General features: G+C 29.6%; 3 protein-coding genes across 5 annotated transcripts in view; 2 read left to right on the forward strand and 1 right to left on the reverse strand.

Annotated features, from left to right (window-relative positions):
* Positions 1–150, reverse strand: part of LOC129959274 (uncharacterized) — a 324-nt gene extending 174 nt beyond the window's left edge. The window contains exon 1 of the mRNA XM_056072096.1: positions 1–150. This exon is cut by the window's left edge and continues 174 nt beyond it. Within this exon, the coding sequence (XP_055928071.1) occupies positions 1–150 (150 nt within the window).
* A 9233-nt stretch (positions 151–9383) lies between these two features.
* On the forward strand, positions 9384–75157 carry LOC129958069 (uncharacterized). 3 transcript variants are annotated; one of them, XM_056070240.1, is made up of 15 exons: positions 9384–9587; positions 61114–61237; positions 61784–61944; positions 62044–62133; positions 62259–62339; positions 62719–62805; positions 62890–63062; positions 64300–64432; positions 64592–65370; positions 67099–67370; positions 68238–68425; positions 69335–69537; positions 70095–70391; positions 71252–71309; positions 74177–75157. In XM_056070240.1, exons 1-15 carry the CDS (start codon positions 9543–9545, stop codon positions 74342–74344), a joined length of 2859 nt encoding a protein of 952 aa, XP_055926215.1. In that variant the 5' UTR covers positions 9384–9542; the 3' UTR covers positions 74345–75157. The 3 variants fall into 3 exon arrangements, with proteins under 3 accessions (XP_055926215.1, XP_055926213.1, XP_055926216.1); XM_056070238.1 differs by lacking the exon at positions 9384–9587 and adding an exon at positions 40644–40807; XM_056070241.1 differs by lacking the exon at positions 9384–9587 and adding an exon at positions 58203–58259.
* Positions 75158–84512: 9355 nt separating this feature from the next.
* On the forward strand, positions 84513–116229 carry LOC129958934 (outer dynein arm-docking complex subunit 2-like). Its single transcript, XM_056071678.1, has 11 exons — positions 84513–84630; positions 87559–87714; positions 92259–92468; positions 99238–99489; positions 100437–100547; positions 102666–102884; positions 103911–104092; positions 108045–108159; positions 110650–110838; positions 112386–112607; positions 115608–116229. Exons 1-11 carry the CDS (start codon positions 84568–84570, stop codon positions 115725–115727), a joined length of 1839 nt encoding a protein of 612 aa, XP_055927653.1. The 5' UTR covers positions 84513–84567; the 3' UTR covers positions 115728–116229.
* The last annotated feature ends 14748 nt before the right edge of the window (positions 116230–130977 follow it).

Below are 130977 nucleotides of genomic sequence, written 5' to 3' on the forward strand. Positions count from 1 at the left end.
ATAGTAGACACTAGTCTTTGTCGTTTTGATTGCTGCCATCACTTTTTTCATAAGTTTTGATAACAAGACTGCGGCGTTCAATTCTAGCCTGGGAATCGTCAAGCTTTTAATCGGTGCTACTCTGGATTTACTAGCAACTAATTTAATCATAGTATTTCCTTGTGCATCACTTGATTTGCAATACGCCACTGCTCCATACCAGCGTTCTGAAGCGTCTGCAAATCCATGAAGCTCTACACTCGTTGGCTGGTCAAAGACTACTCGTCTTATAATCAGAATTTCATTTAGGCTTTGAGAGCAATTAAAAAACGTTGCCATTCTCGATATTCTGAGTCAGGCAGAACATCATTCCAATTAATGTTTATACGCCATAGTTCTTGCATGATCATTTTGGCTTTAGCTATGACCGGACCCAGAAGGCCAAGTGGGTCAAATATTAGGACAATAGTTGACAATACTTCTCTTTTAGTATACAACTGTTTCGGCTTGACAGCTACTCGAAAAGCAAAACAATCTTCCTGAGAGTTCCATAAAACTCCCAATGTTTTTGTTCCCTCTTCTTTATCAAATTTATAACTATCTTCTGATGACCTTGATTCATTCCCAAAATTGGTATGCCACTTATGTAATTTCAGTGCTGCTGCCTGCATAACTTCAATAAGTTGACGCTGTAACTCCTTGGCACCCTCTAGCGTTGAAGAGCCACTAACTATGTCATCCATGTAAGTGTCATGCAGTAGAATTTCAAACGCCAAGAGAAATCTGGAATTTTCATCTATGGCCAATTGTTTAAGAGTTCTTATGGCAAGAAAGGGAGCGCAAGACGTCCCATAAGTTACAGTTTTCAACTTATACGTGGTAGGCTCAGCGTCAAAATTTGTTTTCCATAGAATTCTCAGAAGATCGCATTGATCTGATTCAATGAGTATTTGCCGATATATCTTTTCTATATCGGCGGGAAAGGCAAATTTGTGTCGCCGAAAACCAGTAATGGTCGTGAATACGTCCTCAATAACTTCTTTCATCAGAATGTCATTTAAGCTAATGCCGTTAGTTGTAGGAGACGATGCATTAAAAACTACACGAGGTTTAGTGGTCGGCTTTTCTGGACGAAGGATTCCATAGTGTGGTATATAATAAGAGGAAGATGGTTCAGTTGTCTCATCAACATTCTCCATGTGACCTAACTCCTCGTATTCTCTCATAAAATCTAAATATAACGGCAAGTAATCTGAATCCTTCGACAGACGATTCCACAACGAATTAAGTCTTTTTACCGCAATGTCCTTTGAATGTCCCAAGCAAGAGGTGTCCTCTTTCAAAGGCATTGTAAGCACATACCGACCCTCCTCATTCCTCCTATGGGTTTTCACAAAATGCTCCTCGCACAAAAAGGCCTCCTGACTCTTAGTGACCTCATTATTTACATTTTTAATTTCCTAAAATTTTCTCATAGTACGATTCAAATCAACATCTAAAATCTATCCACAATGAACTTTGTTCTCTTTCAGCTCATCTACACTACCACTGACAACATACCCGAAAACTGTATTCTGCAACAACAATGATGAATTCAAATCACGGAATTGTCCAGGTCTCAACAATTTATAAATACTTCAGCTCCTAAAAGTAAGTATATCTTTCCTGGGATATTAAAACTAGGATCAGCCAGGGATGGAAGCCCTAATACCTCCATACTTACATTAATTACCTTGTTGGGGGTAACATCAGTAATTTTGTTGACCACTAACATCGACCATTCTCGCTCAAAGCTCCTATCATTATTTGCAACAGTTGTTCTGACACAATTATTAACCATCATAGTAGCGTCATTCACACATGATGCAACAGTATTTATTCTTTCCAATCTTAACTGAAGTCGTTCTACGCAAGCTTTCGTACACAAACAAGACTAACTTCCTACATCCAATAAACATCGAACCTCCACAAACTCTGAATATTTATTTTTAACCAATGCACGAACAGAACTAAGAAGGACGTTTTTGCTTTGGCTCTTTTGAAAACTCGTCGCAACTATCTTAGACTGGGTATTGGCCGCTGTTTCTTTTACCGTTTGGCTCTGTACTACATCCTCGTTATGGATGGGTTCACGAATCGCAATACTTTCAGACGGTGAACTAGAATTATTATTTCCCTCGCGCTTAAAATGTAACATTCGATTATGAGATTTGCCGGAAAAACAATTTCTATCAGAGCGACAATCACGAATTTTATGGGGTAACAAGCAACGGAAACACAAATCATTCCGTTTCACTACATCAACTCTTTCCCATACAGAAAGTTTCTTAAACTGGGAACAGCTATAAAGAGGATGATTGGCACTATTCATACACATAACAAGCCTTAATTTTTTTTTATTTCTGACACGAACACTTTAGAAACGGTTTTATCAGAACGCCAATTTAGAAATTTTTGCGATTTATTTCACATAAAGCTTTTTGTTTCCCCTGCTGCGATCTTACTATTTATCTCACTTTTACATTTACTTTTCGATGATAAGAAAATGTCACACTCCCTGCCGAGCTCATGGGGTTTAAAATAATTTTCACCTTGTTTTACCGCAATGTGAGTCATTAATTCTCGATCGAGAGTTTCGAAAATTCTATCGGAAACTATAAGCTCGCATAGAGATTGGAAATCCTTCACTTTGTGCAACTGACAATAGTAGTCAAAAGATGCACTTAATCTGAATGCAAATTGAACAAAACTCTCCGATGGGAATTTTTGAGCTTTTTTAAAATTATTTAAACATTCCTGAGGGGTGCGCTCAAATTCTTTTAAAAGTAAAGTCTTAATTTTCTTATAATCATTTAAATCTTCTTGATTAATATAAACTAGCACATTACTAACTTTTTCACCCAAAATATTTAACAGAATTTCTGCTTTCAAATTTTCTGAAACATTTTTGTTTTGGAATTCTTTTTCCAAAGAGTTGAAAAATAAATTAAAGGATTCCGATTTACAAGGTACGGGAATGGTTAATGTTTTGATACACTTTATTAAGCTTTCTCATTCAATAGTTGATGAACTCGAATCTACGATTTCAGTACTTTGAATATTATTTAATGATTCTTTTTTATAGAGATGCATAATCCACGATTTTTTGAATAACAAATAATTTTGCTATTGTTATTTTTAAATATTTGTTCCAAATATCTGTTATTTCAATCATATTATTAATTAAAAATTATTACTTAATATTAAATATAAAATTTATTAATTGTAATTAATACTTAATTTACTAATTTAAATAACGTGTGATTGAATTAATTTATCTATTTCAGCTTACTTCTTAAATTTGATTTTTTTCAAAACTATTCATTCAATTTCTTTATTGGAGTAAACCATTTTCTGAAAAATTTGAATTTAATATATATGTCATTTCTTTATATTGTTTACTTTAGTTCTATATTCTACTAATAGATGGCGCTAGCAGTAAACGGAATATATGCAAAGTCAAGTCACAAGCAATTAAAAAGGATTTGTATGGAATAGTGCATCATCAAATGTGAATATCGGAAAGTTAAGGTTATTCTCATGAAGTGGAACGGCGACATAACACTTTCCTGTGAAGTCACCTTGCCGATAAATTTCAGTGATGTGCAATTTAATGATATGATAATTCCAATAATCCAATAATTCCGGTCCGTTCACTTTTCAATCCATTCAGATTTCTCCTTTCCTGTTTTGTTCGAGAGCTTCCATTGGACAGATCGTATCGATTGATACTTTCCAGTGAAGTCGCCGCTCTTGTAAATTTCAGTCATATCGTATCGATTGTTACTTTCTATCGTGATCCAAAATCTGTAATCGAAATATCACCAGTAAGATCGTATCAAGGATTTGAATCACACCCCTCTTTGAAAAATATTGATCACTGGTATTTGTGACTTTATGATATTGGTTACGTAATAACCGCTCGTAAAATATTCGTCATTCCTACTTTTTTAGCATTTGCTAACTCGATTTCTTTCTCTATTTGACACAATTTTAACTTTTCTAGTTCTAACTTCAATTCATTTTCTATTTTTTCTTTTTCATTTTTTTTACACTATCTTTGACTGAGTATCGGCTATTACTTGATCTACTAAGCCTTGGACTACTTTAGTTTGTGTTTTAAACACTTCTCTTTTCTCAATTATCTCCCTAGACTGAATTACTTTAACATTATCAGGAACGGAAAGCCCTAACTCTTCCGCGATAATCCGCAACTCCTCTTTCTTTAATTTAGTACTCAACGGCATGGTTGATATACGTGAAAATAATATTTACATTCAACCTCTCGCAAATTATACCTTTTTGTACCGCTAATTTAGCAATCACAGGAAAAACTTTCAAATTGAAATTATGACACCTTTAATAATAATTCCACTGTGAATTCCAAAACGAAACCGAAATCAACTTTGTCAGAAATGCTACTTTCAAATATAAATCACAATTTGCACAACAAAATACACTGACAGGAATTATTAAACCTAATCCGAAAGCAAGAGTTCCAAAATCGAAACCGAAACCAACTTTATCAGAAATGCTACTCAACTGCATAACAAATTGCACAACAAAATACAATGACAGGAATTACTAATCCTAATCCGAAAGCAAATAAATTTTCATAACAAATACCAACAAACCAAAACTATTTCTTACATAACAAAATCTCAATCAATCTCAATAAAAAAAATCTGAAATTAAAAATTAACTCCAATTTCACATAAACAAAAAATAATCCCCAATTAAATCACACAAATTATGAATATCTCACCTTAATCTCTTTATCCGAAATTCCATAGCTCATTACTTCTCCAAAAAAATATTGCCGGATATCATCGTAATAAATTCTATCACACATCTCAATCCTTTTGATTCCAGCGAAAAACCAAACTAGCTATTGAAAAAAATCCAAAGGTCGCAAATATTTCTCCTGGCTCGTCATACGGACCAAAATGTTAACTCCTCACACAACACATCGACGAACCATATTATTTACTCCTCACACCACATTCATTTCGTTAATTATCTCTACTATATTACTCCTCAAAAAAACCACGCCATGTTAGACACACACATTTATTACAACACAACACAGAACAGAAAAACATACATCAACACATTGCGTCAATTGATTACATTGAGTCATGTGATCAGGCGGGATGGAGAAAAGCGCGCGAACACATAACAATCCGCTACAATAGTATTATTTTTACTAACACTGCTATAATGTGTTTTTATTTGTGTATATTGTATATTCGAACCGTTAAATAACAGAAGATAAATTTTTTCGACAATAATATATACAGAATGAACTTCATGCTGGCCTCTATTGGATTACCTTGTTTAAAGATAAAATACACTAAGGGAGGAAGAGATTTTTACAAATTACGATCTTTAAAACCTTTACTGATTTTGTTGAAGTGTATTTTGAATTTATATATTCATTTTTAAATATTAAATTATTAATGTTATTATATATACTTGTTGTTTATATTAACGAAATAATACATCAACTGTAGTGGTAAGTTGTTTTAACTCCTAAAACTACATAGTTTTGAGAGCCTTAAACATCGCAATTTGCTGTGCTTTTCTTATACACATTAGAAATTTGTGAAAACTTTTCTATGAAACATAGCTAAGAAATTTTCTACATTTTAAAAAAGATTCTTGTTGTATTTATTTTAACTTTTAAAAGTGATAATTTGAAAGTGCTTTTATTTTGCTACTAAATATGAAATTGATGAAATTTTATGATTTTTTTAATATATTCTATATTTGTTTCTCTTATTACAACTTTCTCTGAAAAAATCAAATAAAATTTCAATAAAAATAATACGTAGACATTTCATACTGGAATATAGTTAACTGACAATCAAAAGGCGGGTTGCAACTCTTTTTCATCGCTTCCTTTATTTTCAGAAATTTCATTCTTATTCAATTTTTTTTAAAATAGTGAGATTCCGCAAGTATTATCGCATTTTCATGAAAGAACATTATAGTATATTTATGTCTTATTATATTTTCTAGTCTACAAAACCAATAATTTCATATCTTTTTTTATGTACCTCTCAAACAGTTTTTAGAAAAAAAACATAAGAAACTTTACGTTAAAGTAGCAATTTATTTATTTGCATTACAGTTAAAACTATTTTAAAGGAAAAATTAGTTTATTGAAAAAAAAACATGAATTAATTAAATTAAATAATTTTTATGCGAATGTTATAATTTTTTACGCTAAGGAGAAATGCACTTTACACTGAAAATGAAATTAATATTGTAATAAAAACTTATTACTGATGCTGTATAAAAATCATTGATTATGCCAACATTTAGATTTTCTGTTACACATTTTAAAAAAGTATTCACATTTGGGTGAATTTCTATGCATCATGCAAGATGTATTTAAATATCTATCAAGGGAAATTTATCAGTGGCAACTTACTTAAATTATCACTTTTATTTTTAAAAGGACTTAAAAATAATTGAGGATATTGAGCATGATAAGTTGTTCATATATATGTTTAAAAAAAACTGGACATTCTATGGGGGTAGCGGAATTCTTACGCTAACCAGGCACAGGCAATTTAATTATGTGATTATCAAATCGTATCTGTCAAAGAAAAATATTAAATATGTCAGAGTAATTATGGCTTTATATCCTTTTAATGCATATCATATATGTATAATTTGTTTGCAAAAACTTTCAATAAATAAATTTTTAAATGTGGAAGCTTATTGCTTCCAGCGATAGTCATTAACACTCATGGTATCAGGAGAGCTTCGAATTTCGATCTAACTCTTTGTGAAATGAGAAACTCACTACATGTGACCAGTAAGTCCCACAATAACAATTGGGGGGGGGGGTCTTTCTGGAACATGAGTAAAGGACTTTCCCAATCCATGACTCAGCTCTTTTAATTATGTGATTATCAAATCTTTACTGGACAGACCGTATCAATTGTTACTTTCTACCAGAGATGCATAATCCACGATTTTTTGAATAACAAATAATTTTGCTATTGTTATTTTTAAATATTTGTTCCAAATATCTGTTATTTCAATCATATTATTAATTTAAAATTATTATTTGATATTAAATATAAAATTTATTAATTGTAATTAATACTTAATTTACTAATTGAAGTAACGTGTGATTGAATTAATTTATCTATTTCAGCTTACTTCTTAAATTTGATTTTTTTCAAAACTATTTATTTAATTTCTGTATTGAAGTAAACCATTTTCTGAAAAATTTGAATTAAATATAAATGTCATTTCTTTAAATTGTTTACTTTAGTTCTATATTCTACCAATAGATAGCGCCAGCAGTAAATGGAATATATGCAAAGTCAAATCACAAGCAATTAAGAACGATTTGTATGGAACAGTGCATCAACACATACGAATACCAGTAAGACCGGTTACTCTCATGAAGTGGAGCGGCGACTTCACACTTTCCAGTGAAGTCACCGCTAGAGATGCATAATCCACGAGTTTTTGAATAACAAATAATATTGCTATTGTTATTTTTAAATATGCGTTCCAAATATCTGTTATTTCAATCATATTATTAATTAAAAATTATTACTTAATATTAAATATAAAATTTATTAATTGTAATTAATACTTAATTTACTAATTTAATTAACGTGTGAATGAATTAATTTATCTGTTTCAGCTTACTTCTTAAATTTTATTTTTTTCTCAAAACTATTTATTTAATTTATTTATTAGAGTGAACCCTTTTCTGGAAAAGATGAGTTAAAAATATATGTCATTTCTTTAAAATGTTTACTTTAGTCCTATATTCTACCAATAGATGGCGCCAGCAGTAAACAGAGTACATGTAATCAAAGTCAGCATGTCACGAGCAATAAAAAATGATCTGTATGGAATAGTGCATCATCAAATACGAATATCGGTGACTTCGCACTTTCCGGTGAAATCACCGCTGCGATAAATTTCAGTGATATGCAATTCAATGATACGATACGATAATTCCAATAACCGGTCCGTTCATTTTCAATCCAATCACAGATTTCTTTCGAGAGCTTCCATTGGACAGATCGTATCGTTACCGCTCCGGCAAATTTCAGTGATATCGTATCGATTGTTAGTTTCTATCGTGATCCAAAACTTGTAATCGAAATATCATCAGTAAGATCGTATGAAGGATTTGAATCACACCCCTCTTTGAAAAGTATTGATCACTTGTATTTGTGACTTTTTGATATTGGTTACGTAATAACCGCTCTGAAAATATTCGTCATCCCTAGTCACCACTCCGATAAATTTCAGCGATATGTAATTCAGTGATACGATGATTCCAATAACCGGTTCGTTCACTTTTCAATCCGTTCACCCGTGATTTCTCCTTTTCTGTTATGTTCGAGAGCTTCCATTGGACAGATCGTATCGATTGTTACTTTCCAGTGAAATCACCGCTCCGGTAAATTTCAGTGATATCGTATCGATTGTTACTCTCTATCGTGATCCAAAACCTGTAATCGAAATACCACCAGTAAGATCGTATCAAGGATTTGAATCACACCCCTCTTTGAAAAGTATTGATCACTTGTATTTGTGACTTTTTGATATTAGTTACGTAATAACCGCTCGTAAAATATTCGTCATCCCTACTTTCTACTATGATCCAAGACCTAATCGAAATATCACCATTAAAATCATATCAAGGATTTGAATCACACTTGTCTTTGAAAAGTATTGATTATTGGTATTTGTGACTTTTTTGTATTGTTTACATAATAAGAGTTCGTAAAATATTCGTCATTCCTATTAAAAATGGTTTCGGAAATGTCCAATTACAAAAGGTGATTTAACTACTGTCGTACTAGAGTTCCTGAGTTGATTATTTACAAATTTGTTCTGGGGAGGGAAAGCAGGGATGAAAAAGTAAATATTTAAACAAAAATGCTGTTATTGAGCATGATAAGTTTCTCACTGTGATTTTTAAAGTTTAATATACGTTTATGACATAGTCCAGGTTAAATTTATGTGTTTTTGTTCATTGGCTGAATAAAGATATTTATGTAACGTTCTTTTAAGATCGATATAAAAATGCACCTTTAGATTTCTTTGAAACATCTTGCACTGTTTTTTAAATACCTATACATTTCCTTCTTACAAATTTGTAAGGAGATATTAAATTAGAAGTTTGATTGTTTTGATATAAATTTTATTATGCTCTACTATGAACTTTTACCCAATCATTCTGCAAAGAATTTTGATGGGCTTTGAGTGATATTTCAATTGTCCAATGAAAACGTTTCTAGAAGAAAAGTTCTGCTGTGGGTGGTGCTAAATGACCGAGTCACGTGATGTGTTTTTCTACATACTGCCTACCTGAACAGGTGTCTAATCCTGAGCGGAAACGAGGATGTTGGAGGGGTGAAAAAACGTGAAATTTGTTTTAAAAGCTGAGTTTATTGCTTCCGACAGCATCGAGGCTACTGTGTTTCGCAATGCTTATGAGAAATCAACTGATGTAATTTATAGTTTACATTTTTCGGATGATGGCCCAAATGAATCGCCTTGCTCATGAATATAACCAACAGGTATGTTTGCACAGTTTATTTGAGATAATTTTCTCTCATCTGAATTTATTTTTTGTTCTGTTGTGTATTATATTGGTTGCTTGTACTTTCACACATAAAAGCAATCGCCGGTTGTTTGTATCCGCAAATTCGAAAGATATTTTCAATTTTAAAAGAAATTTTTGTGTGTCTCCTTAGGATTAAAAAGATGAGCATCGTAAATCATGGCACAGTTTTCATAATAATAAGGTCAATGAAAGCTTCGATATTCTTGATTTAGTGGCAGATATTTTGAATCATGATTTATTGCTAAGTATTTGTATGTACTTCTTTTGTACCAATTCTTCGTTATAATTTTTAAACGATCTGCTAAAAGCCTTTATGTTCTACCTCCGTGTTTTTTTTTTTTTTTTTTAATATCTTAATACCTTTAGAGCTAGATTTTTTTTCTTTTTTCAATCGTCTTCTATTGTTTACTTGTCTTTCATGTAATACTTTGATACGAAAAATAAATTTGTGCCATTTACCTTTACGGAAACCGATTTATTATTTTTGTCATTTCAGAGCAAATATTAATTGAAGATTGGAAATGATGATAATGGAAAGTTTTTATTATGATTTTAAATAGTATATTTTTAAACTATTATATTTGTAACTGGTGATATTAAATTATGCACAAATCCAAGATATTAAATGTATTTAGAATTTATTATATAATTTAAAGATTGTGCTTACATAATTTAAAATTTTATTTATTTCATAATTGCTCTGTCATGCATAAAAATATGCAATGGTTTTGTGTTGCATCTTCTGCCTAATTAAAACTTTTGATTAAAATTTTGTGAGAACAAGAAATAAAAAGATTCATTTTAAGTAATAGTATTCTAAATTTTGCTAACATTTTATAATCTTAGAGTATTTATAGTGTTAAAAAATATTTATCTTGCATATATTTGCTATAGCTATTATGTTGATTTGTATTTTCTTAAAGTTTCAATAGTTTATAAAGTATTTATTTAGATTATGAAATTGCATCAGAAATAATTAGATGAAGTTGGGGAAATTATCTGTGAAAGTTCTATTGTATTCACGATAAAATGCAGGGTTTTTTTTTGTTTGTTTTTTTGTTATATATATATATATTGTGGACACTTTTGAAAATCGTTATGTTTTCTAACTTTGAATGCTTATAGAAAATGTTACATTTCACAAAATGCAAACACTTGCAAATCATTTTAAAGAAAATTTAATGCTGATTTCAATACAAAAAGCAAAATTCAAATATTTGCAACACAAAAAAAAAGTTATTCTTACTTTAATCTGAATAACAAACCTAATGATGAAGTGGATTGTAATTTCTAACTTTCCTGCCCAATCACAGTTCTTGTTCTGGGAAGTAATCAAATATTAATAACTGCTAGCAGAAGATGACATCATGTTTAAAATAGGAAATTTTTTATGTAATCAGATTGCAAGTTAGAAATTTTGTTAAACTTTTTAATATATATTTGGAATATTTCTAATATTTAGTCAATAAGGAATGACATCAAATAAAAGAATAGATTGGACACCTAGACAGGGAACTAAGATTATTGTGTTGTAAAAATGTGGTTTTTCTATGCTGAAATTGCAAGACAGGTGGGTGGTTTTGTAACTACATCTGGTGTTCGGAAGTTTTGTTTACGATATCGGGAGTCAAATTCAATAAAAAAAATAAAGCAGGAAATAGCTGAAAAAGATGCATCATATCTCTTCATGACAAAAGAATAAAATGACTGTTTCCAAGATAGAAGAATGTCATTGGGGGCCACCAGAAGTCGTTTGAATGATGCTGGCATTTATGTCAGTTCAAGAACAACCAGGAGAAGATTATTAGATGTTGGACTAAGAGGTAGAATTCAACAATTCCTTATCTCAATTTACAGCAGCGTATAAAAAGATTACAGTGGGCAAAGGACACATTAATTAGACAGATGATCAGTGATCACAAGTTGTAAGGAGTGATGAAACAAAGATATTGTTATTCAGTAGCGATGACGAAAATATGTAAGACATAGAATAGGCAAAGAGCTACATCCTGACTACGTTCTGGCAACTATGAAGAACTCAGTTAGTGTTATCATTTGGTCATGTATGTCAGGAGACGGTATTGGTCTCTTTCATGTTATCGATGTGACATTAAATGCAAGAAAATACATTGACATTTTTCTAGAGAAAAAACTTGCACCTTCCATCTGTGATCTCTTTCCCAACGAGGCATCATTTATTTTTCAGCAGGATTCAGCCCCTTGCCTCACAGCAAAAATATTGAAAATGTGGTTTAGTTAAAAGAGCATTGAACTGCTATCATGACCAGGAAATAATCCTCATCTTAAAATTATTGAGAACTTATGGCACCGTTTGAAAACTCTTATACATATGAAGAGTTCATCAAATAAAAGAGGATTAATTGAGGCTAAATTGTTTCCTAGCATCATGCAGTAACGAAGGAAGAGTTTAAAACTCTCATCAGCTCAATGAAACATCAGTGTGAAGCTGTAATAAAAAATAAAGGCTACCCTACTTAGTACTGATAATTCACTGCAGTCATTAACATCGAATGTATCTCGGTAATTATTGCCTTTCAACTTTTTTTTGTATTGCAAACATTTGAATTTTGCTTTTTGTATTGAAATCAGCATTAAATTCTCTTTAAAAGGATATGTGCATTTTTGGAAATGTTACATTCTCTATATGCATACAAAGTTAGAATATATTAAAATTTTCCCAAAATTGTCCACAATTTTGGCCACCACTGTATATATATATTCATTTGAAACCTCATATGCCGCAAATAATTCATTAGTTTACATTTTCATTTCATATTGTAGTCTTCTGCATTCGAGACACTGATAATGCTTTGTTTTAAATCATTTGCATAAGGGAATTAAAGCAGACCTTAATTCTTATTTTGATTTCTTGGTGGCTTGAATTCAATATTGTTTTAATTATTTAAAATTAAAATGATCATTATATTGTATGAATGCTTTATATGCAATTTTAGTACACATGACAATATATATCCTACTGCATTAATTTGATATTAAGCAGTTTTAAAATTAATTTTAAAATGCAAAAAAATCTAATTAAAAATTTTAAAAATAAATTCTAATTAAAGTATTGTAAGGAATTATTAATTTTCTGAATTAATTTCTATGAATAATTTTCTAAGACAGTGGAAAAAATTTGGGATTTTCTATTCGAAAATTAGAGGAAAGTTGAAACTGTTTTTATAAAGATATTTCTTTAATTTTTCATTTATAATTATTTAAGGTTTAAATGTATCTGATGGTAAATAAAGGGATGTTTTGGCATTGTTTTGTATTCTATTTGAGTTTTGATTGAATTATACCATCTAATCTATATTATACCTATAATATTATGTATTAGATAACAAGAATTAAGTAGTTTTTTCATTCAAAGTATCTGGAGGTCCCCCCCCCCCTAAAATTACATTTTATTTCCAGATACTATTTTTTTAGCACAAAACTCAAATTTATTGAAGTTTTAAAGGTGCTACTGAATTTTCATTAAAGAAGTATCAATTTTAAGAAAATGTACATTCTTAAAATGCACATTTTCTTTAAATTTATCTGAAATATTGTTTAATATTTGATTTTTTTTTTTTTTTTTTTTTCAAATTTTAAAATTCAGCTCCTTGAAGGAATAATGTTCATTATTGAAATGCTTATCTCAGTGTTTAAAAATAGATGATAATTTTTTGAATGATGAAAACATCCTATTATTGTTTAAAGCAGTTGTTTTGATTACATGAAGCATAGTTTCAAATCGTAGTTCTTAAAAACTTATGGGGAAGTTTCTATGAAATTTTTGTACAATAATTAGTTTTAATATAGCTGCTGGCAGTTGTTTCTATATCTGCATTTCCTTTAATAATGAGATTTACAAATTTTATTTTAATTTTATGCAATCAGAGTAGATTGTTTGAATTAATTTTTCCGAGAATGTCTATGAGGAAAGTAAAAAAATAATTATAAAACATTTCTCCTTATCAGAGAAATGGGTGATGATATATTGCTTGAAATTGTAGCTTCTGTCCAATCCAATCAGAAAGCATATTTATTATATACCAACTATGCTAATTAAATGATTTAATGGTTTCCAGGTTATTAATTAGTTATGGATTTGAGAAATCTTCTAAAAATCGCCAATTCTCTAGAAGATGGAAAAATTCCTTAATTATATTTTAAACCCGCCTTTTGTAAAATTTTTCTTGAATAATAGGGAAACAAATTTAAATAAACTTTGAAGTAAAGAGTTTACAATTTAATTTATTATTGAAAAAGTTAAAAAATATAGTTTTTCTCTTTTCTCTTAATTCCTTCACAGTTAAGAACTTACTTGCTGAATCATTAGCAACTCTGTATTACATTAAATTATATCACTTTTTTTTCAAATATTTTTTTACTATTGTATGTTGTAAAGAATATTAAATGTATCCTGTCATTTGCAAAATTTTCCCATGAGACATTAAAATACTAAAGCAACATTGTTCCTACAGATTAATAATTTGTAGGGGAAAGTTAATGTTTCTTAATATAGACTGTTATATTATTCGCAGCATATCAATATTCCAATTTTATCTTCAATTATTGAATGTGCACTGTTTTTAATAAAATGTCAAAAAAGGAGTTAATTTCTTACTTGACTCTTTGTTTCCCTACATTGTTGCGAGAAATGATTACATCTAACTGAATTAAAAACTTTTTGAAAATTAAGAACGTTATGTAATGTGAAAAAATATTCTGCTGTTTAAGATTATTTTACATAATATAAATTTGCTTGAAAATAATTTTGAGAATTGTGATTTAAAAAAAATTTTTTTTTCATTAAAACATTCTTAAAAATATTCTCTATTCAGAGTGGTTGATGAATCCATTTCGTGCAAATTTATTTTTTAAAAAAAAATTCATTTAGCAATTGATTTAATTGAAAATCTAATATTTACTTTCTTAATGTGGTTTTTCAATTGTTTTAAAATTGGATTTTAATTCAATATTTTAATTATCAAAATCTTTTAAGCAGGATGCTTTACAGAGTAACATTTCTGAGAAAGGTATCTTAAATTTACATTTTAAAGCATCTCTGAAATTTAATATGTAATCTTCTTTGCATTGATAAATTTTATTTCATTGTAAATAAGAGTGCTAATTTTAAGAGATTTTAGTTTATATACTGATCTTGAATACATCTTCAATGTTTTTTTTTAAAAAAATTTGACTGTTCCATTTTAATCCAAAAAATATTTCCATTGCAGTGATTAAATATGCATTTTAAACTGAAACGAATTTTTAAAAATAGATAATGAATCTAAGAATTTACACATTAAAGGGAGGAATTTTAGTATATAGCATGTTCTAAAAATTCATATATGTGCATTGCTAATACAATTAATTGCATATTTTAAGTATGTTGCAACTCTAGGCAGTGCATGCTATGAGGTACCTTTTTAATAAGAAGTCAATTTAGTTTCGCATTTCAGCTAACCTTTAACATTCTAATAATTTATTTTAGGTTAATATTTACTTTGTTAATATGTATTTTTATGTATTATAACTCTAGACTGCCCAACATCCACTTATTTATCTATAATATTAGTGAATCAGATGTCCGATTTTTATGAATATTCTAAAAACTATGTTGTGAAATATAGAGAACATAACCAAGTATATTTGATAAAGTATTAATATTGCCAAATATTTTATCAATCATATAATTTATATCTTTTTAGCTAACTTATATATTTGGCAAGTAGGAAGATGAAATTTTTAAATTGACTTTCTTATAGCCACCATCTGCCTAATGGCCCTATGTAGCTGTCTAGTCTGCCTGGAAATCCAACATTGAATACAATAGTTATTTAATAACATAAGTCAAGCTTTTATGATTCAAATTAATGTACACAAAGGTAAAATCTTGTCAGAAAGTGAGAGTTTTAGAATTGTTGGTTATTATTCCCTAAGTACTGCAGATAAAACTGTTGATGAAGTTATAAAATCACTAAGCATATTTATTGATATTTTGGCTCGTATTCTTTGAAAGACTGCTTATAACTGGTCATGAGATATGAGCATTGATATAAATCTGTTTCACCATTATTTTGCATAATAAATCGTATTGTATGGAAGTGAGATTCACAAATATTCTTAATAGATGTTGAAAAGATAATTCATTGATGCTCTCCTCCTCCACACCTTGGCGACTAACTTCACTATCATGTGATGACATGAGACAAAAATGAACGTTTGGCAAATACAAGAAGTAATACCCTATTTCTGTTAAGATATGGAAATTCTTCTGGAAAATTCCATGTGCCGTTATGGTCTGTCGGAAGAATATATAAGTGGAGGCGTTGGTACGAGGACGATTCTCTTTTTGAAGTGGTGATGCGAGCTGGTAACGCCGAGTAACAGCATGACGCTATTCTGCTTTTGCTTTCATTTCATTATCGATTTGCTTCTGCCTGTGTGTTATTCATTTCTATTATAGTCTGTGTATTTTCTGTAGGCGGTTCAAGGTTACATTTTCTACTTCGATACTGGTTGTCTGCCTCGCAACGCTAAGGCAGACAACAGTGTCACTTTTTTTTCTCACAGCTGTTAAGGTATTCCGATAGCTTTCTGCTTTATACTTTGTTCAAGTTCGTTATAGTTTGTTCTTGATTGTGAGTTTACTCGCATTGTAGGTTTACTGGGATTTAATTACCTTTGGCAGGGAAACTTGGCGCGCATCTGGAGGAGCTATAGAGAATGCACATTTCTCGCATTGATAAGAGAATGATGGATGATTAAGGGTCCTTTTCCTTGAAATATTCACCTTTTTTTCTCACGGTAAAACTGATAAATTCTCACTAAGAATTTGTCCCTTCTAAACATTGACATTATGATGTCTAATAGATAATTATATTTTACAAAACAGATAAATGTCTAAATAGATAGATATCTAAAGAGGACATTTTTACTTAACGAAGTTTGAAAACTATATCTTAACTAGAATATGATATCTAATACATAGGGAATTGAATTTTTAGGCTATGACACGACAAGTTTTGGCTTCAAATTCAGGTTTTAGTGATACAACTATATAAATTAACAAATATATATATATATAATATATAATATAATTTGTTAAGGTAATTGGTCAGTAAATAGAATCATTTGCGCGTTCCAAACAATTATTATTCTATAGATTTTATTTCCGCCGCAGGTATATTTATTGCGTTAAAAGAAAATTAGTTTGTTGTTGCTTACTTTAAAACTTTAAAAGGAGTATTTTGAAAATATCAGAAATAAGGAAAGTTTGTCATATTTTAATCACCTAAATATTTTTTTAATGAAAACTAATTTCAATAAAGCAAAAGCAGTAAATATTTTGTAGTTTTTTTACTTTAAGAATGGAATAAACTTTCAGAGAAATACACTTTAAAGTATAAAAAAAACATACCTATTCTACACCATGCAGGGCGTTCTTGGCACCTTTATTAAAAAATGTGCAAGAAAGTTTTACAGAGACCACTCCAGCTGGGTTTTCTTAAAATTGTTTGCTTACACTAGAAGCTTAACGTCCTTACTGCAATGTACTGGCGTGGAAAAAGAAAAGCTTTGTCGAAACCATGGCAACGGAGAAGGAGAAAGAGTGAAGAGTAAGGAAAACGAGTGTCCTTGAAACGCCTACAGAAATTACACAGACTAGGTTCTTTGTGTACACATCGACTTGTTTTTGCTGCCTGTGTTCCATGTTTTCTTATCGTTTTCGTTTCTCTACATTGTGGATTTCTTTTAATGTACACTCACCTGACCCAAAATAAGAATGAGAAGCTTCCGATATGGTGATTGTTTCTCGCTTCTCTGATTGATAAAGTAATGGTGTGGGGCTTCCCACTTTCATATCGATGATGGGATGTATCTCCTACGCCAGGGATTTTAATGTGGCCTGAGATGGTCATTAGGACATAACCATAGTTCCTGTAAAAGTGCTGTCGCGACCATGATGGTCATTCGGTTGTCCTAAACGCTACAGCAGGGTTTAAGTAAATCTTTTGTGGTACATTCACCGGGCGATCTCTGTAACATAAGTGTAAGAAGTGGGATCTGCAGTATATGATGTTAATGAGATTTCAAACACAATTGGCTGACAAAGTCGGTCGGATTGTTTTGTTTGCCGATATAAAGGAATCGACGGAAGCTGGTCGCGAAAAAATGTAGAACAAGAGAAGAATATAATGGAACGAAGACAAAAAGAGAGACGGCCTGGGAAAGAAGAAATGCTATTACATAAATCCAGAACTTACAGATAACTGACAAGTTTCTACATTTGTATTAAATAATAAAAATTGTGAAACTTGACGGAATGCAATTTTTTGATATAGTAGTTATCCAAATTCTAGTTTTAAGAGAGAAACATTGTGTTGTGAAAAATAAATTTTTTTGTTATTTCGATATGGGGGGGGGGAATTATGATTTTTCAGGCCACAGTAATTTTCCATTGGGCTGAAATTTTTAAACAGTTAGATTTAGTAGTTGTTAAGAGAAGATCTGGTAAAACAATTATAAATATGCAATCTAGAATTTTTCGATTGCGGTTTATTCTTTTAAACACGAGGGTGGTTCAAAAAGTAAGATAATAAGTCTTCTGAGAGAAAAGGTTTATTTATTCGTGCATATTATTTTCCCACATAGCCACCATAGTTATTGAAACATTTGTGCCATCGATAAACCAGTCTTATGTAAACCGACATAAAAGAAATCGGAGTCCAGATTGTGGAGCGAAATGATAGCGGCATCCTGAACTTCGGCATCCGTTCTAAATTTTTTTTTCCTCGGTTGTCAGATGATGCACATACGTTTCACCCATTGATACTTTTCATGGGGGAGAAAAAACACTTTCACATGATACTGTATTGAATATTGAAATGACAACCTCATTCACGTGGCTTTGTTGCCATCTAAAGCTTTGCCACTGTGCCTAGCAAGAACATGTCTTCTGGCATGATTGCCCCTTTTCTTTTTTTAAACACGATATTCAGTATCCTGCCGATCGAAATGGTGAGTTCGTGTATTGTCGTCCTCACATGAATGCGGCAATGGGCTCGAGACATGGCGCGTGTTGTCATTTGTGTTGGCTGCTGTCGCCATTTCTTATCTCGCATATCTGTTTAGTCTATTCAAATTCTTTGTACCAAGACACTCCTGCTTTCCTGACGTTACACTTACCCCATAAGCTTTCACTAGCTGGCGATGAATTTCAGCTGGGGATACTTTCTTCCAGCGCTAACATCTGATTACACTTCGCATTTTAGTTACCGACCATGCATCCATCAAAACTGCCATTTTCTTAGAGATTTCGGTGCGCTACAGCATAGCTAGTTTTTTTATCTGTGGTGTTTGTTATCGCCTATTCTATTTAAACATGGAATTTAATTCGCAAGCGAAATATGTACACCCGTGAGAACTGCTATCTTACATATGTTCTTTAAATTTAGATGCTCAAAATTAGGCGTTTTAATTATTTTATGCTTATTAATTTTTAAGAAAGTACTGTGGTTATTAATGCTTATTAATTTTTATGAAAGAAAGCATTGTCACAAAATTGATAAATGAACTCGCGACTTTTAAAGATTTTTGATTTATTACAAAGTCGTATCTTTGCCTTTAAATGCCCAATTAGACTTCGCATCTCGATTTACGACTTCTATGAACTGCAAAGTCGAGTAAGATTTTAACTCATTAGTGTTCAAAAATTTAAGTTATTTGAATTTTTCTATAATGAATATTTTGCATGCTTATTTTTCTATAATAAGTTATAACATTTTTTTTGCTTCCTTAAAAGCTGGTAATTAATCTTGAGTGTCTAACATTTGTAAAGCCTTGTTCAGTTTTTCTTCCTATTCTAAAATTTGGAAAAGTGAGATAAATGGTATTGCTTGTTAAGCGACGACGTGCAGAGAGTTTTCGATTTCAAAAATAATAATTATTTTGATTAATCTTTCTACAAAATGCAAATATGATTGTAAAAGCATTTACTTTTAAATACTTCGGGAAAAAGACTTCAAGTAATGTCCAGTTTAAGATTAAATGAAATAGATTGCTATAATCATACATTATAAAGTTGAGGAAGCTATATGATGTTTTTGAGTTCAAATTAATGTTGCAAAATAAACAGGTATAAGTTTGTAATTGATCAAAATTTTACTCCAATTTTGTTATCGCTGTTAGCAATTCTGTGTTCGTGAGCATTAAATAAATTATAAGTCACAGAAAAATTAATCTAAACCGATTTGCTGAGTTTAAAATAATATGAAGAATGATTGACATATATTAAGTGTGATATGATCTCGAATATTTTTCTTTATAAAGATACTTATCATTTGAATGTAAAATTTTATCTCTACTATTTTTAGCATGTTACTTTGGGTGTAACCTAAATGCTGGGAGGTCTACAGAATTTTATTGAAACTCGATTCATCATCTTTAGATGACAGGCTGTATCTTATTTTCACACTAACTTATCCGAATCTGAAGTTCCCCTCCCCAAGTATATATAATTTATTAGTTCCTTTTTCTTTTATTTTGAAGTCAGTCTTTTTTTTTTTTTTTTTTTCTCCCTTCCCGATCTGCTCTAATTTATTTAATCGCATTCTTTTGTAACAAACGAGTCTAAGACCTACTTATAGATTTTAATTTTCGATTGTTAACATATGCGTATCATAACTACACGAGCTTCAAGCAAAAGCTTTCATTTTTTCTTTGTACTCTTTATTGTTTTAGAGATTAGAATTCAACTCATTTCTTGAATGTCTAAAATTGTTTGTATGAATATAACACTGTAATTATTTTTCCATAATTGATCCTCCATGTCTGAAAAATAATATTGTTTTGGCGCTACTTTTTAAGCTAGGTATAAATATACGTCTCTTTATTACCACCATCTGCTGTGAGGAAGTGCTACGGTTTATATAGCTTAAAAGATGAATAAATTTCATCTAAAAAGGATTCGTATATTTTGTGAAACTTGAGAGGAATCTAATTAAACTTTAACTTGAAAAATATGTCATAATGCTTGATGTAATCAGGATAAAAAACATCTAACTTCTGCATGATTCCCAGCTTTTTTTTTATTGCCTGATTAGCTATACAGGCTGCACTAATGAGCCTATCAGAATGAACAGAAGTTGTAACATGTTGATTAGGGACCAGCTGAGTACTCTATTCTATACATTGTAAATTAGTCGCTATTGGAAGTGTAGAAGTGCAAATACTGATAATAGTGCTACATTTTAATACTTTAAGCGTGCTGTCTTATTCTAGAGATCGGCAACTGCCAGTTCAGTCATTCGCCATTTTTTTTTTCCAACTGTACTTGCAATTTTTAATATTTTAAGCCTTTGTTGGTTTGTGAATTTAAGATATTGGTTGAGTTAAAAAGTTTTTAGAAAATATAGAAGACTCTATTAAACATTGTAACTATAGCTCTCTAATTTCAAAAATTGAAGCAATTTTATATTTTACTATTTAGATAAATCCAATCCTTTCACAATATGATTAGTTTTAAAATCAACTAACGGGTTAAAAAGAAACGCTGATTTCCAAAAAATCCATTCTATCTAAATAAATTTTTTTTTTTCGAATAAATGGTTTTTTTAAATTTCAATTAACATTTGGCATGATAATTGTTTTAAATCGCCATTTGATACGATTTAGTTTTTAAAAAATGTAACATAAGCACAGTTCAAAAATTTTGTAACTATTTTAAATATTATTAAATTTTATTACTAATATAATATATTGCAGTCGAATTTTGTTAATTTAAACCTAATGGGCCCTCAATAAAAATTCGATTTATCTAACAATTCAAATAAATAAATGCATAAAGATGAGTATAGCAGAAAGCAATTTTTGAACTGAAAAGGGAAATAAAGTTTTATTTTTAAAATGCAAGTGTTTTCAATACATAATTTATAAAGTGATAATAATTATAGCGAAAAATGTTAATGTTATAACAATTTCAATAAATATGCAATTTTAATAATCAATCTATATAGCATTTTGAATAAAAGAATCGCGCTATAAAATTTCAAAATAAACAGTACAATTCACATGCAATATGTTCAGTTTTTTTTTTTTTTTTTTTTTTTTTTTAGCTATGTGAGAAATTGTCTATTACTTTTTTGATTCAATAATTTGCTCAATAACAAATTCCTCAAGTGAATAAAGGGTCTTATTGCTCTATTTAGATGTGATGAATCCCTAAGCTATTTTAGATGTAGGGACCTTCATAAATGAGTTTAAATAAAGTAGTGCGCATGTTACCTGCAGTGTATGAAACGCCCGGCACTTTATAGAATGCTTGGCGTTTTTAGGTGAAATATGAGAATTATTATATATTTTCCCTAAGCATTATTTATAATATCTATGCATTTTGTAGAATGGCAAATGTATGAAAAAAAAAGGTCATGTTAAGGCTATTATTTAAAAGATATTCATTCGTCGAAAATAAAAATATCATTTTGAAAAATTAACGAGGAAAGGCAATTAAAAAATATTTATTCAAAATATGTAAAAAATTTAAAACTTTATAGTTCAAAATTTATGCCTTTCTTATTAAATAAAATATTCTACTTATTACACCAAAAAGAAAGAAAATTATTTTATTTTGAATTACTTTTAATTTTGTTTTTTACTAGCTGCCTTTGGCGATCATCCAGTTCACCAGGATTAACGGTCGTTAAAATTTTCAATTAAACATTTTATGTAACTTGGTCTTAATGACTTCCTCGGCCATTAAAACTTAAGAAAACCAGACCTATTAGGAAGCATAAAATTTTAAAGCTTCAAATTTTGATAGTCATGTAACTCATGCCTTATATTGTTTCTGTTCATTGTACTATACTTTCCCCTGATTTTCTGTAATCTCCCCTAAGATTTGAACTGTAATTTAAATCTGAAGTGATCAAACTTCTAGTAATAAACATGGTTTAAAAAAATATAAGTACAAGAAAAAAGAATCGTTCAGCATTGAAGTTTTATATATATAACAGAATATTTTTTTATAATTATGCAATGCCTCAAAGTATTATTCTATAAAAGTTTCTCTGATTTATCATAAAATTCAGTTTTAATTTCAAAACGATATCAATGATGCAAATAATAATATTTATTTTGTCTCAATCAGTAAATGTACTTCTGAAAAATTATGAAGTCTAAATTTTAAACAGTCCTTCAATCCCATGAATCATATTCAGTAAAATATTCTTGACACTCCATTTTTTAAATTAAAAAATATTTCAATTTTCTGTGATCAAATCTGATTGAGTTATATGGCTGGCTTTGAATATTATTATTTTAGGACAGTCAACAATTTCATTCTTTTAGCTTGAAGAAATTTAGGGTGCTGATAGATACATTTTTCTGGAGGCTGTCAATGGAGTGATTTAAAATCGCACATTTTTATAAAATAGTGATATTTAGATTTTCATAACTCAAAGCAGGATTCTCCGTAACATAATGGAACTTCTTTTTATAGTGTATCGAGAATGTTTTATTAAATAAGATTCATAGAACCGAGCGCCTGTAATAAAAATTTAAAACTATGATTTTTATCAGAATATTTCTTGGTTCAAACTACATAAAATATAATTGCATATTTCATTTAGACAAAATTTTTTTATTAGACCTATTGCTAGTGAGTGATTTAGTAATTAACTTTTGGGCTTCAATTAGAAAGAATACTCTGTATATATTAATCCCTATTTGCCTTAAATAACGGAGAATTATTGAATTAATATTATAGCTATTCTAAAAATCATTAGAGCCATTTTCTCGCATTCGTTTTTGTAGAAAGTGTTATGTTTCGTGTTTATTTTATTTTTTACAAACACATGTTAAAAATTATACTTGGGTTTAGTTTGCAGTGAGAGTTAAACTTAATCATTTAATTTGAACTTTTATCATCGTGATTGCAACACATTGATAAAAGTTATAACATTTTCATGCAAGCATAACAAGCCCATGCAGATTAAATTTTAATTTTGTATGTTAAAAATTAAAAGAATTATATAGCAATACAATGGGTATAATTGAAATGATAATGTTTTGAATTTTAAGATGATGTAAAAATTATTTTTGTTCTGTAATGCTTTCCAACGTTATCGCCGAAAAATACCAAAATTTCGCTTACTTTTTGATTAAAATTTTAAAAAAATCATGTGTACATTCCCGCGATCCGAAAAATATATATGCCAAATTTTATAGTTCTTGTTCGAGTGATCTAGCCTGTGGAGCGCTAGCATACACATTCATCATTATTATATATAAAGATAAAAAGTTAAACAGAATCATCGGAAATATATTTCGTACTTGCCGGTTTGTCATTTGCCATTCTATGGAATGCCCAGGAAATGTGTGAAATATTAATCCTTTCATACTTTGCTGGTCCATTTTCAACATTCTATAGAATGGCGGATTACAAGCTTTGTTGGTAACACATATTTGACAGTTGCTCACTCGAACAATTTGTTTAGGGGGAGGGCAAAAAATTGAGGGCCCTAAGCTATAATTTGTATGGTACTAAAAATCCGACTTTGAAGAGCCTTCAAAAGTTATTCATTTACCTTCAGTTGGGGTGTATTTAACTAGCAAGGGCAGTTCAGCATTAATTTTTTTTTTTTTTTTTTTTTTTGTAATCTTTAGTTTTGGCTTTAACTAAATTCAAATAAATTTGAATTATAGATAATTTTTAACGTTAAGTTGATATTAAAAGGAACTACAGAAAAATTTCGAATTGCAGACGAAGACCTGAATTGAAATAAATACGCTTGAATTAGTGAAGTTCCCTTGTATAAGCTTCTGATAATTGCGTGGATCATCCCAATATCAAAGTTCCGTTGCCGCTGCGAGCGTGCTAATGGAGTAGTCGGGAGTCCTTTTGAAGAAGTTTTTTTTATCACTTTCTCAACTAACAGGGAACTTAACTTTCATTTACAAATAATGGAACCATTCTGAGCGCGCAAGCAGCAGGAAATTTTTATGCCAGAGGAGAACTCATCTAAAGTGGCATTGCTTGCTCTTTTTAAATTTATAGTATGTTGCCGCATGCAGTTTAATGCGAGTTTGTATTAACATAAAGAAACCATGTTGCTGAATTGTAAATGGGATGCAATAATTCCATTCTAGCTTGTAATGTTCAACGAATTCCGGTTCTACGTGCGTTACAGGGTATCATGAAATCCTTTAATATCTGTTTTATTGCTTTTCATGCTTTGAAACGAAGTCCTTGTATCTAAAGGGTATATTTTATAAAAAGTGGCTTTAAAACTTATTAATTTGGGGAATTTATAATACTTGGTACAAACCATTGTTTAGTTGGAAAAATGAGACTACATAGTAATTATATATATATATATATATATATATTCCGAAACTATAAGTGTATTTCCATTTTTCTGAAATTAACTGGTTTGCCATATTGTTTGAGATGAAAACTGAGAAAAATAATCGGAGAAAAGAAATGCAGTTTGCAGCGCGGCTTGCATTCCTTTGTATTCGTTCTTTTTCTTATGAAACGTCCTTAGTTTTTCGTGTTTAAACGTTTTCAATTCACGCTTAATTGTTCCTTTCGGTTGTATTTTGTTTTACAGCATAAATACTTTTAAATTCCTGTAGCCTTTCTTGGGAAACGATTAGAGCTGCAGGTTTTCTAGTTCTGCAGTAAAGGTAAATGTCTAAGAATACATTAGAAATAGGGATTGCAATATCGGACCAAAAGTTCAATACCGGTATTTTTTAGATCTTAATACCGGGATACCGGTTTTAATACCGGTAGTAGAAATTTTAGAAAAAGAAAACATAGGTGTTTCTTTGTTTCATTTTCCAGTTTAATTAGAGTGTAAATATCACAAAAAGTAATTTGTAACTTATAAATTATAACAGTATATAAAGAATCACAAAAAAGTAAAGGACATCTTATTTATTTAAATCACAAAAAAAGTGTAAATATGACTATTCAGTCTGGGATACTATTACAACTTTTTGAAATGTGATCTTAAAAAACATAATGCATCAATTGTACTGTCATTAAGCCTGAAAAGTAATTTTGTGTAAAAATTACCAGCTGTCGAAAACGCTCTTTCGGCATCTACTCTAGTTGGTGGTACTGTTAGCAATGCGCAATATACTTTTTCCAAGTATTTACCTCTAAATCCCTCATCTTCAAATAAATCGATTTCTCGTCGGATGGTCTTGGGTATAGCTGATTTCTGTATTGTATTTTGGTTGGTTGAAATTTTTTTATTTATCGCTAATTCTAATTTTTGTTCAAGAGACAATTCCTTTTCACTATCGATAGTAGTGACATCATGATCTTCGATAATTGAACCGAATTCTTTTGAATGTGGATAGGGTTGTGGGTAAAAATTTTAAGAAAATTTACTCTAAACTTAATCAGATTTGAATTGGTTATTTTCTTTTCTTCTTTTTCATTTTCATTTTTAAAATCATTATAATTATGTAAATACCGTAAGACATTTTCTATTTTTTTATGCCTTTCTTTTGTGCGATTTTTCAATGTAATATATAATTTTTGAGATAGTGATGTGTGCTGTTCAGTGATTGCGACATGAAATTTATTGTTGCATTAGCTGTTAATAAATTAGAATCTCTCCAACATAATGCCTCAACAGCCAGTTTTATTGGAAGTAGACCTGATACAGTTCTGGATATTAAGTCGAATTCACTATCTGGAAAATTAATTTGCAGGTTTAAGTCGATTATTACTTTTTGGATTGGATTTGTTTAGTTCAACATGTTTTAGAATCTAATATCAACATATATTCTGTTTTATTTTCAGTTAGTATATATTTTTTTAATAGGGCATTTTTTGTAGGGGAACGTTTAAATAAATATCTTAACAATTTTTCGAACTTTATAAATTATAGGAAGCAAGTGTCCCTTGTCAAACAGTATTTTATCACTTCTCTTGATTGTACGATGCAACTTTGTATTCACAGTCAAATTAATTTCGCTCGTTAGGGAGACATAAAAGCAAAAACGTATTCTATTTTGCTATGTTGGCAATCCCTGAACATATAGTGGAGACAATTTAAAAAAATTCTAGTAAATACCGAAAAAACGGTATTTAAATTTGCGAATACTAGTATTACAAAATTGTACAAATGACTAAAAATACCGGTATACGGTATACCGGTATTGAATCCCTAATTAGAAAGTAAATAAAAATTCGGTCATCACTAGTTTTACGACTTAAATGAATTTCAACTTGCTAGCAAATATATGCCAATAATGAATATTGCATTATACTCTAGTTTTTAATGGACCTGTATATTACAATTACTGTCCGATTTCTTTAGTGTATCTTTTGGTTTGAATTTGGTAAGAATGGAGCCATTTTGCTTTTTTAACATTTTCTGTAAAAGTAATACTTTCTAATTTCTTTGCAACTTCTAATCAACCTAGAAGTCTCAGTGTTTTGAAAATCCTCCAGTATGTAACAGGTCTTTGTTATAAATATTCTATTAATTTCTTGTAGGGCTTTTTCATGCAATGTTCACGGCAAATGTATGTAAAAATTTTTAAATTTTTTTTAAACCTCATATTGAATTTTTTTACTGGGATAGTTCCCGAATTTCTGATTTACAAAATTGAGGCATTTTTACCGTTTTATTCGGGCTTGTAATTCGAAACTGCTAAAGATTTTTCAGGACTCTATTCTTCAGGATGTAGTTATTTGAGATACATGTAAATAGGCAAGGCATTAATTGGCCTTTACACTAAAAAAAGAAATCGTATTATAACTTTAGAGATTTTTTTAATTCGTTATTTAAAACAAGGATGTGACTATTAGTGGCAGATTTTTTTTTCTTTACTCTTTCGAATGAAATTTCATACCGTATTTAATAAAAAAAAATTAATATAAAATTAATGGTACAAAAGATAAATATATTTTGTTTAGAATAAATGCATTATATTTTAGTATTGGTTCCATGTTTCTCTAAATATTTCTAATGGTATCGAGGGTGCACAATTTAACTTTTGAATAAACTTCTGTTCCCTTACGCGTTTGACCTAATGAGAGAAATTATTTCCATTTACTCCAGTACTAAAGATTATACCGAACGCTCATCTGATGTTAACCCATTCTTTTTTATCACAGGCGTTCCCCTGGTAAAAGTCCACGCGCTCATCGACCGCCTATTCTGTCCGGTTTAATTGAGTTGCGTAGGATAATTTTGTATTTTCAGAGACGGTTAGGGCCAAAATTATCTTTTTATATCTAGTCTTGCATACTTAATGTATTTGACCGGATATTACGGAAATGTTAATTTATTGTCAGCATCTTCATAAACTGGTTTGTTACTGTGTCATATGCTTATTTTTCTTGTGTGTATTTACGCGTTTTAATGATGTGATGGGCAATAAGACTTGAGTTAACACTGGGTGAATGTCGTTGCCAAATGCTTAATTGGATGCTGTGTCATTTTCATTTTTGCCAGTGCTGAATCTTTTGTAAAGTATATTATATGATATTGAATTTCGAATGATTATGATCTCATTAAGTACGTCTGAGTTTAAAGATATGGGTAAGATTTTTTTTTATTCCAATTAATATTCATTATGAGTTCTATTACTGGAGTTATTATCTGCAAATGTTTACTTTTTATTGTTAATTTAGATGCAAAAATATCGAATTTCTCATCAAAAGTTTGTAGTGCCTGTAGTTTTTATGAATGTGAAGCCGGCGTCCTGGCATAGGGGTAGCGCGTCTTCCCCGTGATCTGGGCGTCCTGGGTTTCGAATCCCAGTTAGGGCATGGTTGTTCTTCCGTTGTTCTATCTGTGAGAAGTGTGAATGCGCCCTCCTGTAATAAGGGGTTGTGCAAGCGAATGAGTGATGCGTGACTAGCAAAGTCGTACTCTTCGCCCTAGTTGGCGCTACTAAAAACACAAGAGACGCTCCCCCACAGGCTTAAATCGCTGTCTTCGTAACAGCGGGCTTGTCTATGGCAAGTGCCATAAGAAACAACAACATCAACGTGAATGTGAATGTTAAAAGCTGATTACTGATAATGAAAATAGAGGGAAAAGTATTGCATGAATGTATTATTTGTTAACCTTGTCTCGTACAATGTCGGACCTGACTCGTAAAGAATTTTTGTTATTAAATTCGCCTTAAATTGGCAATTAAATGTAAAACAATTCATTTTGACATAACTTTAGTATCTCAGAATCCTTTACATTATTGTTATTTCAAACCTTAGCACATTTTATTTGGGATATTTTTTTATATCTAATTAGGAAATTAAATAAAAATTCTTAATTGTAGGGGTTAATATAGTTATATTCTGAGAATTCTGAAGTACTTAAGCATATTTATAGAAATGCTCGATAGATTTCAAAATATTTCTTTTCAAATTAAGCTTTATTAAATCATTTCTTGTAGAACGGAAATCTTTCCTGAATGTGACTATCTTTATTTTTCTCATTGAAAATACTTGCCTGGACGATTGAAAATGCTTGCCTTTTTAAATATATTACATCTTCTCTCTTCATTTTACTTTGTAGAGTTAAATATATTTTTTCTCTATAAAATATAACTAACTTGAAATATTGTTCTTTTTTTTTTTTTTTTTGGAATTAGCCCTTCTCCCCCCAGTATATTCTTTACTCTGCTATCCATAATTTCGTATCATCTTCATGTCAGTTATAACATATCAGTTGAAACAGTTTCTTTTCATTTACTCCTATTAATACATTTTTAAAAATTAACATATCGAATCTTGTGACTTCAAATTTCTTATTAATGTTTAAAAAATGCGTCTAGGTAATTGAGTATTTTATTTCTTTATTTTGTGTCTTCGTATGTTTCTTAAAATAAATCTGCAAATGTATTAAAACTTTCCAAAATAAGAAAGTTTAAAAGTTAAAGGCTTAAACTTTTAAAAGCTTTTTAAGGTAGATTACATGGCATTATAGCGTATATATTTGTCACGTGCTTTTTTTTTTTTTTGTAACTTTGAAAGAAGGACTAGTCAGTGGCCTGGAACAAAAGAATTACGAGTTTAAAAGCATTAAATTTTCTAATCATGTTTTTTTCCTCCTTGCGAAGAAATTTTTTTTAGTGAACATTTCTTGTCAATGGGAAAAATTATTTCATGCGCATGGTGATTAAAGGTCGTGCTGTATATAGCATACCAAACGATACGTGAATTGATTTGAGATTTGCCATTCGCTGTACTGGTGTTATTCTTGTAACGCTAAGATAGTGCTTAATTCATACATTTGTATCCGTTTGCTGTTGAATTTTTTATGGATGTGCGTGCAAGATTTTGTGCTTATATCTGTTCTGTTGCTATTATTTTGGACTTGCTTGATGATACAGTTTTTGTCATTAGTTTAAATTCATAGCAGTTGATTTTCCAGTATGAATGTTACATTTTATGATATAATATATTTAATAGATGAGTTTACTGTTTGAAAATTTTTATCATAAAGCTATAGGCTGTCTTCAGTACTTATTTCTCCAAAGCATGTTTGAAAGATTATCCTGAAATTACATCTTAAATTCTGGAAATGATTGCTAAGTTAATAATTCATTAATAAATTCATTAATAAAATCATAATTTTTGGTAATCATGCAAAATTCAATGAAGCCTTTCTGGCTATGATAACGTTTTTGTTCTTAAATGATGTCCTGTTAAATAAAATTAATTATGAAGAAATTTAATGAAAATAGAATTTCAATATTTTATAATGGTATTAGGAAGCCATGCATTTTATGATTATTTCTACGTAATAACATGTATTCTTAGCTTCGGTGTTGATAAATTTCTAAATGCATTTCTAATTATGAAATATCTTTCTATATTATAAGTCACCATTCTTTCTTCAGAATTTTCAATACTGTTAAGTAAAATAATTCAGAAAATTATCCTGATTTTAAAATGTTTCTTTAAAATTTATTAAACAAAAGAGTGAAATTTTTTTATTTATCACTAAGTAAATGATTCGGTTCCGCATTTTATTTTAGTTTGTTTATACATTTTTGATTGAAAAAAGTTTTTAGAAAATGCTTTTATAGATTAGCTTATTTGAGATTATATAATAGAATATTGAGCCAAAAAGAGTGTGTAATAATCAAAAATTGAGATTATTTGTGAGGAAATTGTCTTGAGTGTTTTTTAGAAGAGTAGACTTTGAAATTGGCTGTATTTACGAAATAAATTCTTTAAAAGAATGCCAAAGAGAATCTTAAACTCTTTAATAGCCATTAATTCTTTTATTTCGTATAAAATAAAGAGCAAGGATCTGGAAAATGACTGGAAATGAATGTAAAGACGACGCAGTTTCAATAACTTTTTTATTAAATATATTTTAAAATAAGCACTAACAAGCTTAGTGAAATAAAAAAAGAAACTGCCGTTTTAAAAGCGAAATGAATCCGAAATTGGTGATAAATTAAAAAAAAAAAAAAAAAAAAAGTTGGCATAGATTTTCTGTCCCCGATCTGACGAGTTGTGGTGACGACAAAATAATAGTGTGGATTTATTTCACTTTCTAACTTCAAATATATGAGGACTAAAGTAAAATATTATACCTTTAACGCCACTAATCTTGATACGCCACTGACTAAGAAATAAGCTAAATTATCAAATAGAGCTGATTTTAGTTAATAGAAAAGTTATATCAAGATTATTTATTTAGTTTATTAGAAATAGTTCTCAAACTTCCTTCTTATAGTTTACAATATAAATTGCGCTGTTAAATCTTCGTCTTAAAGATATTGTAAAGAACTGTGGTGTGCCATCGTTTGGTTTATACGGTAACTTTATCATTCAGGAGAGATATAAAATTTTAATTATGGTTAATGTAAAGACGTGTTAATGGACTAAATGAGAAGAATGTACAATTCTGTTGCGTAAAAATAAATTAAACGAGATTAAATTTGTTACTTTGGTTTTAAACAATGTTCTTTTAGATAATAGAATAAAAGAAATCCCACCTTTTTTTTCTTGCCCTCCTTTAAGTCAGATATTTAACTAGATAATTTATACAACACCTTGATGGAACGCCTCTGATATATATATATTTTTAATGGTATATATTTTTGATATATATTTTTCCAAACAACTATGATGATAGTAATTTTTGTAAATATTTGATTTTGAGAAGGATAATTTATTTTTGTTTCGCGTTCATTTCAGACTATCTTTTCGCGATTCGAAAAGAAGGACATCAGATACAAAACGATTATCAGCCTTTTAACTCTTTCTTGAAGACATGTCTAGGCGGTCTTACAAATGAGTACTTACCCTTTCGTTGAATTGTTTAGTGCGGGACTACTCTTTAATTCACATCACAAAGTTTCTGTTCTCCAATCTTTTATAATTCACCGTCAGTGACTGGAGGTCTTTTTAGTCTTTTTTTTTTTCTTTTTTTTCCATCCCCTCTCTGCCTTTCTTGTACGGGGAGAGAGATAATAGAAAAACTAAATTAAAAAGAAAATAAACCTTTAATGGTTTTACAGACAAAGGAATTCGCCAGCGAGATAATTCTAAGATATATGTGTTAAAATCAAGGAGAAAAAGTTTAGCGCCGTGTCGTTAATTCTTGAAATCAACGATGGCATTAGCTGCAGTTCGCGAGTTTTAAATTGTTTTGGTTAACTATTAAATCTGATCAAAAAGCAAATGAATCGCTGTTTTGTGTCTTATCTTAAATTGGATATTTTGCAATTCCTTCACGATTTATTTGTACAGATTTAGATTGGGAGATAATATGCTGCCCTTCTCTTGTGTGAGTCATTGCAAATCTGTGTGACTTGCATATTGTTGTGAATTTATCCCACAGAAAGTCTGAGAGAGCTGGTCAGAGAATGTTTGTATGTTATTAGTTCCTTGTATTTGCTATCAATAAAAGTTATATTTTTTCCAAATCGATATTGTTGATAATCTATAGATCGAATATTAGAAATCGTGGACAAAGGTGTATGAACATCGTTAGTATGTATATATTTTAATCTCTGTTTGTTTATCTCACAGAAGATCTGGAATGCTGGACATTATGTGTTTGTATAGTATTTGCTCGTTTGGTTTACTATCAGCAAAAGTGACCTCTCACATATATCAAATATGGTCTAGACATGAGCTGATAATTTTCAAGGACGAATGCCTTGAAGCTTGATAAACCATATTGTTATATATTTGTATTGTACATGGTCCGATGTTATTGGTTCATAGTCTGATTATTGATAAGCTATAGTTTACTGAAATTTGTCGGATTCATGTAGATGTTGTAGTTGGCGGAGTGAAGCAACCAAGTTTGACATTCAATGTATTTCATCATGACGGTAAGATTTCAGTGATTTTTTTTTGTTTGATATTTTTTTTAATCTAATTTAATATAAAGCAAAAGACTTTAAATTTGGGAGATAATACTAAACAGTTTCAGTTTTCAAAGTATAATTGCTACTTCTGTTATTGTGCTTTGGTCGTTTCATTACATTTACAGTTTTTAACAGTTTACAAGACCTCAAGTTCTTGTGAACTGTTAACTTTGCTGTTTGTCATTACATTAAACATTTGACAGATATCTCCTTTATGCAACATTTAGAGAGATCCATTATAGGTTTTTTTTTTTTTTTTTCTCTCCAATGCTATAATTCTGTTATTGGTACGTCCAAAGAAAAAAATTTTTTTTTTCTATAATCAGTTTTCAGCTTGATTAAAAATTTCATTCAATAAGTTCTCGTGAGTTTTTAAGATTATAATTGATTTCTTTGTCTTCTAATCAGAATGACTGATTCTGAAAATAAAATAAAATTCTTGATATAAATTAAAGCTTTGACATTTTTCATGCTTAATAGACTATTTTAAGTACATATTTGAGATTGATTTTTATATGCAGGTTTTGCATTTTCTCTTGCATGTTAATCATATGATATTTGAAATTTGTTTAGTTTAGCTTTTATAGAATTTATTTATAACACTTCATTTATTGTGACCTATTTGGTAACAGAAATATTCTTTGTTAAATTATTTTATAACCAAATGTTGAGTTTATTTCATACTAAAGCTAAAAATTTAATAAACTTAATATAAGCGATAAAAATCAGTATGTAAGTTTTGTAACTTCAGTAATCTCCGCTTCAAGACATCTGATTTTTTGTAAATAATTATGTAACAAAAATTGATGAATAGCGGGATATGTAATTAAGTTTTATAAGTTTTCTCTGTGTAAAAGGTATCAAATCTTTAATTTAACAGAAACTCCACAAAAATAATTTTGAAACTGAATGGAAACAGTTGGCGAAAGTTCGCTTTGTGATGTTAATGGCTTAATTCGAGTGGTTGAATTTACTATTCAGTTACGGATCAAAAGAATATAGATAGTTGAGGACTTTAAATGTAAATATCAATAAAATTCATTGAATGTTATATACGATTTATAGTAGATGGAAGCAACGAAATTGCACATTCTTTTAAATATATTTCTGTTCTTTTTATACAAACATATTCTGGTTTTAAATTAAAAGTATTAGTTGAAATTAGTTCAGTAGTTGTAAAAATTAGTTCATGCATAATGATTTAAATTTTTGTTCAGCATTAATAATATCTCGGGATGTTCGTTTTAATCGGATATGCTGTAATTAAATTTCACGATTATAAATCATGAAGCTGAAAAAAAAAAATCTTGGATTAAATTTAATCTGTTCTCATAAAACATTTTTTTTAAATCAAGTTTATCATGTGCTGAATCCATTTTATAACTTCTTACAGAATTAAAATCTTTTAAGCTAGCAAGATGGAGCATGATTAATAATTCTGTGAGCATTCACACATCTAATCGGAAAAAAAATTGGACCACACAGTTTCACATTTTCCAGCAATACCTGGATTTTCATCCTGAAAGCCATTAAATAATAGTCATATCTGTACATGTATTGATAAGATTTACTCAAAATTCTATCCTTAAATCAAAATTCTTTAACTTGTTATTTTTCTGCAGACTGGTGAGAACCATTCGTATAATTGGAATTCAAGACCACAGCTTAGTGTTTCATTCTGTGCTGAACAGCAGGTAAATTGCATTTTAAGTATGAGAAATGAAGTCGTTAGGTCTAGCACGACAGCTGTCGCTTCTCGAAAATCGTTCCATTAATGTGAACTCTCATTTGAAAGAAAGACTTTCAAACACACGATCTCAGGTCGTCGATTCTTGCGGTTAAATTTTTATAAAGACATACGAATCAATCTGTCCACATTTAGGATATGGCTCATTTAATGAATTTGGAAAAAATTTTCCGTTAAAAATAATAATGTATCTAGACGTTTTTGGTTCCCGGTAGATGTTGTATCTTTTCTTTGTATATTGAATCAAATTGATACGAATGACTTTTTAAATCTTTCTTTTAATATCATTGTAACAAAGCGTAACGTTCATTTAGTGTCGAATTTCATGTTGTTTTTCGCTTTGCTAGGAGGTTATGTCTTTTCCCCCCCCCCCCCCTACAAAATGCGTGACAAATTTCAATTTTGAATGGCCTCTGCATATTTGAAGTTTAACAAGTGAGCATGAATTGACTCCATTAGTGACTAGCAGAACAACCGAAATTAGTGTCTCTTTTTGTCTTATCGTTGATAAAGATTTTATAAATCAAAACTCGCTGATAAGCTCTGCATTTTGCACATGAATCTGTTTACAAATACATTCAAGAAAAGAAATGCCAATTATTATTTTATCATTTAGTTATACTTAAATTGATTAGTATGCATTTATAGAATGTGTATTTTCTTTTATCATGTACCTTTGCCTACTTTTGAAAGGAATATGTTCTTATTGTAAAACTGTACAAATAAAACCTGATATCTTGACTAAAATTTCAATTGTTGTTAGGCTTAAAGTAGTTTAGAAATGTTGCTTGCATAAAAATTTTGTACTCGCAGATATTGAGATGAATGGAATATTTAAACACTGCTAAAAAGTTAAGCTAGTTTTTTAGTGAAAGACTTGATTAATCATTATCCGTTAACGTCAAACTTAATCAAAAGTATAAATTTGTATAAAATGCTTTTAAGTAATGCTCAAAACACTAGAAAGATCAAAACAATTGTGAAATAAAACTAAGTTCCGAAAAAAATTGACGGGGAAGGTATTTATTTACTTCTTAGAAAAAATTATTGAAAAATCGGTAAAAAGTTTACATTTATTTTATATATGAATATATATTCAAAAATTTTGAAAATATCTCAAAAATGTCAAAAAGTGAAGATTGCTTTCAAATTTCGTACATTATCTTGAAAATGACCAAAACTAAAAACGTAAAATATCAAAATAATGACATTATGACTTTAAAATTTGGTTGATCAGTTGCATACGCTTGCTAAAAATGGTTAAAGAGTTTGGAAATACACGTTTTCTTCTTAAACAAAGCAAGAGAAAAACAATGGGATGCAATCGGTTTAGCCATGGAAGTGAAACGTAACGTCTTATAAATAGAACGTTGGGCGTTAACGGTTTAAAACATTCTGTAGTTGACACATAGGCTGCTATCCCATTTTCCAGACTTTCATATCTGGATGTAGAATTTTTATTAATAAATAGATTTTACGTGCACCAAGTGAATCATTAATGGTACTGGCGCTCAAAGCGGGAATCTCTTAATTTCGAAACAAAAACCGATCTATTACGTATCTGTTTTCTTCAGTCTTTTTTTACTCTTTCTGTATTCTGTGCTCACTAAATCTTTGTAACACTATTGATTGATTTTGTTACCTTTCTGATCACATGCTGAAAGATAGTCTTAGTAAAAAAGGAAAAAGAATAAAAAATAAATAATAATAATAATAATAACGAGCATCTACGAGAACTTTTTACTCAATGAACATTTCATTTGAAACGAATATCTATTTCCATCGTTCCTTTCCTCTGTTCTCTCTCCTCAAAGTAGTAATTTGTCATGGTCCTGTACGCATGAACCGCAGTATCCTCTGGTGCATCTCGAGGTCTAGTGATTGCTCCCATTGACAAATTCGGAACTTTAGAATATCCAGTGGAAATTCGACCTAGTTTTTACTACTTATGTTGGCTCCAATGCCTTACAGACGATAACTTCAACTTGTGTGTTTAAATGTCTATTGGAAGTACCAAAACATCTCGATTGTGTGACTGCTTTTTGTAGATAATCTCGATGTAATGTTTTATGATGCCAGTTATGAATGAAATTTTGTTCTCGGAATTCTGTAATATTCAGCGTGTTTGTAAATTCGATCCTGTTACTGTTCAAATAGCTTCTTTGTGGCTAGGTGGACTTGTGGCACAGTTTCAGATTCACGTGTGTGTTGATTCTTATAAAATGTAACCTAATGAAATAGGCCCATTCTGGAGTGAAATGCCAGCAATGGACTTGGTCATCAGATCACAGCTCAAAATTATGAAATTTGTCTCTTAATCTTTTCTATACCTTGAGATTGTTTTGTGAATACAAATGGAATCAGTTTATGTACATTGTAGAGTATAATGCTTTTAGTGACGATAGAAGTTTGAATTTTATTTATTTAAATAATTTATAGCCTTTGTCAATTATTAATAAAATCTTTCGACTGCATTCAAGACATCAATAAGGCATGATCTCTTTGTGTTAGACTATTATGGCTATCTACTTAGAGTAGGGATATGGTAATTTGAATTTTATTTTGGAAATTGACAATGACAAGAAATCTTTTAAGTTGATACATAACAGAAATACGTCTTCTATAGTGTTCTTACTTTAAGAATTAGTAAAATTGAGTTCTTTATATTACTGCTAAATGAATTTATTTATTCGGACATTATTTAACTTCTTTTAACTATCAAACTTTGTCTTAAAGACTTCCATGTTGGGGAGGGGGGGGGGCTAAAGTTTATAAGATTTTTAAATGTCATTGCAGAGTATGCGGAAACGAAAGACACATATACACAGACTGGTATAAATATGGTCTTGTTGTAATCGTGATGCCTATTAACTACGAATTGTAAGTGGTAATTATACAATGGATGCATAAAATATTGTCACCAGCTCTCAGAAGTCAATTGCATACTTATAAAAAACGCAACTGATAACCTTGTTTCCGAACTCCCTGCGTCTTTATAATGCTTCTTTTAGTCGCTGCCTTCATCAGAATTGTTTATTACCGTAGCTCCATCTTGAATATTTTTTCAATAAATTAATATTTTCGGTCGTTCGTCTTTTTATCCAGAAGAAAATCCCATGGAAAAAAATATATCATCTCAAAATCAGGGAAAAGAAAAAAAATAATAAATAATGACCTTGAACATCTCAATACACCACGCATTTTAATTAAAATGATGCTACTTTTTGATACACCGGAAATAATAGCTTATCTTTCCGTTCATCCATCGTCGTCCTTCTCTTGTTAACGTTGTTCTCCTTTCACAGCCTGAAGGAAACGGAAACTTATCATTTAGGGCGTTAATAAATTCGCGATTTTAATGATGAATTTTTTTTCAGCATTATTACTCTATTCAATCATTCAGAATTTTCTAATAATGAGAGTTTACAGAGAGTCAGTGTTTGATGAGCGAATTAGCTGTATTCCGGGAAAACATCCCTCACTAGAATGGGGTCACGCTCACGAGATACATGTCAAATGTTTCGCTCCATTTTAATTTTAGTATCCATAACACGTCTTCTAGGAAAAAATTATCTAACGTTTGATGAACAGTGCGCAGTTGAATAACATGCGCATTTATGCGTAGCATGTGAATATAACGCCACATGAATTGACGCTATACCTGCATAATAACAGTTGCACCATTAATATGAAAACTTAACATATGTAGCTGAAATACTTAAAATAATATGGCAAATCAATTTTCTACCATACTAAATTCTTAAATCACGAAATATTTTCTTCCAAATTTTAGTTGTGTTGTTATATTCATGTGTGAGTAATTTTCCATTTTCACCAGTTACCGTGGACAGATGTCTTTCTTCATTTTTTTTAAAATCACCTGCTTGAATTGACTTATAAATAAAAATACGAACCAGAAATTTTGTTTTTAAACACTATAAATTTTGAATAATTCAACCCGTGAATGAAATAATCTTTTAAAAATTATCTGCTAGATTTTTTTTTTAAATCTAAAGTAAAACTCGCCTCCCTTTTTTGATTATTCTTATTAAATGAGATTTTCTGTTTATTGTTTATTTATTGAATTAGTATGGGTGATATTGAATGAATGAGGGCAAGGATGTATTGACTCTTTCAAGAATCGTAAAGGAATAAAATTGTCTAAGATATCTGCTTCCGTGATAAGTTACCTAACAAAATTTAATATATTTCGAATTCTTTTTTTAAAAATAAAATTATATATATAAAAATTTGCATATTACGGAAGACATGCAAAACTTTTTATCGCGGTGATTAGCTTACTTCTTCAAATGGCATCCACTTTAAATATCATTGCCACAAGCAAAAACCAATGCGACTGAAGTGTGAAAAATTATGTAAGCATTTTCGCACTCGGCTGTTTTTTCTTCTGAAAAGTGACTTCTGTGAGGAAATTTTGGTTTTTGAATACTTTGAAACCAGCCTTAAGTAAAGTATTTCAACATCCACCCCACCCCCCTTTCCAGATAGTGTCATTGGCTTCGAACAATGAAATCTTTTTATTTCTCTGATATTCCGTTTTGTATTTGTGACTTATTTTTTCTCCGTCCTATTTGTTTTGAGATTGAGTGGTGGAGGGCTAGTATCTATACAACTAATTTCAGTTGTCCCTTCTCTTATTTAGCTGGTGGCTTTTTTACGTATAGTTGCCATGAGTGCAAATCTTCAGAGCTACTGAGGACAAATGCTTTAAGGGATTCTCGAATTATGAATTGGACACTTTGAATAGAACGTGCTATGTTTAAATGTTTCATTTTTACTTGTAGCTAATTAGAGAAGCTACCTCAAATTAAAACATTCCATTAAAATTTTCCAAATATTTGAAGTTAACCGGTTTTCCATTTAGTATTTCATTTATTCGCTGGCGCAGCAGGGCCAAATGTGTCTCTTGCACCATAAAATATAACCAATAAGCTATTTATTTTGCTTTGATATGCAAGTGGAGTTTAAAACAATTATTGCTGACGGAAATGAAGTCTGATGTGTAAAGTTTAAGAAATTCATTCCATCCATCCAGAACAGGATTCAATCAACTTTTTCCACTCTCTACCCATAAATTGGAGGGAGAAAAGATAAACTGATGTACCGATTGATTATATGTTAAAAAATAATCTGCCATTGTTATTTTGGAAAGCTCTTATTTAAATGCCTGAAAGAAATGGGCGTTAAAATTTCGGGTTCCACAGTTTAAGAATGTTGTTGTTTAAAGAAAAAAATCTGCTGAGTGCGATTTAATGCAAAATCTTCCGATTTGTAACTAAATGCTCTATTAATGAGTCATTATAATAGTAATATTTATTTCAAATTGGTGTTTTTATTTATTTTTTATTGTAGACAACTTATGTTCCTGACAATTTCTTGCCCATTTTTATTTTCCCTGAGACCGTTGTAAGTTATTTGTTTTGTATCCTTTTAAATATTAATTGCCATGATAATGGTGAGATAAATATCATTAAGTCAAAGCAAGATGAAAAATTTTGCCTGATATAGGTATCTGAAATGAACGTAAAGTTTGTGGGTTAAGACTCCCGAATTTTGACATATTCTTCCAGAAAAATGTTTCTTAATGAAGTAGAGAGAGGGGTGGGGGGGGTCGCTTCAAATTTTCGTACGGTTCGCGATTCCGGAAATTTGGCAGTATCCTTTTCTTTCTTCAAGTTGAGGGATGCCGGCTTTAAAAAGGGGGATCGCGGATGTCTTAACGTTCTGCTTTGTTGGGTGCTCGACGCAATGCGCATGCGCGGGTGATTGTCACGGCGGTTATCGCGCAATTATTATTGCGGTGGGAATGTCGACTTTTGTCTGATTGCGATTATATCGTCACGGGTGACTACCATCTCAAAACGCATTGTCCTCTCAACGCTCTGCGAACTGGAAGCAATGTTGCACTTTCTTTGCACATCTTCGTGTGATTCCTTTCATTGTTTTGTATGAGCCGCAGCATGGCTACTGCTTTTGCGTCTTACCGGAATTTTTTACCACATGATGGTCCCCCACCGAAAGTAAGTAAATAGATCTTTTTTCATGCCTGCGAATTGGCTCTAATAAGGCATTTTTCTGTTGTGATCTTTTTTCAAAGCTTTAGGGAAGAGTTGTCTGTTGTCTTAATTTGATGAAATCGAATGAAGCTCCGTCGGAAGTTATATTCGATTTCTGTACATGGTTTTTATTCCTTTTCTCTTGTTTTGTTTGAGGCGAACGTTCATTTTGTCTAAAGTGGTATTATCCTGTTCAAATTTCAGTTATCACCGAGTGGAGTTTTAAAATTTTGAATGTTAGAATTTCATAAATTTCGTTTTCTCTCTCTCTCTCTTTTTTTTAGGGGGGGGGGAGGGTCATGCATGCAAATGAGTAATAAATCCTTAGTTGTAATAATTAGCTTTACTTTTATATAAAATAGTCTCAATGAAAAGTGCAGTTAAAAAAGCATTATTCTTTCAATAATATTGTATTCTTAAAGCAATTTTGTGTGGGGGGGGGGTTGCACGTCGTCGTGTATTATCTTTTTTGTATGAACGATAATTCGTAACCTTTTTTCACCTTTTTCAGTATCTTCCTATTGTATATTTGTTTCACTTCCGAAAATAAGTAACTTGTATTGATTTTTGTATCTAGCGTTTCTATTTGTATACTTTTTTTTTTTTTTTCTAAAATATTGTTAGAAAAAAAAAGGTTGAAATTCAATAAAGTTAAGCTGGAAATTTCATCTTCATGCATTAGTGTCTTTTTTTATTTATTTAGTCATTTTCTGTGTAAGCAAATTGTGCGGCTGACTTTGTCTGCTTGTATTTCAGAATTATGGATTATCATTTCATGAAATGTTCAAGAACTCGAAATTTTCCAATCATCTCAATCGATTTGATATATGCTTTAATATAATAATCCGGTCTTATTAAATTAATAAACCTCTAGAAAATACTGAAATTTCGAATCTTGTGACTCATAGAGTATGCTAAGAAATCATACAAACTTTTTAGACATATAATAACATTTGACTGTTGCATTCTTTTATGCAGTAAGTATCAATTTCAAAGCACTCGTTTTGGTTTGAATAATTATATGTTTCTCCTTTTGAATGAATGTGTGTTTGAATGAATGTGTCCTAATGAATGTGTGTTTTGTGCGATTACAAAAAATCGCACTAAATAATCTGTTGATGAAAAAAGTATTTGCTGTTATTTAATTTTATTAATTACTTTGGAGATGCATTTTTTTGCGTTATTTTTTAAATCTAGCATATTAACAAAAGCTTCTTTCAAATTAGTGATTTGTAAAGTATGAAATTTAAAGTTTCGAATTCAAAAGACTATAAAGTCAGAGGTTTCAAAAATGTTTCCTTGAGATGAAATGTACTAGCAAAAAAAAAAAAAAAAAAGTGCGTTTGTGTAAGAAATAATGTTCTATGCAGCTCTTAATAACCTTTTCTTAATCCCTATTATAACGAATGATTTTGTTGTGTTGTTTATTTCTATAAATAACTTTTTACATACTTTATAATTATTTAATTTTTTTTTTCCATTTTGCGCTTTAACTGTTTGTTATGAGTTAAATCATGAAATAATTAGTTTTTGTGGTTATTAATTCATTATACATTTTAATCGACCTGATCCGTTATTTTTTGAAGAAAACTATGCATTTTATGATATAATTGAACTATACAGTTAATGGTAATTTATACGCCATATGGTCGCTTAACAAGCTATATTTCTTATCCAATTTTCCTAATTTTACATTAAGTTGAAAAATGTGAATATTTCCCGAACAGTGATTAATAGATATGACTTTCATTTCACATCTGAAATGAACATGAGATCACGTGTCCAAGTCTAATGTGAAGGGGAAAAAAGTCCCGAATTTCCGTTACTTGCTACGAAAATATTACTTTCTTCATTGCACGGCATATTGAAATTTGAGGTTTATGGTGGTGTTTGTTGAGCGTCCAGATCTTGGATTTTGATCAGTAAATAACTTATTATTTGATAGAAAAACTGTCCATTTTGCGTTTTAACGTTACATAACAGTTTGCAAGGGGTAGAAAAATGCACAATTTATTGTTAAATCAAAGAAACGGTCCATTGTCTTCTGCCAGTACTAGCAAAGGAAAGTGGGCTATTTAAGGGTGTATTTTATTATAGTTAAACATCACCTGTGATTTCTGTCACCTGTTTTTGGCTATAACTGCTCTCCATCCAATCTCTCTATTTCCAGAGTTCCATAAGTCTTTTGACAAACGGGAAACGCATGGGGTAAGTGTGCGTATCTTTTGGCAAAGCTTTACAATTCCACCACTTCCTATGCATATCGGTCCCCTTAGTCTATATGAAAAAAAGTGCCAGATGTTCTCTTGTGCGTGTTACATTTTTTATGTATAATTTCAGGAATAGGAACGGTTCCGTTTTCTGTTACCTTGCATAGATGTAGTTCGTTCCCCTTAGTTATTCCTTACAATTTTTTTCCCTTTTATACGACACATTTTATAGCAGACGATATATATATTATCAGTTAGTAGAAAGGTATTTTCCATAATAAAGGTCTGAAATTATGCTGAAAAGAAATTCGTCTAATTTCGATCATTCGCGATGAAATTGATTGATGTATTTATTGATGCGTATTTCTAGAAAGGTAACAAGTTCGTTTTGATGAGATTTTTTGGGAAGTTTATTATCTTTGATCGAGCGATAAAAATTTAATAAAAGTTGTGTAAAACCACAAAAATGAAGTTACAATGAGTTTAAAGGAATATTTTTCATTTCTACTTGCATAATATTGTATATCATTCAAGAAAGATCAAGATTCTGATGCCTGAAGATCAGATATAATAATCAAATGCGAAATCATATGGTAATAAATTTTTTACTTAATGAACACAATATTTGTCTTTGTTTGCGTAATTTGGAGTTTTACTCAATGGTGAAATAATGCAATGTAACATTAAAATAATCAATAAAAATTAAAACAAACATTAAATGTATAACATTGAAACATGAAATGTTGTATATTAATCGTAGCATTTTCCAGAAGAATTAGTAAAATTAATGATTGACTAATGGCGTCGATTCATGCGTACATGGCGTATGTAAAATATACCGAGCCAATTTAAATTTCAAATTCATGACTGAGCCTGCTTTAAAAAAAAAAAGGCACATCGCAGCACACAATCTAGTACAATTAGATGACATGCCATTTCTGTTTATCACGTAATGTCATGCGAATTGACTTCGTTGATTTTAATGGAGAAAACGCATCTAAAATCTCTCACACACACGCACGCACACACACACAGACAAAAATGTTTTGCTCTTATGCTATTAAATTCTGTTCGTGGCGAATAACTGGTATTAATATAGTCCCTCGTGATGTAATCAACACTTCCCACTCTTAGTTAGTTCTTAGCACACTCATTTTTGTTTCAAAACTTTAAATTGGAACTGAAGAAATGAGTGGGTCGGGCTTAGGGTTTATTGTTTTATGTTCATTTGATTTTTATTTTGTATTCCGGGCGACCATTTTTGCTTAAATTAATTCAAAAGTTATATAGTCTTTTAACTTGGCAGTGGGAGCAGTTTGCTATCTAATTCAGCGAATCTGGAAATCTCTATTTTTCTAATCTCCCTCAGTTATTTAATTCGCATTTCAAGCTGCAAAATATCTCGAAGCATTTTCAATTTTTTCTTTTTAATTGAATGTTAGTCAATGCTATATGTTCTTGGGGATAAATTGTTCTTTTAGCAGGCTTCGTTGTATATAGAAGATTTACTTTCGAATTTGATATATTTATTTCAACTGTGTTACATTTGGTAGATTTGTGGAATATTTCTTTTAATACAAAATTTTACTTAACAGTGCAATTAGATGGGCTGGAAAGTGAAGATTATTCTGAATTACTCATCCGCTAATATTGATCCCTTTATGGTTTATTGTATGCTTACCCTTGTAATAAGACATTTAAAAATTTTACTTAGTCTTCCCCAAGTGCGTATTTAAATATTTATTCAACAAAACTGGAGAAGAAATATAAAATTAGAATAAGTTTTATAATAAGCCAATCTAGACATAAATAATATTTTATTATTGCGGTTGTTATTTATGGAGTCATAAAGTAGGAGGTATTAAATATTGTAAATAAGCATCTACGCTTGGTTTCATACATACGAAATCGCACTGAAGATATTAAAATCATATCATTTTAGGGAATGGAATAAAAAATTAGGATCTGAAGATCTACTTAACGGAATGGGCTAAGTTGAAGACTTTTAGGTCATTACTTGAACAAAAGGTGAACCTACAGAAGTTTCATTAAGTCTATCGTTTTGTACTCGTAACGCTTCAATTAATCCTTTTTAAAAGAGAAAAGCCTCAAAGGCGGTTAATTGGATTATCCATCCAATTACGAAAATCCAATTTTCTATGCTTTCAAGAATTTATAATATTCGTGGGACACTTTTTGTATTATCTTCAGTTATGAACTAATACTAATATTTTTGTTCTGATTTAGTGTAAGGCATAAACTTTTCCGATATACGCCCATAAATTTGCCTGTTTTTCTCTTTTATAATATGCACATATTGTCGTGGTTTCTCCAATCTGAAAATCTTTCTTCGGTAGCTAGGGCCGCATTTCCTATTGGGCCAATTCAGGCCATAGCCGTAAGTGCAGCAGCCAGGAAGATAGCTGTACTAATAATAAAATATTTGAAAGATTTCCGATATTATTTGGAAAATGTTAAAAAAGCAGCACTTTATTTAAAATTAATATCCACAGTCAGTATATTAAATAAATTGGATGGACATTTACGTTGCCCATTTCTACAGCTTGTGTTGCCTTGAGCAGTCGTAAACAAAAAGTATTTTGTTTTTATTTTCCCACGCAGTCAGTGTTAATGGAAAATTCTAGATTTGATTTAACAATAGCGATTGATTACGCAAAGAAATGTGTATCTATAAATGAACTATCGCGTATTGATTTAAAAACTAAATCAATTTATTGAGAGTAAAAAGCAGTGCAGAATTATGTATTTTGGTTTTAAAGTATATAAATCTACCCCCGGTGGCAATCCTGTTTATGATGGTAGTCTTATTCCCAAAAATTCTGATTTATTCACATTATTTTGATAGAAAAAGTTCTCAAGATCTGATTTGGAAATTCACTCCCAAACCTTAAAGTTCACTTTCAGTGATCTGAAAGTGAACTTCTGATAACTTTTCCTCCGCTCCATTTGCTAATCTTCATCATGTTTTAGTTAACGATTTTGATTACGAGATAAGTCTTGGGTGGTGATCTTGTTCTGGAGATCGATTGCAAATTATCTCATAGAAACATTCCTGGTAAATAATGATTGGATCAAATTGGTTTCTGCGACAAGGAAACCTGCAGTTTTTCTTAACAATCAAAAGAAGTAAATATCTTTATCTTAAGCTACAGGTAGTTAAGTACACAAGACTGGAATAACAATGTTCTATGTGGGTAATTTTTAAATCAATTTTCCTTGACTCGTTCACCTTATTTTTAATTTTACTTGACGCATCTAATTGTCTAAATGTATTAAGATTTTGAATTTGCCTAGAATATACATATTGATGAAATTTCCGTTGATCTCTGTTCACTGTGTGATACATTATTCATTCAAATATTACGTAGAACCTGTGTGAATCAGAGTAGAAACAAAAAGAATATAATGCTTGATTATAATACTTGCTCTCATGAAAATGTGATTAATTTCCCATCTTCATTCTAGTTTTCTTTAACTTTGTAAAACAACGCTTTCAGCGCCATTAATCAGCTCTAAGAACTGTGCCGATTAAATTGTTGCATGTCAAAAATACACTGCAACTAATTTGTCCCAATATCTTGTTCGTCTTCACGCATTAGCCAATCGAGTTCTGTGTGAATCTGACTATTTTTTATAGCTACATATTTGTTCGACAAATTGATACAAAAGAAAGAAAACTGGAATATAATAAAGATGAAAGGCTTGTAATTTAAATGGCAAAATTTAGATCACACCGTGATCAATTGTGTCATCGATACGCATCTGAACGGGAAGAAAATCTTCATTTTGTATGTCTTCTTATCTCGCGGTCGCATGTGGCCTCATTCGTAACCTATTTCCTCGAGTAATTCAAAAGCTTTTCTACAACAAATCAATCTGTTCTGTTATTTAGAGGGAAGCGATCTAATTTGATGATACCCGGCAGTATTTTGTTGCGGATTCTTTTTTTCGATTACACCCAGCTGACAGGATTTTGCTTGGGGCAATAAAAAAAATTTATTAAAAGAGTATGGTGTTTAAATAGCTTAGTGTTAAATAAATCATTGGACCATATAAAGTGTTTTTTTCCCCCAATTAGTTGAACTTGGGAGAAGCATTTAAGCAGGATTTCCGAAATCGATTAAATAATTTTATTATTTCTGGATTTGATAAACATGTATTTTTTTATGATTTCATGCATTTTTATCTGCACTGAATCATCTGTTAATGAAGATTTTACATCTAGAAAAGGATTGCTCGTAGCGAAAAAGAATTACTACTCCCGAACAATTTAAGTTTTTGTTCTTATAGTTTTTTTTTTTTTTTATGATATGGTACACATCATCTTGCATAATGAGCGGAAAATTAATGAACTTCAATACAAATACTTTTTCTGTCTTTCTTTCTTCTTCTTTTTGTTTAGCACTGAAACATGAATTGTTAGTTTTCAAAATATCTTTTAAAAGAGGGGGAGAAGCTACATCGTCAGTTGAAGACCTTTTGAAATAGTCGCTTGTTTTCATGTTAAATTAAGGCATTCTATTTTTTTTATACATTTATAAATCATTATAATTGGTTATTAAGTAGCTTACAATCTTTTTTAAAAATTTACATGATTTTGGATATTTGTATTTTTAACAATTTTCAGCATTCATTTTTAATGCATATTTACGTGTTCTGTCATCTTGCACTAGGATTTTTATTATTATTATTGACAAATTGTTGGAAAACAACCTTTTTATCAGTTTTCTTTTTCCTAAACAGACTATTAATTTTTTTATTCATTTAATTTCGACTTTATTTTTATTCGACTTAGTTTAATATTTAAATTGCATAATTTTGGCAACATTAAAAGTAGGCATGTGACTAAAAATTTGTACTTCGTTTGTTGGGATTTTTTTTAAACTATTTGTGAAACACAAAAAAAAATATCCGTGTTATGAAAAAAAAATTCATACTCCTTATTTCCAGTTCGCCTTGTAATCAGTTAGATCCAAGACTCGTAATAAACTCTGTATCAAAAGAGAGAGAAAGAGAGTTTCAATCTTCTATGCTTTGATTGTGCAATGAACGCTCGGGATTTACCCATTAATGTGTGGTAGGAAAACCCACTTTTTTATACTCACCATATGGTTGTGTATCTATTTTTCACATAATTGTTGAATACCGAAATTTTATTTAACATAGGTGAATGCTTGATTAAAGATTTAATATACTGCGAATTATTTGCTTTTAAAAATTTCATATTATAATCTCAAATCTTTAGAAACCGTCGTTCGTGATTCAAATGTATGATCACACTTTTAGTATTCAGTATTAAAGAGTTTTTTCTTTAACGTCCGTCATGCTCCAGGTAATAAAAATAAATTTTTCTAAAATTTTATTGGAAATTAATAAAATAAATATTTTAAACTTTTCGCATTTGTATTCTGTTGTTTTACGCATCATACCGAGACATAGCCTGCTCTGGGCTCTCGAGAAATGAAACAATAATTTACTGATTCGCTCACAGTAAAAAGATTGGATGTTTAAGATTTATACCTAAATATATTTGCTTTGTGTGTGTGTGTGTGTGTGTGTGTGTGTGTGTGTGTGTGTGTGTGTGTGTGTGTGTGTGTGTGTGTGTGTGTGTGTGTGTGTGTGTGTGTGTGTGTGTGTGTGTGTGTGTGTGTGTGTGTGTGTGTGTGTGTGTGTGTGTGCATGCAGCGTAACTAAAATTAAATTTTCTACGCATTAAAGTCCAAACTAAACCAAGCCTTTTGCTAATAACTCAACATAGAAATACAGAACCCGGTCTATGCGTAGTGGACCCATCTTGATTATCAGACCATGGTTCAGAATTGTATTAGATAATTCTTACTATTTCAGTCTGTGGCCTGAAAATACTATAATAATCCAACAAATTGCGCCTTACCTTGTTTAAACCTATTTAGGACAAAATCTAAGTAAGGCCTCATTTCCGGCAGCATTTTATTTATTGGCGTAAAATAGCAGGCTGCTCCCACTTATGGCTTTTTTGCAGTTCTTGAAAGCTTTGAACTGCATTTGTCGTATTTCAGTAAGGTCTTTGAACTAAAAGGTGCATTAATATGAAGACGCTATGCTCTTCAGAGCAGAGGATGCCTCTGGGAGACACGCTTAGCTTCCCCTTTGGTATGATATTATGGAAAAGCGCGATGTCAAAGATGTACGATTCAAAGCCCATTTTTCTCTTACTGAGATCTGACGTTGTATGACTTAAGGGCATATTTAATAGACTTGTGAGTAACTGGTATTTGCTTCATTTGGCGAATACGGTATTTATTTTCCCTCTTGTTTATTTAGTACACTCTTACATCAATTAGTCGTGGAATTTATTTTAAACCTACTCTTGCGCGTGGATTTCAAAAACGATTATATACGTCAACAATTGTGAATGAATTAAGTTTGTGAAGGAAAGACGGAGGGTCGATAGAAAGCTTGTTTCTCGTAAACATCAATTTTTATCTTCTAATTTGGCGAGTATAAAGACTGAAACTCTTGTAATAGATTATATATTATACAATATATAAGAATGAAGTCTTTTAAAAACTATGGGGAAGTATAGATATTATTTAATTACCAAATGGTCTTAATACCGCTGTAGTTATTTAAATCAATTTAATTCTATTACCTTTTACTTTTCCTTTTTTAAAATTACTTTTGTTTCTGTTAATTCGTATTATTTGTGTAAATTCTTTTTTTGACTAGGAATTGATCTGGCGTTATTTGTTGGGAATGAGACTCGATCTTATATGTAATATGTGTATATTCTTTACAATTTGTAAATGTTGGCGTTTTGTAAAATATCTGATGTATTTTAAGCAAAGTATAAAAAGCTTATATTTTGTGTCCATTCTGTATCCAGTTGGTTAGGGACTTTACAGACCAAGTTTCACTATTTAAAGTCCTTGAGCCTGAAAAAAAGAATGTGCAGTGGAATTTAAAATATTGCATCTTTTCTTTTTATCAATCACAGTTTGATCTTTTCTATTGTTGGAATATCTTGTGTTTCATTTTGTATTAAATACATATTCAGATGTATCTTTTTGGTAAGACTTTTGGAACTTTGTCAAATTATTCATCATTCTATATGATGCTTGAAGAAAGTATGTTAGTTACTAAATTAAAGCTGGTAGCATTCTGTAGAATTCGTGACATTACCGCTACAACACGTTCTGTTCTCTATTCGAATATCTTCTGTGACAATGAAAATACGGAGCAAAGTCTAAAAAGACAGATTCGACGAAGTAACATACCTACTACGTTAACGAAAATAATCACTTCAGATTTTAATAGGAGAGGAGCTCTGTGGATATGTATAATATATATACATATACCTTGTAAATTTTACATTCCTCAATAATGCCATGATTACAAGTCCATTGTACATTAATTTTTGTTAAAGTATTGGTAATTTATAGGTAAACGAGATTTTTACTTTTTATTGTAGTTCACAATGTGAAATGAGACTTCCCTCACTAATCGTCCTCTACAAGTACAAGATGTTTCAAAAGGTCCTTTACTAACTTTTAGAGGTAAAGTAGACATAGAAAACTAATCATTTCACAATAGAACTTAGAAACTCAAATTCAAAGAGTTGCCGCTACAGGAGGTTCTTTGGCAGTGAATTAGATTTTTTTTTAAAATACCTCTAGTTAATTATTCAACGTTGGTTTAATGGAATACAAAATTCTAATAGCACAACAACATAGTTACAACAATAACATCATACATGGCATCATACTTTGGACGTCAGGTCTTAGGAGATTAACTATTTTAAATGTTTGTTGTTAAAACTGCGTAGTATTTTCTATTGTATATGGTACTATGTATCCTGCTGGCGTCCTGGCCTAGGGGTAGCGCGTCTTCCCCATGATCTAGGCGTCCCGGGTTCGAATCCCGGTTCGGGCATGGTTGTTCATCTGTGTTCTGTTATCTGTGAGGTGTGTGAATGTGCCCCCCTGTAAAAAGGGGTTGTGCAAGCGAATGTGCGAATTTCATCTTCATATGAGCTAGAAGTCAGACTTCTGCCTCGGGTACTCAGGGGTCATTACCCTCAGAAGCTACTGCACTCCCCTTTCCGTAGTAACGCGGACACGACATCATCATCATCACTATGTATCCTAACATACGGCATATAATGTTATTCATGCACCTATGGTATTCTAATAGAAATTTGTATTCCATTAAATCTGTATTCTACATTTTATCTAATGTATCATTTCTTTTAATGAAAATTAGCCTTTTTAATTAATTTATTAACGAAGATATCCCTGTTATTATTGCCTTTGCATTTGCGATCCCATACTCTGTTATATAAATGAGTTGTTTTCATATATCTGGCCTACTTTTAAAGTTTGTTAACGATCTTTTGGGACACTCTGTATACTAGTCAAATGTTCCATATTTGCGTTTTTGTATTGTATGAATCCATCAAGCGTGCCTTTACATATGAAACAAAAAAATTCCATTTATCTATTATTAATAGTTTTATTTCTATTTGCTTAAACTATTTTAATAATTTCATGAAATCTGCATATGAAGCATGTTAATTACATGGTTTTATTCGCAAAAATTAAAGAATTCGTTTTGTATAGAAATTTATGTAGCAATTAAAAAAGTAAGTTAAATTATCTTTGTATTTTGTTTTAGTTAGCCAATTATACGAATTGTCAAGTATATGTTTGTTGCTCATTTAATGATCTGTTCTTTAATATTGAAAGCAGTCTCGTGACTAAATTGTTGAAAGTTACATCTACATTTATGCATAATTATCGTCAATAAAATATTTTTCAATTAAAATAATTTGATTTATAGAAACTATAGGAATAGAAATTACATATGTTATTTATTTATTTTGTGTGTAAAATCTACACAAAAAATTAAGACAAGTCTTTTAATTTTCATTTCATAACATTCTGATTTTTTTAATCACTTGTTTTATAGATATAGTTTATTTTTCCTTTTCTATTTTATATATATAATGAATGTAGTATTTAGTATAAATAATTTAATCTCTTATCGTTCTACTTGAAAGAATTTAACAAAATTATTTCTGACACGTCACCGGTGGAAATTGTTTTCTGGAACGCTTCTTTTGATTGTGTGGGTGGGTGGAAGCTGTATTTAAAGTGGGTTATTTTTTTTATCTTCATTGTTTCGATTTTTATGCCTCGTTTAATTTCAAACTTTTGTTCTTTTTAATATATTTGTCCATTGTCAAATTTTTAAAGCTATGCGTTCCTTTTCCTTGGGTTTTGTTTCACAGAGGTTCTGCGCTATATTTATGAAAAAATTTAAGTGAGAGATGAATCGAATGTTTTATTTATTTGAGGCAGAGCGCTGGAGATGGATGAAGGGATGGCATGGACCACACATGGGGTTTCCTTTAAATTTACGGGTTTAACTGTAACTTTTCTCAATGTATTACATATTTTAAGCAAAATTTATTTTTTAATGCATGTTTTCTTGTAGTAATTCCTACCTTTTTGAATTCTAAGCAATAATTTTCCCAAACGATATATGGATGTGATGTCCTATATGTGATATCTTGATATTTGTTGACAGAATTAAATATTTCAACTCGAATGCGCTTTACTAATCCGTTACCGCCCTGCATCCCATTGATAAAGGTAATTACGTTTCTCTTCTGTGGTTAAGCTATACATATTCATTTTTTTTTTTATTTTGTCTAAGAAGTCAGTATGTATTTCTAAGTTCCTAAATAATTATCAAAAGGTATATATCACCCATTTATCAGATTTTATAACCGTAATATAACCTTTTTTATTTTCCGATTTCATGCAAGGAATTCGAAAATAAAAAAATTTTTTTTTTTGGTATATATTTTCCGATATTTAAAAAAAAAATATTTTAATGTATATCCATAAAAATTTTTTTTAATTACTCTTTTGACGAATTTTTCAGTGATTTTTTTAAAAATTAAATGAAAACAAAATTATCTTGGAATTTTTGCTTCACAATTATCTTAACTTTATTTAACTTAAAATAAAAGAAATTTGCTGTGAACAATGCCTGAAATTAATTGGGCAGTAATGGATTTAATCGACGCATTTGCCTCTGCCTAATGAAATAGCATAAATTTTTAAAGGCTTTAGTAAAAGGAAGCTTTTATGTTTAAATAATATTGAATATTTAATTTTTTTCCTTACTTTTTTTTTTTTAATCTGTTAATTTCTTTACCTTAAAACAATTTTCAGATATTCAGGCTTCTATTACAGTTTTTATTTGACGTTAAAACTGATTACCACGTTTAAGTTCTTGAAAGTGATTGCAAGTTCTAAATTGATGAAAAACAAATCAGAAAAAATATATATAATTTTACTAATTTTTTTTCAAAAGAAAGTGTTTCAATAGAAAGACGGAGTTTCAATTTTAATTTAATTTCGTTTCAATTTTTAATTTAAAATTTCGTATCAACTTGTATTTAAATCAGATAAGTGTTATGATGTTCATTTTGGCGTATTTAATCACGTATGCGAAATCGGATACCTGAAGTCGGTTACGCGTACGTTGCGAATCGTTTTGCTGTAAAATAAAATTAATTTAAATTTTTAAATGGGATATTCAATATTTTATATGAAAATGTTTGTAAAAAAAATTCCGCATTTCTGATTTTCTTGAAAAAAAATATCTGGATATTTCTTCAGTGTTTTTGCTAATTTCTCATTATGTGGAAATACCGTAATTGTGGCAGATCAAACAACTTCTCTAATAATTTGTAATTTTTATTCGAACGACTAATCAACAGTTTTTTTAGTATAATTTCTTCTCAAAATTTGAATTATGTAAAATTAATGAATTATACGTTCTGAATTATTATTCTTGAAAATTTTTTAATTCATTTATTAATTAACTAATTGACAAATTCATTCCATTTACTATCCAATTATATGTCACATTTTGTTTTGAGTAGTTAAAGTTAATTATAAAAATGAAACAATACGGGCACTATCGATTTTTAAAGCATGTCAGCCAGAATTTTGTTTTATAAACTTATTGCCTTTGAATTCCAACTCTCGATATAAGATTTTTAATACTTTGATTCATAAATCAGACTCATTGTTGTACGCTAATTGCTCATAACTCAAAATTTTATTGTTATGTTTTGAGTTCTGATAAATTAATAATTTATTTGCCCACAAATTAAAGAACGAACACATTAAATAGACCAAAATCAAAGAGCATAGACCTTTTTGTTACACCTGCCTGCTAATTAGTTTATGACAGTAGTTTCGTACCAATCCAGTGCCCGCAAACTAAATCCTAACAGCTGGCCAGCGCTAACGGTCTTGTCATTTTTTTTTTTTTTTTTTTTTTGATCTTTGTGTTTTCAGGGTGCTTCCGATTCGCCTCGTTGAATTGTCATTCCAAGGACAAAACAACCAACTAAATTCACTTCTTTTTGTTAAAAGCAGTGCACCAAGTGATTTCACCCACGCGTTGCAGTTGCCATGTTTTTGAGAATAAAATAAGTACTCTGATTTTATCGGTGAAGTAATCTGTCTAAATAAGGTGCCGGTCTTTCGAGAACTGTCAAAATATAACTCATCATTCTTCAACTAAACTCATCCGAACTGGATTTTCGAAAAAAGAAATTTTTCATGGAAAGATTTCTGCGATATGATTCAGTCTGGAGAGTAATCGGTTGACTTAAGAGAAGAAAAAGATTTGAGAACCTTTCAAAAAAAATCATTAAATAAGTCTGTCTTGATCTTTAAATTCGATCAACTTTTTTGAGCAATATAAAGGGTTTCGTAAAAAAGAAAAGTTATGCATATCCATTTATTTATTTTTGTTTCTCTTCTTTCCTTATTGTTTTGGTCCCCACTCCAGAGCTATATGCAAGGATTTGTTTTTCTACAAGATGTTTAACGATGAGGTATAGCCGGTCTTTCATTTCTTTATAAAATGGCATAACACATGCATTGGGCCTAAATTAAAGAATTTAAGAATTTTATTTATGTAGATAATTTTTATATACTTTTTATCATAGCAAGTTTGAGATGATTGCTTTGAAAGTTGATTCTGAAAATTTTCATTTCATTTAGTTTTAAATGGACGGGGGGTATTAATACATGCATTTACAGAAGTATTTGGATTTGTCAAATAGTTTTGAACCAATCAGTGATGTCATAGTTGTAGCTCTAATTAATGTTTAAATTAGTTTGTGTACATTATCACATTTACACCTTTTAAAAAATAAATTTGTTACTGGTGATGCTTTTACCCTTTGATTTTTGCAACATGGTCAAAAATTACACGTATTTTTCAAAAGCCATTTGAAGCCAAATCAACCTCTAATGATATTAAAATTTCATTTACATCTCTTGAATAGTAAAAAAAAAATCGCATTTTCAGGATTTCATGATAATCTTTTTATGGGAAGGGTTAAAAAATATAGGAAAATTAATTGCTGATAGTTTCAGTTGATGGATGACTTGTTTGCTTTGCAAGTTTTTGTCTTTGCAGTATCTAGAACAGAAGTAAAAATTGCAATTTAAAATGCGGTTTTCTTTTACACAAGCCATTCAGAAGGGAAAATAAGGCTTATAGGTCTGTCATGTAATGAACATTTTTACTCGCAATCGAATTTTCACAATTTTTTAATGGTTTGCGGTTTATTTCGCTTTTTTTCTTCCTTTACATTAAAAAGAGAGAGAATATAAAAATAGGTTTCATTATATTTTCAAAAAGTTATTAAAAATAATTAAACTTTTGTTTTTGACTTTTAATAGCATTAATACCGTGCTAATCATTTACCAAAATTTTTCCATTGTGTATATTCTGGCAGCTTTTAATCCACACCATATATTTGCGCAGTATACACAAAATGAGGTTTTGCACCTGCAACTACATCAAATCGTATCCATTGTATATAATCTGGAAATAATCTTGAATGGTATGTGCGATGTTATTAGGAAAGTGGATCTTGTAGTTTAAAATATTCTTAGATATAAAGATAGTGACTCTTAAATGCGCGGTCATTATTTATAGGGGAATATAACTTCTCTCTAAGGCTATGAAACGTGTGTTTGCGTGATTTATATTTACGTTTAAATCATTTATTATTCATCTGTTGACTGCAAAACGCTTCTAAATGTCTCATTATTGAAGTTAAAAGACTAGACGTCCTCTTTCTCCCATCATCGCCGTTTAATGTCGATTATCCCACTTAAGAATTTGCTTGCGGATCTATAACTTAACAATGGCGTTGATTTCATGACATTTTCAGTTTAAAATAAGTTTAAGTATTTATATGTTGACCATCTTGATTTAAAGGATTGATTTTTACTTATCTTAGTGGTGTAATCTAATATATTGTTCCACTAAGATAAAGGAATGAAAGGAATAGAAGTTGAGGAAATTAAAATGTACTTGACTACTTTTCTTATCCTTTTTTTTTTTAACCATCTAATAAATAATAGAAAATTGTAAGAGCTTTGAAATCGGTTTATAAATCTATGCTGCCTTTTACTTTAAAAATCTTTTTGTACTAATTCTAAAATTCAAATCTAATATATTATTCTACTGTTCCGTAATCTGCTTGATGCATATTTCAATTCAACTATCTGTTAAATTTTGTGTTGAAAAATTGTTACCCTAGATTGTTTATTTTTAGAATTAAAGATTTATAAATTATTAATCTATTAAAAAGTGCACACCAGTTGAAATCTTAAAATGCCTTTTTAAAAATATAGAATTCTTCGTTTTCTGATTTCTATATTAGTATTACCTGCTATGTTGCCTGTTAAGCATTTTGGCTCTATAAGAAACAGAAATTACGATATTCGTAAAAGAGCATTTAGGGAAAACGCCGCAGCTCATAACAATAGAACTATAGTATGGAAGTGAAAAACTTTTAAGAGGGTGGGCTTAAATTTGTATTCTTTTAAATTTTTGTTTCCACACGAAATGTTCCTTCTAATCAGGTAATTTTAAACTGAAAAAACTTTAATAAATATTTTTACAGAAAAATTTTAAAATCGTATTTTTCGTAGGTATTTATAAGTCGTACAAAAGCATTTAAATGTCGTATTTTTATAAAAAAAAAAAAAGAACTATTGTCAGCACTATCGGAACAATGATATTAAAGTTTTATTATGCGTACTTTAATTAATTTCAATTACTGTCAAGTTGTACTCGAATACATAAGCGGAATGTGCATTTAAAGAATTGATATAACCGATTGATTTCTGAAGAATAATTGCGTCTACTTATTTTAGTTATTAATATTATTTGTTGTCTTTATCTAGTATTTTTATTATTATTTTGCTCCAAAAAATGATTGGATCTATTTTGGAGCCAACCAAAAATGTAACGAATTTCTCACCTTCACATTATTGATTTACATCCTTTTTATAAATATTTTGTCTATGTAAAATATGATAATTTTTAACAAGTGTTTCGTCCTTGAATACAATTATACGCATCTCGGTTCTCATAGAACATGTAGGAAACAGCTGTAGCATTCCAGTTTCACTTTCTCTTTACCCATTTTTAAATGCATGCTCATTCAAACGTTACGGGGATGAAACTAATCCACAATTCCCCATGTTTCTACTCTCGGGTAGATTCCGAAGAACAAAGCGATTGAATCCAATCTGAGTTCTTACCCAGAATCAACGACCTCAACTCTTAAATAAATCTGTTCAATGAAAGAAAAGCATGTTGTTAAAGAACCATTTAAAAGAATTCTCTCTTGCATCAATCCCTTCAATCAAAAGCGCCAAGGACTTGATTAAGCCGTGTCTGTCACAAAGCAGACTTCTCGCAACTTACAAGTTAACCTCTTTCTGGTAAGTGAGGAGCTGATGGGGGATCTATGGGCGAGCAGATGACCTTGCCCCTCACACCGGATGCCCGTTCCACGCGTCACTGACGAACCGTTTTTTCCCACCTCATGCGTGAGAAGAAAACTCCAGGTGGAGCCCAAGACCTCACGTGACAAGTAATTTTTGCTTTTCCTGTTGTGATTTTCGTTTTGAAAGTCGCGTATAAACAAACCGCACTGTATCAAATTGAGTCGTGGGTCTGGAAACGCGACTCGATTGCCTGTGTAATTTGAAAGCGCGCATTGCCGGTCATTGTCGTAAATTGTATGTTTCTTGTTCTTGTCAACAATGTGGGCTTCGTATCTCCAATATGTAGTTTACCTTTTTTGGGTGGGGATCCTTTTTCCTTTCTCTTCTTGCGTGCATTTACCTCTTAATGATACCCACGAGACGTTCGCGGTGGAGAATAGTCAAAGTTTAATTATTTAAACCGTTCATTATTTCCTCCGAACTGCTGTTCTTAGTTAAATGGCTCGATGGCGCTTTTTGTGCATTTTGTACTATATAATCTTTTTTTTAAGGGGTGGGGTCTTGCGGACACATATATTTCGATTTGTATTTTTTTTTTCTCACCTAATTTTTAAAAATATCATGATTTTTTTAAAAAAAATGTTTTTATAACAAGTCTCAATTTCATGTCATTCGTTTTAAGTAGCAGTGAGTTAATTTCGTTTGAATTTTGGACTTTGTTTTGTAATAAAAAAGAGTAACTGTTTTTGTTACTGTTTGTTCAAAAATTAACTGCTTTATAGAAAAATACTTTCTGTTTTTATTATTGTAATTTTTTTCTTAACAGTCGGTGCAAATACACGTATAAAAACGTCTTATTAATTAGATCTTGTATTAAAATTCGGTCTTTATTTTGGTTTTTATTATTTTTCCAGTGATGTAATTTCTCTTATCCATCAATGTTCCAATAATGCTTTTGATGTTTCATATAATAAAATGCTGCTTTAAAAGTTTTTAAAATGATAATTGGATTTTTTGATACCCTTATACTCATCTTCATAATGATTCTATAATTTTATTATAATGAAAATTTATCTGAACTGTTTTTGTTTAACAATTTTTGCGTGTGATTTTTCTCTTCCAATATTGTAAAAAAGGACTTTGAAATTAGTTTCTGATCTTATACATAAATAAAATAATTTTATGTTTATCGCTATTGTCCTTTATTTAACATTCGTGCTAAAATATGACTTTGTATTGCAATCCTATTTATTTCCATTTAATTAAATCTGTAGTTGATTAGGTTATATCTTAACGATTTTTTTTTTTGTGTGTGTGTGTGTGTGTGTGTGTGTGTGTGTGTGTGTGTGTGTGTGTGTGTGTGTGTGTGTGTGTGTGTGTGTGTGTCTTTGTCTTTGAAATTTTAAAATTCATGCGAACCTTTGTTATGTTTAGGAAGAATTTGGAATCTATGAATTATCCAGTATTAGTAGTATATAACTGAAATATGACATTCTGGAACATAAAAATAGATGGCTTTAATTGTATTATGTTCTTTACAATCTTATACATAGGGTATTTAGAATGTATGTTTTTAGCTGTTCCAAAGCGAGGGAAAAACTGTCACTTTAAAATTTAGTAGTAAAAATTTCTTCCATTTGTTACATTCATCTAAAAATTTTCCGAAAGTAAAAATCTTAATTTTAGCCACTTCTTTGTTGATTTTGCATTTGCAGTATTCTCAAGAAAATAATAATCGATTATATGTATATTGAAATATTTTGGGCCAAGATTTCGCTAACTTTTCTGCGAAATTGATTCATCAGCAAGTGAAGACTAATATTTCGTATATATTTTCTTTCCATGAGCTTCTTAGAAACAAAAGGAAACTTTTATAATTTCTGTTTTTCGTATGATTTCAGTCTGCTAGGTTTTCTCCGTCAATTATAATGAATCAGAGAAGGTAAACAGGTGATCAATTTCTTTCAAAAATAAACTACTGTTCTAATTGTCTTGCATATCTGTACAGTGGTTTGAAATTACAGTTTCTCTCTCTCTCTCTCTCTTTATAATATCGAGAAAATTATCCGTAAATGAAATTGATCATGTAATTAAAAAAAATCTTACTGGTAGAAAAATTTTTTAAATATTAATATTATGCAAAAATCTATTCAAAAAATTTATGTACTTTCATTTTTTACATTGCGTTTATCTATCTGAAATAAAACAGTTTGCATGGTGACATAATTTTTAGATCTGAGTTTGCAGAGTTAACTCGCTCAGAAAGAAATCTTAGTGAAATTTGGTGAAAGCATTTAACAGTTTAACCTTCGGAATCTCCTCCCCTTAAAAAAAACGTAAAATGTAATTAGTACTGCATGTAAGTACAAAGAAGTAAAGTAATAAGTATAATTTAATCCATGGTTGCCTCGCTCAATTTGATTGCAACAAATTAAAACTTATCTACTTTTACTATTATTCAGAATGAATTGTTATTTTCGCACTTTACAGTGTCCTTGATTTCGTTAAAAATATGATAGAAGCATTAATGAGTTACTGAGTATTACTGAGTACAGTTCTAAAGTTGAAATATTCATCCACTTTAGTGTCTTTGTTGCAAACACAGTGAAACTCGTAAAGGGTTGCACTGATGAAAAGAGTATGGCTTCCACAGGCTTAGAATATTAGGTTATAAACCAAATACCTCATAACTGAGTTTATCATACTGAGTCACATTTTAAGCTAGTGTTAATTTGTAGTGGATTATAATTTAGAAAGGAGTGAACTCTGTTATTTTTCTGCTCCAATTATTTCATTCGTATTAAATTTTTACCTATCGACAAATTTCTGCTTGTTTGTGCATAATCGTTATTTTTTTATTACTTGTAAAAGAAAGTTATCAAATATTTTTTTCAGTAATTTTTAGGGATGTATTCTAAAATAATATTGACTATTTGATGAATTTAATTCTTAACACATCCGCAGATAGTAGAATGTCAAGACAAAATGGAAAGAATTTGTCATTATTTGAGACCAATTAACCATTTAGCGTGAAATTCAAAAAATTAAGACTATACTGAATGCATGAAATACGTCTTATAAGTTTGAATGTCACAACATTACGCCCGCGAACGTCTTTATGAATACTGAAACAAATGTCTTATTTATACAATTTATATTAGTTTTAATTATATGCAACATTTGTTAGTTAACATACTTTTGTTTGTTTTTATAGATACCTGGAAATCCTGATTCAGATTACTCTAGTGCAGCAGAAGCTTTGCAGCAGTGTTCGCTTTATTCTCCTGGGGACTCCTCTTCTTCTCAGCAACATGCTGCATCCTCTTCCTCTGAAAATGGTTTGTTTCTATTTTTTAAATATTTGTCAATATTTGATATTCATTTTGGTTTTATACCTTTTTTTCTGCTTTAAAAAAAGTGACAATTTCTGTTAGTATTTGTATTATAAGATGCAAATGACTAGTTGAATTTGGCTTTTATATTATACTGATTAGTATTCTGCATTTGGCTCAATACCATTTTTGTCCTATTTCAGTTAGACTTGAATAATTTAATAAATGATTAATTAAACTATATACCTATTTTTTAACGTGAAGGAAGGTTTTATAGAAAAAAAAAAAAAAAAACCTTAACTGAGCAGTTATTTATTAATTAATTATTATTAATTAGGTATGCTTAGTTCAAAATTAATATTTTCATTTTTTTTCTTGTATTCCTTATAAACATTAATATAGATTTTCACAACTTTTGTTGAAAAATGAAAAATCTTGTGAGGTAGAACTAATTTCGAGTTGGTTAGAATTTCTCACCTTAATTGTTTTAAGCAATTTGGTTTGAAGCATTTTTCTCGATTATAATTTTAAATTGTCATCTTTTTGATTTAGCAAATATAGCTTCGGATTATAAACCTGCTCTACCACCAAAACCGTTTCAAGGCCCTCCAGTTTATCGTGAACCTCCAACCCCACCTGTACATGATGAACCCCTTCAACATCCAGACATATGTATCAATTCTGCAACTCCATCATCTCATCAACGACCAAATGTTAGTATTTAACTTTAAATATATTTTATTTTCAGTAGTGAAAGATGTTTTAATAAAGTTAGAAGGGGAAAAAATCTGAAATTTCGTGTTTTTATTTAGGAAAGTATGGCCTATTCTCATCCGCCTAATTTAAGCGAAAGGCCTGATCGTCTTGGTTCTAGAACACATGCTTGGGTACAAGAACATAAGGTATGAAAGAAATTATATTTGATTACCTTTTTAAAAATCACTATGCCAGAATTTTTTTAAACATGTATTGTGACGAAGTTTAGTATTTTTAAATGGCTAAATTTTTTTTCCTTCCTGTTTTGCAGACATCCGGAAAACTTGTTGGAGAAAAACTATCTTCTCTTCAAAGAAAATTGCGGTCATTTCTTAGTCAGTCATCGAGCAAGGTATTTTACCATTATGTTGCAATTATGTGCTAATGTTTCTTTTAAATCTTGTGACTGGAATGTTGTGACCTTTTAAAACACCTAATAGTTTGCAATTTCTGTGGAAATATTTTAGTTCTGTGCATGAGAAATAGATATATAGTAAATAAATGCATTTCAATTATATTATCATTATCAAATAAATTAATATTTATTTTCAAATGGTTTAAATTTATCATAGCCTTTATTTTTTTTAATCTCCAAGTTTTGTTATGTAGAAAGACTAAATGCATTGTATTAATCTTCTAGTTAGTTATGTAGAAGACTAGGTGCATAGAAGACTAAATGCATCAGATTTATATGTTAAAATTTTGCATTTAAAAAAAGATAATTTTTGCAGGAATTGACTGAACTGGAAAAAACTAGTTCCATTGAAGAACCCAAAGTTGAAACACGAGATAACTGGAATTTTCAAAGTGCTCCAGAGGTGAAAAAATTTTAACTATTATCTTAAATATTTTGTTTCATATTTTAAATTACTCATTTCCTTAATTTGTGATATTCTTTATAGAACATTCGAAGACCTAGAGGTTTTAGTTCTACTGGCTATAATATGAATACCTCATCAGGAAATGATCAACTGAGTTACATATCTCCATCTTCTTTTGGGAGCAACAGTGTAGCCTTATCCATTCCACAATCAACAAACCATGCACATCATTATAAACCATTTCAGCCGGAGAGGTAGAAATTTTATTTGATATTTTAAGCTGTAAATGAAAATTTTGTGCGTTCCAGAAGCAAAATTGTTTCCGGTGGTTCAAAAAACACTTCTTATGCTGTTCACAAGGCTATTGTTTTCTTTCAATTGTTTGATGATTCTAAAGTTCTTGTTAAAATAATGGCATCCAGAATTACTAATTTCAATACCATTTCTGTGACTAATCTTTGGAATCGAAAATTATATTTTCACTGAATTCCTGATAACAAATACTTAAAAGTTCCCACACTCTGAAGTAACAACATACATTTTACTATGCTTCGCAGTTTATCTTGCAGTATGTCCGGGTTTCTTTGATAAAATTAATGAGATTGTAAAAATATGGTTCCCCATTCTTCTCTTTATCCACCAACAGTTACTGTAATTAGTTAGGTCTTCATTTGCAAACATGTATGTGAAGAATATTAATTATATATCAGTCTATCTCACTATAGATTGATATTCTCTTCTTCATCAGTGGCTTTCTTATATCATCTCATATATGATATTCATGGCATTTACACTGAATCTTTTATTTAGAGTTTGACTGTATTCATTCTTTATTGTTGACATAATATATCAATGTTTGCACATAGCTTTAAGATATGATCGATGTAAGGCATAATATATTGTTAAATATGTGGAACAATAAGTTTTGATATAATCATGCTATAATATAGGACTGAAATGCGAATTTAAATTACTGAATTTTTTTCTGATATCAAACATATATACTAAATAACGAAGTATAAATCAGATCGACAAAAAAAAATTTTATACGCATATATAAAACATTTATATTTTTATACGCATTTTTCTGGATGCAATTTTTATTTCGAGTTAAAGAAATCGTTTCGAGAGTTATTACCAGAGGAATAACACTATGCATTCATTTTATCAAAATAGGGATAGTTAACGAAACCTCTACAAATAATATCGGTTCTGCTCTGGTGGTGAATTTTAGAACTCTTTCTGAGTCAATTTCGAAGATTTTTTTACTGCGGTTGTCTGTGATGATTTTTGTTTTTTAATATTAACTCCTAAATATAATGTTCATTGTTGGGAGTTTCTGCTATTTAATGTTCCATTGTGTTGCACTTCTTTGAATTAGTATATGATTTTAAATGTGTTCATCTCTACAGCTGATATATCTATCCGGTTTGATGTAAATGTATGTGGGCATTATGTTGAATTTTGTAAATAAAATACTAATTTATTTAGACACCCATTTGCTGCTGCTACAAATGTTTCTGAGCAAGAAGATGCTACTGACCCTGACCAAATGCGTGACACTTGCAATAAACTGTTTGCGAGAGAACAACGGATAAGCTGGACAAATTATTTAAATCCAAGGGTATGCTCCTTCTTTGATTTCCTATAAAATATTTTCATATATTTCAGCTCAATATCTGCAAGAAATGTTTAATAAATTGCTTGGTATTTAGCATATTGCCTTGTTTTTAAAAAAATTACTTTTATAAAATCTTTACACATTCTTAATATATATTTTCAGAACTCATACTCTAATAACATAAAGTCCTCCTATGATTATGATAAGTTAGTGCCAAAAGAAGTGATCGGGCGACCATCTCAAGAGAAGAAACCTGAAATGTCAGCTAATTGTGAAGCTCTTTATGGAGGTGTTACACCTTTTCCCAGTTTTGCTAAAGCCCATGAAACGTCTTCAAAGCAAATGGATCACCAGTCTCGAACTGGTGATGGCTCTTATTATGCTAAGAGAGTACAAAACTTTAGTGAGGAAGTGAATGCAGTCCCTGCATCTTCTTGTGAGACTAAAGTGCCAAGTGATGAAACTGAACCAACTTCTGCCGATGCATTACCAACCAGTACTACTGATTGTGGAGATGTAACTGATGTATATAAATCTTCTTCAGAATCAGGTAGAGGTACGATGCATAGTAGTATGCATGGTTCAAAAAGCGTAGTTTCTCCTCATAGTAGTGGAGTTAGTGCTGCAAGCAACCTTGATACAAGTATTGACTCTGATCATAGTGCAAGTGGAGCAATCTGGGGTCAGAAAAATCGCAGTTGTCAAGATAAAAGATATTCAGAGGAATATCAGGTAAACAAAGTCAAACACATATATGAGACACCAAATACATCCAGTACTTGTAGACAGTCAGCTGAAAAGGAAGAACCAGATGATGCTTCAAGTGAGAGTTTGTCAGTCACTCCACCTCTGCCACCACTCTCGCCTGCGCCTTCTCCTCCTGTCAGTGTAGAAAATTCCCCAAAGCTTTCTTCAAAGGCTAAATATAAATTATCTTTGAGGTAAGTTGAGCTACAATGTAAGTGGATTCATAGTTTTTTATTTTTTAGCCGAAATCAGTTTTTAAGATATGAAATTAAATATTCAATTTGAAACCGTCGAGATTCATTCTTCTTAGTTCTGTTTTTAATTCTCTAAGAAAATTAAAATCTGCGGATGGATTACCAACTGTATGTTTAGGTTTGTACATTGATATAACCATGCAATCATTTTAATTCTTCAGAATCAGGTAGCCTTTTTTGTTTGTTTGTTTTTCTTTCTTAGAAAAGCAATTAATTCTGTAATTTTGAGTTGTGCATCTAAATGGGGCAAAAAACCCATAACTATTAGTATACTAAGGCGTTTCGAGAAGTAAAGACTGAATGACTTGTATCCAGTCAAGACACTTTTAATTGATAAAATATAAATCGCATATTATTTACTGCATATGCTTTATTTTTTCACGTTGTTGCCATTATTGTCTAAACATTTAATAAGTTCCAGTACAAATATTTGTATCTCACAGTCACAAAGGTTTACCGTTTGTTGTCAAAAGGAAGCTTCAGCTTTGTCATTGATCTCATCATTATCTTAGAAGGTAAAGGAATAAGCGAAGGTTTCCGGGCTAAACAATGAGTGATCCAAATATTCTTACTTGAAACTTTTGATTAGTGCTATGGTTTGAATCGCTGTATGAAACATGTTGTCATGAAGCAAGCAGACATCACTTACCAGCATTCTCCTAATTTTATTTTGAATTGCCCATCTAAGATATTACAAAGTTTGGCAATTGTTGCACCTAAAGTGTCTCAGAAAATAGAAACCGTATATCCCCCCCCTTGAAGTTTTACATTTCTTGGCTTGTTGAGACTATGTACGGCATTGTTGTATTACCTTTCTTGGATGCTGGTTTGTGACGATGTGTCATCCCTTGTCACAGTATCGTCGAGAAACTCGTCGCCTCTTCTGCATAGCGTTGGAGGAAATCGAGTACAAATCCACTTTGTTTCGCTTTGTGTTTCTTCGTCAATATTTTAGCAGTTCAGCACCGCAAATTTCCTGTATTTTAAATTCAGTGTAACAGCTGCATAGATTTGCCATTGACACTTCTGATGTGATGTTTTGCAATATTTTGAGTGTGAAACTGTTATTTGCGCAAAGTGCTTCTTCAGTCTTTGAAGAAGTGCGCCAGAAATTACAGCCTAACTGCTCTATGCTTCTAATGAGTATTGGCCGTATTTACAGAGAAATCGCAATATAATTTCGTTGCATTTTATCTATTCATAATCGCTAGCAGCTTCTATGCTGATATCCTCGGGACTTTTACTTTTTTCATTAAGAAAAGGCATTTACCTTTGACAGGCTTCTGCAGTCTTTATTAGGCCACACTGTTCGAGCCAAATTTATCACAGGATTGGCAATAAAACTCTACTTGTGTATTTATACTTTTATAAATGCTGTCGTATTGTAAAATAACCGGCCAATTCATTTTTCTGACTCAGTAAATCTAAAATTAAAAGAAGTCTGTGTGAATTTAAATTTATTTATAAACACGATGGTAGTAAATAATTAAAAAATATAACATTTATACTCCTTGATTGATTATTTAACCTTTCAAACGGGTTAAATTTAGACTGATAGTGGAATATTTCTAGTAAAAGTATATCGATTACTATTATCTATATTATGTAGCTCTAATTGCTTATAATCCTTTTGTAATAATTAACTGCTCATATATATTGAATTTTTAGTGCATCAGCATTGAATGGCTGTTATGGGAAATCAGGTGAACATCAACAAAAAATTTGTGATTTGCCATCTAAAAGTTCATCTGGGAAAAAATCAGGCGTCAGAAGGACAACTAGCATTAATCAGACGACTTGCAGACATAGAAGTGGTAAAAGTTCGCAGTATGCCAAAGCTTCAGCTTCAAGCCACCGATTAGGTATAGCGCATAGTAACTGTGCTTCTAGAAAATGCAATAGCTCACCTCCATCTAGGCACCATTCAAGAACTCAGTTAGGTATTTATATTTCATATTATTTGGAATTTTTGTGTTAATTTCAAGAATTGTAGTATAGTAGTATTTATTTTCATATCACCCCTTGATTAGGTATTTTCATTAGAAATTTAGAGATTGCTATTTAAATCGATGGGTTTGGATTTTTCTTTTCATCTTTATAGGTTGTTTCTTCCTTTGTATTAAAGTTTCGTTGCTGTTTTCATTCTTTTTTCTGTGATTTTCTATTTACATATGAAATAATTATTGTCTTTGTGGTTTTTTTTTTTTTTTTTTTTAATTTTAGGATTTTGTCTGTTTTAGTTGTCAATTTTACGACATATTTTTCGAAAAAAACATGATTGATTCTTTAAATATGGTAGTGGAAATTGCATTATTGTCTTTATTGTCTTATTTCATTTTGGAATGAATTTCCATTCAAACCCACATCAATATGTAACTCACGGTTTGTGGATTTCTTCGTTTATGTTTTTAAAAAATGGGTTCGATTTCATGATATGACAGCGTTATAACTGATATTTGATCATAATTTGTCATTATTTTGTTATTTCTTCTAAATATTGTATATTTTCATATAAACTGTTTATCATAACAGTGAATAAATTGTTAATTGTATTGGTTTAAGATTTCTATGCTCAACTTTTTCATCAAACCAGATTGGAATTTTAAATTTTTATTGTAGAAACTCTTTATTCCTAGAATATTAAAAGAAGACAGATAAGTAATTTTGGATATAAACTTTTTGTAGAAGTCTTAATGTTACATCCTAGAATCATTTTTATACTACTAGGTCTTCATTTCATATTCTATTTTTTAAAAATTATGAATAAGTTTACTCTAAATGACAAAATATTGTTATTTTATTTCTAGCCTACCCTTGTTATTTGGATAATGCTGATCCAGAACTTACATCAACTACTACTGGATTGGATATGGAAAGTTTGCTGGACGATGATGATTACAGTAGTGATCTTAGTGCAACAGCTAGCACAATGGAACCAAATGAAGTTGCTATGATCAGGAAGCAGCTTGAAGGCTTAGAAACAATGTATTCTGAAGTAAGATTTTTTTTATTTAATTAAAAATATCGATTTGTTTTTCAGTGATTTTTTATTAAAAAGTCAGTTGTAGAATATTTAAATTCTTTGTCTTTTAATTGTGTTCAGTAAATAAATTAAAATGTATTTTAATGAGGTAGTTAGAATTCATTCATTCAAGGAAACCACAAAAACAAATTATTTTTATTCTTAAGATTTTCCAAAAAAAATTTCACTTGAAAATTTTCTAAAAGTGTAATGATTATTGAAAAATTATTTATGTAGATGTATTGTGATTCATTTTAGTGAAATATTCCATTCTAGGGTTAATTATTCGATTTTGTAATATCTAATATTAATCTTTTCTATCTAAAGGATTGATTGAAATACCTAATAGACTGTTATTTTTTCTAGAATATTTTTTTTTACCTTGTATTTCAAAATGAAAAGTGCATACATTATTAAGACTTATTAAAAAAGCGTTAGCATTGTGCATTAATTTTTTCAAATTCATTCTTTCACTGTCATGGACAAATTTTGGTAAAATATTTTTTTTCCATGGTGATATATATAGTTAAGGTTTTATTTCAGTGTAATCTGCTCACATTTTAAGAATATGTGTATTATTACTCTTCGTATTCATAAATTAGTTTGAATTTGTTTTTAGAATGCATTATTAATAATCCTATAAGGCGAATTGGGCTTAATGTATTAACTAAAAATGCATTTAGTTTATATATTTTCATTGGATTCATTAGTTCATTCTTTTTTAACATGCAAAATTGAATTTTTGAATGTAAATTGATGAACATTTGAACAAAATTGAATTTTGTTCGGAAATATACCAGCGATGTAATCATGACAGTAGTTTTTCTTTTATCCTTTTTAGTTTAAAAGCTTACCTTTTTTCCCATTTTACCCGTTACATAGATACTTCGTTTGCTTGGTGTAAAGAATTCTTGTAAAAGCAGTGCATTTGCAAGCTCATTAGATGTTTCACGCCATTCACGTAGAAAACTCAATGGCAGCTTATCATCTCTAACTGGTCGTAGCTCTACAAGTCGTGGTAATCACAGTTTTGTAGATAAGAGGGGCTTTAGCGAAAAAAGGCGAACCAAAGAATGTAGAACAAGGTAATATAGTACATGTTGGATTAATATATTATGTGTTGTTTAGAAATTATTGAATAACTCCCCCTATTTTGATGTAGTGTTATGCAACCAATAAGTTAAAAACATCCTCATCTGCACCTTTTTATGAGTTTTTGAAACTCTTGTAACTGTTTATTAGAATTCTGAATATACTGTTTAATAACGTTAAAGGATGCTTACTTATTATTTTGTATTCAACATATAAATATTTTAGATTGAATTTTTCTGGGAGTTTTTTAATTGTTTTGAATAATTTAAATAAAATCTACTAAGCAAATTTTGTTTATGCATTTTGATTGGATTGATAATCTATGATGACTACTAAAACATGAAATTTCTATATGTTTCTGTGTCAGTTGCAGTTTTAATTAGAGTAAAAATCTGTTTATGAAGATGTAACAGTAAAAATAAATAGTTGTTATTTTAGATTTGAAAAAAAAAAGAGAGAGAGACAGAGAGAATTTATATTCCCAGTGCTATTTTTAATGTATGTGATCAAAAAGTTAAATATTTTACTCATATGAATTTATTCTTTTTAGTTCGGCAAGCAAGCGTCTTCAGCGTTTGGAAAGCCATGTTGTTACGCTAGCTCGAAGTGTTGCTCACCTTTCATCAGAAATGAGGACTCAGCATGTCCTTGTTCAAGAATTGGAAAATATGCGGCAAGATGTAACTTGGGTTCAAGAACGGTTGCGATTGATGCAACTGGCTCAAGGTTGCCATCCTAGCAATGCTCCTGGGAAAGGCCATCAACTTGCGATGCATAGGGACTGGGATAATTTCCACAAAGAAGTTCTAGAATTACTTAATCCGTCCAGAGCAAAGAAACTGACCAAGTGCGCTTTTTCTTCTACTTTACTAATATTTTTCGTGATATTTTCATGCATTGTTACTTTAAAAAATTATATATGTGAATGTTACGTCTAATTTAGAAGAGGTTTGTGCAAATATTCTAATGAATTCCTTTTTTTAATAGTTTTACTTATTTTTAATCCTTATTGAATGCTAGAGTTTTATGCATAACATAGCTCTCAAAGAACTGTTGTTACGTGAAAGGAGATTTATAACTGTTAAGGATTAAGCCATTTTGATGCAGAAACTCGTGGCATTGATTGTAAATTACAAAACTGCAGATGAATTATCCATGTTGATTTTTAGTTTCATTGAAATAGGAATAGAAGCATTTTACCCATTTACTTTAAATGGCATTAGAAAACAAGATGGTTTAGATGACATTTCAATTATTCATCATACATATGGTAACATAATATGTATACCTGAATAAAACTGGGGGTGAACCTTTGCAGCATATTATCAGTGATAGAACTAAAAGCGTTTTTTATTTTCGTGGTTATAAGCAAATTCAATGTTGTATATCCTAGAGACTGCTATTCGCAAAATATAGCTTTTTAATATTACCCAATTTACGATATAACGATATTTAAATTTTCTACTTTTGAAGTAAACAAGGTTTGAAGGAGGGATAATGTACTTTGGAAAACTTTCTGTTAAATATTTCTTTAACTTTCGTGTGATAAGTTGCGTTTTGCATTCTGTGTAAATTCTTTATAAAAAAATCATGTTAACTTTATCTCGGATATCATGAGTTAATTCTTTTTAAGGAAAGCCATTTTCATTCGAATTTCTTGCTGATTGTTAGCAATTTATCATTCACTTTAAAATGTTCACTTTTTAGGTTTTTTGGTGATGAGCCTCCTTTGATCAGGCAGTTTCTGAAACGACTTGGTTATGAGGTAAATATGATTTTTTCCCCTCCTCTTATTATGTAGAGTTTTGATGTTTTAGATTTCTGGTAAAATATATTACTAATTTTCAAATTCAATCATTTCAGTATATTTTTTTAATCTTATATATATATATATATATTTATAGTAACACATAAAACATGGAATAAATAAAAGCATATATCTATTGAATGCTGAAAATTTTTGTGTCCACTAATGTTTGATGAATCCACTATTATAACTCCTTTGTCCGTAGACTGACATGATGTTAACATACCTTATTCTCATCCACAAACTTTAAGATATTTTTAACAAACTCTACGAACAACGTGATATTATTGCATTATAAGTGCCTGGGAGGAATTCAAATTAGACCTTTATGTTAAGTACATTTTTCAGAATTTGCTGATTCACATACTAATCTTAACATCTATTACTTGTTAAAATGCATTCAAAGTTCGATTTTTTTTCGTAAATTCTTTTATACCACTGATGAAATACTATATGACAAAACTCCAATTAATTTACATTTTCACTTTGTGCTGATTCGTCTGTTAGAGCTGCATGGCCTCTGCAAATATTTCAAAACTTTTCATATCGGTAATGGTTAATGACGTTCCTTTCATGAGATTTTGATATCTTATGGAATTAAAGAAATAAAAAGGCAGTTAGATTTATTTTTTAATCATCGTTTTCTATAATCGCAGTTTGGTTTTGACAACCTGTTGTCCTTTTGCAATATTTCAGCACATTTTGAAAGTGTACTTAGAACATTTTGTCAGTTGTAAATCAAAATTACTCGCTATACATCCTCCAATCATCGTTGGAAAATTCAGAATTCTGCAGTTATTCAATATCTTCTTTTCTGTGTGTTTTCTCTTTTCCAGGAAATTTTTCTTTGAGTGTATTATTTAGCACATGTTGTTTCAGTATTCATTTTTTCCCCATATACTGTACATTATTTGAATGGTAGCTTTAATTCCTTTTTTAGAAATCACATATTCAGATAAACAGAATTGTTCTGCAGAGAAACCAGTTTCTTATTCTTAACTGGGAAAACGGCAGCTTACTGTGTCATTGAAATTAGCTTCTACAATATTAATAAAATGCTGAAAATTTTAAATTCTGATATTGAATGTAAGAATGTTCGGGTAATTGAAACAATTATTTGAGTGTCTTACCCTACTGTTTATTTTATGATTGAAAAAATGCTATTAATTACTGTCAGACTGTAAACAAATGTATTGTCAGAAAACATTCAATTTTTTTGTTAATTTCGTGGGGAATCAACTATTCTAAAAATCTCGAGCCTTCAAATGTTTTTATATGCAAATTCTTCCTGGCGTGTTTTACAACTGACCCGCAGTAAATATTCGAGGCTTCTTGTTTGCAGAGTGAAGTACACAACATAGCAACAGTTGTTTAATTCCAGTTTGTAGCTCATCGCTTAAAATGGACGTTCCAAAAGCCATTCGAGAATTAGTGATTCGGTTGCGAAAAGATGGATTATCTATGAAAAGAATTAGTGAAATCACTCAAAAATCGAAGTCTACGGTGCAGTATATTATTGAAAGATACCGTGAGCTGCAAACTTTGAGAATAGAGATCGATCCGGAAGACCTCCAAAGTTAAGTCGCTTACATAAAAGAAATATCATGTGTAAAGTGCAAGATAATCCGCGGATTAGTGCACCTCAACTGACAACTGATTTAATAATTGATTAAAACGTTAAAGTCACGCCTCAAACGGTCAGAAATGCCATTAAAAAAGAAGGTTATAATGGCCGTGCGGCCCGTAAGAAGCCTTGAATAAGTCTCTGCAACAGAAAAAAGCGCCTTGAGTTTGCAAGGAAACATCGAACGCTTTTTTGGCATCCACCTCTTTTTTGGGGGGAATTGGTCCTTTTTAGTGATGAATTGAAATTTAATATCCATGGGCCAGATGGCCGAGTTATGCTGGTCTGGTTTCCTCCAGACCATATGTTAAGAATTTATGGGGAACTGTGAAGAACGGTGGTAGCAGGATCATGGTGTTGGGGTGTATGAGTGCTGCTGGAGTCGGAAATTTGTTTTATAAAAGGAAATATGGATAGGTACATGTATCTTGACATTTTAAATCAAAACATTTTAACCAGTGCAGAAAAACTGTTTCTTGGAACTGACTTTGCTTTTCAACAGGACAATGATCCTAAGCACACCTCCAAGATTTGTCAAGAGTGGTGCCTCTATCATGTTAAACAACAACTTCATAGCCCTCCCCAGTCTCCCGATTTAAACCCTATAGAACATTTATGGGTAGAAATCAGTCGTGAACTGAAAAGGTATGACGTAAAAAACAAATTTGAACTGAAAAAGAGTATTCAGAATATTTGGAGTAATATTACTCCAGAAACAACAAGAAAACGTCACAATGCTTTAGAGAAGTGATAAAGGCCAAAGGAGGACCTACCGATCATTAAATGTAAACTATTCAACATGAAAAAGATCTTTCATGTACAATGTAAATACCGTACGGAAACGTTTTGTTTCTTATTAGTGACATTTTTTGTTTCTTTCAATTTATGTATTTAATTTTCTCCACATTTTTTCTTTGTACTATTCATAAATAATAAATGAAGTTCTGTTACACCAATTTTAATTTTCATTGCAAAGTATTTTGTGTCAAAAATTTAAGTTTCATTAATAGTCATAGCTGCGTACGGAAACTTTTTTTTTTTTACCAACTGCAGATGCTTCTGTGTAAATACTTTTTTGAGTATTTCATGAAGTTGGTTGGGAATAATTTAACATTTTACTTTTTTAAGATAGTTAAACCTGTTTCATGTGTAAAAAATAATTTTATTTCAGATTGTGACTTAAATAATTTTTTTTTTTCAGAAATATGCTGCAAATTTTGAAAATGAAAAAATTGGAATAAAAGAGCTACCTTATTTGACCGAAGATCGTTTGCAAAAAATGGGTATTCCAATGGGACCTCGTATACGAATTCTACAAGAAGCACAAACTTGTTGTCCTCAAAATCAGTATAAAGTCTATATTGTATGACATTGATTATATCTTCTGTAAAGCTGTCTCAACTTTTTCTTTGAGAAAGTTTAAGTTCAGCCCAAAAAATGTTAGTGTAATTTGTTGTAACATCTTAATTCATAATACATGTGTCTTTCATTAATTTGTGCTCAAGATTCTGAAAGTGTGATCTGGTTATAATGCAGATTATATGTGTTCATCATTGTAATGGTTACCTGATTGTTTTTGGTAATGTAATGTAATCCACGAATACATAAATGAATTTTATCAGCATAAAAAGGTGAAGCTTTGACATTGTATAAATCATATCCAAGGATGCCTTAATCATGTTCAAATATATATGTTTTTGTATTACAACTGTTTTATCTTGTACAGGTGGAAAAAAATACATGAATATTTTTACAGATCTGTTTTTAAACATATCATTCCGTTTTATCTTGAAAGAATGAAAAGATGAATCTCACTCATAATGTGAAAGCTTTAATTTCATTTTGATATATATCATTTTGTGTTATAAATATTGTAAGCAAAATGTGCCTTATACTTATTTTTTGTATTTATGAAAGATAAAAATGCTACTTAATTTTAATTGTTATAAAACAGCTATATAAAGAGATCTGATGTGTATTGTGTCACATGTTATACCTCAAAGTGGATTTTTATATATATTTTTTAATTTATAAACTGGAATATTTGTGTGATGTTTTAAACTTTTGTACACACTCTCATCTGAAGTCAAGTATTTTACAGTTTTTGTGGAAAACATATATGCAGCTCTATTTGTGTATTTGTTTTTTATTCTGATGTTTAATAAATCTATTTTCAATATCATTGAATTGTTTCTTTTCTCCAAAAATAAAATTCTTCCCCTTTCAATCTTATAAATTTTCCTTTTTTTAAATTGAAATTAGGTTTTTTTATCTTATTTGTAATTACATTAGTTCTTATTATAATGCCTTTGTCTGTGGAGTAATTCTAATAGATTTGGCCTCAAATATAAAAGTAGATAGATGGGAACAAAATAAGTAGATTTTAGGATTGAATGTAGACAAAAAAAATGGCGGACTGAAGTGATCGAAGGAGCAGACATACGTCCTCATTCCCAGTGTAGATATCTAGCAGTGTAACTGGTGCATAAACATGGTACTCTTGTCATTATTTTATGTATAAGGCAAGCAAAATATAAATCTTGCTTAAGTTATCTTTATATATTTTATCAAAATATATTGAATTTCGCATTTTTCGCAGATATTTAATCATAATATTGAGTTAGATAAGCTCTGTGCCTGTCTAGCAATCGGCTGTTGTCTTGCAAAGACTTAAAAATCTATGATCATCGATGTTGTAATCGATTTTATGCTGTCAGCAATCTCTTATAGCATGACTGATGATAATTTTGCATACATTTAAATTTCGTTGCTATTTAAACAGCATTTATATTTTGTTGATATCATTTTGAACTTAAGCCAGTCAAGAAATTCATATCCAATATAAAATATTCTTTAAATATATTATTCAAATCATATTGGCTTATAAAATTTGTATTTTAAATATAACAATTTTTATTTCAGTGAACAGGGAGTAACGCTTTTTTGAAAGACGAAATAAAAATCGTAATTTATATAGTGATGAACAGCTATTAATTTTGATTCTCATTATTTCAAAGAAACATTTGATTTTAATGTAACATTTTTATACACTACTGCCATTTCTTCATGAATTTTCATAATTTCTGCTGTTTAAATGATATTTATAAATTTTACCGATTCATCGTGCTTCAATACTTCAGACTGGAACGGGAATTTGAAATTTTGCATAGTTATTCTGTTGACTGTTTTACGAAAGTAAATAATTAGCATTTTGTTTATCTTCAAAAAAGAGAAACAGCGTATGCTTAAATTTAACAAATTTAATTTAATAAAAATTATTTAAAGTTAAAATATATAAGAAAGAATATTTACCTTAATAACAAATATGCAATTATCTTTCAAATTACTGATATTTTTCAAGAACAGCATTGTTATCAACGTTGAAAATTGTATTTTAAAATATGTCTGTTTTTATTTAGAATGCATTATTGTTCAGCAATGGATTGTAAAACCCTCCGCGCTTTTGCGCTTGCGTTAGGATGGGTTTAATTCGTCAAAATAGGGGTGAAAGGAAAGATGAAATGAGGAGATGTTTACATTTACTAGTATCTAATAAGGGAAATCCAAAGTCAAAGGGAATACCGGAAATACACTCATCATTCCGTGTTTCACCCCTTAATGAAATGGAGTCGTCGAAATGCGGTTGTCTCAGAATCCGTTGACGAACAGTAACAACGTTTATGGTTTCTAATTTTTTTTTTTATCTCTATTCATAGTTTACCTTATAATGGTATTTTCCAAAATTACTCTGCTATATAAAGCTACTGAATTTATCCTTAAAATTAAATTGAATTAATTGTTATAAAAATAATGTTCTTTTATTATATCCTTATTTCTATTCTAATTTTATCATTATTGGTCCGATCAACACTTCATTTCCGTTTCTTTACTCACTAGAGTGAAAATGTTATAAGTAATAAATTATAAAAGTTAATATATTATCGAATGTTTTTATTTATATATATTTATTTATTTTCAAAGACTGTTTGTTTTGGAATTCTACTCCGTTGTGAGCTGTATGGGAGTTGAAATTTTTAGAAACTGTCCATCCGCAAGAGTGAAAATGCCAAAATAATAATGCAATTTCTAGAAAAAAAAATCTTTAACTACTATTGATACCAGTAAATAGTAATGAAATGAAAAGTAACAAAATTATATTATAACTATAATACATTTCAAAAGCCTACTTGATATCCTTTGTAAATCGAGGTATGCCATTGAATTATAACATCTACATAAACATAAAGTCTAGTGTATTGTAAACACTACTTGTACTTGTTGGAATAAGTTAATTTTGCATGAGTATATGAAATGATTTCAATCGATTTTTCTTAACATTTATAAATACTCAAAAAAATTATTTTTGCTAACTTATACTCCATGCAAAAAAAAATATTTTTAACTATAAAAAAAGGAGCATGAATTATGAATAGATTGCTTTATATTATGATAAAAAGTAAAAATTTCAGATCAATAAATATATCCTCGAAATATGATTAATGAATTATGAATTTATTGCTCGTATTTTAGAAACTATTAGACCTAGAGCGTCGAAATGAAATTTGATATTCGAGTATAACTTTTAATGTTATAAAATTCAGGAACAAAAGTTTTTGATGCCCATGGAAAAATCTTGACAATAAAGCACATTTAAATATGAGACTCTTGAAGAAATTTCTAGTCTAACATTTTAAAGGGATTTATCCTCCTACATCGTACTTTTATCTGAAGTTTACGAGGCAGTGTCAGAATTATACCCAATATTAAACATACATCGTACCCTGTAAACATACATCGAGAGTTTTGATTACCACTGAATGGGGATTTTCATTTTTGATGATATTTAAAATTATGGTGCAATATCTGTTATTTGTGGTAATCTCTTCAACTAAAGTTTTGTTGCACAATACCTACTTAGTAAAAGACTGATGCTTCTCTACCTATCATTGAATTTAATCTTACAAAATAAATGTGCACTGACCAGTTTCACTTCAAATTCGGTTTTCATTAAGCGCTATTCAATTTCTGCATGTAACTTTTAAGAAATTATTTAGCTGTTTCAAATAATTTAGTTTCTTTTTATGAAATTATTATGTCACTACGTTAGAAAAATAAGTAACTTTCTAAGTTTAATTATTTTTTTAATCTTTGTATAATGTATTTAATATCGTTTTCTGATAACTTTTTAATGTTCGTTACAAATGTGGCATGGAATTTTGAAAAGTGTTGTCCGAGTTATTGACTGCGGGTCAAAATTATGAGATCTATTTCAAAATAGCCATAATGTAATCAGAAACTAGGGCGTTAATCTAACATGATATTCGTTTTCATTAAAATTATTAGAATCTGTCGAAATTACATTAACAGATTTGAATTAATTGTCTATTTAGCTAATTTCCTTCGATTTTTTTCGTTAGATTACCGATTTTTTTTATTTATAATGTGTTTGTTAATATTATTTAATAGTTAAGAGTATTTATACTTAAACGGACACTACATAGTATAACGTAATCTCAAAATATTCCCTTTTGTCCATTATTTATTAAATTATGTTTGTGAAGATATCCATGAATTGCTTGTTTACCTTCCAACAAGTTTATCTTGTTGCTATTTAGAAAATTTAAAAAAAAATTTCGTATGACACTCTTCGTTTTTACTTTATAACAACCAATATAACTTTCTCGCATATTCCTGTATAGAAGTATACTCCTTCCCCATAAAAACTGTGGTCTTTGTGCAAAGGCAAGGAACGTCACGAATGCAGAAATTTTTATTTTTAGAATCCCGCACATGAGCATTTTGTATTTCGTAGTACCGTGAAGAAAACCGACTACGCATTTTGGTCACTTTTTTGCCGACTGATTGAAGCCACAATTTGATATAGAACTGCGATTGCAGTAGCAAGAGCCAGTATTAAATTATATTTATCGAAGTTGTTGCGTTTTTGAGCTATCGATTTTACATGCATGTAAATAACACAGACCAACAGATGGTTAACTTCCTCAAACTAACTAAGTGAACTTTTTAAAAAAATTTGTTACATATCTATATATACTAAAAATGTGTACCATTTTTTATCTATCTAACTTTTTGCATTTTGAAGTTTTGATCATTTTCATTCAAACACAAACTTTCGGTGAATAGATTTTGTTCAGGATCTCTCTATATAAAATATATGTGGTATAGAAATCGCTTTTATTACTTATTGTCGAATGGAAACAGTCTAATGTAAACAAATCGCTATTCAGTTAATGTTTTTGCAGCTGCACCTATTCAACATTTCACTAATTAATTGAGCTGCAAGACATTATTAGAAATATTCTGGATAGAACTTGTCATCACCAAAAACTCCACTAAATCAGAGGGAAGAAAATGTAAAAGAATGTCAAGGAATAGGCGTCAATTAGAAACTTTAATTCATCGCGAAAATTGGCGAAAGTGTCTCGAAATGGATAATCGTTATGTCTTACGTATGGAAAATGATGACAAAATCTTCCAAAGCTATTATTTCACAAAAATGGCTAAATAATTATCTTTCTAATGATATCAATTTCTTTTCTGTGCAATTTTTTATTCATTGTTAATAAAAAAATTTTATGCAATGCTCAATCTGTAACTATGATAAAATGGAGTTAAATTTTACTGTCTTATGTTGCTTGAAAGAGAAAGCTTTGTCAGAGATCCTTTAAACAAAGCAGGAAATCCAGTTTGTGCTTTATTCGCCCGTAATTTGCTACTGAACAAAATTGAAAGCTATTTGAACAAAACGCCAAACATTGCAGTTAAGAGCATCTGTAACTGTTTTTAATCTTATGATGAAATTCAAATTCATCCATCATAACATTCAGTGTCATACTTTTACCAATATTAAAATAAAAAAAATTGCTTTCTTTGGGCATTAATTCTGAAACAGGATTTTCGCTTCCGCTTTTATTTCGTAGTACAGTATATCCACTTCTTAATTTACACTCACAGAAATGAGTAGCACATTGACTTAATTAAACTTGTTTCAGTCGTATCAAATAATGTAAAAATTTTTTTAAAAAATGCATTCCATATTCATGGTTTAATTGCCAAAAATGTCAATAATCTGGGTGAAAAAGCTGGTTGCCAATGGGCTAGTTTGATAGAAATACGAATATTCAATTATCGCATACCGATTTCCGCCATTTAACTCAAGCGTCTTTTTTATCTACCGTGTTAACAAACAAACTGATAGGCATAATTCCAAAAATGTGTTTTTCGATCTGAAACGTCGATATATGACAAAATATCGATTTTGTTTGTTTATTTATTTATTGACGATTACAATACTTTCACTTTGTATACGGGAGAGTAAAAAATTATATCCATTACGAGTTGCTAACAGAAATGACGGTACTCTATCTACGAGCCTTCTATTAGCTTTATGAAAATGAGAGGTTTTCCCAAGATATAAGATTTTCCTCACTCATTAAAAAGAAAAGTGGTCAATATATTTTAAAATTAACGAATATTATTTTGAAGAACGAATTACGTAATTATCTTATTATTTTATGATATTAAAAGCCATTTCTCATTTATTTTTGTTTTCATAATAAATCTGGGTTAAAGGAATACCCCCCCCCCAGGTTGTTAATTTAACCCAGTACTACTCTTATATCTTTGATAACCGTGTAAAGTTTTCTTCAAAATAATTTTAAATGATAAAATTAAACATTTTGTTCATTGAAAATTTGTAATAAATCCTAAACTAAGCAAAGTCAACATTTTCAACAGAATATGTATAATTGAATTCAAAACTGAAGCCAATAAAAAATTAATATCAAAAACTGGTCATAGGGACAACACTCTCTCCTTTGAACTTGAAACCTTTAAACTCTATTTAAAAAGTAAGTTATTTAATTTATGACACTTCTTACTAAGACATGTAGAAACAAGTATCCTGTTACTCACTGTTTATGAAGTCGCTCGTGGTTTTCTATATCTTGCCAAACTGAGATGTTTTTGGCTGCAGGTAGAACGTTCGCCATAAACGCTGTTTATTTATTTTATTTATTGAGTTAGTTATGCAAGATTTCCTATCATTCTCTACCATCAAATCATATTTTATATTTTTAGTCAAATCATGTTTTAAAGCGCTTTGATTTTGCCTTTGAAAGTTTGTATTATTCTTTTAAAGTTATGTTATTCGATTTAATCTCTAGAGTGTATATTAAGGCTGTATTATTTTAACTGACTGCATTTTTTTTTTTTTTTGGTACGTCTACACTCCATAGTGAAATAGCAGAAATTATAGCCTTCAAACGTTTGTAACAGCAATAATATTGTCAGTGTTATATCTAGTTATTTTAGATGGAGATTGAAAGACAAATTAAGAAATTATTTTCAATAAATTATCGCAATGTATTGTAAATACTTTCATCGGCCAAAAAATATTTAATTTTAACAAAATTGCCGACTTGATTCTAATATAGAATTATAAGATTAATTTTTCCCAAAATAATTTCTCCTCATTCTAATAATTTAACGAAGTACACATTTCAGATAATTTATTTACCCGAGTTTAGAATTTTCATATATTTTAGATACGTGTAAAAAAGCTGTCAGTAATTTTTAATATTTAACAAATGTTTAAAAACATTGTTAGTATTTTTAAAATGAGATTCGAAAATGTTTATAATGGAAATTCTTCCTAATTCTGTTTCGGCATCTTGAAAAAGAGCAGAAATGTTGTAATACTGACAGCGATAGCGAATAGCTGTTGTTAACTTGACTGTAAAATAAAACCAGATTATGATTTTTTTATATTTAATATTAAATTTATTCGAAAGTGCCAATTAGTAGGACAGCCTGAAGAAATTGTACGTGCTGTGAGAGTACAAGGTCACATGTTTCTGATAGCCCCCAAAATGTTTTAATTTTTCTATTTATTTTTAAATTCGAATGTACATACACTTGTATATTATCGCTCAATTTTTAGACATTTCACATTCTCTCATCAAAAGCAAGTTTCAATGTTTTGAATCACATCGCTCTTCCTCATTACACTGGTTACTTGGTTCTGGTCATAATCGAAAGTGCCATTATTTCTTTTAAGAAAAGATTTGAAATTTATCGCGAATATTAGACATCGTATAGTTTTCTTTTTATATAATTGGGATAATACTCACAAGCTGACCTATGAAAATTTTCTCAAATGTTGCAAAGTTTTACGAATTTCCAGAACAATATTGATTACATCGATTTATTTAATGAAATCAAAGTTTGCAGTCGAGTTTTGCTTTCCAGGATATATATATTAGTTGAAAACGCCCAAAAATATTATTACGATATTTTCAAAAGATCGTGTGGTGTTCAAAATATCGAATAACATCGTGGAGATGTCATTCAGTATCTCCTGCTGATAGGAATCACACTGTTACGAAAATCATACTATTACTTTGAAAATAATAATCTACAGAAATTAAGCCGTAATGAATATCACAAGTCAGAAAGCATTTAAATAGTCATTAAAAATTAAAAACGTATTGCATGATTAAAGTTCGTGTTTACTTAAAGAAATTCTAACAGTGCCTTCAAATTTTGTTTTGATAACCAAATTTTTGATAAAAATATCTTTGATTTTTATGTTCTCATAATTAGTTCTGAAAGTTGCTACCTACTCATAACTATTTGAGTAAAAAATAAACCACATTTGTGTTTGAAGGTTATTCTGTATTCACCTCCATTATAATAAAAATAGTTAATACTTTTTAGTGACTATATGTGAAAAATTTACATATGAAATTATTAATATATTTGGAAGTGTTTATATTTACAAGCAGTTTTTCACAGCTTGGGAAAGGAATTTAGTCCCCAAAAATGTATAAAATTAATAACGTTTATGCTACATTAATTATTAAATGGATATATATTTGTATAATAGTTTTTAAGAATACATTTTACTTATTGTAAAATATTAAAATTTGTAGGCTAGAATTCTGAAATTTTGTATACAGATATGTGTTCCTGATAATATAGCAATATTTTAATAGGTTCAGATTTCAACTTTCGATTAATCGATTAATTTTAGTTACATTTTGAATCCAAATGAGAGGCGCCATCTGAGAGTAAATTAGAGAAAAATTAGAAATACAGAATTGCCATAAAATAACCTTTCTTGTTTTAAGGTATCTACAGTTAAAACTAATTAACGAAATTAAACAAAATTTAGCAGACACATTATGGAAGGCACAAGGAGATAAAACCTGTAAAGAATAAAATCCATTGCAATATTTTATACATAAAGATAAAATCAGTAAGTTGAAAATATACTCTTAATGTCAATTCATAAAAGAATATTTTCTCTGAGTTTCATATTGTATGTCAATCATTTCAATATGTGGCATTTATTATCATTCGAACATAAACGAAATTTTGTATAATTCATTTTCTTTATAATTATTGGCGCATTCTTAGTAGATATCAATTTCAGCATTTCCGTTCTGATAGCGCCAAAATCTCTCTTATCGATAATTTTGATTACGTCTTTTTCTTTTTGAAGTTATCTCCCTATGCCTATCCCCTCAGGGGGCACCTCAAATATGAGGGAGAAAAGCTTCCGGATTGATAGTTGGTTTTCACCGTCCTGGTGGGTACAGAAATGGTGTGGGGTGAACTACCTCCTTTCGATGGTGGGGCGTGCCTCCTACGGGATGAGTTGTACCATGGTCTATAATGGCCTTTAGAACTCAACCTTAATTTTCCCCAACGTTGTTGCGGCGATCGGTCATTAAGATTTTTCAGTGTACCTTCGGGCAGGTCGGAATAATTATTTATGGTTTTCTTCCCCATACCATCGACAATCTATATATGAAATTTGGTTTCATTCCGCTCAGAAGGTTAAATTGCAGATGTCTCCAAACAGTGAAAATTGCTTCATGGCCACCTATATATTAAAATTAAAAGGGAAGAAATAATAAAAATATTTTAAAAAATGCTTTCATTATTGGGCTTAAAAGAAGAAAATAATTTGTTATAGAAAATCTTAAATCAAATCTTAAATCAAAACATAAAAGCTTTAAAGCACTGAAAAAAAATACAATAAAGAAATAAAACTATAATGAATGTCCTAAGAAAAAAATTCTAAATATTTATTGGAAATTAAAATATTTTATGATTGTGATTAAGATATAAATTTAGTCACAATATTTTTTTTTTCAATTTTCCGCACTTTTACATTTTGGTTTTTGATAAGAAAATTGTTTTCGATTTTTAAATATAATAATAAAAGCATTCTTTAAGAAAATTATTAATTTTTTAATTCGTTTTCCAAATAGCACTATAATATTTAAGACTTGTGCGGAAGATACTGAAAAAACATAAAAAAAGAAATCAAAGTTACCGTATTTTACTTCATCCTAGCTTTCTTAAACCGCAACGGACAAAGTAGTCTCTTACTTCAGTCGGTCTTACATTGAATCATAGCAACCAGCCATGGTAACAGAAGTATTTTTCCAACCATTGTTTCTGTGGAAGTGTTCAAAAGAAAATACTTCAAATCTCAAGCGCTCCGTATTTTAAACATCTCAGAAAACAGAAGCAATTTGTCAGAAAAGGCGAATTCAGCAAATGGTGATAGAAACCTCTCCCTCTTCATATAAAAGAATATCTACACTTTTAACGTACGTTCAGGTATGTGTTGAGTTCGTTTGTATCTCTTCTACTGCCTCGAATTTTAGTTTCGTCTCATTTCTAAGTTCCCGTATAGAGAAAGAGAAAAGTTAAAATTTATATTCTTTTTCAAGGGATAAGTAAATTTTAATCTTTTAAAAAATTTAACGAATATATATGCAACAACACAAATTATGACATACATTTACATTTGCATTTGATTTGGCAATGCATTTGATGAATATCTATGAAGTTTTATAAAAATCGAATATTAAATTATTGAATTTAATCAATTGAATTGTTTGGAAGAAATGTTTAAAATTATTTTTATTTTTAAAGGAATACTAAATGGATTTTAACATCTTAAGTGTTTTTGAACGAGTATATGTGTCAAATGAAAACACGAGCGTAGTAAATTTAACGAGTAAATTCCTAATATAAAACATACATTGCTTATAGTATGAAATTAAGAAATAATATTTGGATATTGAAGGAACTTTATTTTGTTGCCTTTTATTTATATTTTAAATAAAAGAGCATTGCGTATATTCAGTGTGCTTGTTTATTTCTTTTCGAATCAGCTTTAAATTAATGTAAGGTATATCAATAAAGTATTAATTTTCCTTGTATAATCTCATTAATTCGGTTGTTAATATCGTAGTTATATTGAAAATTCTTTGTATTAATTTCATAGAATCATTTTCCTCACAGAATTGTGTATATATTGAACCGTTTTTTTTTCAGGTAAGATTATAATATTTTCCTCCTTTTATTTTAATCATTTGTTTTTTAATTCTTTTGACCAGAGTTTGATACATATACTCTTTATTTTCCGATTTTAACTCCACACAAACGAACAAAAATGTAATAATGAAATTAACATGTTATAAAAGACATGCTGTAGTATTTGTATATTTTCCTTGAATTTATAGAAGTTATTATAAAATAAAATTAGCTGACTATTTTCAGTTTCGTTTCCCTCTTCTGTTACTTAATAAATTTATAATAGAGTGCAAGGCCCTTTTTTGTTTCTCCTTTAATTTTTCTTAATTTTTTATGTGTCGTGAAGAAAGTGTAAGCGTGTGTTTGCTTCGCCAGGAAAGAAGTAATACGCATAATTTTCCCTTTTCTTTTTTATTTACACAATTTTAAAATAAATGTCTTTATTTCTTTTCTAGGATTTTTGAACTATCCAAATAGTTTTGTACCAAGATACTTCGAAATGTGTTAATTCGGGTAAACGAAATCCTACTGCTTTTGCTCATAAGGAAAGAAAACTGTGACTGTTTAGTAACAATCGCAGTTTAATTTTTATATCTTCTAAGCATTAATTAAATCTCCATTACTGATGCTTTTTGAAATCATGCCTTTGAAATAATAGAACATGCTAAAATCAGTATTATTTGCATTTTAAAAATAAAATAAAATCTCCACTCATTATTAGCTACATTATTTTATTTTCGAAGTACCCTTAAAATTTTTCGATATATTAAAAGTAAATAATCTTTGGAAAATACTTACTGTTTTTAAATACTTCTTCTTCTTCTTATTATTATTATATTTATTTTTATCTTAATTTAATCCATTGAACTGCTTTTTTCTTGCGTTTCATGGGATTGATAAATCACTCTACAGAAGCACTTTTATTAAACGACATGGTCGCTCTTTTCGAAATGCAAAGTCCTGTTTATATTTCGAAAAACAATTTTACTTCATTAAATCTGACTTCTCAATTCTATTCAGAATTCGTGATGAAATGTCTTGTATGTATTTTGAGAAGCAATTTTACTTCGTTAAATTTGATATTTCAGATTTGTTTATATTCCGTCATATAATATCTTGTTAATACATAGAATAACGACTTCATTGAATATGATGGTTCAATCTTGTTTTTATATCTCCTGATAGCATCACATTTAAATTTCAAAAATAAAATTACTTCATTAAATTTGATGTCTCAATTAGCTATACAATAGAATCTCTAATTTTCATTAAAAATGCACAAATAATATATTCATAATTGTTTATTACTCGAGACATACAACATACACATACGATATTAAAAAGGACGAGAGCTGCAATTTTATTTAGATTTTTATTGATAGAAAATTTAAATGAAAGTAAAATAGTCCAGAATTGTAAATTCTTGCTAGCGACACAGTTCAGCCTACTTTTAAATTAGTCATAAAGTCTTTATTTTAGGAAATAAAAATAAATATTTTTTTACCTCTTCTTACATGATGAAGAGTTATAGAATTTTTGATACTGAAATTTTGAATTAAGTCATTAGGTAATTAATTTTTAAAACAAAACTTATATGGACCCATTTAGTTCCCTCATTTAAATTAATAAAGTTTAAATATGTTCTCGTATTAGGTCTCCTTTAAGTTCTTGTATATATTGAAACAATGATAAATTTCCAAAACAGTAAGCTTCAATTAATTTGAAAGAAAAAGAAGGATGTGTCAATGATTATTAAGCAGATATAATTTCTTTTTTTCAAAAATTAAAATTCAAAATTCTTTTGTCTCTCTTAGATTATGATATTTTTTTAATCAAATTTTAGATGAAATTCTTGTAAGATTTCTCATTATTCATTCTTTGGTTATTAAATATTGAAATCATAGATTTATGGAACAACTTAATTTGGTAATCAATATATATAATATGATGAAAGTTCAGAAATCTCAGACTCCGTAACTTTTTGTTTACACCTTCTGTAACAATTTTTTGATTAAAGAGTCGCAAATTTTTAAATATAAAACCACTTCTTTTTTTCTGTAATTGCGTCAACTTAAATAAAAGTTTGAACTAATTATTACAGAAAATATTCTGTAAATATCAAACATTAGAAAATACTTTTCTGCTATTAAATATTTCTTTTATATTATTATTAGCTACACGAAAATTAATTTCTTTCTTTAACTTCTAAAATTTTCTTTGAAATAGGGTGGAAATGTAACTACCACTACTCTTGCTTTGGTGTGCTTGCATGAAGTACTTTCTTTCGAAGCTCCGTGTCTTCAAGCTCTCATTGATGGAAAAGCCATCAAATTATTTTTGAATGTCATCGAGGCTAATTTCTTGGGAGTCCGAAGGTCTCAGGTAAATTGTATACTTTAAAACTATGGAATTTTTTATGCATATGAAATAAAAATAATAAATTAAATTAAAAGCAGATAGAGAAAGGCTAAACTGCTGTTAAAACCCAAAGATATTTCATTAACAAGAGAGGTTTCTTAGTAATTTTTTTTAAACTTTGGGAGTAAATTGATTTTTTTAAAAAAATTTCGACATATATGTATATATAATGATATTTTTAAATTAAATCTTAATTAATCTCCTAATTTTCATCTCAAATTAGCCCATATTAACTTCATTCTAAAATATTCTCTTATTTCTTGATTCAATTCTCACTTTTTACGTAATTACTTTTAACATGAGCTCTAGAAAACTGATGACATGCATTTTCTTACACTCTCGCAACTAGAAAAAGGACTTTTTATTTCCTTATTATTTTTTTTCCTTTCGAAGATTGATTTCTAACATTGGTCCAATATAATAAATGACAAGTAAACATAGTAATTATAATTCAATTTCGATTTTAGGAAGCTAAAAGCTGTACAAAACTGGGTATATCGTAAATTCCCAATCACACAAAAAATTATATAAACAGCGTTTGATACAGCAAAATATTTTCAAAACTGCATCTCGTAGATAAGACTAATTGTCTTTGATGAATCCAAAATCCAATCTTCCTTCTTTTGCAACAAAAAATGTGTAGGCATTACCCATAAAATAATAGAATTACGTTAATCACACTAGAATAGAATTATCAGTAAGATTTTTTTTCGTAAACATATCGATACAAAATAAGATAACTTCCAAGGAATCAGATAAATTATACTGCTCCTCAGATTAAAAAGAAATCTAAAAGTACAAAAATATATTTTGAAGAAATATATACATACATTGAAGAATATAAAAGTCATGAAATGACAAAAATAAATAAATAAATAAAAAATAGAGGTTTTCTGTGTGATAATATTTTATTTCATGAATTGAATTTATATTCATATAGATAAATTTTTATAGTTGTCTATTAATAAATTTTTATTATTGATTTCATTACAGTCTTATTAGTAAAGCTATGACATGATTATATTATCATCTAATATCTGACAATTTATGACAAATTGAACTAATTAGAATTAAACTCTTCATTTCAGAATTCACTAAACCTATGATGGTATTTTAATTACATTTTTTAGTTTAATTTGATCTAGTTATATTTTCGTTCAGTTTTGAAGCAACTTTAGGAAACATTTGGGACAAAATCTCGTAAATTAAAACTGTAAGGAGAGCAATGATTGAGCCAAAATCTCTTTCCAAACTTTGCTGCCACATCAAACATCTGAGCTAAATGGGTTTAATGTGCGCCAAACCTACTTATTCTATGGTTCTGTTAAAGAGGGTTCGTTAAAGAGTTAAAGAGGGTTCGGAAGCTGGAACCCTCCGGTCCCGAAGTCTAGAATTATCATCAAACCACGGTGGCTCCAATAATTTTTAAAATAAACTGATTTAAAACAAAAACATACATAGTAACTTATTCAATAAATGTATTCAAAAATTAAAGAAAATTAAATATTATATTGCATTTTAAAGTGCCTAAAGAAAATATTTTACGATTACAGACAATTCGAATTGCGATATATTAACTTCATAACTTATTCAATATTTAACTGAAATGTTCATTCAATGTATGCATTTGTACTACAAATAGTATGTTTATTTATAGAAAAAAATATATATATTGGGTGTAATACATTTTCAGAATATTTTTGATGTTGAGATTGCTTTTGATAAACTAGTAAACATGCTCATAAGTGCAACGAGCGAAACAAAACAAAAAAGAGCTATAATTGAGAAATTTCTCACAGGTTTTTTTTTTTTCTTTAATCCTTTTCTGTATCCCTCAGGCGACCTTATATATGAGGAGGAAAAGCTGCCGTATAAGTAAGTTCTTTCTTCTCTATAGGGTACAATAATCGTGGTATTACCATGTTAACGGAACCACTGCCGATGACAGATCGTACCTTTATCTGAGGGGTCGTCGCACGAACCGCTCGTAATGAAGGCTATTATGCGTACTCCACAGAATTCGAAATTACTATTCGTGGCAATTGAATCATTCAGTTCATACCGAATGCCTACACAAGACGGGGGTAATTTTTGTTAGCATTGTTTTGACATTTTTGAGGAGCCGGCGGTTTTCAGAAGGCAAAATATTGGCTACGGGATCGAAGGTTTGTGGATCCGAGACAAATTCCTCTAGATGAGTATGGTGCACGTTAAATGCGTCATTGTCAAATATTCTACCATTGGTGAGGAACTTTTGAAGGAAGAGATGTTTGCTCAGGTGTTGCCCTCGCGATTTTGCCACTGATCAAAATTAAAAATATCCGCTTGAAATTAAAAATATCCGCTCTTCATGTTTCTTTGAAATCGGATGCTAATCTAACTAAGCTAAACTAAACTAATTAGGATTTTCAAATATTTTCAAAAAAAAATTTAATTCTAAAGTTTTATTAACATTTTGATTGTATTTAACTTCATTCTATTTTAGCTAACATTTACTAGTACTTTATTTTCTTCTTTACTTTCCAAATATTAGATTGCGACAAAATATTTCGACGAAAATGGGAGCGCGAAAGATTTGACCCTCGAAAATGCACTGTGAGTGAAAAAGATTTTTAAAATTCTGTTCGAGAGAATATCAGCCAGCGACTTTCTCAGTAGAGACGCGTTTTGTTTCAAAAGGGTTGAATATTTATTGATCGAATTTCTGCACTATGAATAAAATATACTCTGATAACTCACAAAAAAAAGTGCTAAGACAGTGATTTATGATACAGGCGAGGTAATTTATAAACTATACGTCAGTTCTATTTTTATGAGGAAATCGTGAAAAGGAATACGAAATCAACTAGCTTAAATCGATGAAAAGAGAATGTCAGCGGCAATTGAATTAGTTTTGTATCATATGCTTCATGCATTGGAGGAAAAAAAATGAAAAATAAAAAAATGTACATCATAAAGGAAAAAATACAGGAAGAAGAACATATCATCATACTATTCTTTTCTCCTTATAATATACATTTTCTTTTAATTTTTTTAAAATCTCCAATATGTTTATTTGATTTTCCTTGGTATATTAAATTATTTGTATCTCAGCTTTGCATTGCTTTTCCCATCTTTCCATTGGTCTACTATAGCATTTAGATTGAAGACAGTATCTTTTAGTTTAAGTGTTCGGTATTAGCAGAAAATACTTTAATTACTTATGCAGTTCACATTAATTTCCTCCCCTGATGAGAATTAATGCGTCAATCGCTTACTTTAAATTCTGTTTTACATTTTATTTTCATCTTCACTTTTCATTTATGATTCATTTCCTCTGCGTTCCTTTGATTGCAGTTTTTTGTGCGTTCGTTTCACATGTGTTTTATTTATTTTCTTTCCTTTTTTCACGTGTTTTAAACATTTTTTTACCGTGTTTTAAACACTTAATTTCGGTTTCCAATCTGATTTATTTTTACTTGGATTTTCTTTTTTTTTTTTTGTATTTTATTTTGGTTTATATATATATATTATTTGTGAAATTAAATTATCATATATTATTTTTACCATTTTTTTTTTCATTCATATGTTTGATTATGTTTAAAATCGCATAATTTCATTTTCAACATTCTTTCTCATATCATGCATTCAGATGCAGTCAATGAATATATTTTGAAATATATACAAGATGGCTAGAGTCATCTTTTCTTGTATACCGCATTGTATAGCAAAAACAGGAGGTCGTGCGAATGCAAAACCTGCGGGTTATACCTGCCAGAACATGAGGAAATGAATTTTAAAAATAAATAGATAGATAAAATTGTGAAAGAAAGAAATATTTGATAAATATGACTAACGATTATAATGCACCTAATATAAAATTAGATGCATTATTGAAACCTTGTATTCACTTGTTAAATTTACTTTTGAATTTTTATGACAATTGTTTATATTTATTGAATTTCTTGACTACTGTTTGTTTCCGAATCCCTCTCTATAACCTTTGGGCTATTTTACCTCATAGTGGGTGATAGGTAGTAAAAAAAAAGGGGGTGCGCTTTTCTAAATTTTTTTTTATCCACTTTTTTTTTTTTTTTTTTTTTTTTTTTTTTTATCCACGGGTTGTAATTCAAAACTGTGTAATATTTCTATGCATTCTTAGTTAAAAATGAACATCTCTTCTTTACTCACATATCCCTATTTTAGTGCAATCAAAATAGAACATAAACGAAAATTCAATAAAAAATCAGACAGTATTTATATTACCTAATTAAATGGATCGATTGCAGTATAACTGAATTATACAACTGATGAGCTACGTCCGTCTTTTTCCGGCTTTCATATTTACATTTTTAGCGTCATTCACTTCCCCATGTTCTGATATGTTTACTGCTACATTTCTTTTCTTAAAAAAAAGAAAAGAAAAATCTAAGCATTTAAGAGTGGGCGCACTTTAACTGCAACTATTCAGTGTTTGATTATTACACAAAAAGACTTTGTCATTAAACATTGTTTCAATTGTCTTTCAGTTTGCAGCTCTGAGATGTTTGAAGAAACTTTGCAGTTGCCGCGTGCTTCAAAAAGACATCATGAGTTCCAGAGGGGTTTATTTGCTCTTCAGTTGCTTGAATAACTCTGATTACGAACTGATGCTATCCGCCGTACAAATGATAGCCGACATTTCTGCTGATTCTTCTTGTTGGGCAACATCTCGTGAATGTGGCGGAATACAGAGACTTGTAAGTATTTAATTGTGATTTTGAAATTTTATTTTGCTGAGAAACTGCCTGTAGATATCACATTTAACCTTTTGAAAACCACGGATTACCCCGGGAACTGGAAGGTTCACGGCAGTGAAAACGACTAAATTTCAATTGTAAACAAAAAAAAAAAAAAATTAAATTAAATTAAATTTTAAAAAATTCAAATTTTATTTTTGATCTAAAGTTTAGTATATATAGAAAAACTGGGCTGTTTTCATTTCGAAACAATGAGAAAATATTTGTTTTTTAATAGCAAATATGTGTTTTGATTGAAAATTTTCAAGTTCATAAGCATAAATCGGTGCGCTCAGAAAAAAAATTCTGACTAAAAGTCGCTCCAAAATTAGTATGATGCGTGATAATTCAATAATTTCATTGAACTTATTTTCATTATAATATACTTAGAATAAAGGTGTTGAAAAATAATGGATGTCGTTGTCACTTGAAAATGTAAAAATCACATGACATTTTTCATTATAAATAGCCTCTTAAAAATATACTAAAGCGCGTAGATAATTACAATATATTTAATAGATGCATAATGAGTGTAAATATTGTAGTATAAGATTTCATATACTGCAAAATTCATACATCGCATACATAAATATTTTCCTTTTATATACATTGAAATGAAAAGAATTTGTTCTATGGATAACCGAAACTTGGCAAAAACCTATTTTAAGGAAATGGCAAAAAACTACATTTTCCTATCATAGTGGTCCTGATAGCTACATTTAAAAAAAAATTAATTTATGAACTCTTCATTTCTTAAACTTATACATTATACATTCAAACTTATACATTTCTGTAATCACTGAAATATCCTCTATGAGATTAAAATTGAAAAATTGTCTTTTTGAAAGTAAATAAGTCCCTTAACTAAGGGGCCCGAACGAATTTCATGTATCGAATCGTCGTATTTTAAATTTATAATCTAAAATCAATTATTCATATATGCTATAATTCGATACAAAATGTCATGCAATCCATTAATATCTCAAATATTCTATGGAGTTTTTATTGAATCATTATGACAACACTTATTTCCACAACAGGCGATGACATCTAATTAGACAAAAGCGAAACCCACACAGCTAAGAGTTTTAAATACCAGTATGTTATGAGCATGTATTTTCCTTTCATAATTATTGCCCATTTTAGAAATGTAGCTAATTAATTTTAAAATTAAAATAAAAGTTTTTTTTTTATCAGTGTACTTAAAATGCAGAAACCAATTTTTTAAAAATAAAAAAATCTAAAAGCTTTTGGCGTTGATAGAAACACTCGAAATAAATAAAAATTTTAGTCACATCCCTAATATATTTTAATTTTTTTAATGAATGTGCAAGGATTTACTTTATTATTTTATTCATTATGATTTAGTTTATTTATAGTGCTGTTTCAATTTTAATGTTTTTCTTCTCTCTCTAGATTTTTGATATTTTTTTTTCCTGTATTTAAGCAACATTAATAAAAATATGTTTTTTAATTATAATTTATTATTATCTACTTTTTAGTTATTAATATATTTCATAATTCATTAATATAATTGTTATAGAATTTTATAATCAATTTTTTTCTGAAATTCACTACCATTTGGAATCTTTCAAACGAATTCAAAATCCAATTACAATTAGCGGATAATAAAGCTCTGAAAATTCTAAAATAATGCATCGCCATCCAGGAAACGAAACCGCATGAAAAATCACACTTCTAATACATCTGGGAATGAGGGAAAAATCGATTACGAAATTTCAACAAATATGAAAAACAAACGTTTCTTACAGTGAAACAAGCAACGTTTAGATAGTGGATGTACCTGTGAATTCCTCGTCTCTGGTGTAGTCTTAATTTCAGCAATCCGAGAATGCTCTTTGTGTAGTATTGTTTGGGGAAGAGGAGGGATTGAATGAAAAAGGTGATATGGAATGTAAGCAGGAAGTTGACAAAGGAAGCGTGAACAGGTGGCCCGATACAGACCCAATTCTCACACAATGTAGGAGACTCACCCCCAGCAGCTGACTTGCATATCGCGTTACCTATTGTTAAGGATAGACCTACACGAGCACACATGTTTAATGGGGAAATTATTTACAAAAGTGTATAGGGGAAGCCTTTGACCGATTTTCGGTATTAAATTTTTATCGGTTACATTTATAAATTTGCTATTCTGTTGTGAATGTTGACCATAACTTTTCTTAATTTTGCATTTATTACACATTTTAAAAGAATTTTGTTTTTTAAAGATTTTCAGTTATTTTTTTAAACATTTTACATGGTGGTCAATGGTGCAACATAGTGTTGTACCTCTTACCGGGAGATGTTCCTTTGACCTGGAATTATTATGAAAGGAAACATAAGTGAGAAAATAAATTTTAATCACATGAAACATTAAAATAATTATATAATTCGTTTTTTTTATAATCAGATTCGTTGATTTTAAAATATATTGATTATTCTATTTAATGGATGAAAAACTTTACAGTCAACATTATAGTTTGAAAAAAAAAATCTATTATCATTTTCAGAACTTTTTTTTTTTTTTTCAGAAAGTTAGCAACAGTTCTTAGTCACTATTTCTCTGCACTTTTTTGACAATTCATGGTGGATTTATTGTTTTACTTTCTTGCATACAGATTGCAAAAAGAGAAAGTATTTTAATCGTCAAAAAATTTGGCCTTTAAATCCGGAAAATTCTTTACATTTCAGACCTCCTTGCGCCCGAAAAGAACATTTTTGGAATTATGTCTCGCTACCTGTCTCTCTGTTTATGGATACGATAACTCAAAAACGCTTTGATTTACATGGATGAAATTTGATGTGTGATCTTTACAACACATTTTTATGTTCCTATTAAATTTTGAAGGAAGTCCATTCCGATGAAATTTATCTGTCTGTCTGTCCGTGTACAAGTGAAACAGATAACTTTAAAATATAAAAAGCTAGATAAGCAAAAATTTGTAAACGTTTTTAGCATTTAAAATGAAGATAAGGATCAAATTTTAAATCAATTTCATCAGGAAATTGACCGTCTATCTGTCTGTACATTTGAAAATATATGAACGCGATAACTCACAAACGAACGCAACGTGGAAATAGCAAGAATATAGAAAGTCGGAGAACTGTTAGAAACTGCAAAAAAATAATAAAATAAAAATAACAAATGGAGTTTCAACTATGAATTTTTTTAAAGTAAAAGTACATTCTTAGAAGGGTTTTTTTTTTTTTTTTTTTTTTTTTTTTTTTTTTTCCATGTAGGTAACATGCTCATTTAATGATCCAAAGGGTCGTAAATTACTGAAAACGAAAAAGTAGTTTAGAACTCATATTTGCAAAAATATTAAAACTTGAAGAAAAATAAAAGCTTGAAAATGTAAGGAATTTTATATTCTATAATTTGATATAAGCGTGTAGTGTGAGAACTGGGGAGTTTTAAATATATTCTAGAAAAACTAAACTGGGAACCAGAAAACATCGCTGCAACATCAGTACCGTTATTCGCAGAGAGCGTTGTCAAATTCGAAAGATAAATTCAGAGCAAGGATAATAGGCATAAAGGCTAATAGGTAATTCCCTATAGCTAACTAAAGGATAACTAAAAGATAATAGGCAAAATTACCAGAAAACATAGGGTCGCACGTAACGCTTTTCAATGAAAATCGCAAATCGGGTGGAGTTCGCACGCTGGATGCCACACAGGAGGATGCACACTTTCTTGCTAGAGATTTATTCTCAGATGAAGCCTACTTTACGAGAGAAGGTGTCTTCAACACGCACAATGCGAATATTTGGTCATTTGAAAATCCCCACATCACTATTTCGTCGAACGTACAACACGTTTGATATTAACATCTGGGCAGAGTCCTCTATTTGGACCGTGTCTTCTGCCCGAACGCCTCAGCGGCACAAAGTACCTTGTTTTCTTGCAGCACGTTCCTCCGGAGTTACTGCAGGGAGCACCGACAATTGTACGCCAGAACATTTGGTTAATGCATGATGGTGCACCAGTACATTTTAGTTGCATTCGTAAAATCTGACTTGTTGTTTGCGAATGAAGTTTAATGACCATCAATTCTGCAATACTTATTAATGAATACTTGCTCGCTGCTTTTATTTTTCTGGGACGCATGAAAAATACATACAAAAAGGCTTCTTCTCGATTACCCAATTCTTAATCCTTGCATTCATAGGGCGATTCTCTTCGCCAGAGTCATTGTTTTTCCGGCTTCTGTTTTTGCGATTTTCTCTGCTTAACATCTATTATCCTTGCTCAGAATTTGTCTTTCGAATTTGACAACGCTCATTGCGAACATCGGTACTGATGTTGCAACGATGTTTTCTGGTTCCCAGTTTAGTTTTTCTAGAATATATTTAAAACTCCCCAGTTCTCACACTACACGCTTATATCAAATTATAGAATATAAAATTTCTTACATTTTAAGCTTTTATTTTTCTTCAAGTTTTAATATTTTTGCAAATATGAATTCTAAACTACTTTTTCGTTTTCAGTAATTTACGACCCACTGGATCATCAAATGGGTATGTTAGCTACATGGGGAAAAAAAAAACACTTTTAAGAATGTGCTTTCACTTAAAAAATCATAGTTAAAATACCATTTGTTATTTTTTTTAATTAATTTTTTACTGTGTCCAACAATTCTACGACTCTATATTTTTGCGATTTTCACCTACTAAACGTCGTTTTCGACCCCATGTTGTATGGCGATTCTTTATCCTCCTGATGCCTACTATAAAATCTGTGAATTTTTCGGTCAAATTCGGCAACACCCTGTATATAAACGTATATTTTGTCTCATTATTGAAACGACGAAATAATAGAATGTCAGCAATTAAACAATGCATATTTTGCTTTTGCTCAAACATTAACGTAACACCCACTCTAGTTCAAAGCATGATTATAATAAAAAATTTTAAAGAATATTTTTTTAATTTGTTATTTTCGAATTATTTTAACTTAAGTTAATTCAACTTAAAATCACGACATGAGTACACAACTTTCGTAAACAAGGTCATACAACTTCCCTGCCGTCAGCCTGTGACCTCAGCAAAATGGACTGAAATGCGACCTTCGAAGGTCGCGGTATAGTTCTGTCGAATTGGCGGCTGCGCGGCTGACCTTCAGTCTCAGACAGGCGAGTGTATTTTCTGAGACGGACAGAGAGGAATGTCAAGGAAAAAGTATTTCGGTTGTAATAAATACTATTATGTTGAGCTCAGTGTATTTTTTTCTACTTCTGTACTGAGCATTGTTGACAAATTTAGTATTATGAAAGAGCGAAACACAATCAGATTTGGCAAACTTTCATTCATGTCCGTCCAGCGGCATAACAAGAAAAAGTGACGCTCAGAAGTACGATATGATTTTTTTTGTCCCTATTCATAGGCATTATAGATTTAAACGGCGACGGTTTGGTGTAATTTTTCATCTTTTCATCATTAATTTTCTCTTCATGGCGTCAGGGGTATCTATACCCCTTTGCCTGCCGTCGCTACCCCACGGTGTCCGTCTCTTATAAAAATAGATTCAATTGATATTACGCATGCCTTATCAGAGTCAAATTATCAGAGTCAGGCTGTTAAATTAAAAATATCATGAATTTTCAGGATCAAAATATAAAATGTATTTAAATATTTGTAACCTAAAAAATGTTTTAAATCCCTTTTTGCCACCTCTTGCCAGCGGTGTATTACTTTTATTAATTTAAAATACTAATAACATCATAAGGATGAGGCGAATATCGAGCTATTTTAAAAAGATATCTTTTTATTTATTTGAATTTGATATTTTGTTTGTTTGATATTTGAATTTTCATATTTTGTTATTTATTTGAAGGGGGAAAAAAACGTAATAGTTGTGCCATTACGCATTCCACTTTCAACCCTGGTCTTTATCACATAACTAAGGTTCAAAATTATGAGGTCCATCCCAAATGATCCCAGAAATATATCAAAATATGAATGGATTTATAATTTTCTTTTTCTGAATAAGTTAGGATGAATTCGAGTGAAAAGATTGCAGGTTCAAATCCCGACTTGGTCCTTAACTAGTGTTATTTAGAAAACAGATTATGCGGGAGCAGATTTTAACAGAATTGATGCATTGCGATCGAGATGACTACGGAGAAATTTCCATGACCATCCGTTCGTGAAATGTGGTTTCCATTTAGAAGTACACGAATGCACTATTACTAAACTGAATTTATACTTTCTGGGTCCTCTAATCTTACGTGACAAAAAAAAAGGGGGGGGGGTCTTTTTCTTGCTATCAACAATTGGATATTTGGATATATTTCGCTTGTCTACTTATCAGGTGAGATCAATAGCAAGATCAGCTGTAGTATTACTCAGTTTCAGTAGGAACAATTTATTTAGATTTAAGGGTCAGTTCAGATATACAACTTATCATTTTTGTGTAATTGAAAATTTCGAAATCTTCAATCATAAAGTGAATCTTTTCCATTTACGATCAATTTATGTTTCATTATAACCAAAATAAACAACGTTTGTAAATTATAAGGGTTCGCATTTAAGTTAAAATTTTGGAATTTGAGTCTTCCGGATATACAAGTACAAGCATCTAAAAATTCAGCTTGCATGATATAGCATGAAAAGCAGACTACAGTCAGTAAAAACAGCATCTCCTCTATTTTTTCAAATATAATCTAACATTTAGTGTTTCTTAACATCATTTTTCATGAATAACTTTATCGTTCGTTTTTTACAGATAGATTTGTTAAGTGCTCACCAAGTAAAGCTAACCTGTACTTCACAGACCACCAAAAGTGAAAATTTGAAATTGAAGCTTACTGTAGCACAATATGCAGCCAAATCTCTGTCCATTCTTTATAAAGATGAGGAAAACCGAAGTGTAGCGAGCACACCAAGTATCATTAATGTGTGCCAATTTTGGATTAGAAGTAGACATCAAAATGTCACCATACCAATTTTAATTTTATTGCAACATCTTTCTTTAGAGGTAAGTATGTTACTTAACAGACAAGTGTATCGATTCTTGCTAATTCCTTCAGATGACTCCACCAGCTTTTACAAAACTAAATTTTAAATTAAACCTTTGCACTCGAGAGGTGACTCATGGTCATCATTCAAAACGGTGCGTCATTTTGACGTTTTATCTATTTATTTTTCAATTTTGATTGTTAAAAATACCTACAGAATGGTAAAAAGATATAAATTAATTTTTCGGGAAAGTTCTTGAAACAATTATATATATTTATTTTTCGGAACAATAAACAAACCCTTGTATTATGTGAATAATTTTGCATCGGATTACTTTTCCGAGTGCAAACGGTTAATTCATAGATTTTAAGCAACCGTCTTTTAAATAATTAGAAAATTCTCTGACAAATACAATTAGTTAAAATATTCCTATAATTTAAAAATTTTTATTAACATTTGCTGATATCAGTAATTGGGGTAATGTTAATTGATGATTCACTTACCTTAAATAGCTAATGAATAAACATCTTGTAATGTGTCAAAAAATTACTTTTTCAACTATGATTAACAATAGTTCAATTAAATATAAACGCAATATTTATTAAAGTAAAATGTTTAATTTTCAATCTAAAAATAAAATTTAGAGAGGTTCCAACCGATTATAATTTCATATATCCTAAGATAAGAAAATAAGCCATAACGTTAGTTATTTAAAAACTTTGTTGAAATGTTCCAAATAAATATGCTTTCTTTTCTTTCTTTATTCTCTCTCTCTCTTACCATCTAAGAAAATCTAAGAATTGAGCCGAAACACAATGGTTTGGAGGCCCTCAAATTTATATATATGACTTAAATTTGGTGTCAGAATCCATGATTTAATAGGCCCTGCTATAAAGCATCTCTAATATGATACTGATTACACCGTTTGATAAAATTAATAAAATGTTTTTTTTCCACATAATTTAGGTATCGTTCAGAAAGCAAGTCAACGTTTCTGGTATGGTTCTTGATGTCTTGCACCATTTACGATCCACAGACATAGAATTAAAGCAGGCAGCAGCGGATCTCATTCTTATAGTAAGCGTTATACAATAAACTGAATTTCTCATGTCCCCATGCACAAATTTTTTAATGTTTTATCAAAAAATGCAAGAGTGTATATATACTCAATGTGAATGACACAGCAACTTTGTATGAGTACGGTGATCTGTTAGTAAGGTCTCTGCTTCGGCACCGAAAGTTTCTAAGTTCTCTAATCTATCACAGATTCGTCGTGCATATGAATTTGATGCACGTTAATTCTGACCCCGATAATCAATTACTGTTGACGTGTTATGGATTCGAACTGCGCCTGCCGGCTGAGACGTCGTCATAGTTATTAGAAAAAGGTTTAAAATTATGTAGTCTGTCCTAAAATTTCCCTCTTGATATTTCAAATTGAAACATTAATATAATTAAACTAACCAGAATAAGTTTAGTTTAGTTATATTAACGTCCCGTTTTAAAGCAACACTAGGGCTATTTTGGGACGGATCTCGTAATTTTGAACCACGGTCAGATGACGAAGACGACACCTGAGCTGGTACCCCCTCTCCAAACTTTCACACCACACCACACCAGCGGAAAGATGTTTGGCCCCGACGGGTTTAATGTGCACCACGATCGCTTACACGACGGTTCCTCGGTGAAATCGGGTCTCGAACTGAAACCCTCCGGTTCCGAAACCAAGACTTTGAAACCAGGCCACCGTGACCCCGCTGCCCAGAATAAGTTTATATGAATATATTGCCATTCACAGAAATTGCAATATCTAGATAGTTATTTAATTAATTTGAAATATTAGCCTAAAATCTATAAGTCCGAGATGTAATTTCTGATATTTAAGGCCTATATCATACCCATAATGAAGATGAGATTTTTTTCCAAATAAAACTACACTCACATTAATTGATATGAAATTTGCTAAATTCTAAGCATTGGGTTTTTCAAAAATTTTATAATAAAGATAAAAGCCAATTATCGAATTTAATTCAATCTTGTTTTCAAACCTTTGAATTGTATTCAGCAAGTATTAATGTTATAAAAAAACTGTAATGGATGGTGCAATTAGTTTAAAATACAGTAGACATCCGCATAACGCAACTAAAATGTCATGCTTAGAATGAATGCGCATCAGAAGGAATAACTGGTAATTTATTTACTGTCAACTGTACAGAGAATACGATTTTCCCTAAATATGCAAGATTTTTAACCGTGCGTATTCACAGAAGGGTACATTTTTTTAACCGCTTTGTATGAGAGTCTACGTATTTTTTCAGATAGAATTGAAAAATATGCATTCAGGCTCATTCTTTATAAAACTTCAAAAATTATATCGTGAAGGATATTAACAAAATTTATTGCGATATATAATCAGAGAAAGTGGTTTTCCGAACGCCTCTCCCATACTTTCTAATAAAGGTATTTCTTCCCCTCCCCCTCCCAGCATAAAATTGTGGACCTTTGACAAGACCGTGAACAAAACCAGCGTTTAAATTTTTATTTTTCAGACATGAGAGTTTTGTACATTATAGTAAAGTGTATATATTTAATATGTAAAAAACCGGTAATATTTGCATTGACTGAATGGTATTGGCGAACAATATCCAGATAGATACATCGATAAAAATCTCTATTTAAATCTATATTTTTAATTAGTAACATATGTTGCATTTTATCCATGTACTATTCTCCGTTGTTGAGCTATTGTGCATTCGTATACATAGATGAACAGAAAAACATCCACAATTTCAAAAACTGATTTTTCGTACATATGGAGCTCTAAGACTTGGAGATTCGTTCAAATTTTAGAAAATCATTTACTGCTCGATTTTATGTACTTCGTTTACAAGAAAGTAAAAATCCATTGCATAACTGATAAAGAAAATTTACATTTATTATTACATTTAAAGATTATATTTAAAAGAATTTTGTTTTGATCGTAATAACACACACTATTTCGCATTAAAAAAGACCTTACAAAAAATGCACTCTTTTTTGTTTTATTCGATTTTGTGAGATTTTTTTATGCCTAAACTAAACTAAAGAACCTTTTTTAAGATATATGCTTCAAATTTAATTTATTATGAAGATTAAAATGTTCTTGTTTTTAAACACTGCAACTAGTTATCGAATATTGATATTTCTTTCTTACAGTGTGCGGATGATCAAAGTACATTCAAATTTTTCTATAAACAAGAATTTGTTGCAGAAGTTTTCCAAATGCTGTGTTCAAGTCATGAAAATGAAGCTCTTATGATTTCTCTATCTGGAATCATTTGGAAATGTTCACAAATAAAAGTTTGCATTCAACAACTTGAATGCTTAAATGCTATGCCAGTCTTCACCCAGTTGTTGGAAAATCAGCCAGTGCAGGTAAAATTTCCTTTTTTAACTTCTGACTCGATAGAACTTTCTCGTGTTTCATATAGATTATCTGACATGAGCATGGAATTTTATAGAAGAATCTCTAGATTTCGAGTCCTAACAGAGATGTCACTAAGATTGTTATATTTTCTGGAATTTTCCTTTTTTTACCAAAGTCGCTGAAATCATTGGTCTAGCGTCCAATTTGTAAATCTCTTTTCAGCGATTACGCTTCCATTGCAAGAAAGCAATATTACAAATTAATAATAACAAAACAATTAATACAGTAAAATTAAGTTGCATTAAGTTGTTTTATGACAATAAAAAGTACACATAAACGTTATTATTCAGAAAACACCACTGATGTAATGTTCTAACAGTAATTCAGATTTCTTCTTGAGAAAAATTACTACGAATTATATATTAATCTGGGAATTCTGTAGAGTGGCTCGATCGGCGACAAATTACAGAAAGTGTTGAATGGAATAATGTTGGATTAAAGTGAACCGAAAGTTTCAAGAAATATTTCTTATTATATCCTTGCTAGTTTTCGTAGTTTTTAAAAAAAATATGCCAGAAAGGTCATGTTCAAGTGCATTGGTTACTTTTTGGTTCAGTCTGTTTCTGAACCAAAAAGTAACCAATGTATTGAAACAAACCTTTTATTATTATTATTATTAATCTAGGTATGTTGAAATTTGTTGATTATTTATAAGAAAAGCTCTCGTACCGGCTGAAAAGTAACCTCAAGGTTCTCATTTGATAATATATAAGAAAAAACATCAAGTACTACTTTTTTTATTTAACTTATCTTACTCGATTAATGCAATTTCACTGCAATCAAATATCAAGATATTAAACATCTTAAAAATCTCTATTATTTTTTAATGGAACCCTCTGTATTGAAAAGATTGTCCCAAGTTTAGAATCATTGAGCTAATAAATAATAAATGATATACCAGATGAATAAATGTATTATTTATTTCATCCCGGTATTCACTACAATTAAAACTGTTTGCTTGGTAATTTTTTTAGGTGAAAGCCTACATTGTTGGAACGATTGGAACATGCTTTAAAAATCCAACGTTACGAGATATGATAAAGAAAACTAATGGAATTGAAATAATGGTGAGCTTTCTGCAAACGACTTATATACCATTAATAGTCAACTTGAACGATGCTCTATCAAAAGGTTCCGAAGATCCAGAAATTTTAGCGTAAGTTTAAAAAAATATTTTTATGAAGTGTGGTTACTGTGGATGTTTTATTGTCTCAGATGCTAAAGGAATTCTTTTGAGTAGTAATTATCCAATTTTGTTTCTTCTAAACTTATGAATATGATAAGATAAAATTTTGCGTTATAAATTAATTCGTTTCTACTTTTGAATAAAACAAAAGAGACAAAAATCGAAGAGATTTTTACCCTCGCAAAAGCTTAAAAGATTTAAAAGTGGATTACTTCAATAATTTCCAGTCTATTTTTCTTGATGATTCATCTCTTGCAACGTATGTTCCTATTTGAAATTTCTGTAAGAAAACGAAATCTCTCAATAACGAACTAACAATGGCTGATAGATTACGATAAAAGATTCATTTTCGTCCCAAGAATGAATAGTTTTAAAAAATATCCCCAACAAGACATCAGGTGATTGTTAATACCTTAAAAATCACACTTCTTATTTTAGTATTTAAATGCAAGGAAATTATTTTATCAATAACACTTCCATTAACAGAACGAAGAGCAGATGAAGGTTCGGTCTGTTAAAGAAACTTTCATTATAGACCGATAAGCAGATGAAGATTTACTTGGAATTTTAAGAAAAACACTTCAAATACGTTTCAAAAGAGTTAATGTGACTTCATCATGAAAAGGAAATGAAAAGGTGCTAGTATAAATCACTAATTTATACAGTAGAACTTGGCGGCTAATTCGAAAGTTTTTAATTTGAATTTTTCTCTGATTTTTTGAATATAATGTTAAAATACCATCTGAAATACAAATTAATTTTGGTTAGTCAAAGATGAAACTAAAAATCGCACATTTTGTATTTCTGTACTGTTTTCATCGGTTAAATAAATTTTCTCATTTATTCAAAAGTTTTACCGTATTATGGTATTTAAATTGATATATACAATTCACTAAATTTCCTTTCTTTCATAACTAGTTAATTCAACAATTATAAACTTCCGCGATTTCTGGTTTTCTCGTTTCAAATCTTATGGGGGTTTTTTTTTTCACCTTCTTTTTCTTTGAATTTTATTTATTTATTGCCTTAAAAAATATCTACTTTGACCTAAATAGCTATGTTCAACAACTTACAAGCTACTCGAAACAAAGGCAAACAAAACTAACATTTATTCTTCTTTTCCCAATAGAACAGGTTGGGGACAATAATGTAGATGTAATTCTAAAAATTGTCCAAAATAGCCTTAATATTGCTTTTCAACGGGACGTTAATATAACTAAAATAAATTAAGCCTAAATACAGAGTTGAAGGTAGAAAAAATATCAGTAAGTATAAAAATGGTGAGAATAAGAACAATGGACTAGTCATCATTTAAGGCAAAAGAGGGACATGAAAAAAAATTAATATCAAAGGACACATTGAAGCATTCAACTGAACATAATTAGAGTGTAATGTATACCCCAATATAATTCTTTACAATTTGCCAAATGAAGTTAGTTTAGAAGAAATACTAGCATCCTTCAAGTCTCGTGTTTGGGAATACGAGATTAAACGGAAATTCGAGATTAAAGGAAGAAGGCACCAATCACTGGCCAATGGAAAGTTTTTGTCCACATGTCGTAGAATTGAAAAGAATTAAATAAAACATCAATTAATTGGAACATGACAAAGGATTTTTCCATATGAAGAAATGCAATACATGCCATATCTTTACGTATAGTGCAAAATACTCTAAGAACAAAGCCATTTTGCGGATGATGCAGAGAATTTACACATGTCGAAGCACCCAATCCTTCTGTATCAGCTTCGCACAACCAACGGCGACTGATATTGAATTTTTCGTTCGGAGTACTTCAGTCGTCGTGTCTGTCAGCATATTTTCATTTTGTAACTGGTCAGTCACAAGTGACTGACTTTTCGTTTAAGCCACATCAGTCATTGTTGACTGACATTATAATTTTCGTTCAAATTGCGTTAGTCATTGTTTATTGATGGTACGTATTTAAAAAATTATATTCCTTTTATTCTTTTGATAAATTTTAATCTGTTGATCACCAAATAATGTATTTACACGGATGCAATCTCTTATCGCAAATTTATATATGTAGATATCTGGTTGCCAACGTATCAACGAAATCGGTTATCTTGTGCAAGACAAAAAGGACGCCAAAATAGGCTTGGCGCATAACGTGTTAAATGGGTCCGATTCGATGTTCATCATAAGCCAACTCATCGAAACTGCCGAAACTATTATTGAGAAACCATTACCAGTAAACGAGATTACTGCAGAGAGACAAAATATTGCATACCAAACATCAGCCAATACACTATACAACCAACGGGGAATAATCAAAACCTTTTTCATCAAACACCAAGAAAAACTTAAAATACGCCATGCTAATCTCCAAATAGCAAAAATTCCAACTGCAATGTTGGGAAAACGACTAAGAAGCTCTTCCCTGACATCGAAAAAAGAAAAAAGAGGAATTAAAATATGCTGGAAAATTTGGCTGTGAAATAACAGTAAAACAATAAAAATAATAAACTGAACTCGCAAAAATCCAATATTCCTGTAAAATAAGGCAAACTGTGTAGAAATTAAAATCCGCACTGATCAAAAATGCTCCAGCTTCATTTTCTTCTATTTCTCACCCTACAGTAAGAAAAAAAAATCTTAATAAAGCATCCAACTTTATTACATCTGTAAATAAAGAATAATTCTTATTTCTGGGGAAAGATCTGAACACAAATAAAGTTTGAATTATAATTATGATAGTTTTAGAGGTGGAGCAATTGCAAACTTCATTTCAGAACAAAGCTTTCATATACTACATATTCAAGATGCACTTCCGAATTTCATGCAAACAAGTATTAAAAGATAGTCTTTAGGGTTTAGCAAAATAAATAAAATAAAGAAACAAACAGATAAAAAAAATGAAGTATCGAATTTTAATAAGGCTCAAAAGTTGAATCTTTGCATGCTAAATGTCAGAAAAATATTTAAAAAATTATACTTTTAATTTTTATTTCGCACAAAGGGCCTAAAGTTTGTAAAAAATAATAAATGAAGCGAAAACGTATCCTTTCACCAAAATGATACAGATTACGATTTTCTTTGTTTGTTTATCATAGTATTTAAGTTCTTCCTTTTACATATCTGACGTCAGAAAATTTTTGTTTACAAATATTGTGCTACTTTTAAAGTTTACATAAAAACTCAGTTTTTTAGAATTTAGGTTTTAAAAAATTTAGGTAAACAATAAATCGTTTTAATGCTGCTTTTGGGACAGAAAATTATGTGCTCAAAGAGGCATTTTCGGCACATTCCTAATAACAACTGAGAGTCTGTTCTCTAAGGTTTCATTGAACCCGATCAAACTTTCAAAAATTATGTTCTAAATTTTTGCCCAGAAGAAGAAATCCGAGCTTGTTAAATCTGGTAAACAAGGTGGCTAAGGAAGATTCTCATATTAATAGTTGAATTATCTTGAAGTAAGTGCATTATTACCGAAGTAGTTCTGAGATATCTTTTTCTTTCCACATTACACAAAGATTCAGGTTTTTCATAGTGTTTCAGGTGAATACGTTGGAATTTTTGGCGATTCGGAAATTGCCCACTCAAGGATAATTCGTTCTACATTCATCGAGTAGCTTTTCAGTTTCTCTTTGGAATCATATAATTCTTGTTGGCAAACTAAGTATTCTTTACCAAGACATACTACCTGAAGTCCGTACTGGGACCAACTTAAACTGCCATTTCGACACTTGCATTCCTTTACCAATCTCCTATTTCCGTCCTGCCTTCAAATTTATGCAAGATATTTCAAAATCATCCTTTATGATATAACATGTATTGAATAATAAGATGTTCTGCATAAATAGATATTACACTTCCAAGTTAACACTAATTTGAAACAATTCCAAACAGAATTTGCTATGCGTATCATAAGAAGTGCTGCTGATGTGAATTGTTTATTTTTAGTCAGTACCTTCAATTGGATGCTGTCCAACTTATTTGGTCGTGCCTGAAAAATTCTGATTTTCAAGTACAGTCGAGTGCTGCAACTGCATTATGCACTATTCTGAAAAATATGAAGGTAACATTATGAACTATTTTCTTTTAAGAAGAAATAGACTTTAAAACATGATTTCCATTTAACAAAAATGTAATTTTATTATTATTGCGCACTTTAATTCTAGAAACCTGCGTAATAACATATTTATTTGTATATTAAAATTCATTGTAATTAGAAAAAGACGAATTTCTTTATCTCGGAAATTTTAATTTCTATACTTTGTTCAAAGAAAAATGGCCTTATCATGATAATTATATAAAACAAAGATTTTGCAGTAAAAAATATTGTTAAATGAAAAAATTAAATCTGTCCCTGATGTAAATATAAACCTTATAAATTCAAGAAAGTTTTCAAATTTAAATAAATTTTTGACTAAGGATTAAGTCTTTCAATTGATATTTTACATTACAAAAAGTAACAAGCAACCAAAAATGCATTTAATTTTCAACAATACAGAGAATAAATCTATACTTCAGATGTACAAGACTCTCTGCCCTTGATTTTATTTAAATAGTGCTTAATAATTTATTTAATAGCATATGTACTTTTTTCATTTACCTAAAAGTGTTGAACGTTTCTTTCCACAGCAATAATTAGAGAAGTTTTATGCTTTTCAAAGACCTGTAAATCCACTCTTCCAATGCAAATCAAGCATATTCAATATGCTCTATGTTAAATTTGTCAATAATTGACAAATTTATTATTATAATACAATATCCTTTAATTGTATTATATAATTATAATATTATATAATAATAATATTATATAATTATAATACAATATCCTTTATATACCTCCTAAATGCAGAAATTTAGATGAAATTTAACTTTCTATCTCGAAATTTTGAATTTTAAAAGAAGTATTCTATGTAACTTTAAGGATTTTCTTTTGAACTGCGTAATAAAACCTCCAAACAAATGGCCTTCAAACATTTTATAACATTAAGGAAAACATTATACACCCAAATCTATGTAATTTGTAATACGTGTTCTTCAGATATCACAGATATAATCAACATCTAACATGTGTATCAATTAGCATTCAACATTTTTTCTTAATTTAGCCGCTTTAGATCCACTTACTCTTTGATTAAAATTGAACTGACTGCACACTGGATTTCGCTAATACGCATCCGTTTTTATAAAAAGAAGGGAAAAAATTGCCTTGACGCTGCTTTGCCCTTTTTAACATTGAAAATCAGAAGAGTTCTACCATTGCCTTGCATTTTTTAATCGATATTTCAGGAGCTCGAGAAACTCAAACGGTTAATATGGTCCTGCTAATATATTCAAAGAACATGAGCCACAAGTAACGGTAACAGATGAAAAACATGCATCGGATATTTCATTCTTTGTTATGTAGGAAACATTGACGCCACAAGAATGATCACTTAACTCATTAAAAACAAATAAGATTGTCAGAACTCACAGTACTTTCTATATGTAAAATGAGATATTTCACTTGTAACTGAATGTTTAATAACTACATTTAATAGTAATACTTCTCAGGAAAAAAAGCAGGTTTAATTTGCTGTGCAACACAGCAGGTTTCAAGTTTTCTTAATATGTATTTATTTAGTTCAGATACAAAATAAGATTATTCATTGTCATAACCCTTTCATTGTCAGAACTCACAGTACTTTCTATATATAAAATGAGATATTTCACTTGTAACTGAATGTTTAATAACTACATTTAATAGTAATACTTCTCAGGAAAAAAAACAGGTTTAATTTGCTGTGCAACACAGCAGGTTTCAAGATTTCTAACTATGTATTCATTTAGTTCAGATACAAAATAAGATTATTCATTGTCATAACCCTTTCATTGTCAGAACTCACAGTACTTTCTATATGTAAAATGAGATATTTCACTTGTAACTGAATGTTTAATAACTACATTTAATAGTAATACTTCTCAGGAAAAAAAAGCAGGTTTAATTTGCTGTGCAACACAGCAGGTTTCAAGTTTTCTTAATATGTATTTATTTAGCTCAGATACAAAATATGATTATTTTTTTCACCAAACTTTTAACTTTTTTATGCATAACACACATGAGTGTTATGCTTAATTCATGAAATTTTTATTTGCTTCAAGGATAGGCAAAAAGGTTATTGTTGGAGCATAATAGCGCAAAAGCCATATTTTGCTATATTGCGCCAAACAAATAGTAAAATTTAGAGTACTGATAAAATTTTAGGAAATTATGGTATCGAAATAATATTAATGAAATTAAGGTAAACAATAAAACAATCAATTTTCCCAAAACCCAAAGAGTGATAATTACTAAAATCTTTGTTAAAATAAAAGATGAATGATTTAAATTTGAATTAATGCCTTAAGTCCTTAATAAACAAAAATTCATTAAAAAGTAGAGAAAATCATCAGGTCATGGTTTTCTGTGGTAAGGGAAAAGTTTTATTTGTTTGGTAATAGAACTAATGGATAGTTTTGTTTAATCTCCTAATGCTAAAATCAAAAACTAATCTCTTAATTTTTTTTTCTTCCACAGAATGCAAACTTGCATATGGAAAACTCTCTGGATGGAATTGAATGTATAATTGATTTATTAGCTTCTAAGCGTAAAGAACTCCTGATCCCAGCTTGTACACTCATTCACAATCTAGCTAAAGATAAGAATGCTTTATCTGTTTTAGTCGAATTCAATGTTGCTTCACACCTGATGCGGCTTATGAAAACCGTAAGTATTTTCGGATTATTAACCTTCGTGTCTACAACCGTCGATTTAATTTTTAAAAAGTTATTCTAAACACGTTCTCCGCCATTAATTCGCCTGTGATTTACACTTTTTATCAAATTGGGTTATCCTTTCTCTGCAATTTTTTAACTATAGAAGGGAAGGAGAAATGTAATTTGATAGAAGGTTTTAATCAAAGACATGAGTCAAATAAACTTTGTGGCTACTTACGTGTTAAAGCGTTAATGTTCAACTATAAAAATGTTTCTAATGTCTTAATGGCTTGCAGTATTTAAATATGAATTACCTTCATTTGAAACATTTTTTAATTTATACATTTTACATTTAAGATACTCAATTGATGCTTCAAAACAAGTACAATTAAAATATTAAAATTGACTCACTAAATGCCCTTACTACTGGACTTTACATTATGCCCATCCTATAGCGTTAAATAAATGTGAAAGTGAAGAAATTGAAGTTAGTAGACCATATTGTTTTAGAATGTTTGGTGAAGCTCATTACAGAATGTTTAGCCTATAAAGTAAGCAAGTGGAAATATATATGTATAGTATAAACAGAGGCCACTAGGTAAAAATGAAGCCCTGCCATCAGTTTAATGTAAGAAAAGCATGACGCAATCAATAAAGAACAGAATACGACACTAACTTAATTATGCAGTATAAAAGTCTGAAGAATAGAATGCTGGTTGAGATGTACTTATAAAACACATATTTTTTCTTTTCTGTCAAGAATAGTGCATCAATAAACCGCGAATAAAATTATTTTTATTTTGAAAAATGCTAGCTAATGGTACAAAAATCAACGCTTAATATTTCTTCTTTGCATTTTAAATATTTTCTATTTATGAAGAAATAGATTGCGCTTTCAACATAAAAAATCAAAATGTTTGCTTAGAAGGAAAAATAAATGAATACAAATATTTAAAATATTTCGGGTAAAGATTAAGCGAAAAGTTGTTTTGTCTTAAATACCAAGTAATCGTTTTAAAGCATTTTAGCATTCGATATATCACAATATTTGTATAATTATAAATAATCTATAATAAAACTATACGCTATTAATTTCTTTGAGCCTGATGCAAGATTAAAACCTCAACTAACCAACTTTTGTCATATCCAAGAATGTAAAATATAAGACTTAAGTACTGTAGTATGCTATGATATTGGCCAGATGAGATGGGTGAGACAATGCCAACACAGGTTTTTTCAAATAAGTGTACTCTGTTGACTAACATTCCTAGAAATCATTGACTCTGGTTTCTCACTGTTTGCCAACAGAGTGTATTTTTGAGCAAAAAACTGAGTTGGCGCATTCTCACCCTAACTTGTACAATCTCTTCTCTTTCCAATATACCAATAACTTACTCTTAATACAATTACCAGTATGTTCACACTACCTTTCCATTTTTGCAATTGTATAAGAAAACTAGTATTACCAAAATGTTTCCAGTACATATAAAGAAACTTCTTGCTTCTAACTGAATTTCTTGTATGAGTTTGTGCATAATAAACGATTCTCTTTTCTAGAATGACAAAAAGCTCCTTCAACAGTTATGTTTAGCCGTAGCATCTTGCTGCTCATTCAAAAAAGGATGTGAGAAATTTGCAGAATGTGGTATTACTCCTGAGCTGTTAAAACATCTTAGAGCAAAAAGCAAACCTTTAAGAATTACAGCAGCGTCAGCTCTCTCCAGGATAGCTTCACTACCTAATTGGTGTTCAGTAGTTTCTCAAAACAGAATCATTCCTGTAAGAATATATTAAGCTAACGAAATTACCTTCTTTAGTTTATAAAATTTTAAATAAGCATAAAAAATAGAAATGAAGTATTAGATTGCTTGCTTGCCTGAATATACTACTGAAAACGAAGAAAGGTTTTAGTACATACATTACGTTATCTACTGGTTTGGCAAACTTTGAGAAAAAATACGCTTATGGATGAAAGAAATAAACATTGAAGTCTTTATTGGTTCAAAATAATAAATACACATTTGATGCATTGCGGAAAAAAAAATAAAGTGAAATTTCTAGAAAGACAATCACTTTCAATAAGGGATAATTTCCTTTGTCAGAGAGCAACTTTGAATATCTACGAAGTACGATATCTTTGAAGATTAATGAAGAATTCTAAACTATTTCTTCAAAAAATATCTTTCATCTTGAAGAGATATTTAAGAAGCTGTTTTAACCCAGTTCTTCAATTTTCTCAATTTTCAGTGCTTTAGAAGAAAATTCTGATCACAAAGTTGTTCAAAGAAAACATACATTATCCTTTAATTCTCCTGAACAGTTATTTTATTTTCAATAAGCTGATATCTATACACTAAAACTTCTTGAAACATACGAATAATCACTAATTTTGTAATTATCTACATCTATATATATATATATTCATTTGAAGGCTTCAAAGTTTAGTGCCTTAAACACTAAAACAATATTTCTTCATTTGGGCTTTAAGACACCAAAACCTTAAAATTAATAAATTATCCTTGTAAGATCTATTGCAGTGAATTTTTTCAAATGCAATTTGCCTCTATTAGATTTTTTTAAGAGACTTGATCAACCATTGAATTGAAATTCTGATAAACTTCACATTCGAATTTGCTGTTACTTTAATTGATACTATAACACAGACAAATTCGAATCCATAGATTTCTTTTTCAAGCCAACAAATGGTGCATTTTAACCCCCTCAAGTTGAAGATTTAGTTCAACAATCAGTGGGTATTTCAAATATATATATATATATATATATATATATATATATATATATATATATATATATATATATATATATATATATATATATATATATATAAACTTTTATCATAAAAGCGAAATATAAATTAGATATTTTCTATAAGTGAAGAGCTTAAAGTGTTTAGTTATCTATAAGAAAGAAAAAAAGAGTGTATCGCTCGATTAACAAAATGCAATTAAACTGCAAATCAATTAATTTTTAATACAGAATTATTTCTTAGAGCCTTTTTTTTATTCATAATTATCTTTAATTGCCAGTTCAGTATAGGGTGTCCATAAAAAAACTCCGGGGTTTTGATGCAATTTTTTTAAAATTCAATCATAAAATTAGCTTAATGTTGTGTATATGTACTTAAAGGTTAATTTATCAAGATTTTTACCATTAAGTAGATTTCAATATGTGTCCCATTTGTGGCACAGCACACATCCAAACGGTATTCAGTTTCTTCCCATATCCTGACTATCATGTCTGGAATGATGTTTGCCACACAAATAATTATCCTTTGCCTGCGATCCTGAATTTCCCATCCTGAATTTTCTCAGTGTGAACAAGATTCTTGACATGTCTCCAGAAGAAAATGTCTAATGGAGTCAGATCAGGGCTTATTGGAAGTAAAGAAATAGGCCTCGCCTTTCCAATCCACTTGTTGTCGAATCGAGTATCCAGTGCTTCACGTACACGCAGACTGAAGGGAGGTGGTACTCCATCTTGCTGAAAGTAGACTAGGAGCAGTGAGCCTTTTGTTGTGGCGTAGCCATCGCACTTCACTATGAAATAAACGTCTGCTGTGTTTCTTCAAGATCAATGACGCGCGAGTGACGCTACATGGTGCTGAAAAAACAAACTGAAACTGGTGCGACTAAAATTTGATGAGCTATTGATTTCTTCAAAATTAATTAATCTGATCAAACTCATACCGTTAACTCAATATGATTTTTTAAAAACACCACAATTCTTTTATGAACACCCTGTATTATTACTAGTAAGGAATAGTGCTGTTTGAAACATCTTCAAGCTGTTACAGTGTAAAATTATAATTAATATATAAGTATAATAATAAGATTAATTTTGTCAAAATTGCAGAATTTGTCCCTAACACTTTGTTTCATCCATTCCATCAATTATGACTAATTTTACTAATAGCTATAAATAATTATGTCCGTCATATCTAAAAACATGATCTTATTATAAGAGGTATAAATAAAAGCTATTTAATCAACCAAAGAGAGAAAGTTTTTTTCAAGATATAAATTAAAATTTATAACTTAAAAGGTACAATTTACAGATTTACAGATACAATCTCGATTATTATATCAATTCCTTGTCTTTTTTTTTTTTTTTTTTTTTCTGATTTAGATTCATTAAAAATTTTTGGTAAATTTGTGAGTGTTATTAATACTTCTTATATTTCATCTTGCATTGCGCATTCATTCATATTATCGCTGCTTCCATTTTTTCTGTCTCAAATGATTCTTTTACAATATAATAATTGATTACGAAGATTATTTATTCACTACTTCTTTCTACTGTTATATTTTAAAAAGAAATTTTTTTGATTAAATAAGTGCTATTCAAACAATTAAAATTTAATTAACTGGTTTCAAATGTTATGTTCAAAATTAATTCTATAAATTATATCCCTGCTTTCTTTCTAGCTTTTCATATTAATTTTCGCAACTTGTGTTGAAAAATTTTAAAAGAAATCTCATACAGTAAGATTGACGAATTATAGAATAATGCTATTTTCTTTCTCACTACATAAATAAAAATTCAAATTTTTACTTATTTGCAATTATGATCATAAAATAGATGAAAACTGTATATTTTTTAACTCTTTATCGGAATAATTTACATTTGATTTTAAACTCTAAAATAGTGAATGAAATCAAAATCACAAGTTGAAATGAATCTGTACTTATAAAAATTTTATTCTTTGTGGACTTATAAAAAAATCCAAAATGTTTTTAACCTTTTTTATTGTATTTTTAGGTCCTCACAGATATGCTGTTGGATGTAAAAAACAAGGAAGGCAATGAATCGGCAGCCATGATTTTGAGACATATACTCTGTAATATGAATCGAGGAAACATAAAACCCTTATCAGCGTAATGAAAAACGGAAGGGAAAAAAGCATCATTAAACTGTTTATAGAAATTTTTTCGTGGTCGAAATGTGAAGCAGTTACCTTTTTATGAAAGATTTCGCTTGCCATAAAAGCTAAAAAAATCTTTTACATTCCTTTGAAATATATGGGTCATAACGTGCGTTGAAGTAAGATGTATCAACAAAGTCATAAAATATTATTTCAGCTTTTGGAAAATATTCCATGATGAAAAATTCATATCCATTAGTCACTTCTTAACGTTCAACCGAAAAAGTACCATTAAATGCGGAAAAAAAAAAAAAAAAAAAAAAAGCCTTGACAAATTTTATGTAGTTACTGGAAAAATTTAATCAAGCTCCAAGTGTTTAAAACTTTTTTTTCCAAATGAAAGACGAAATGTATTTAGGTGGCGTTTGCATGTTTTTATTTTATAAAAGCATGGGTTATTTTTTATTGCAGGCTGTCAAACTTTTTGGCATTTACTGCTGTTTATTCCATAATAAATATTTTAACACCATATTTGATCTAAAAATATTTATCGTGTTTAAGAAGGTAAATAAATTAATAAAATAAATAATTAATTCATTATAAATAAGAAAAATAATTTTAATAGAATTATTGTGTGTAGTTTAGCGAATTGTTTTGAATTAGTATGTGTTTCTTGATTATTTTTGTCTACAAGTATTAGACACACACAGTTGTTAGTATTAATTAAATACTAACAACTATTCAAATCTACATGACCCGATTTAGGTCAGTACCCATATTTCAAAGTATTTTTTGCCATTGCAGATTAATGTGAATTTCTGATTTTTCCGAAATAAAATTCTTCGAGAAGCACTTTTTTCTATTGCATATTGAGTGTTAGGTATAGTCTGTGATAACTTAAGATGGCATATAGTGAAAATTACACGATCTATGTTTAGGGTCAATTAAATGCAGAAATCTTGTCGATACTGCTACTTTCAGTGGTGGCGGGGTGGTTGATTGTACATAAGAAGAAGGGCCAATTAAATAATTTTAAATATAAATCTAATTGTATTTATAAGTAATTCATAGATTTGAACAGAATTTTATTTTAAATACTAACAATCGAATTTCTGTGTAGTAAAACTCTATAGTTAAAATGAAAACTAGTTAATTTCGTGGAATTTTCTCTATAGTCTGTACAGTTTTCTCTATATAGTATAGTCCTCAGGCATGTATAATAATGCGTGATTTAAATTTAGACATGTGAATACCAGTTCAGGTGTCGTCCTCGTTATCAGACTGCAGTTCAAAAGTATGATATCATTCCCTAAACTGCCAAAATGTTGCTTAAAAACGGGGCGTTAATATCATTAAACTAAATGAAACCAATCTTTTGATTTACTCTTGGAACCAGTGACCAGCATTTTTATTCAGGTGCCGTTATTCAGAGATGATTCGATTTATAAAATGTCAGCTTAATTTATCAAATTACCGTCCCGTTTTCAATACACACGAGGGCTGTTTTGGAACGGACTTCATAATTATAAACCGTAGTCAATTGACAAGACCTGAAACTACAGGCCACTTTCTAAATTTCCATGCCACAATGAAGTGAGGGCGTTTGAACAATGACAGCAGATTTAACGGGTATCAGGCCAATATATATGGTAGTGCTTTGGTGGAACTTGGGTTTGATCCAACCCCCCCTCCCCCGAAGTCGAAACTCTGTCACCAAGTATTAATAATCAGAGAAAGGATAGACTGGCGTTTTTAAGAAATTGTTTATGAACAATTTGAATTCAACTCACTCACTTGCAGTTTTGACTCTGACTCATGCCTCGAATTATAGAGTGTATGATGCATAATCTATGATTAAATCATAATAATAATTAATTTAAATGGCAAATATTATTACGATGCCTTTTATTTTTTAACTGTTATGTGTACAGATGATTTATACAGTAAAATTACTGGAAAACAGAATAAATTAATGTACGAAAATTTAAATTTACCACTTTCAGACAGAAGAAAAAAATTTTCTTTAAAATTTCCAATTCGCTAAAACTGTATTTCATCTTTTTTGTCTAGAAACAATTGTTTGCATCATTGATACCTCTAGCTTTTAAAGGAGTATACATAGTTATCGTTGAACCAGGTGGTCATTGTTTGCTTTAGTATGAAAAAACATATTTCAGCAATAATATAGTAAAGAAAGAAAAACAATTCCTTAATAGCTTGCATGTCATCATCCGTGCGTGATTGAAATTGATTGAGTAGCCTGGTTGACTAGGAACTCAAGCTAAGCAATTTAAAGACACAATATTGACATATATCAGTTATTTTGGGCTCAAAGTAACAACAGATAACTAGAAAAGAATCGTGATTGCCAATTACTACTCTGTTTCTAATATCGGTAAATTATCTACTGGACGAAATAATTATATTTCTGATAATTTTTGAGCATTAAAATATCAAGAATTTATGGTCTGACTATGCAACTTTTATAAATAGGCATATACATTTACAATAAAGCGAAATTCTATTTGTTTGAAATCCTATATTTTCTTAATGTAATAATACAGTAATAATTGGAAGTCATTCCTTTCATTTGAACCTTTTGTTGTTCATTTAAATCAATCTTTAATAACGAAACCCGCAAAATTATATGTAATAATTTAGACGCCGATTCTAAATTGTGAAAGGAAAAAGGATTTAAAAAAAAATCTTCAGTTTTTTTTGACGGGAATTCCAAAGCTATTTTAGAAATATATTAATTCAAATACACGCTTAGTCTGGTTATTTATTACTTTGGCATTATAAAAGAATGCAAGAAAAAAAAAAGAGGATGAAATACCAGAATTGACGATTTCCTCATTGAGGAAGAAGTTTTTATTTGTCGTAATACATTGATATGTATGTAGTAGAATCGCCCATTCTTAGATTCTCATCGGATTGCTGGTGCGAGGAAACTGAACAATTTTTCTCGTAAAAAAAAAAAAAAAAAAAAAAAAAAAAACGTATTTTCAGGAACTGTTAATGATTTGTCAAAATTTACGTACGCTATAATCATGTCATCTCTGTACTACACTGAATGGTTAATTTCAATTTTTTAAATCAAATTTTTTCCTGTCCTTTGAGTTTCCTGGTATCATAATATTAAAGTATCGTTTACAAATCGCATTTATTTTAGTTAATTCGGATTCAAAAATTTTTGCATCTCTCTCTCTTGTTTTCATTTGTTTAATACGTCCGTACCGCATGTCCTCAATGATCGTAAGTGAAAAAGTTTTTAAGGCGCTTATTTGCTATACCATGTTTTCAATAAAAATAAATAAAGAAAGAATTATTCACTTTTTCAAAAACTTCTAAGGAGTTAAATGTCCTTTGTACTATTTATTTTGTAGTTTTTTTTGGTTTTAAAGTACTTTATTTTCTTTCTTTATTAATATTATTTAATTAATGAAATTATTTTTAAATTATTAAAACTCTTTATATTTATTATTATCTTTCTACTTATTAAAATTACCTTCAGTTTAATTATTAATTGGATATTTATTAAAATTGTTAACTTTTAAAAATAAATTTTAAATGTCCTTTTTAGTTCAAAAATCTTTCTTCTCTTTCTATATTAATTTTAATCTGAATTTTTGGACAAATCGATTTTTTATTGTAATCTCATCAACTTCGAATTAACCAAGTTCCACTGCGTACGATTTATTCATCATTATTTTTTTTATCTATTTAAATACATAAAACTCTTTCATACATAAAAATACATTCTAAAGTAGTTTTTTTTTTTTTTCGAAAGAACGAAATAATCTAATTGTGCGAAAATTAAAAAAAACATTTTAATAATCATAATTAATCCATTTAATTCAAAAAAGTATGTTAATCATCAAGAGAAATCTCTTTTATATAAATAATGCTCTTCTTTAGATTTTATTTTTAAATGTTGTAAGGGCAGTAGAAAATAACTGAAAGCTTATCGTTGACGTTATATCAAAATGTCGTGTAAGTCAAAAACACACCAAATATAAGACATTCTGATCTAACACCTGGAGCCAAAGTGACATGTGATTAGGGATTGCAATACCGGTATACCGGGATACCGAATACCGGTATTTTGAGCCATTTGTACAATTTTGCAATACCGGTATTCACAAGTTTAAATACCGGTTTTTCGGTATTTACTAGAATTTTTAAAATTTCTTCGCTATATGTTCAGGTATCGCGAACATAGCAAAATAGTATGCGTTTTTGTTTTTATGTCTCCATAACGGGCGAAATTAATTAACTAATTAACGGCTTAATTAATTGCTTAAATCTAAATTAGCGAAACAGGGATTATCCCTGAAAGAAAATATTGTATCCTTAACGACTGATGGAGCAACAATTATGAAAAATGTTGGAAAGTTGATTGGTGCAAATCAGCAGTTGTGCTATGCACATGGAATTCAATTAGGAGTAATAGATGTATTATACCAAAAAAATAAAGAGCAGAAGAACCCAAATATTGTGCATATAGAAATTTCGGATTCCAACTTTGAAAAGAGTAAGAGTGAGAGTGATATTGACAATGAAGATAATGAAAATGTAATTGTTGAAGAAGATATTGCTAATGAGGATGAAATATTAACCTATCAAGAATTGCTTCCTATAATTTATAAAGTTCGAAAAATTGTTAAGATATTTAAACGTTCCCCTATAAAAAGGATATTTTACTAAAATATATACTAACTGAAAATAAGACAGAATATCTGTTAATATTAGATTCTAAAACACGTTGGAATAGTTTACCCCTAATGATGGAATGATTTTTGAAACTGAGAAGTCCAATCCAAAAAGCAATAATCGACTTTAACCTGTAAATTAATTTTTCAGATAGTGAATTCGGCTTAATATCCAGAACTATATCAGCTCTACTTCCAATAAAACTGACTATTGAGGCATTGTGTCGGAGAGATTCTAATTTATTAACAGCTAATGCAACAATAAATTTCATGTTACAGTCACTGAAAGAACAGCACACATCACTATCTGAAGAATTATATATTACATTGAAAAATCGCACAAAAGAAAGGCATACCGAAATAGAAAATGTCTTACGGTAGTTACATAATTATAATGATTTTAAAAATGAAAATGAAAAAGAAGAAAAGAAAATAACCAATTCAAATCTGATTAAGTTTAGAGTAAATTTTCTTAACATTTTTACCCACAACCCTATCCACATTCAAAAGAATTCGGTTCAATTATCGAAGATTATGATGTCACTACTATCGATAGTGAAAAGGAATTGTCTCTTGAACAAAAATTAGAATTAGCGATAAATAAAAAAATTTCAACCAATCAAAATACAATACAGAAATCAGCTATACCCAAGACCATCCGACGAGAAATCGATTTATTTGAAGATGAGGGATTTAGAGGTAAATACTTGGAAAAAGTATATTGCGCATTGCTAACAGTACCACCAACTAGAGTAGATGCCGAAAGAGCGTTTTCGACAGCTGGTAATTTTTACACAAAATTACTTTTCAGGCTTAATGACAGTACAATTGATGCATTATGTTTTTTAAGATCACATTTCAAAAAGTTGTAATAGTATCCCAGACTGAATAGTCATATTTACTTTTTTTTGTGATTTAAATAAATAAGATGTTTCTTTACTTTTTTGTGATTATATACTGTTATAATTTATAAGTTACAAATTATTTTTTGTGATATTTACACTCTCTAACAAAACTGGCAAATAAAACTTTTTCTAAAATTTTTAATACCGGTATTAAAACCGGTATCCCGGTATTAAGATTTAAAAAATACCGAATACCGACCGGTATTGAACTTTAGGTCCGGTATTGCAATCCCTACATGTGATATATTGTGAAAACATACAACAATCAAATATCACAACAACAATTTGACAGCAAATTAGCTAACCTACGCAAGTATTTTGTTTTCTATAAAAGTCTTTGGTAAATTTAGCATATATATATATATATATATATATATATATATATATATATATATATATATATATATATATATATATATATATATATATATATATATATATATATATATATATATATATATATATATATATATATATATATATATATATATATATATAAAGGCATTTTGATGTAGAAGCAAGGTTATGTCATGTGTCAAATTCTGCATCAACTAAAAACTAAACTAACGATACTTAATGCTCCATCAATTACCAGTTTAATGAAATGGGCATCAAAATTAGGTTCAGAAATATTTCAAGGCATAGCCTTATGGGCGCAAGGAAAAATATCAGAACACAAATATTTTTCCATAATTTTTATATTCGTAAATTTATATTTTGTTTGATGTGAGGTTTCATTGCAATCAATAATAGCTGTTTTTCGCTTTGGCTTTAGGAATTAAATTGATGTTCGCCGTACCGTTCATGAAGTTCAAAACTGTAAAATCAGATTAATGAGATTCATGAACTTTGAACTGAACAGAAATGATTCACTAAATGACTACTTCTTTTTTTTTTTTTTAATTACAGCCAGTCAACCCATTACCACAGAACTAAGCCGTATAAATAGGGATTATTATTATTGCTGTTATGCTCATTAAATATTCAAATTTTTGCATAAGAAAACAACGGCCAACAAAAGGTCAAAAAATCTTCGAACTGTTGGTAAAAGAATAGAAATCTTCCCCATCCTTTCTTTTAATATTTTTAAATTTCCAGGGTATTGTAATATTGTGTTAAAATTACTATTCATAATGAGGCGTCCTCTAATTTCTGTGAGTTCGACGTATTCTGTTATGTAGTGTTGGACTGAGCTTCTTTCCCTACATATATATACATGTGTTGTCTTGCATCCTTCCGAATCTGTAGAGGTATTCAGGAAATCTTATATGCACCGATATAATTTGCACTATCATCGGGTAAAATATTATTTTTATAATTTTTGGTTCCTGTGTGAATTCATATATTATGCATGTGATATTTGATCGATATGATACATCTATAATACCACTGCATAGTCATCTCTCTTCTAATTTCCTTGATTACAATATCTATTTGGTCTTTCTGTGCAACCTTTTTTGCATATTCATCTGCTCTCTCGTTTCCGCATATTCCAATGTAAGTCTTAATCCAGTTTAATCTAACCCATTTGTTCTCTTTAGCCTTTCTAAAGTTTTCTTTAATTTTCCAGATTTCTTTATTTTTGGTGTTCATGGATTGTATTGTCTGAAGGCCCTGGGATAGAGTCTAAACACTAAATGACTACTATCAATGAAATTAAATTTATCTCACGGTAAATAAATGGATACTGAAATTAATAAAAATGGAAGGAACATTCTGAGAGTTTAACAGTAAAAGCGTAATAGGAATGGTATCAAACTACAAATAAAATTGTATAAATAAAACTTTGTAATAATTTATTTATAATTATTTGCTTTTTTTTTACAAAAACGCTGCTATATATTTTTAAAAACAAATTCTTTATAAAAGGCTAAATAACCATATATTAGTTCAAGAAAGTATAATTTGTGGTATCATTATACAGGCTATTAACTTTTTGCCCTCAAAAGTTGATAATTAGATAAGAAATTATTAATGCGTGCATAGGAAAATTAAAGTGCTACAAATGAAATAAAAAGCTTTTGGACTGATGTCACTCTTTCACCTTTATGTACAACTTAAAAGTCTAACAATTTTTGAATATCTAATGGAATCAATTCAAATGACAATTTTAAATTAGTGTGAGAACGTGAAATATACTTTTTCGTTTTTTCAGTAGTTTTTCTTAAATCTATCTTCAATCTCTAAAATTGCTTTAAAAATTGATATATTATTCGAAATGTTATGGAAATGAAAGAAGAGAGAAAAATGCCGTGGTGTAATTATGATACACTCGATACAAGCGGTATTGAAAAATTATTTGAAGTTATTGATTGATAAATTTTTTTCGCCTTCTTGTTAATTATATGTCAGATGTCTTTATTATGAACTAGCCGCCTTTGGCGAAAAGCCAGTATTACCGCTCGCTACAATTTTCAATTAAATATTTTAAGTAACTGATCTCTTAATAGATTCTCAAACAAAACATTTTTAATCTTCAAATTTTAATAGTCATACCAAACTTATACTGTTGTTTAGATCGTTTCGTTCAATTTACTATATATATTTTCCTAATGTGTTGTCATTTTCGGTAAAACTTCAACTTTAATTTAAAGTGGAAATGATGAAATTGCAATTAATATAAAGATATTTTTTAATAAAACCAAGCGTTTTATTTTATTTATCATCTTTATTGTTATTTATTTATTATTATTATTATCGAATATGAGTATTGCAAACAGAATCGCTCGGTATTTAAGTCTTATGTGAACTACAAAATATTTTTAATAATTTATGTAATATCTCAAACAATAATTCAACAAAAATTTCTCAGATTCAGCATAAAATTCAGTTTCTACTTTTGCTTTCAAAAGGATTGAAATGAAATCAATGAAAATATTTTGTTCCGGCCTATAAATATATTTCAAAAATTATGAAATTTAATGCAGTAAGGTATCAGATTCTGAGAAATATTCTGGACACACCAAATTTTAAATAAATGAATGAATGTTTCTATTTTCCACGATCAACTAAGACTTATTTATGAAGTTTTGAATGTTAAAAATTTAGAAAAACTCAACATTTTCATAATCTTAGGCCAATTAATCTTCAGATTTCTGCGCGCTGATTGGCATATTTTCTTTGAAACGATCAATGGAAAATCTAAAATTATCCTTTTTTTATTGAATAGTAATATTCAAATTTTCATAAATCAGTCAGTTTAAGTGATCGATTTAGTTAACTCTTTTTATTTAAAATATTAGTGTTTCAAGAACATTTTGTTATTCGCGATTTCTACATCAAAAGCTTTATGTAAAATCAAAAATTCGTTATTTATTAGAGCATTTATTGAATCAAGTTACATAAAATATAATCATTTTCCATTTAGACCATTTTAGCAAATCTGTGTCTTACTAAAGGTTTACAAATTAGCTGTGTGGCCCTGATTTGAATGGATATCCTGTTCATAATAAACAAAACTTGCCTTAAAATAAAACTGATTTATTGGATTAATAATATAGAGAGTGTAAAAGATCATAAAATAATTTTTCTTGAATTTATTTTTTAGAAAAAATAATATTTCATATTTGTTTCATTTCCTACAGATACGTGCCGAAAATTATATTTTTGCCTGATTTCATTTCCAAAAAGATTTAATTTATTTTTAATTGGAGCTTTCATCAATGTGAGGGCAACACTTTCAAAAAAGCTATTTTTTTCCCATGAATGCGAAACGTGATCGTGCGGCTTAAATTTTATTTTTATTTTGTACGAAAAAAATTGTTGAAAAATATAGTTAAAATATTTATTTAAAAATTCATTAAAAATAGAAATTTAATTTTAAGGTTAAAACATTGGTATCATTTAAAATATAAATTTTTGATATTTAACTTCATGTAAAAATATTTTTTGTACGGTAATATTTTCGGAAGTTATAGCAGAAACACGCCAAAATTTCGCTTTAAATAAATAAAATTCTAATTAAAAATTCGAAAAAATAATCCCCAGGTGCACATTCCCGGCTTCCAAGGTATACACGTGCCAAATTTGGTAGCTGTAGGTTGAATGATTTGGCCTGTAGAGCGCCAACACACACACACACACATTGAGCTTTATTATAAGTATAGATTATATGAAAAATGAAAAAAATAACTAAGATATTAGCTCTTATGATATTGATTTTCAATAAAATTCCATCTCTGTTATATTAATTTATACACAGAATATTCTTTCAAGTATTTTATAAAACATTTAGACATAAAATTTGAGTATTTATAATATTGCTTTTTTATTCCGAGTAAGCTGTAAGAAGCAGTTGTAACGTTAAGAAAGTTTTTCGATTACTCTAAATTTCGCTACATTATTTTAAGTTTTCTGAACAGAAAAAAATAAAACATTATGTAAAAATTCAGCACTTTGTTTAGATAGAGTGACTGAAGTGATGGTGGGAAAACTTTAGTTTTGGTGATGTCTCGGCCTGGGGACTGGAAATCGCGAATTCGAGACCCGATTCAACAGTAAAACTTCTTTCTAAATAGCACGATACTTAACAATATTCCTAAAATCTCTTAATGATATCGTGCAATATTCAGAACATCGTAAAAGTATTAAACAAAATAAATGTACTTAAAGGGGTGTACGTGGGGTAGATGCACTTTATGCTAATCTTGTTGTTGCAGTTCTATGTCAAATGTCCTTATGTTTAGGACCGTATTATTAAACAGACAAAGCAGTCAATAACTGTGGGACGCTACATTAGAAAGCGTAAGTCCTTGATTTTTTTTTTTTTTTTTTTTTTTTTTTTTGCTTGCTTGCTTGCTGTATTTTGGAAAGTTTTTAAATTTTGAGCTTACATTTATTAATAAAAGTCATGCAATTCAAGTTATTCAGACCAAAATCAAGTATTGTTTAAATGAATTTGGAACGTTATTCTAGTAACACGCCTAATTAATTATTATCTGCAAGTTTTATGTTATTTTATAATTTAAAAAAGTGTGATGATTTATAACTTTATAAAAAACGTCTGATCTTATTATTAAATATTACGACTTTCTTTTACCATTTTGTTTAAAATTACTCTAAAATTTCAGGTCGAATTTTCCTGTTTGTGATATACTAAAATTAGCTTTTTAAAAAATTGTCTGTAAATAAGCATTTTGTAATTTCAGTTTGTCAAAATTCGCTTCTTAAAAGTATTTATATAAAGATTAACTTAAAATAGATTTTTTTTAAATTTGGTTTTGAAAGTTTGAAGGAGGGGGGGGGGGGTATTTGCATTGATTTTGAACTTCAAAATAATGAATGAAATTGAACCTTTGAAGTTGGAGCATTTCGAAATTTGCATAACTAGGGGCTCCTAGAAAGCTTTATCCAGCCTTGCTTATGCTGATATGAAGACTTTGAGAGCATTATTTGCCAATTACAAAAAGGAAACAACCTCAAAATTTTCGAAATTATTATTTACTTATTGCAGAAAACTAATTAAGGTTGGTAAATAAATCGTTTACTGAAGAAAATTAACGCTTTCGAAAAACAGTTTTGATGTAAAGTTTGTATTGCCACAGACTGGAGGTGGGTCCTGGACTTATTTATTGTCTATAATAAATGCCGTGATCCTTACAAGAAACTAAGAAGCTCTATGAGAAAGACAAAGAAGCTATAAGTTTTAGTATTAATTTTTTAGCAAATATTTATATACAAGATATTTCGAACGAATCATGAATATTTTTGGCATTTATAATCTAGAGACTGATAAGATGATATATTTTGTATAGCAACGAAGGTGAAGTTGGGAGGGATCTTGCGAGATTTGTTCGATTATTCAATGGCACACTTAAAATAATTTTTTTGAACTGTATAGGTAATATCGCTTCAAAATTTTTCTGAAATGTTTCTAAACGCTTTAAATCACACTGACAAAAAAATCCAGGTAGTTTAATATTTGTAATATGATTTTTAAACTCTACTCCTATTCGAGGACAAAAGATCGGAAAGACCGTTTGATGACACTCGAAATTTGAATGTAATATTATTTAAATTTTTGCCAATATTTATCGCTGGGAACAACTATTCATATTTATAAAAGAAAATAAAGTTACTGTGTGCTTAAGTACAGAAATCCTATTAGGTGAGATTACAAATTAAAAGTTTAGAAAATAATGAGAATATTTCACTTAAATTTTCAGAAATGAAATTGGATGCACATTGTTTCTTAATTTTTGACCGTGGAATTATTGATAATGAATGATGTAGACAAAGAATACGATATAGATGCTATATTAACAATTAATACGATTTATATATGATATACGGTATGAATTCGTTTTGTAATAGATATATACTCAAAGAAGTACAGGTGATAAATTATATTCTTAATTAATATGATGATTGCAAGGAAAAGACTGTAATGAATAGAAACACTAGTTACCACAAAGGAATACGCTTCGAAAAATAGTAGTAGTGGATTTCAAATTCGTAGTAAAACACAGATTCTAATGTCAGACTGCCCAGATGGAAAGAAAGAGGGTGTTTAACCAACATATCCTAAGTAACGTATTGGACTAAATTCGCGAATTACTCATGGAGGGACAAGTATTCGCATTTAAAGGGAATTGAGGAATTCTAGAAGGAGATTGTTTGTGGTTTCCGATAACAAATGCCTTGAATAATACTTTTTTTTTTCTTGGATTGAAGAAAAGATGGTATTACATTTATTTTGTCCATTCTCGATATATAGAAAGACGAAACAGTTAATAGAATGCATACCGCTATTTAGAAATGCATCCGTCTTATCTGCAGAACTGACCTATCACTGCTACTAATGATAGCTAATATACTTGAAAATCATTGACAGCCCGAGAACACACAGCCAATTGAAAATACACAGCCCTAGCCATCAATATGTGGAATTGTCGTACGGAGCACGACGGCGCCATCATTAAAACAATTAATGCATCTCGCTGCTTGTCTGAGCAGGAAAATTCTTGTCTTGTTCGAACATTTGAAACCGATAATTATAAAAAGGTTGATACAGTCAATAAATTGTTAATTCCTAATTTTATATCTACTGTTGACTGTTACAGTCGTAATAATTTGTACCATATTTTATTTTTTGTGATTTTTTTTTTTTTTTTTAGTGAATGGAACCAAAAAATTTTTTCGCTTGTTCAAAAATTGTATTTTATTTCCACATTAACTAATATACTTGAAAATAACTAATATACTAATATACTTTCCGCATTAACGAATCACTGTTTTTTTATAGGCATGTTTTAAATTTAGCACTGAAATCTATGCTAGATGCGAGGTGGACGAGCTTGATAGATACAGTAGCCCTTAAAGGTTTCAGTAGAAAATGTGTTTGATGCGTTCTGTGAAATAACTGAAAAAAATCTGATAATACCACAAAAAACAAGCCACATTAGGAAAAAAAAATCTGAAATTTAATAGTATATGTGTGATAATTTTATGATTTAAAAATATACTAAATAAAATTAATACTGATAGTAATATTGTTCAGGCTAAGAGTTTTAATATTTCTTACGCTTCTGAAAGTTTTATACATTCTTTCAGAAGGCAGTTTAATTGATATCTGATAAAGGTTTTGATGGTATTGAAGTGGTATTATATGAGCGATGCGCGAGGATAGAACCTGGGACCTTGTGGTTAGTAGTCCAGTAACTAAACGATTATACCAAAGCGATCGTTTGGGTAGAGGAGTTGTTAACTGGCTTATATGCTATTCACCACAGTATGATCACCAATAACAAAGAACTAGCATCTTTTTTGGATTTGGTTACAAACTTTGAAAACCAAAAGACATTTAAACCTAAAAAATTTTAATTCTCAAGAAAGCAACAATTAACTTATACAGAGAGGAGAAATGATCTTGAATGAAATACAGTGTTGCAGATTGAAATTCTAAGCCATGTCGTTATCAACAATTGAACGCATTCTTTTTATAACATTTATATTGCTTTCGCATTTTATTAATAATTCCAGTCTCAGTAGCTACAACAAAGAGATTGTTTTCGAAACTGAAAACAACTAAAAATTATCTGAGATCTACTTTGGATCAAGTGAAATTGGTAAATCTTACAATTATTTCTATTGAAAGTGGTATTTACAAAAATTAGACAAGGATTTACTTTATAAAAATCTATTAAAAACAAAGCTTACAAAGTTTTGTTTTTATCATTTAATTCCTACCAAATGTTGAAAATATTTTGTTTTAAAATTTATTTAATTTATTTGTTTATTATATATATGTGTTTTATGCATTCTTAATGTGAACGAACACAGTTTATAAAAAATATATTTCATGTGCTAATATAATTTAATGTGAATAAAAAATTTAAAGAAAATATTATTTACTCGTCTACATTTCTAAATAATATCTCTCTCTTTAGTTATACATTTTTCAAATATTTGCATATTTTATATATAAATTAATTAGTATCTAATTGTAAAACAATAGTTTTATGCAATATATTTGATATTAGATGAGGTTAGAATATTTTTTAACTTCTCTTGCAGTATATTATTTTTAATAATATACTTATAATTGTTGAATAAATATGTTTGAATATAGGTTTTAATAAAATTCAAAATGCTCATACATTTTTAAAAATTAAAACATATTTTAATTTTTTATATTATGTTTATGCCATTAAAACTTTATTTCAAGTGTTAATCATCAGCCATTTTCACTTAATATCACCACTGTGTAAAGACGTTCATTAGACATATCCATGATGCCGCCGATTAGACTTGGTGCACTCCTGAAAATACTATACAAACTCATTATTCACTCAAGTTATTGAAATGGCAATCTCGGGAGAAAAATATTTAATTCTTTATGCCTGGAAAGGTGATATCTAGTCGATAAGGGTTATATTAATGACAGTCCATGAAGACTTTTAATATCTAGTTAAATCGAAAAGATATGGAAAGAGTTAAGGGAATAACTAAATATTTAATGATATAAAAAAAAAAGACCTTTTGAATCTGAGACTGGCGTATACCTAGTTAACTTTTTATTTACTTTTAATCAACCATCGTATCTTTGTAATGTGGTAATATAGTTAAGTTGAGAATATTTTCTTAGCTCAAAACGATACATTCGGGTGAAAGCTGGACGATGGGCATTACTAATTCCCACAACTGCATGTGTGCAGTTTTTTTAAGTTTAAGCATTTTTAGAATATAGATGTAAAACCTCGAATTTGCGTATTTGACTTTCCTTAACACTTTATATTTTAATGACTATTTTATAAAACATAGAAATAATGAAAAGCATCACTCTCTTATTACAATAATGTAATCCATCGATCAAAATGCAACCTAAAATATAAATTTCGTTGCCAAATTTGAGATAAAAAAAAACTAAGCGAATACAACTTTTATGGGAATCTTTGTGTCTTTCGATCGCGCGGGCGCACAGCACACAGTTATATAGTTAACACAATCAATATAGTTTTATTTAACTTCGTTGCTTTTTTATTTTTTAAGCTTTACAGTTTCCCTTAATAAAATATATTTGCTTCATTTATGAAAAAAAGGGACAAAATTTATATTTTTATTAAAACCGTAGAACGATGAAGAACGTTTTAAAAAATGTAAATGACTATAATCTCTGTTAAAAAATGATTATATCAGCCTAGATATAATAT

This window comes from Argiope bruennichi, chromosome X1 (assembly GCF_947563725.1).
Source record: "Argiope bruennichi chromosome X1, qqArgBrue1.1, whole genome shotgun sequence".
NCBI lineage: Eukaryota > Metazoa > Arthropoda > Arachnida > Araneae > Araneidae > Argiope > Argiope bruennichi.

Coding starts and splice junctions, on each gene's coding strand:
- LOC129958069 (XM_056070238.1), top strand. CDS start 40,736: ATGAGCCGCAGCATGGCTACTGCTTTTGCGTCTTACCGGAATTTTTTA. Junction 61,238..61,783: donor ATCCTCTTCCTCTGAAAATG/GTTTGTTTCTAT, acceptor TTTTTGATTTAG/CAAATATAGCTTCGGATTAT. Junction 62,134..62,258: donor CTTGGGTACAAGAACATAAG/GTATGAAAGAAA, acceptor CCTGTTTTGCAG/ACATCCGGAAAACTTGTTGG.
- LOC129958934 (XM_056071678.1), top strand. CDS start 84,568: ATGGTGATAGAAACCTCTCCCTCTTCATATAAAAGAATATCTACACTT. Junction 87,715..92,258: donor TGGGAGTCCGAAGGTCTCAG/GTAAATTGTATA, acceptor ATTGTCTTTCAG/TTTGCAGCTCTGAGATGTTT. Junction 100,548..102,665: donor CAGCGGATCTCATTCTTATA/GTAAGCGTTATA, acceptor TCTTTCTTACAG/TGTGCGGATGATCAAAGTAC.